The 132,771-nt window shown below is 41.0% G+C and overlaps 1 protein-coding gene and 1 long non-coding RNA gene across 6 annotated transcripts; one reads left to right on the top strand and one right to left on the bottom strand.

Moving 5' to 3' along the window:
- Positions 1 to 28,614: 28,614 nt before the first annotated feature.
- LOC134471587 (uncharacterized) lies at positions 28,615 to 41,159 on the top strand. Its single transcript, XR_010041052.1, has 2 exons — positions 28,615 to 28,802; positions 39,523 to 41,159. It is a non-coding gene; the product is annotated as an uncharacterized LOC134471587 (long non-coding RNA).
- Positions 41,160 to 42,828: 1,669 nt separating this feature from the next.
- Positions 42,829 to 125,293, bottom strand: Sec24a (SEC24 homolog A, COPII coat complex component). 5 transcript variants are annotated; one of them, XM_063230664.1, is made up of 23 exons: positions 125,113 to 125,293; positions 96,916 to 97,383; positions 91,647 to 91,817; positions 89,057 to 89,134; positions 88,315 to 88,478; positions 87,301 to 87,473; positions 81,743 to 81,845; positions 79,642 to 79,768; positions 76,014 to 76,123; positions 74,075 to 74,187; positions 73,194 to 73,312; positions 68,214 to 68,269; positions 66,911 to 67,117; positions 65,539 to 65,659; positions 64,735 to 64,893; positions 57,770 to 57,943; positions 55,055 to 55,165; positions 53,445 to 53,620; positions 47,513 to 47,650; positions 46,420 to 46,524; positions 45,816 to 45,908; positions 44,208 to 44,311; positions 42,829 to 43,274 (listed from the first exon to the last, which is right to left on the bottom strand). In XM_063230664.1, exons 1-23 carry the CDS (start codon positions 125,276 to 125,278, stop codon positions 43,160 to 43,162), a joined length of 3,351 nt encoding a protein of 1,116 aa, XP_063086734.1. In that variant the 5' UTR covers positions 125,279 to 125,293; the 3' UTR covers positions 42,829 to 43,159. The 5 variants fall into 5 exon arrangements, with proteins under 5 accessions (XP_063086734.1, XP_063086736.1, XP_063086735.1 ...); XM_063230666.1 differs by lacking the exon at positions 125,113 to 125,293 and adding an exon at positions 124,582 to 125,014; XM_063230665.1 differs by lacking the exon at positions 125,113 to 125,293 and adding an exon at positions 115,989 to 116,400.
- Positions 125,294 to 132,771: the final 7,478 nt, after the last annotated feature.

Here is a 132,771-nt window from a genome sequence, read left to right as displayed (position 1 = left end):
ATTTTATAATATTCACCCAAATGTCAAATGCACAGGACTGAGGCAGGAAGAAGCCAACCCTGCCCCGCCCCTGCCGTGAGCCTGCCACTTGGGGCCTGGAGGAGAAGTAGGAGACAGTGTGAGGGACTCCCCTTGAATGCAGCACAGCTGCTGCCACACTGATTTTACTGAGGCTTATTTCCATCCATTGAGATGAACAGAGCTGGTGTTTCCTTCTCTCTTCCACTGGCTCTAAGCATTGTAATAAGGCTAGCCAGGTCCTGGTACTGTCCTCTCTAAACATCTCCCGTTTCCTGGCACAGTGCTCTCTCTATAACATAAGCACAGCAGGACGGCAGAGCCAATCAGCTCAAGGAATGTCACCTGGCTAGAGCCTCAAAGTACAGAGGCTGTGAGTCCCTAGGGCACAAATGTTTACATATCAGAAACTGAAGCAACAGCCTCCAAAACCATTCAGTTGCTACCTTCATTGAATTAGCAGACTGGGCCTTCTGCATGTCAGTCTCCCTGCATTTTGCAAAGAAGTTTTCTCCCCACCTAGCTAGCTAGCTGGAGTACTCACATGGCAGTTCCAGCCATCCTAGTCCTCACTGTCACTCATCCTCAGGCCACCCCTCCTTCACAAGATAATAAATTCTGGGAGAGACCTTGGATCAGGGCCTTTGTCTTCAAATCTTCATCAAGATTGGATTTAGGACCTCGTGGTTGCCCTTAACATTGAGTCTGTCTCAGTGTCTTACACTCCCAGTGGGTTGTACTGGGGGTGGTGGCTTGGAATTAATTTGCTGGGATTCCAATAACGTTTCAATGGGGTGACAAGCATAACTTTTTGGATGGTGAGGAAGACTAAGAAAGGGATTACAATACTTGGATTACCATATTGCCAATACAACAGGAGAAAGCACAAGCCGACTTCTCTTCCACCCCAGTAACTTTGGATGGAAGGAACCCAGGCGGGTAGCCCAATCCCCTGCACTGCAGGAAATGATGGGGACTCAGCAACCAGCTGATTCGGAGGATTACAGGAAAGTGTGAGGCTAAGGAGCAGGTGCAGTCTCAGACCCCCAGCCCACCCAGAACAAGTCCAGGACACACAGACACAAAGAGTTTAGAAGAGACACCTGAGATGTCTGAAATGATAGCAACTGAAGTAAAGAAACAACTTCATGCTTATGTTGTTTGATTAATGTTGCATGCCTATGTGTGGTAGTCTGAGCAACTATGTGGAGGATAACACGGTGCAATATAGTGACTGTTGTTTTTTTCCAAGTCTTGTTTTTGCCATTCAGTATCATTCTCATTGGCTTGTTTTGTTTGTTCTTTTGTTTATTCTCTTTAAAATAAAAAAAATAAATGTTTTAATAAAGTGTGGGAGATGTGTCCACATACTAGAGACCCAAGGAATCCAGCAGAGCACCTGGATCCCACAGCAGTGTCCCCCGAGAGACCAACTGGAGCCCTAGAGCCCATGGCAGTGTGTGTTATGCAAGTCTGTGTCAAGGGTCTGCACTGGGAAGGCCCAAACGTCAGTGGTGGAAGCTAGAAAGTCTGCACCAGCAGGGGGAAGGGTCTGTGCCAGCAGCTGAGGGATCTGCCCTGGAGCCAGGAGGTGACACTCCAGGTCAGGACCCTCTAGAGCTCCACTGAAGAGAACTGCAGCCATCCTCAGTGAAAGCAAATTCCCAAGCTCTTCCCACAATGAGAACAGCTGAGGTCATATCAGGAAAACCAGTATGACGAACTCCTCCAGGAGGATCACAGCACACCCTCTTCCCCTGCTGTTCTTCTCTTATGTTGTTGACAAAAATGCTCCAGTGGGCCTTGCACAACAAGCACCATGCTGACTGAGTTCAGCGGGGTGATACCAGGTGAGCACAGTTGCAAAAGCCGGTTTAGCTGCCTCTTATGGTTTAGCTGAAGCACAACCCTCCAAAATGCTCATGCACTCTGAGGTGGGGCTTTTGGAAACTGATTGGCTCATGGGTGCTGTGGCTGACTTCCTGTTAGGAGGTGGGGCCAGGAGGAAGGGGCGGGTTACTGATGGTCTAACCCGGAAGGATTTATCTCTGCCCTGCTTGTCTCTCAGATCTGCTTCCTGGTTGCCAGGAGGTGCGCAGCTTTCCCCTGTAGCCGGCCCTTCCACCATGCAGTTTCTGCACCATGCCTGCAGAGCATGGATGCAAACCTCCTAAAACTCTGAGCCCAGGTGAAGCTCCCCTCCTTTGTTCCTGGTGTCAGATATTGTGTCTCAGTGATGAGAAGGTGCCCAAGAAAGCACCCTTCTTTTTAAGTCATGCCCTGTGCCACTTAAGCCTTTTCCACATTCAGCACCTTGGTCTTGGATCTCCGGAACTGTGAGGGGAATAAGCCCTTGTTCTTTGTAAATCACCCCTTCTGGGCTGTTCAGTTATAGCAAGGGGATGTAGGCTATGCCTGTCTTGCCTAGTTTTGCAAAGCTCTGCTGACTGCCGAGCTTGCTGAGGTTACACAGCCAAGTAGGGAACACAGGCATTCCTGCTTTTATGACCAACTTGCATTTCTGTACCGAGATTGTCAGATGAATTGGTTTCTAAATGAGGAATTGTAAATAGTATGCACACTGCAATATTCACAACAAAGAAATAGTCAATGGCAATGTCAGTTTGATGACTCTGCTCTTGTCTGCATGACTCTCACATGTAGTACTGTGATATATAACAGCATGACATTACCGTACTGTACAATTCATTCAGTGAAAATGATACCACTGTATAAACAAGGTGTGCTGTGCAAAAAAGAGATACTGAGGTTCTACAAATAAGGTGCACAAAGCTGATTAAAAAGAGAGATGAGTCCTGAGTCTGAGTGGTGCGCCACGCTCTCAGGGCTGAACAGGCATCAAGCAGACGGGCCTGAAGCCAGGACATCTGGGCCTTAACCTGGGCGGCTCTCGGCGCTCTAAGCTTGGATTTCCCTGTAACCTCGGGGGAGCAGCGTTTTCCCCCTCTCACCAAATGCTTGACTTCTTCAAATTATAGCCAAGTGTTCGAATACTTCTGCAAACCTCCAGGCAGATTGAAACCTTGAATCTTCAAGCATACAAGGTAGTTTGTCTTCTAGAAAGGCGTTCAGTAATAACTTGGGCTTCTTTGCAAATCTCTTCCAAGGTTTGAGTGTGCTCATTCTGAAAAGCTTCCCTTTGGTTATTCCAACATCTGTTGTACATTTTGAATCTTATTAGTCTTTCCGTCTTTTATTTTTTATGCTGGGTAAACAACATGATATTTATGAGTTTGATTTATTTCACTTGTAAGTATGGTCTCAAATTGCCTCCATTTACCTATAAAAGCCTCATGATTATGCTGTTTTCATAACTGAGTAATATTCCATTGTATAAAAATACCACATTGCTCCCTGGTAGGCAGCTGGGGCTGGAGCGAGTGGTGGGTGCCGCAGGTTGAGAACCAGCCAGAACCTCCCAAGATCTGCACCATCTTGGAACTTAGGATGCTGGGAGAGAAAGCAGTTTGCTCACCTCCCTGGTACGCAGCCCTGAGCCTACGGGTGCGAAGGCTGAGAATGAAACATCCCATCCCAGCTACCCTTAGGGGAGACCTCTGTTGAGAGGTTGATCATGTGCAAAATAGCAAGTAGGTGCATCTCCTTCTGCCATCTCTTTGAAGGCAAACATTGTTATCACTGTTTTCCTTTCTTCTGATTAATTGTACTGCTCAATTCAATATTCTGTTTTGATGAGTTCTATAATTTTCTGTTTTTGGTTTGCTTTTGCTCTACCTGATTGACAGATCAACTATTGTGAAGATAACGAGATATACTGTGGTACCTATTGCTGCGATCCCGGGAACCTGCTGTGACGCTCTGTACCAATTTCACTGCATTTTCTTGATGGTTTTCTTCCCTCTTGTTCTGTTGTTATGTTACTACCTTCAAAATAATAAATGAAAAATGCACACGGTTTTATTCATTCTGGGGATTCATGCGCGTTTAGGCTGTTTCCAATTTTAGTTATCACACACTGTGCTGAACATGGGTGCACACATATCGCTGTGGTACGATGTTTTCAGTTCTTTTGGGAAGATACCCAGAAGGGGAACAGCTGGGTGGAACAGGACCTCCACTGCTAGTTTTCTGAGACATCTCCACACTGATTCCACAGTGGTTGTACCAGGGAGAGAACATGTTATTAGGAGAGAATACCTGGGATGGGGAGAGGAGAGAAGGAAGAGAGGAAAAGATTACAAGTATGTTGGGAAACATATAGATGTATGTATGAATCTGTATGCCAGACGGATACCTGTACTATCAACCTCTGCGGGTTCATCAACAAGAACAGTTTGTGCTGTCATTGTTTGATTAGTTTTGTGCTTAGATCTTGTAACCTGATGTCTTAGTTACTTTTTACTCATCGCTTTGACAAAATACCTGATGCCCAAGTTGGGAAAGGAAAGGTCTATTTCTTACAGTTTTTGGAGGTTTCAGTCCACACTCAGTTGGCATCTAGGCAGGCGGGCATGGCTGGGCTGCAGTTGGTGGCGGCTGCAAACAGCAAGATCAAACTAGCAAAGAGCAAGACACAGCTTCTTCCTGGCATTACATCACATCCTGGCTCCACCCCTATGTGGGTGGAGCACTGACACCATCAATCCAAGCACTAGACAATGAATGTATAAAAAATGCACAATTCAAACTCATGAGGTCTGGGGGAACACAGACATAAACTATGACACCTGAGTAACTACTTTCTAAGATAATATGCAATATATTAACTAGTGTTAATTAACTACTATTTCTTTTTTAAAGTTCTGTGTCATTTCTCTCATTTTCTTGTGCTATGCTTTTTTTTTTTTTAAATACAAAGCTTTCCCATGTGTGCAATTGAGGAGCTCAATAAAGAAGCTCCCTCGGGTCCGGGGATTTAGCTCAGCAGTGCAAGGGCCTGTCTGGCAAGCATGAGGTGGTGAGTTTGATCCGGGTACCAAAAAAACAGAAGCTCCCTCATTTCTGTGCTTAACTCCCCTTGCAAGCCCTCATGGAGTTCTGTGTGCTCTGGCTCTGTGTTAGAATTTCAGAGGAACAGAAGTAAATAAGACCTGGTCATGGCCTCAGGCTGCTCGTGCAAGTATCAGTTGACCATTCACTGAAGGATTTCTCCTGGGAGACGCAGTGTCAAGGGCCTCGAGTGGGTTTCCGAAGTTGATTGTGATTGTCTGAGACAGAACATTAGTATCACGTTCTGGCTGAGGCTTGCTAACTCTTCTTCAGTGAGGGCGATGATGCTTACGCTTGTCTCCGGTTTGCAGAGAAGCAGCTCGGCCTTTGCCCCCTCGAACACCAAGCTTTGCTTGTTTTCACCATCTGGAAGTGACGCCTTCCCTGTCTGCATCCCTGGAGAGCCCTGACTTCTGGAATGTGGCTGTGTGTTGGAGATTCTCAGCTGTAGGGCCATGAACAGCACATACTGGGCTTGTTGCTAAAGCCCTAGCGTCCTGGTGTGCCGTCCACGGAGGGGATGGACTTGTGAGGAGGCGGGCTGAGGAGCTGAAGCCTCGTCTTTAAGGAGCACTGTCTGCTTCTCTCTATGGCACTCTGTCTGTCAAGAATGGAGAAGAGCCAGGTTGAGTCCATTCAGTTACTGGAAAGAAGGAGGGAAAAAAATAACCATCAAAATTTCCAGGTACAAGATACCAGGCCTGGTATTTTCTCTCTAATGAGAGTGAAGAATGTGACCTTGTCGTCTTTGTGTGAGCTCACGTCAGTTAAGGGCTGTGCTTTCCCGCCGGGAGAGAATGCACCTTAGATTCCGGCTGGTACGTTTATGGGTCGCTGTGTTTAGTTTCAACCCTGGAGCTGAAACTGTAAGAGCTTCCTGTGTCTGTAAAACTGGTAAAAACTTATTATCTCTTAGTGTATGACAACAGAATGTTTTTTACCCCAAGAGGATATTAAGAAACGAGACTATATTGGGCTGGGGTGCAGCTCAGCAGCCTAAGCGCCTCCCTTGCAAGCATGCAGTTGTTAGTTTGATCCCAATTACCAAAAATCAATAAAAAAATAAATAAGACTATACATCCCTTAAAAATAACAGCTACCAGGTCTGGGGTGAAGGCTGGGTTAAAGGGCCGCTCTGCCCACCTGGATTCACAGGTGGTCTGACCGTCCATTCCTGCCCTTCTTCCTCCCTGCCAAAGTCCTGAAGGAACACCCATGTGGGGATACTTCATGGGTGCTGGGACCCCAGTGGTTCCAGGCAGTGTAGTCACAGGCTGTGATGCGCTCAGGTGGAAATCAGGAATATTAATGGTAGCTTTCTAGAAAGAAGTCAAGAAATCAGCACTGATGGCTGCTGTGGAGGAAACACCGGGGCCTGAGCTTGCAGAGAAGCTGTGTTTCTCTACAGGGTGCCAGCAGGGGCCTCCGGGAGGGCAAGCACTTCTCTGTAGGACACCCTGTCTTCTTCTGGCTCCCGATAAAATGTGTCAGGCCTTGAGGTCACTGCTCCCACTGAGGGCCTGGAAAAGAGGGCTGGCTTCCTCCTACCTCCCCAAAGCATGTCGCCCTCCTCGCTGGCGGGCAGAGATCAGCACCTTTTGCATTGCTTTTGGCTCCTTCCTCGTTCCTCCCTCCAAGAAATGCCAGTTCCTTTGAGACAGGTGTCAGCAGGCCGCACCACGTCTGCTGGCTGCAGGGGTGCACAGCCCTGGGGACAGTCCCCCTTTCGGCCCAGATTTAAAGCCCAGCTTCCCCTCCTTCTCTTCCTCCTCTTCCCTTTCTTTGTCTAATTTTACAACATTCTCTTTGATGATTTCAGCAGCCATACATGAATCATCTGCTCCAACCTTGGCTGTTGTAGTGCTTGTGGTTGTACAGTGGTAGAATCAAGGGCCTGTGTGCTGAGCTACATCTTCAACCTTCTTTTAATGTTTTATTTTGAGAAAGAGTCTTCCTAAGTTTGTCAGCGAGGCTTGAAACTGTGATCCTCCTGCCTCAGCCTCCCAGAGTAACCGGAACCCTGAGTGTGTGCCACCACTCCCGGCCTCCCGGGCTTCCGTGCCCTTGATCACCTTTGCTCCTGGTCAGTGTGTCCTTCCTCTGACATTCCCAGATGCACTGTGCCCCAGTCCTTGTCATTACTCAGAACTGCCCTTCACAGCTCCCGTTTCCAGCTTCCTGTTGTCTGGGAGGTTCAGGACCCCCGTGACCCAGCTCTGATGCATGAGTTTGTCCTCACCTGTATTTCTTTGGTTTCATCAAACCCTTCTTCCTCTGGTTTCCTCTGCTGCCTAATCATTGCTCTTTTGGGGTCACCCTCACTCCCCTTTATCCAGCGATCACTCACTGTGATTGTTCAGGCCACACACCCCTCCTCTCCTGTCCCTGGCTGCAGATCCCCTTAAGGTTCCGTCCACCTCGTGCTTGCACCCAGCAACTGAAAGTGGCCGGAGACTGTGCACAGGTTCGCCAGCTGGTTGCCTGCTGATGTGTGAACACAAATCTGGGGGCCGGTGGTGGGGGGTCCCTGCACTGCCCGGTGAAGCCTGCAGCTCCTCACGTCTTTCACTCTGCTCTTCTGTCCTTCAGGAGGACAACTTTCCGCCTCTCCTTGGTTCCAGCGTCATAGCTTGCCCCCTCTCGTTCTCAGCTGAGGACTGTGTTCTGGGTTCACTGAGAATATATAAGTGTCAGAACTTTTCCTCTGTAGCTGCTCCTCCTGCATGCATGCGGTGCCTGGGCGCACTCCCAGCTTTCTGTCTGGGGCTGGAGCTGAGCCATGCTCCTGCTGTTTGGTCTCCTGGCCTTGTGCTCTCTTCTCAGCATCTTTCATTCACTCTTCAAGAGTTTAGCATCTTCTGTTGCTTCCTGACTGCTGTTCTGGAAATGCCCCTCCCCCCTTCCATGGAACCCACCGCTTTTCAAGCATGCGCAAATGCTCCTCCAATCACCTGCCAAAACGTCATTCTGCCCGCCCCTTTAACTCCGCCTTCCCTGTCTAATTCCAAATAAAGTCTGGTTCTTCCCCTAAGCTTCCAGAGGGTGCCTGCCTGCCTGTCTTCAGCAGCCCACCGGTGCCCTCACTGAAGGCCTGTTTCCTTCTGTGTGCACTCTTTTTGTGTCTCTCTGTCTCTTTTCTGTCTCTGTCTCCCTGTGTTTCTTTCTCTCTGTGTCTCTTTCCATCTCTCTCTGTCTCTGACTCTCTCTGTCTCTTTCGGGCTCTGTCTCTCTGTCTCTGTGTCTCTGTGTCTCTTTCTGTTTCTGTCTCTCTGTGTCTCTGACTCTGTCTCTGTCTCTCTCTGTCTCTTTATGTCTCTGGTCTCTGTCTCTGTGTCTCTGTCTCTCTGTCTCTGTCTCTCTGTGTCTATCTCTCTCTCTCTCTGTCTATCTCTCTGTCTCTCTGTGTCCCTCTTCCTCCCTCCCCACATCCCTACTTCCCCGCACTCCCTGCTGGAGTGACAACTGCAACTCACCATTTTCCCTTCCTATTCAGAGTCCATGTATCCAAACTGTGTCGCCAGCCTGCAATAACCACTAAGTCCCGCCAGAGGGCGCCACACTCCCTGCCACCTTAGCAGTGACAGGCCTGAGATCCCAGGGTCCTGGCCTTCTTTGCTTTCGGGGCAGTTCCTCCCTCCTTCAGGCATGTGGGGCAGCCCAAGCTTTTTTGCCTCGCACCACAAGCCAACACCCACCCCATGTCCCGCGGGGGTTTCCTGCTCTCCATCACCATCTTCTGCCCCCTCACCCCTTCTCCCTGCTGCTCCTCCTCTGCCCCTCTAGTGGCCATTTTCCGGCCTGCCCATCATGCCCACTCTCTCCTCCCAGCCTCCACCAGCAGCTGTCTCTGCTTTAATAACTCTCTTTGCTGTCACAGGGATACAGGCCTTATTCCTTTGAGTCTTACTTCAGGAGATCTCTGTTGAGTACGTGTAAAAGGTTCCCAGTAATCTATTTATATTCACAAATGTGAAAACTAACAGTTATTGTGATTCACATTGGCCAAATACATGTGAGTGCACTCTGATTGGATAAGGTGTGTGTCTGTTAAGCTATTGAGGTTTCTGTGTCCCATCTACATAGATCATCTATATATATTTCTGTGTTTGTTGTATTCACAAACAGCTGTTCTTTATTTGACCTCAACAAATTTTTCCTTTCCCATTTTTGAATCATTCGTTCAACATTTAATATGGGTTATGCGTCCAGAATCATACTTGCACCTGAGTTGCCAGTGGGTTAACCTGATGTTGTAACTGGTTGTGTGAGTTTAATACATACTGCCATTTATGTCTCATGTCTTGAAAGTCTCTCACTGTTCAAAAACGATATTAAAGGTGGTAATTGGGTTTTTCATAAGTCATCCACATGATAAAAATTAAAATTATTCCAATATTTAACAAAATTCCTTGATTGCAGAAATCCTTAAGGCGGCAGAGTTTTGCGCCCTCTGGCGGGCATTGTTTGTTATTGCAGGCTGGCGACAGGGATTGGACAGGTTGCCACTGAAGTGGAAGCAGCCAAGGGGCAAAAATGGGGCAAGAATGTGGTGGGGCGGGATTACTGGGTAGGACTTCAATTGACGAATCAGAAAGCGGCCACCTGGTAACATCTCACCGGCTCTTACTCATTGATCAGCGGCCCCAATGATCTCCATAACCTATGGGGGACGCCCCAACCAGGCCCGGGAGGACCTCTCCTGTTCCTGAGTTTGCGGCTGTTATCACAGTGCCTAAAGCACATGCGCAGAATTAGTGACTGAATCAGTAACTCTTCTTGGAAGATGCAGTCATCTTGGTCTGGTTTTGTTTGTTGAAATTTCCCAGAGTTGTAGACACCTGAAGTACTTTCCTGGCCTTTTTAGTAGAAGGGAAATAATAGTGTGCAAATAGAGTAATGATAGGAAATAATTATTTTCCCACCCCAAATTGAGGTGAATAGAGAATGGGGCAGATTGTGACAAGCCAAGATGTCAGCTGCATAGTTCCCGTTGAGGGTTGCTTTGGGGATGATTCTATTTGGTTGCAAGGTTTGCCCCAAAACTTATGCTGAAATCATGAGATATTGAGAGGTGAACCCTTTAAGAGCTCACTCAAGCTGTACTCACCCTCTCGAATGGGTTGATCTACCCGTGCAGCCCGTGGATTGGTGGATTGATGGGTTAATGACCCATCAAGAGTGAGCTTTGGGACTAAGGCCAGTCTAGCTCTAACTGTGTTTCCTGCCTTCCCTGTATGGAGCCCTGGGTTGCTTTGAGACTCTGTCCATGAGACCACCATCGCCAGGGGTGGCCCCCCTCAAACCTGGACCAGAATTGTGGGTGCCCCACAGGAAATCTTGTTTTATTTTTAATAACCTATGCAGTCCGTGTTATCATGCGGTCAGCTGCAGACATGGGCTCAGGTAAATGCTATGGGCTCCGTTTTGTCAAATTCTCTGTATTAAAATTGAGAACTATGAAATATCCTGAGTTTTAAGTGTTTGATTCATTTTGTTCAAAGTCACAGTGACAAGAAAGGGAGAGGCGCAGGATCGTGCCTGGGCCTCTAGTGTTCCCTTCTGTGGAGCCGCAGGGACCCTGGCAGTCAATGGGAGGCTGACGGGATAACTGGAATAATCTCAGCTTGGCAGGTGGGGTTAGAAAGACCGCTCTGCAGAATGCCCACCTCCCGTCAGTCAGCTGAACCCTGGTGGAGGGACCTCTAGACACAAAGCTGACCGGTATTGAGGAGACTGACCTGGAGGTTTGATTCAATGAACCCTGCAGAGGCAGCGCTTTCTCGGCTGAGCTGAAGGCCAAGTCAGAGAAATCAGGAGCACGGAGTGTTCCATGGGTCACGGCTGGCCTGTGGGAAGCAGAAATGGGGTCTCTAGGAGTCAAAGCCAAGAGAAGTCTGTGTCTCTGCCACTGTGCCCACGAAGTGGACTCTGCAAGCCCCTGCCCAAGGCTGGGAGATCCTCAGCCTACAGATAAGAGTGCACACTGCATGAGGTTCTGATCGCAGCCTTCTGAGACCAAGCAGAGGATCCAGTTAGAGCCACACCTGGACTTATGACTCTTAACCTACCCAGTGATAAACGTGTGTCACTGTCAGCCACTGAGTGTGCATCACCTTGTCACTCAGCACTAGAAAGTGAGTGCGTTCAGCCTGGTGCTGTGTGCTTCTGAGACTGCATCCGGTCTCTGTTTGAAGAGTGTAGCACTGATGACCACGACTACCGTGGAAGTGTGGCAGGCGAGTTGCCCGCTGGCCCTGCTGCTGAGAATGACAAGGCCCGAACAGTCCGTGTCTGAAGATTCTTAACATCAGCAGGGAGGCAGGGGCACGGAATGCTGAGGTGGGGAGTTCCCTCAGCCCCTAGAAACAGGAGGGCCGGATGCAGTGCAGCCCTCCAGCTTTGCTCCCCTGGGGATCCCCAAGTGCTCTGACCCTGAACTCAGGGGCCCCAAACTGAGAGATGGCAAAGGATGCCACAGGACGGCGACCTGCCTGCTGGGCAGCCCGGCTCTCCCTCACGTAGCAATGAAATAGAAACACATTCTCATCTGCTCTCTGCACCCCTGTGGCTCCCCAGTCTCCCGGCAGAGCCTTCTGAAGAAAACGGACTTCTCCAACCTACTGCTTAGAGACCCGAGTGAGATCGCGTCTACAGTGTGGGATGAAAATTCAACCCCCAGCTAGAATTAGTCTACCAGGTGGCTCAGAATACCCCAAAAACTCAGAGGGAAAGCGCCTGGATGGGTGGTCACCAACAGCCGCCTGGGGCAAACACAGTTTTTTCCTAGGAGGGAGTCCAGCTTCATGCTCCACCGAAAAACTTCCCTGAGTAAAATTCCTGGGAACTAAAAGGTAAATAAATTTTAAATGGAAAAGAGAGCCAGGGGCGTGTAGCTGGGTGGTAAACTCTGACCTGCCAGCCACAGGGACCTGGATCGCATGCCCGGTACCACAGTAAAGGAGTTAATGAATAAACAAAACTCAGTAGAACATGAGAATGCTGAAACACGGAAATGTTATGATAAAAACTACAAAGGGACGATTTTAGGTGTGTGGAGCAGGAACATGGAGATCTGGCCAGGCGCAGGGAACTGTTCAGAACGATCAGGGAGATTCGAAAGGGAGTGAGCGAACTTCTAGAAAGGGGAATCAGAACGCACATTTACAGCTCAGAGCTGAGGTCAACAGGAGGTTAGCCGCGGCCAGGAGAGACTCTGTGACTGGGAAGTTAGATCTGGGGAGATAATCAGGACGGAGCCCAGAGAGGCCAGGGGATGGGAAATCTGAGGGGACGTGTAGGAACACAGAGAACAGTGTGGAAGGCCCACAGGCACCTGTCGGGGACGGTGAGTTTGTGTCCCTGACCTTCAGAGTGACAGCCTTAGGAGGGGGACCTTCAGGAGAGTGTAGGTCCTGGGGTGGGGCTTTCATTACTGGAACTGGTGTCATAAAAAGGAACAGGGGAGCTCACTTTTCCCCACGCTGCTCCCCCACTGAGGACACCCAGGAAGCTCCTGTGGCCCAGGACGCAGGGCTTCCCAGGGTGGCACCTGCCGGGCCTGCATCTTCACTTCCCGTCTCCTCTCCAGAGCTGGAGAAGGAGCGCTTGGGGCTTGAGCCGCCTAATCTAGGACAGTTTGTTATGGCAGCCGGTTCCCAGTGAGACAGCAGAGGCTTTTCCTAGAAGGAAAAAACAGAGCACAGCAGAATAAATACGGGAAGAGAGAAGAGCTGGGCATTTTCCAGAAATGGTGAACCAGCCTACAGATGTGTGAATTCCAAGAGGAAAAATAAAAGGCCACGCATATCAGGGTACTTTATAAAGAGACTGCAAAATATTAGAGACATCTTAACATTAGCCCGTGTGTGTGTGTGTGTGTGTGTGTGTGTGTGGGTGTGGGTGTGGGTGTGGGGGGGTGTGGGTGGAAGGAGGATTACATTCAAAAGTGTACCAAGAGCATTTCAAAAGAAAAACAAAGCATTGTGCAAGGTTGTCAGCTGCAGATTTTAATAGTGACTGAGGAAGCTGCAAGCTGGAGCAGATGATAACCTTGGAAAAAATGATAACCTCGCTATGCTGACAAAAGATAAAATACTGTTTAAGAAGGCAAGGTGCGGTTTTGCACGCCTGTAATCCTAGCTCGCAGGAGGCTGAGGCAGGAGGATCTCTGCAAATTCAAGACCGGCCTGGGCTATAAAGTGAGCCCAAAGCCAGCCTGAACTGCATAATGAGACCCTCTCAAAAAAGACAAAATACTCTTTAAGAAAGTATAAAAATGCTGCAGACAAAGCTGGAGAGACACACGAGAGAAAGTTTTAGGGGGTTGCTTTGCTTTTGTGTGCTGCTGGGGATTGAATCCAGGACCTTTGCACCAGCCCTTTTTGTTTTTTGAGATAAGGTCTTGCTGCCGAGGTTGGTCTTGAAATTACAATCCTCCTGCCTCAGCCTCCCAAAGTGCTGAAATTACAAACATGTGCCACCACAGCTGGCTGGAATTTTAAAGTACATGTTCGAACAGAAACTCTGAGATGCAGAAGCAAAGCAAGACCCAAGAGTGTAACATATGGGGGCAAATCTGGGCTCTAATAACATGTACGGAGCCCAAGGGAAAGCGCCCTAAATGGTGCGTCAGTAGTGTGTAATGCGGGTGTTCAATAGAGATGTGAAGGACTTGTATTTTATTTTTTGGTACTGGGGATCGAACTCACGACTTCGCGCTTGCAAGGCAGGTGCTTATGCCGCTGAGCTAAGTCCCTGGCATTACTCATGTTTTCTGAAAGGGGAGTAAGGATGGTGCTTAACTTCTCATTGATACTTCACTGATTTACGTGTTAAAATACTAGGCTAACAGCTAGATACCAGAAATAAATAACTTTCAAAATAGCAGAGGATAAAACAATGAGGGAAAATAGCTACAAATCTAAAAGGAGGAAAATCAGCACATTAAGTGGAACATTTAGATGAAAAGAGGAAGGTGGGTGTGAGCGCAAAAATGTTACTATAACTGATGGAAACAGAATATTGTCAAAATATCAAAATTAACCGGGTGTGGTGGCACAAGCCCATAATCCCAGCTCTCTGGAGGCTGAGGCAGGAGGGTCACTGTGAGTTCAGGGCCTGGACTATACAGCAAGACCCTGGCTCAAAAATGAAATCGAATACTATTTACCGATGAGATCTAAAACATAAGAACATAGAAAGGTTGGAAGGAAAAAAGACAGAGAAGAGTTACCAGGAAAATGTCCCCGAAGGCAGCTACCATGATAATATTAATATGAAAAGTCACAGCAGTGCCCGTGCCGCGATGCACTGACCATCTACTCCGTGTGAAGTGGTGCCTCAGCCTTTCTGAGCTGCTTCTGAAAGTTTTATTGTAGTTTACACACAATGAAAGGCACAGAATTTCCATACACAGCAGGAGGAGCTTGGAGGGGCGAATACTCTGCACAGCCCCCCAGAACTCTCCTAGGCCGCTCTGCAGGCCAGCACTGCCCTGGCCAGACGCACAGCACCCCGTCACCGCCCTGTGCGCTTAACCCCCGGGTCAGTCTCACCCGGGTAGGCAGTCCGTGTTGCGGTAGTGCTGTGTGTATTCGGTTCTTTCCTGCCTCGGCGGTCCTGGAGGCAGAGGGGAAGGAGGGAGTTTGAAGCCAGTGCTGAGGGCTGAGCCAGCATAGCCACCATTCTGTACTTTCAGGAGGCCACAGTCCACATGAAGAAGGCTCACAGCTTCACGGCCAACCACAGAACCCACCGTGACCAAAGAGCCCTGAGGTCCCAGCGAGGGGCCGCAGGAGAAGCTGCAGATTCTCATCCTCGTTACCAAGCATGGCCTTGAACCTTTGCCTCTGAGGCTCAGTTTCCCACGTTTCTGTGGATGAGAGGCAGGTGTCCGCCCCGAACTCTCAGCTCTGTTCTAGTGTGACTGCCTGTCACCCCAGGACCCAGCCCATCACCTCTGCAGCAGGGAATGCAGCTGATGCAGGAGAGGGAGGACCCTCAGGGCAGGAAGACTTGAGGGATGAGCTTCCTTCTCTTTGGGAAGTCGGAGCCCAGACTGAAGGGCATTTGCTAACAGGCGGCAGAGCTGGAGGTGGCCTTTCCTTTTAGCCTCTGGGCCCTGCTTTTCTGGTGGCAGCAGGAGCCTCTGCACCCCAGGCCCTTGGTTTCCACTGTCAGCTGCAGGCCTGGCACTCCCGTGGGGATTTGCCCACATCTCTGACCTGCTTGGCGAGAGGCATCCTGGGCCTGGCCCCCCGGTGGCGCTGTCCCCTGCCCTGCTCACGTGGAAATACCAGTTGGCCCGGACTCATGCCAAGGCTGAGAGGGAGGAAGCTACATGAAGTGGAGAAGGGGCTCCCGCGGGGGACATCAGCTGTCTACACATTGCAGGTGAGATGAGGTAGAGTTTAGGAGAAGCAGGAAGCTTGGGCAGGTCCCCAGCACAATCTTAACTTTAAAATTAGTGCTCTTGTGTAAAAACACGTGCCCATGGTTAAAGCGGGAATGGTTTTGCCCAGGTGTTATGGCTCTTAGCTAAACGTCACCCCAAAGCCTCATCTGGTCACTGGTGGGGGGTTTTGAAGGCAGCTGGCAGGATGTGTGAGTGTGGAGGAGGGCACGATGCGGCATTACGGGTGTGGATAACGGGAGCCCAGCCCGCGGGGTTTGTAGCTGGGTGAGTAAAAAGGGAAAGATGGAAGGCAGGGCGCTGTGCCGTGAGCTGCTTCTCCTCCGCGATGCCCCGCTGCCTTGGGGCCAGCTGCCTGTGGACTGAAACCTCCACACACTGCGAGCCAGCAAACCTTTCTTCCTTTAACTTGGGGGTGTCAGGCATTTTGTCTCGCTATGAAAAAGTAACTAAGACCCCAAAGGATTTATAATAAGAAGCTGTGGTTGGCTCTTCTTATCTCTAATGAAAGTTTCTTCTTCTGGAGCCATGCATTTTTTTGTTCTTTTAGAAACAAAATAAAAAAGGCATAAAAATATACAGAATTTTTAAAGATAGAAAATCAACACTGATTAATATATTGCATATAATTATCTTGAAGGTGGTTGTTCACATGATAAGATTTAGACATGATAAAAGTGATCACACAGTCAGACAACGAAAACAGTTCTTTTTGAGGAACTAACAGATAAGTAGTACAGTCCTCTATCTTGTATATATTTCCATGCACACATATATGTATACATATATATATATATACATAGTTGTTTCCCTTCTTTCTTTTCTCCTTTCCCCTATCCCAGTTGCTCTTTTCTTTTGAGAACTTTCTTTCCCTTTCATTTTCACAATATCTACATTTTGGATCTTATTTACTTTTTTTTAGCTTACACTAAGGAGACAATGTGCTATTTACACATGTGAGTCTAATCTATTTCACTTATGAGTGTGGTCTCTAGCTGCATCCATTTACCTCTAAAAGCCCCAAGTTTATCCTTCTTTATAGCTGAGTAATACTCTATTGTATAAAAATGCCACTTTTTTGTGTATTCTGCAGTTGATGGGCATTTGGTTTGTTCCCAAGATCCGGTTATTACAAGTTGTGCTGGTATAAACATGGGTGCACATATACCAGTGTGGTATGATATTTTCAATTCTTCTGGTAAAATACCTACACGTGCAATAATAATCAAATAGGCCCTCCAGCCCTAGTGTTTCGAGGACTCTCCACACTGATTTCCACAGTGGCTGTACCAGTCTGCTCTCTCACCTGGAGAAGGGATCCTTTCTCCTCAAAAGCCCAGCAGCATTTGTTATTGGTTGATTTCTTTTTGTTCTCTTTCTTTTTGAGACACGGTCTCACCATGCAGCTCAGGCTGGTCTTGAGCTTGCAAGGATCCTCTTGCCTCAGCCTCCTGTGCTGGGGTTACAGGCGTGAACCACCACGCCCACCTAGTTGGTTAATTTCTTGGTGATAGTCATTCTTTGTGCAGTGAGATGGAATCTTAGTGTTGTTTTAACTTGCATTTTTCAGATGACCAGTGATGTTGAACATTTCTTCATATATTTATTTGCCATTTGTATTTCTTCATCTGAGAAGTGAGTGTGCGTCTCAGACGCTCATTTTTGGATTGTGTCTTTGAATCTCGGCAAGCCTGATTTTTTAAAATTCTTTATGTGTTCTAGATATGCCCATTATCTGAATCTAAACTAAATCTGAATCTATCTAAAACTTTTTTCCCATCCTGTGGGTTTTCTTTTCACTCTGTTGGTGATTTCTTTTCTCTCTTTCTTTTTTTTTTTCTTTTCTTTTTTTTTGGTACCAGGGATCAAACTCACGGCCTTGCATTTGCCAAGCAGGTACTTACGTTGCTGAGCTAAACCCCCAGCCTGTTGGTGTTTTCTTTTGATGCACAAAGGCTTTTTAATAAGATGAGATTCCTGTTGTTGATTCTTCGCAGTATTTCCCATGCAGTTTGCATTTTGCATGAACTCTGTATTTACCCCTATGTCTTCAAAATATCCACCTACTTTGTCTTCCAGTAGATTTAGTGTTTGTATTTTAATTTTAGATCTTTGATCCATTTTGACTTTAGTTTAGTGCATGGTGGTAGACATGGGCCTAGCTTTAGTCTTCGGCCTATGGAAAGCAGTATTTCCAGTACCACTTATTAAAGAGACTAGCTTTCTTCCAGTGACCTTGTTTGGCCCCGCTGCCAAATGTAAAGTGGCTGAGTGTGTTCGTGGTTGTGTCTGCATCTTCTGTTCTGTTCCTCTGATCCTCAGGTCTATTTTTCTTTTTGCAGTACCATGCTGATTTTACCACAGTAGCTTTGTAGCATAATTTCAAGTCTGGGACTGTGATGTCTCCTGCCTTTCCTTTGTAGCCCAGCATTGCCTTTGCTATTTTAGGTCTCTTCTGGTTCCCGATGAATTTTAGATCTGTAAGGTATGCTGATGGTATTTTGATCAGGATTGCATTAGATCTATGTAACAGTTTTAGGGACTATGGCCATTTTCACTACGTTGGGTCTTCCTACTCAAGAGCAAAGGATGTATTTAGATTTTCTGATATCCCCTTCAATCTCCTTTTTCAGAGTACTACAGTTTTAAGTGTACTGATTTTTTACCTCCTTTGTTGGATTCATTCATAAGTATTTCATTATTTTGGATGCTATTGCGAAAGATGTCATTTCCAGAACTTTTCTCTCCGTGAGTTTGTTGTTGTGTACAGGAATGCTATTGATTTTTGAGTGCTGACTTTGTATCTAGCTACACTGCTGAATTTGCTTACTAACTCTAGTAATGTTTTGGTGGAGTTTTTGGGGCCTTCTCTGTAGAGCATCGTGTCATCTGCTAATAAGGATAATTCACTGGCTTCCTTTTCTATCTTTGTTCCTTTTACTTCTCTCTTGTCCAGTTGTTCTGGCTAACGCTTCCCAAACTCTATTGCATGGGAGCAGTGGTCGTGGACATCCTTGTTGCAGACGGGCTGGAGTTTGAGATTTCATGTGGCCTTTGCATTTTGTCATTTTCACCTCGGGTTAATATTTAGGTCTTTGCAATCCCGCTAGTCTTGACTGTCCACTGCTTGTGATTTAAGGTCCTACTGTGTGGCTGATATTCACCCACCTGCTGTGCCCTGCAGTGCAGGGGCGGTGCAGTCACCTACACTACTCCTGTGGGTGAGTCCTGTGTTCTTCCGAGGCTGACTATTTAGGAATATTGATGTGAACCAACCCTTAGCTCCTGTTGTTATTGTGGCCTCAGACTGTTCCAGGTCACCGGCCCTCTGTCCATGGTGTATGCTCCTACTGTGCCACTGGGGGTCGCGTAGTCCCTTTTGGGTTCCTCTGGTTAGGAGAGGCCTCCCTGGCACTCGCGCCAGCCCACCTGAGGTCTTCTGTAGGGAAGAAGGGGTTACTTGTGTTCTTGCTACCCTACCGAGCTCTGCCAGGTGGACGGAGAGTTTTCCAAGGCTCCTGCCAACCCACTGAGGTCCTCTTCTTGGTGGACGTGATGGGGACACACCACACTCTTGCTGGTTCACTGAGGTCCTCTGTGTGGGGCAAATAAATAGCAGAGGCTCCTGCCAGCCCACCGAGGTACTCCAGGTGGTGGAAGGGTTGCTGATGCTCCTGTAGGCTGCTGAGGTCATCCATGTGAGGGGAAGGGTGGCCCAGGCTCCTCCTGGCTGCTGAGGTCTTTCGGGTGCTGGGAGAACATGTTTTGTTTCATCAGTGTTTTATTTAACTCTTTAGTTCTCCATCTCTTCCTTTTCTTCTCCTTCCTGGGCCAAAAACTCAACAATCATTGGTTAAAGGAAAGAAAGTTTTATTTTAGCTCACAGTTTGTGGAGGTTTCAGTCCATATCAGCTGGTTCCTAGGCAAAGGGGCATCACAGAGGAAACGCAGTTCATGGCATGGCAGGCAGGAAGCAGGAAGGGATCAAGGGAAGAGGAGGGAATACAAACTCCTTAAGCCACGCCCCGAGAGACCCGCCTCTTCCCATCAGGCTTCACCTTCCAGCATCATGACCAGTTATACACCCATCAGTGGACTAATCCATTGATGAATGTTATACACCCATGAATCCACTCAGCTCCTTAAAGTCCCAGCTATAAGTGCATGAGGCTTTGGGGGACATCTACATATAAATCATAACACATTCTCTCTATGATATCCTTGTACTTTAGAATTGATCAATTTCTGTTACATGAATATTTATATCTGTTAAGTACCCCTGTTTAACTTCTCTGTATCATTATTTCACTGTTATTGGTTTAAAAGTTACATAAAGTCAAATTTATTATCAGTTAAAAACAGCATTTGTGTTATTTTCCTATACCTGCTTTCAGGAGTTCTAATCTCAGGTATTTTCAGCGCTGTTTCCTTTCTGGCAACTCAAGGGAAGACCTATCTTCTTGCTTTCCCAGATTCTAGAGGACTCTTGCATTCTATTCCATCTTCAAAGTCAGTAGGATAACATCTGCCTTTTTTCTGACTCTCCTACAAAGACCTTTTTACATAATAAACCCAGACAAATCATTTCCTCACCTCAAATTCCTTAATTTAACTGCATCTGCAGAGGTCCCTTTTACCATTGCGGGTGCTTATCCTTGAGATCAGTGGGTGTGTTGGGGGCCAGTATTCTGCTTTCTTCATAGTACATTCCAGGTTATTTTGGCCATCTCACACCGCTGGGCAATGTTGTTCATGTTGAAGAAGTCTAATATGCTTAAAGCCTGCTATTTTGATTTACTCCTGGGTGGGCAGACATTGAGAGGCATGGGGCTGGGTCTTACCCATGTGTGACAATGCTCCTACAATTGTGGTCTTGTCTGCAGGTGAGTAAAGATGTCTGACTGGTGAATTCCTTTAATTCCCTTTTGCATGTGCCCTCCAGATTTGCGTCCCTACAGTATGGGTCACCTCTGGGGAAGTCTCTCAGGCTTCAGGTCACTGGCGTTGGTAACAGAGCAGTTCTGTTTAATCACAGGAAAGATGAGATCTTGAATAGCTTACAAACTTTTCCCTGGGACCTGAGATTGTGTATGTCAATTACTTTTTTAATAGATTTCTTCTATGTATTTTGTTTACCCCAAAACTACTATTGGTAAAATGGGTTATCACCATTACTTCCTTTCAAGTCCTCAAACATCACAATGAGTCAAGATGATGTTCTGGATTAGAAGCATCTTGCCGTCACATGGCCTGCAGATGGCAGAGCACCTTACCTAAGTACTCCAGCTGAGCTTTGCTCCCTGAGGGCCATCCTTGATAATGGCTGCTTTTCACTTCCTCATCTCTGCTCATTTACTTTACAGAATGATGTTTCCTCTGGATTCCCCAGCATGCGGTATTCTGATGGTGTCTGGCCTCTTAATAGCAGTTTTATCTTTCCTAAATTCTACTCCCAAATTAAGGCTTTTAAAAATCATTTTCAGGACTAGTAACTATTTCACAAACTCTTACGTTATGTTGCTATAGCTTACTAAACAGTTTAAATCGTAAGAACTATAAATGTGAGCTTCCTGCCCTGCTCAGCCAGGTCTGGGGATCTTGGGCCTGCCTGTGCCTTCAAGTCTGGAAACTGGGCAGCCAGAGGTGAGTGTCCCCACACCATCCCAAGCCCCGGAAGTTTAAGATCATTGCTCCCACCAGCCAAGGAACTTCACAGCTTCCTGTCACACTGGACCGCTTAGCAGGTCTTGGGCCTCCCTGCCCCACCTGCAGTGACCCTCTCTCGATCCAGGGAAATGGGCGGCCAGAGTCCCAGGTGCTGAGGGCATAGAAGAGGATTTCCAACAGGCCTAATTGAAGCTTCCAAATAACACTTGAAACATGGAAATATAGGAAAATGACAAAATGAAAGACCTAAATACAATCTCAAGCTTCCAGCCCATTCCAAGAAACCTTAGGAGCTATGTACATAGAAGAAAATATATGCCATACACCTGAAATACCTGAAATAATAGCAACTGAAATAAAGAAGCAACTCTGGGAAGCTCTAAAGGAATTCAAACTAAAAATAATCTGCCAGGTAAAAGAAGAAACGATAAAACAAATGAAAGAGATGCTGAACATATCTAAAGAAGACAAAAATTAGAGGAACAAAACAAAAAGATAGAATCCCTGGATGAACCATATAAGAAACAAACAGAATATATGAAGCAGATTCAAAAGATATACAGGAAATCAAAAATTCCATTGAAATTTGTCAAAACCACCTCAATGAAAATAAATATGGAACTTCAAACTTTGAAGACAAGATTGCAGCTAGTGAACAGTAAAGATCTCTTAAAAATGACAAGGAATCAGGAAATAACAATTCAACAACTGCAAGATGATGCAAAGAAAAACAGCATAGTATTGATAGGGATAAATGAAAAAGAAGGGCACAACATAAAGGATGTCAAGAGAATATTTAGAGAAGTAATAGCTGAAAATTTCCCAAACATAAGAATGGAAACTGACATCAGGATCAGTGAAGCATATAGAACTCCAAATAGCCACAAGCAAAATAAAACTACACCCAGACATATAATAATCACCATCTCAGAAATCCAACATAAGAATAGAATATTAAAAGCTGTCAGAGAGAAAAGACAGATCACCTATAAAGGAAAACCTATCAGAATCACAGCAGACTTCTCAGCATAAAAAATAAACTCAAGAAGAGCATGGAGTGAAGTATTTCAGATCCTAAAGGCAAATGATTTCCAACCTAGACTGATGTGCCTTGAAAAACTGTCCTTCAAAATCGATGGAGAAATGATACTTCCATGACAAAGAACAGCTGAAGAACTTTATGATCACCAAGAAAAACCCTGCAAAGAATACTGAAAGACACTTTAGATATACTTAGGAAAAACCACTAAGCAAAGCAGACAATTAAACAGAACAGAAAGATAAAGATGCAGCAGCAGAAAGATAACATGTCAACAATAAACCAATATATAGCAGTTATAACCATTAATGTAAATGGTCTCAATGCGCCAATTAAAAGAAACAGATTGGCAGAATGCATCAAGAAACAACATCTAACCATATGCTGTCTGCAAGAAACCCATCTAACCCAAAAGGATACTTATAGACTGAAAGTCAAAGGATGGAAAACAATATTTCATGCAATAAGAACCCCCAAAAAAGTGGGGGTAGCCATTCTTTTGCAGACAATGTGAACTTCAAACCAAGAATGATCAGAAGAGGTAAAGAAGGTCACTACATACTGGTTAGGGGAAAACTTCAAAAGGAAGAGATAACAATCTTAAATATACATGCACCATATTCCAGAGCACCCAGTTATATAAAGCAAGTATTAATAGAAATGAAAAACCAAATTAGCAATAATACAGTTTTAAAGGAGACCTTAACACACCATTGACACCAAGGGACACATTAACCAGACAGAAAATCAGCAAAGAAATAACAGAACTGAATCACACCTGTGAACAAATGGACTTGATAGACATATACAGAGTGTTCCATCCAACAACATCAAAATATACATTCTTCTCAGCAGTACATGGGACATTCTCTCAAATAGATCATATACTAGGCCACAGAACATATTTAAATAAATAGAAAAAAGTTGAAATTATCCCATGCATGTTATCAGATCATAGAGCCATGAAACTAGAAATTAATGATAAAAGAAACTGCAAAAATCCCACAAACACATGGAAATTGAGTAACACATTCTTGAGCAATCAGTGGGTCACAGGGGATATTAAAGAAGAACTTAAACAATAACTACAAGCAAACGAAAATACAAATACAACTTACCAGAATCTGTGGGATGCAATGAAAGTTGTCCTCAGAGGAAAATTTATTGCACTGAGTTCCCACATCAGGAAAGCAGAATGAATACAAGTAAATAACCTGATGCTACACCTCAGACCTCTAGAAAAAGCAGAGCAAGTCAAGACCAAAGAAAAAGAATGGAGGAAAATATAAAAATCAGAGCAGAAATTAATGCAATAGAGGCTAAGAAAAGAATCAATGAATCAAAGAGTTGGTTCTTTGCAAGAATAAATAAGGGGCTGGGGATTTAGCTCAGCAGCATAAGCGTCTGCTTTGCAAGCAGGCAGTCATCAGTTCAATCCCTGGTACTGATAGAAACAAAAAAGACAAAAAAAAAAAAAAAAGAATAAAATTGATAATCCCCTAGCCATCATTATTTTAAAAAGGGAAGAAAAGGCTCAAATTCATGCAATAAGGAATGAAAAAGGCGAAATCACTACAGACTCTGTACAAATACAGAAGATCATCAAAACCTATTTTGAAAACCTCTACTCTCATAGGTTTGATAACACAGAAGAAATAGATAGATTCCTAGAAACTTATGAAGCACCAAAGCTAGGTCAAGAAGACGTAAAACTGCTGAAAAACCCATTTTCTATTAATGAAATTGGAAATGTAATTAAGTCCTAACATACAAAGAAGAGCCCAGGCCCAGATGGATTCACTGCAGAATTCTACAAGAAATACAAAGAAGACTTAATACCCACACTCCTCAACCCCTTCAATGAAACCGAAAGGGAAGCAATCCTTCCTAAGTCATTCCTGGAAACAAATATTACTCTAGTACCAAAACCTGAGAAACACCCAACTAAATAAGAGAACTACAGGCCAATCTTCCTAATGAACACAGATGTAAAAATCCTCACTTAAATATTGGCAAATAGGATGCAGCAAATCATCAAGAAGATTATACACCATGACCAAGTGGGATTCATCCCAGGCATGCAGGGATGGTTCAACATACGTAAATCAATAAATGTAATCTACCGTATCAATAAAGCCAAAAGTAAGAATCACATGATCCTTTCTATAGATGCAGAAAAAGTTTTTGATAAGGTCCAACATTCATTCATGATAACCTGACACAAAATTGGAATAGATGGTTTTTATCTCAATATGATAAAGGCCATCTAGGACAATCCAACAGCCAGTATCATACTAAATGGCCAAAAACTGAAGGCCTTTACCTTAAAATCAGGCACAAGACAAGAATGTCCCTTATTACCACTCCTATTTACAATAGTACTGGAAATAGTAGCCAGAGCAATTAGAGTATAGAGGGAAATAAAAAGGATAAAGATAGGAAAAGAGGAAGTTAAATTATCATTATTTGTGGATGACATGGTACTCTACATAGAAGACCCCCAAAAGTCCATTGAAAGACTGCTAGATATAATTAATAAATTCAGCAATGTAGTTGGATACAAAATCAATACTCGAAAATCATTAGCATTGCTATACATTAACAACGAAATCACAGAGAGAGAAATAAGAGAAGCCACACCCTTCACACTAGCAACCAAAACAATGAAACATTTAGGAATGATTCTCACAAAAGAAGTGAAAGATCTATATAGGGAGAATTATAATACACTGAAAAAAATTGAAGACGATCTCAGAAAATGGAAAGACATTCCTTGCTCATGGATAGGCAGAATAAATATTGTGAAAATGGCCATTCTCCCAAAACTCTTATACAGATTCAATGCAATCTCAATTAAAATACCATCCACATACCTCATAGATTTACAGAAATCACTCGTAAAATTCATCTGGAATCAGAAGAGATCTAGAATAGCAAACACACTTCTAAACAGCAAAGTCAAGGCAGGAGGCATCACAATCCCTGCCTTGAAGTTGTACTAGAAAGCAACTGTAGCAAAATCAACATGTACTGGAATAAAAACAGAGCCAAAGATCAGTGGAATAGATTAGAAGATACAACCACAACTACAAACACACTCAACCACCTTATCTTTGATACAGGGGCCAAACATGTTCACTGGAAGAACGACAGTCTCTTTAATAATTGGTGTTGGAAAAACTGGCTCTCCATATGCCGAAAACTAAAACTAGACCCATACCTATCACCATGTACTAAATTAAAATCTAAATGGATCAAAGATCTGAATATTAAAACAGAAAAACTAAATCTATTGGAAGACAAATTGGGTAAAAAACTTGAAGACATATAGGTAGGTAGAGAATTCATGAACAGGACTCAAACCACATGAGAAATACTTCCCAGAATCAATAACTGAGATCACATCTTATTAAAAAGTTTCTGCATATCAAAAGATCTCCAGCAGAGTGAAAAGAAAACCCACAAACTGGGAAAATACCTTAGTGAACTGTCCCTCAGACAAAGGACTTCTGTCTAAAACATACAAAGACTTAAAAAAGGGGCTGGGGATTTAGCTCAGCGGCATAAGCACCTGACTTGCAAGCAGGGAGTCGTGAGTTCGATCCCCGGTACCAATAAAAAAGAAAAAGAAAAAAAAAAGACTTAAAAAAATCAGACCCTGAAATTCAAAGATCCAATCCAAAAATGGGCATCTGAGATGAATACACAGTTCTCAGATGAAGAAATACAAATGGTAAATAAATACATGAAAAAATGTTTATCATCATTACTCATTAGAGAAATGCAAATTAAAACCACACGGAGATTTCATCTCACTCCTGAAAGAATGGCCAGGATCAAGAAAACTACCAACAACAAATGCTGGAGAGGCTGTGGGGAAAAAGGAACTCTCCTGTACTGCTGGTGGGAGTGTAGACTGGCGGGGGTCAGTCTGGAGATTTCTCAAAAACCTGGGATTGGAAGTGTCATTTGTTCCAGCTATTCCACTTCTAGGCATATTCCCAGAAGAACTGAAAAACATCATACCACAGTGATATATGTGTACCCATGTTTATTGCAGCAAATTTTTAACAACCAGATCTTGGGAACAACTTAAGTGTCCATCAACTGAGGAATGGATAAAAAAGATGTAGTATTTTTATATAATGGAATACTACTCAGCAATAAAGAATGATCACATTGAGATGTTTATAAATAAATGGACGCAGCTTGAGACCATACTCATAAGTGGAATAAATCAAACCCACATGTATAAATACCGAATAGTTTCCCTAGTGTAAGAAATGGTAAGAATACATAAAAGTATGTAGTAATCATGATTCCCCATTATATTGCTTTGAACCCTTATAATGTTTTCATTCATTAGTTGGAATGGTTTTATTCTAGATTATTTGATTTTATTGTCTGTGATGGTATGAGCAGCTATTTTGACAAAAACAAGACATTATAATAGCTAGCGCTAATTTAATATCATCTTGTTTTGAAGCCCCACAAGCTTTTGTTCTTATGTCTCCATCGATTTTTTTCATGTTGTATCTTATGGGATTTTATTGTATGTGATAGTGTAAACAAGGTTTTTTATGGACAAGGAGATAATATAGTAACCATTGTTCATTTTCTGTTAGTCTGTTCTGAATACCCTGTAATACTTTTATTCTCTTGAATGGTTTCACACTGTCTTGTTATGTTTGATACTATAGTGCATGAAGATATACTCAAATCTTTCAAGGAAAGAGACACTATGGTAGCTACTGTTATGTCGGGTTGCCTTGTGGTGAAACACTATGTTGCTTAAATTGTTCTGTTATGACCTGTTTTGTTATGTCCTCTTTTATCTTAATCTTTTTAAAAATAATAAATAAAACAGACACCACAGTGCCCAGTGTTGATCCAGGAGTGTCATAATGTGAAACCCAGCAATATTATTATTCTGTGCTCAGAGTGATTTTAGCCTGCTTGGGTTTGTTCAGTCTCAACATAAATGAAGATATGGAAAACTGCATGTATGTTTAAGTGTATAGGATTGATAGCCATATCACTAAGCTTTGGCTGAACAGAACTGGTTACAGTCGCGCTGTTTGAATCCCCACTTTACATGCTCCACTTTTGTATCTTGAATAACTATTTGTAAGAGGACAGTATGTAAATATCAACTAGTGATTTCTTACTGTTTATTCTTTCTTTGTAAGTATGTATTATTTCTACCCATTTCTGTTTTGTTTAGTCTTTCTTTAAATAAAAATTTTAAAAAAGAATTATAAATGCTTACACGATAGCAAGTAATTACTCAAACCAGCCCCAGAAGTTCCCCGAGTGAGAGCAGAGGCATTGCCTTCTGGAGATTGGTAAAGTGGGGAGAGGCAGGGTAGCCCTTGGCTGTAATCTTAGCTTTCTGGGAGGCTGAGGCAGGCAGATTGCCCGTTCAACTCTAGCTTGGGCTGCTTAGTGACTTGGTGAGAGCTTCTCTCAAAATAAAAACTAAGGCAGGAGGCCTGGGAATGTCGCTCAGTGTGAAGACCCTGGATTCATCCCTCAGTTCTGGGGATTATATTTGAGCTGAGTATGTGAGTACATATCAGGGCCTGCAGGAACACCTCTGGAGGGATTGAAGGACTCAAGGTAGTTGCCGGATATTGAAGGCAAAGAAGAGGTAAGTGGGGAATATAATCAGGTGAGATGAGACCATTAAGTGTCACACTTTTTCTTGTCTGTTCTTCTAGAGATTCATTATGCATACAAGCAATAAAACACGCCCCTTCCTTTTTATCCAAAAGCTGTACTGTGGTTCTGTTCAATTGGCATGAAGTGTAATTCGTGTCTAGTATGTCCGCATGAAGTTTTTATCTGGTTGACTTATCCATTAAAGAAGGGGTTTCTACTATGATTGTATCACATCTATTTCTTCCTTTATATCCATTAGTTCGCTGATGTGCTGAAGTGTTAGCAATTTGGGTTCACATATACACATATAATTGCTGCTATTGATGAGTTATTGTTATTAAATAATGACCTTTGTTTTTGGATGTGAAGTCTATTTTTTTCATAACTTTAAAGAAAAATCTGCAGGGGCTGGAGATTTAGCTCAGCAGTATATGCGCCTGCCTGGCAAGTGCAAGGTCATGAGTTCGATCCTCAGTACCAATAATAGCCAAATCTGCAGAAAGAAAGAGAAGCCTTGATAATGCATACCACTCAAACATACTGCAATGTCATCTCTTTAAAAATCACTTATCCTTTGAGAATACATCGAAAGGTAAGTGTGGCTCGATCCCAAATTCTCATTTCCAGTAATAATCATAGACGAGATGCATTTTCCCGATTATAAAAGCAACGCGTGCTCATGAAGCTATGTTACGGAAAACACAGCAAGTACAGAGATTATGACTGTTTCAAAACCCACAGTGAGGGGACTCCACCCAAGCTCCCCTAGATTGCACCCATAGGTTCTCAGGAACCTGGTCCTGCCTGCAATCGCAGCATTAAGCCGTTAGGTGGTGCTGTGGAGCAGAGGACGGAGTAGGACTAGAGTCGGGGCGCGACAGCACGTGCCCCAGCCCGGGGCTCCAGCGTCACGTGACAGAGTCCAGAAGCTGCTGCAGGGCAGCCAAAAGGAAGGTTAGGACCCCTTGCTGAGCAGACCAGCTGGGGTGTGCGGAGGCTGGATCAGGGACCAGAGCCCGAGCCGGAGCCCAGGCGGTGAGTGCCAGCGATGCCCGCTGCCCGCAGCCCGCGGTGGCCGGCTTGGCGGGTCCCCTGCTCACTGTCCTCCCCGTGGAGGAGATACTCCGGGGCGGGTTCCCCGGGTTAGGGACCGGACCTGGGCGCAGCAGCGGCCTTCCCAGTGAGCCAGAGCGGGGCCGGATCCTGGGGCGGCCTCCCTGGACCCAGCGAGTTGGGGAGGCTTCCTGTCCTGTTTGACAGGTGAGGGATCAGCGGATCATTCACACCAGCAGCTCGGGCTTTATGCAAGCTCCGCAAGGGGGCTCGCTGGCTCTCCTGGGCGGGAGAGCCTGCCTCGCCGGCTGCGGGAGCGATGCCCCAGAATGGCTAAAAATGGGACATCAGGTCTCAGTACAGACCTGCCAGAGCCTGGGGAGTCAGGTGGGGCAGCGCCCTCCTCTGACGGCAAGAGAAACCGAGGCCCAGAAAGCAGAGGAGAAAGGCTGAGCACGCAGCAGTGCAGCAGGAGATCCCTGCCCTCCTGGGTTCACAGGGGAGCAGGTGGAGAGTGGAGCCTCTGCTGAGCCCAAACCTGCTTCGCTGTGTGAGGCAGCCCCCGAAGGCCTGCACTGTCTACCCGGGCATTGCACGCTGTGAATCTACATCTCTTTATACAGAAGGAAAGTGAAATTACCTCACCAAAACATTTGTGGTAAATGAAAGCTTTCCCTGGAGGAGAAAAAGAAGCCTTTTGTAACTTGAGATGCTCAGAGCTTAAGCGGATGTCAGACAGGTGCAGCCCAGAAGACGAGGTTCCTGATGACCTCTGGGAGGCCCCCACCAGGACACCCTGGAGATGGGTTCTGAGGGCTGTAAGGGGGAACCGGGAACAAGTGAGCAAGTTTCCAGTCCTCCCAGGAAGAGGGTTTCCCACAGGGAAAGAGAAGATGCCAATGTCCCATCGTGCCTTTCCCTTTTGGGAGTGCTGTGCTTACTGTCCACTCCACCCACACTGGGCACCAGTGTCCCTGGTGCATTTCTGGGCACAGAGCTCCCAGGGGATCCCACAATCAGAGGTTTGATGACAAGCAGCACAGTGTTCTGGGGAGACCAGCGAGACAGTGAGGAGGAGAAGCAGAGGGGAGGAGAGAACGTGGGGCTAACACCTCTTCTGCAGGTGCTGCTCTGAGGTAGTGGATCGCCTGGCCCAGGCAGTGGCTTTCAGCTGGCTGTGGTCTTAGGAAGCATCGTGAACCTGTGGGTCTCAGTATTGCACTCCCAGGGCAGCTGCAGAGGAACAGCACTGTCCAAAAGCAGCTGAAAAACCATCATTTAGCAGCTGACTGAGCCATCTTCTGCAGGCTGGAGTCAGCTTTGCCTTTGGGAGTTTGACAAACACAGGAGAACCATTCCTAACAATTCTAGACCCTAGAAAAGGACAGATAGTTCTTCTAATGGACATATGTCTTGATTACTTTTCTCACTGTTGAGACAAAATACCTGATGCACAAAATTAGGGAACGAAAGGGTTATTTAGCTTACAGTTTATGGAGGTTTCAGTCCATTCTCAGCTGGCTCCAAGGCTGGGTGGTGTGGTTGAAGGGCAGCCGCTCTTGGTGGCTGCAAATAAGATAGAAAAGAGCAAAAATGTAACAAGTGTGCCTCAGGCCCTCCCCTATATTGTAGGCCAGCTCCGCCCCAGGGAAGTGTAGCCCTCATTCTGCCAATCCCAGTGCTAGACAACAAACCAATTATAAACGCTAGATTTATCCGTCTCCATGATGGCATGAGGCTTGGAGGCCACCTAGACACAAACCATAACATCATAGAAATATAATCAACAGGCAGAGAAACTACTAAAAATTCCCCAGGTTTCCCAGGACCTTTCTCTGAGGTGTTGGCTAGAGCTGAAACAGGGGTCTTGATTATCACCCGAGGGCGAGGTGAGCTGCCCCTCACTGTGAGAAGTCAGGAGGCCCCAGAGCAGCTGTGTGTGTGGTGCAGGAGAAGGTGAGAGGCTTGGGGAACAACTACAAAGCCAGGGAGTACCAGAGTCTTACAGCCCCAAATGAAATGTCGATCCAGAGTTTCTATCTAACCTAGAGCAACTCTGACAAGGGGACTACAGTGCTGTCTCCATTTGAAAACACCTCAGCTTCCAATTGGGTTCACCAAATAAAGCATTCTGCAAATTCTGTACATGGGGTGACAAACATGACAACACTCGTCTTTCCTGAGCAAACAAATGCAGCCAGCTTCCCCAAAATTATAAAACAAGTTCATAAACCAAGTTACTGTTGTGTATATAGGATGGTAAGGACAATTCCAACAGAGAGAGCAGAGCCTAAAGCAGGGCAAATCAGGAATCCAGTCCCAGCCTGTGCCTCGAGGGTATGGGTCACTTCTGTGCTCTCTGGCCACTGAAGACCTAGATTGGGGTGAAGGCAGAGGGAGCAGAAATGCTCCTGTGCTCATAGGGGGAGCTGTGGAAGGGCCTGGATTCTGGGGCTCCTAGCTGATCTGCTGTTAGGTAGGGGCCTGGTCAGAAGAGGTGGACACCTTGGGCGTAGCCTGGGGCTGCACTCTGCCCCCCAGTCCCTCCTTTCTTCTCTGCTTCCTGTCCCTGGCTGTGCACAGCTGTCCTCCCCCAGGCCCCTCTCCTTGCTGTCCTGCCTTGGAGCCCGCCAGCTGCAGGAAGGTGGGAGCCCAGCTAACCCTCTCCTCTGCTGAAATGTGGGTGCTACTTATTGCATCCCAGTGACAAGCAAAGTGACTAAGACAGGCAGGGTGGCTGATGCCTTCAGTAGACACACCTAACCGGGAGCTCTGGCTGCTGACTGACACCCCGACACCCCTCCTTTTCCAGCATGTGTGAGGAAGGCCTGCCACTCCTATGGGCTCTACGGGAAATGAAGAATGAAGTGACTATTGTCACGCCTGCACTGTGGTTAGGGAGACAGGAATTACAGGCACACAGTGGCAGTCAATCAGTTTTTCCCTTTGTGTGGTGATTTAAAGTTTAAACAGCGAAAAAGCATGTAAGTCTGAAACAGGTGCCTGAGAAGTCTGCAGCCCTCACAGGCCTACACAGAGAGGAGATGGGGCATAGACCACGGCTTGCAGGTTCTCCTTCACGCTGCCTACTCCAGGTGTGGTAGGCAGGGTTTACAAGCAAAAAAATTTAATATGCAACACATAACCTATAGGATTATTTTATAATATTCACCCAAAGAGTCAGATGCAATAGAGTTGAGAAAAAAGCTACATACTCTTAAGGGCCCGCCCCTGTGGGCCTGGAGATGAAGCCACGCCCTCAACCTCTTTTCCACCCCAAGAACCTCGGATTGCAGGAACCCAGGTGCCTAGCCCAATTTCCTGCACTGTGGGATGGGCAGCCATTGCAGGAAGGGCTGGGGACTCAGCGAGCAGCTGATTCAGAGGAACACAGGAAAATGTCAAGAGCAAGGTGCAGTCTCAGACCTATAGCCCACCCAGAGCAAATCCAGGAGACACAGACACAAAAGAGATTAGAAGTCGGACCTCTGGGATTTCCAAAATGATAGCAACTGAAGTAAAGAAACAACTTAGTTCTTACGTTGTTTGATTAATGTTGCATGCCTATATCTCAGAGTCTGAGCAACTATTTGGAGGATAACACTGTGCAATATAGTAACTATTGTTGACTTCCTACTGTTTTGTTTTTGAAATCCAATATCATTCTCATTGTTTTATTCTCTTAAAAATAAAATGAAACCAGTACTGATGTAATATCATCTTACTCTGAAGTCCTACCGTGCTCTTGCTCTTCTGTTTCCATTGGCTCTATCATGTTGTACCTTATTGGATTGTATTACGTGTGAAAGTACAAACAGATTTTCTATGGAAAATGAGATAATATAGTAGCCATTGTTTGTTTTCTGTTATTTGGTTCTGAATGCCCTGTAATACTCTCATTCTCTTGAATGTTTTTATACTATTTTGTTATGTTTGATACTATTGTATATGAAGTTATACTCAACTATTTCAAAGAGAGACATCGTGGTAGTTACTGTTAATTATGGGTTGTCTTCTGGTGAAATACTGTGTTACTTACATTGTTCTGCTCTGATCTGTTCTGTTACGTCCTGATTTGTCTTAATCTCTTTAAAATAATAAATAAATAAAAATTTAAAAAAGTATGGGAACCCTGTCCACACAGTAGAGACCCAAAGAATACACCTAAGGGCCTGGATCCCATGGCAGTGTCCTCCACAAGTTCAGTTGGAGGCTGGGAGCCCAAAGCAATATCTCACACAAGTCAGTATGTGGGATCTCCATTGTGAAGGCCAAAACGTCAGTGGTGGAAGCCACAAAGTGTGCCAGTGGGATAAGAGGTCTGTGCCAGCAGGCTGAGGGGTCTGCCCTGAAGCCAGGAAGTCACACTCGAGGTAAGGGCCAGAGTTCCCCTGAAGAGAACCTCAGCCATCCTCAGTGACAGCGAGTTTCTGAGCTCCTCTGATGAGAACAACTGAGTTTATATCAGGAAAACCAGTGTGACAAGCTGCTCCACAAGAATAGATAGCACACTCTTTCCCCCTCCAGTTCTCCGTTTGTGCCCTTGGCAACAATCCCCAGGTGGGCCTTCCACACTCAGCACCACACCCATTCAGTTCAGCTGGGTGTTACAAGCTGTCCATTAGTTCACCCACCACCACCCACCCCCGGTCAACTTGGGTAAGAGACACACTTCCTTGGACCATAGTCTCCAGTGGCAGATTGGGAAAAGTTAACATGTCTTGGTCTATTTACATTTACACTAACGTAACAATTACACATACACAATTCTTCAATCATTTCCACACCAAAAGCAACATATTGAAAGGATGATCAAAATTCAAGAATCACAATACTTTGACTAAGCTGATTACAAACATATCTGAAAGCTACATTAAAATCATACTAAAAGAGCTATTCCTATCACAATACTTGTTTCCCATTAACTTTTGACAACAGAGTATCTCAATACTATGAAATAGGAATCTCCTGCATTTCAGGTGTATTCTTTCCTTCTAGTGAAAGGCCAATTTTCCACTGTCCTGTCTAACCACATTCTCCTCTGTGTCACCCTTGGAATCCACAGCTTCACTGGAGCTTCCCTCTGGCCAAACCCTTCAAATCACCCTACTCACTCTTCACTCTTAATTTCCAACATAGATCTCGCCAAAAGCTCTCAACAGTATCCCTGCCACCATCCCAACAGCGGGCTGCGTTAAAATTTTTCTGACACCCAGGCAGTATCTCTAAACAGATGCAAAATGCAGACCAACTCCCTGCCTAAGTACAACACACTGCACCTGGGATCCACAGCCAGTGCGGTCCTCCTCAGCAGAAGCTTCCGGAACTTCATTCTAACCAGCAGCATTTCCACCAGTACTCTGATTTTGCTGACTCGGACCAGAGTACCAGAGAAGTGAGATCAATGCTATGACTATACCTGACCATGTGGTTCAAAAACCTTTGGGAATGGCTTGTGGGAGGGGTTGCCAGCTGAAAAAGCAGAGCTGTAACACCTTAGACTGATCTGTGTGGAAGATTCTGGTCAGCGCTCAGAAGACCAGAGGGCTGATAGAAATCCTGCCAAAAGACCAGGTTCAGGAGGATTCTCCTGGGAAAGACTGCATTGGCTCCAGATGATGCGTGTTATAGTGTGGCAGAAAGTTTGCCTGCAATTTGCTCATGTCCAGAGACTGCCTGGGACTGCAATGAAGGGTAGTGGACTAACTAATCTTGTAGAAGAAATTTCAAGATAGTTGAATGTTGAAGTGGTGGGATGGCTACTATTGGGGACTTTTAGCCAGATTTATGTTGAGAATCAACAGCAAAGAATCCAGCAGAATGATTTAAAATGTGAGTTTGGGAAAAATTGAAGCTCCAGTAAATCTGTGGGCTGCAAAGATAGAGCTGAGATCTTTATTGCAGAGAAGGAACAGGAGAATAGAAGAGATGGTCTGTGGGCATCACAAGAAGCAGCAGGACGCCACACTCTGCAGCCTCAAAATTGCAAAAGTGAAAGACTTTGCTTTGAGAAGAAAGCCCCAAAGCACCATGCCGCACTGTGTTCCAAAATGTTAGCAGTCTAGGAAACTTGTTCCTCAGAATCAGATTCAGAGTGCTTAGCAATCCTGGCACTCAACTCCTACAGCCAAGAGATAGGAAATTGTATCCCTGTCTACTGCTCCAGCTAGCAGCAGGCCTTGGCATCATCCAAATGGAGCTGGTTTTAAGCACATGCAAAACACAAGAGTTGTGGGTTCAGGAAGGCTTCTACCCAGATTTCAGAAGGCCTTGGGAGGTTGGCAGTGAGCCCCTAGGAGGGCAATGCATGAAGCTGTCTAAAACCAAGGTACAATAAAGACTCCAGAAGTTTGGAGAAGCTAGGAACATGACTCATGCAAGGAAAGCTGCAAGGAGGGAACAAAGTGAGCCCAAGAGAGAAATCATGGGTGCTGCAACCACTGGAAGTGCCACAGGGTTGGAGTCATGCAAGCACTTCGGAACTCACAACTTCCCACAGATTGCCTTGGACGCTACATATAGAACTATGGGATTAATGTTTGCCCTCCCAGATTTGGGATTTTGTTTGGTCCCATTCCTTTAGCTTTTGGAATAGAAATGTTTCTTGTACCATTGAGTGCAGAAAGTATTTAACTTTCTTTTCATTTCTACAGAGGTTCACACTTAATGAGTTTGCCTTACATCTCAGAGGAAACTTGGGTTTTAGATTTTTCAGCAATGCTGAATCTGTTAGGACCTTGGCAACTCTTGGGAATGGACTAAATGACTTTTGCATAAAGAAGTGTGTATGAGTCTTTGGAAGACCAAGGGCAGAATGTTATGGTGTCTAGATGTCCCCCAAAGCCTCATGCAGTCACGGAGGACACACTTTTTCAGAGGTAGCTGAATCTAGGTTTTGTGACCGACTCATTGTCCAATGCTGGGATTAGGGGTGTGAGTGCTACACTCACCCTTGGTTGGTAGCCTGCATACAATATAAGGGACACAAAGAGTCTTTGTTTCTCTTCTTTCTCGTTGCTTTGGTATTTTTCAATACCATGAACAGTTGCCCGTCTGCCATGCCACCCTGCCAGGTTATTATAGACTGAAACCTCTAGAACTGTGAACTAAATAAACCTTTCCTCTTTTTAGCTTTAGGTGTCAGTATCTTGTCTCAGCAATGAAAGAAAACTAAGACAGTGAGTTACTGGTTATTCACACTGGTCTAGCAGTGTGCAAAACAGACAGCAGAAATGCAAGGGCAGCCCAAAGAAGCTCTTGAGTGTGTATCTGTGCAAGTGCATATGTGTATGTGTGTATATGGATGTTTGTGTGCAGGGGTGCACATGTGTTGCGTGTGTGCATGCATGCATGTCTAGAGAGATTTCAGCTTAGAAAACTGCAGCGGAGAGTAAGTCAAACTCCCATCAGGTAGAAATAATTCCCATATTTCCTGCTCTTTCCCTTTCCTGCACTGCTAAGCACAGTGATTGTACCTTTACCCAAGAAATTGGCAGGACAAATCGGGGGACAGGTAGAGGAAAATGCAGGCTGTTCAGAGACATACTAGGTGGGGGTGAGGAGCTGGCTGCCAAAGGCACTGACCCAGCCAATATCAGCTGGTTCCTCCTCCACATGTGCTGAGCACCAGGGGTGTTGCAGATCCTGAGTAAATGTAGATGTCCAGTTAAGTAAGGACAGGAAAAAACTATCAGGAGGGCCACGGGTGAGGGCTTGATGGTCTCACAAAGCAGGACGTGACATGGGCAGGATACTTACAGCAGCTTAATTTTTCCTAAGGCTTTGAAGCAAAGCAGACTTCTTAGGAAAGAAGGGTCCTATCAGAGGGGCTCTGGCCTTTACTCAAAACAGATGGCAGTTTAATCCTCATAAAGTTCAAGCATAAAAGCTCTCACTTAACCTCTCTCCGCCAAGGGAAATGCTGGTGATAAAATAACACATTCACTGGGGTTCTTGATAACACACTGACTTGTCTTAGTGCAGAAGACCATATAGAGGCCCCTTCCTGAACTTTAACATGGATCTGAACCATGTTGGGGTCCAGGTAAAAATGCAGTCAGAGACGGGTGTGGTGGCACAAACCTGTAAATCCAATACTGTGGGAGGCTGAGGCAGGAGGTTTGAAATTTTGAAGCCAGCCTGGGAAACATAGTGGCTTAGCAAGCACCAAAGATAAAGTGGGCTGAACACGTAGCCCATTGAGAAGACTGAAGGCTTCAATCGCTAGTAGGAAAAAAAATTCAGGAAATTAATAAATTACTTTCTCTTAATTACAAAATGAGAACATTTACTTAATAATTTCTCACGAACAGCTATTAAATATTCCCCTGTATTCAAAGTTGAAAAGCCACTGGCTGGAAGGACAATTAGAACAGGACACCTGCCAAGTGGTCCTCCCTCCTTATGTGGCCAGGCCTCAATGTAACAAACTGACGGCCAGGCACTGAACCTCAGGGGGAAACCTAACTAAGTTTAGATGGCACTGGACGTTTGCTTTTGCAGTTTTTCGTAAGCAATGTAAATTTTGTTGTTGTTATTGTTGTTGTTACGGGTAATCAAACTCACAACCTCACACTTACCAGGCAGATGCTGTACTGCTGAACTATGCCCCTGGCCCAGCAACATAAAACATTAAAAATTAATATATAAATTAGTATACAGATTTTGTGGGCTGGGACAAAATCACTTGGCTGTTTGGACTATGTAACCTCCAAACATGACTGCACAGTGGTACTCATGAGGATTTCTGTTACTGCCTGACAACGGCAGTTTAATTTTTCTGGCCGGCTAGCAGTGTAGCTGAGTGGAAGAGGACGTATATGTGTGAGGTCTTAGATTCAGTCATGGCATGTAAAAATAAATAATATACAAATTTGTGGCCTCCTTTGGCCCTGAGGTGATCTCCAGGGCACTCACAACGAGCTGTATCTCCAAACCTATGTTTAAATTTTGAGTCATGGTTTGCTAAGTGGCCCATTTGCCTAAGGTGGTCTCAGATTTGTGATCCTTGTGTCTGAGCCTCCCACAGTGCTAGGCATGTGTGCCTGCCACACCTTGTGAGGCTTCAGGCTCTAACTCCTCTCCACTGCTACTCACACACTCTTCTAATGAGACTTGTATGGAAGTGTTCAAGAGGCCTCTCTTTGATCAAAGCCCAGATACACAAAGAAGGAATTCAGGGAGCACAGACAGACAGGGTTTCATGTTTTCCATGTTCACATGCGAAGGTAAGTTTTTCCCACCTCAGTTTTTCCTGTACCTTTCTAAATAGCAGTCCCTCTTCCCTCTTGTGAGACTTGATATAATCAATGTTATGTAACTAGGATAAACTCAAAGTTCCCATTAACTCATTCATTCTAATTATACATAATTAATGATGTTCGCTATTAGCAGGATTAATGATTCAGAGTCACACTTTGAGTTGTGGGTCCTTTTTTTCTTTCTTGGTGCTGGAATGAAGGATGGACAGTCAGGGCCCTGCCCGTTTGTCAAGCACATTACCACTGAGCATCCTAGTCGCACTGTTTTTTGTTTTTTAAGGCAAATGTTTTACTTCCTCTGAGCAAGATACGTGCATCATGCCTCACAACATGTGGCCAATGCGTAAACCTTGAAGGAGTTGAGAACACTCCTTTAGTGAGAAAAGGTCTCACTGGGTGGCCAGGCAGGCTGGGCTTGAACTCATAGCGCAGCCCAGGCAGGCCTCCAATTTTTCTCCCACTGAAGTCTCCAGAGTGCGGGGAAGACAGGCGTGCGTTAGCACATCCAGGCTCCCTTACTGTTCTTAAAAACAGGAGAGAAAATTCCAAGAGAGCTGCCCTCGCTATACAAGGAGAAAAGAGCATTGGGGGGGGGGGGGCAGGGGCACGTGCTTCTGCCTCTGAGCTAAATCCCTGGCCCAAAAGCAACATTTTTATAGAGGACAGCAAGTTAGGCCTAACGAGAGTTCTGTACTAACAGAACTTACTGAAATAATTCTTAATCTTCCTTCTGCCTCCTCATAGTCCTTATCTTTTCCTATAGGCCTCTCTTTGACTGAGCTAAGTATAAAAGCATTTGGCTTTTACTGCTCTGCAAAACTTACAAGGTAATTGTGTGCACATACTTTCTCCTGTTAATCTCTTCTATGTAGATTTACTTTCAGGCCTGGATTCCATCCCCAGTATCTTCCTATTTGAAAAACAGAAGTGTTAAATTTTCACACTGGGCTTGGTGTCACAGCCAGCCTATGCTAGTCAGCAAGATCTTGTCTCAGGAGAAAACAAATTTTTTTTTTTTTAGTTGGAAATAGATCCTAAAACCCCACTCGTCAACTAACCTGGAATCTCACCAGTTATCTAAAATAATCGTGTTTTCCTTTGACTCCCAAGCTGCTAACTTTCAAGCTGGCATTAATAAAGTAATCTCAAGGACTTCTTTGGACTACAAGTGAGAAACATATAGCATCACAAGTAAAACAAAATGAAGGAAAAAACTGGAAACAATCTTGTGCAAATGTGAAGGGAAACAAGGGTGAGAGGGGAGGGATGGGAAAATATTTAAGATATATTATGTGCAGGTACAGATTCCCAAAGATGAGTGCGATCTTTATGTATGATAAATATGTAATAGAAAGAATAAAAATTTTTCAAAAATAAATCCATATACAAGTAACAATGTACTCCCCTTTTCTAAACCTTTTTTGTTTTGTTTTTTTGATAAGGCAGGTGCTATACCACTCGGCCGCAGCAGAGTTGCTGAGCACAGTGATGCACGCCTGTGAATACCAGCACTAGGGAGGCTGAGGCCAAAGGATTGCCACAGGTTCAAGGCCAGCCTGCTTTGTGATTTCAAGACCAGCCTGAACTACATAGCAAGATCCTGTCTCCAAGAAAACAAAAACAACAACAACAAAAACCCACAAAGCTGGCCAACTATGACTCTAGGATAAATAAGACTGTCTCATTTGAGAACCTGTAGAAGCCAGGTGTGTTTCAGGTACATGTGATTACCCATGGCAACTGAGTCACATAAAAGTTTGCGGTGTCAGGAATTTAGATTCCATACTTACCCATTTTGGGAGGAACTTTCCCCAGGTTTTGTAGTTCACTGACCATCTTTCCTGGCACTTCTTAGTGGTATACAGAATCGTCTCAAGTTCGAGGCTGTTTACATAGTGAATTCAAGGCCAGCCTAAACTGCATAGTAACATCGTTACAAAAGAGAGAGATTATCTTCAAATGAACTTGTCTTTTTTTTTTTTAATTGGTACCAGTGATCAAACTCATGACCATGTGCTTATAAGGCAGGTGCTTATGCTGCTGAACTAAATCCCCAGCCCATCTTCTTCAAATGAACTTAATCTAGAACCCAAACCCAGCTCTACTTGTAGGATAGGCATGACCAGTTCAGCTTATGTATCAGGCAAGAACCTGGGTTCAATTCCTGCCAAGCATGGCAAAATCAATTATGATCTCCCAAATATATTCCCAGCAGATTTAAAGCCCCTTCACTAGTTTTTCACTGACTTAACGTGGATGCATAAACTAGCACTACACTGATTGGCAAGGTCTTCCCATCATGTTAAAGAACCAATCCCTCCTTGTAAACTCTTTCAATTAACTTTATTGAATAGCCAAAGTGATAAGTTAGCACGGATCAAACAACTGTTTGCATGGGTTAAAAATGACTTTTTTTTACAGGAATAAACAGCGAAAATTACAAACCGTAAAAAGGAAGAAAAGTCTTGTCTCATTTCAGAGAACAAGATTGAACACAGCACACTGGAGATCAATACATATTTGAATTTGAGAACAAGAATTTAATGTTACAATATTATACACTACTTTACAAAATTAAATTTTCTATGTAAGGATTATATTTGTAATAGTTAATAAAATCTTGAAATCACATTTGGTGGTCCCCTAGACAATAACTGTTATGCATCTTTCATTAGAAGAAATAAATCTTTTACTCTAATTATTGCAAAACAGTCTACGAGACTCAATACATATATTAAATTAAGAACAATGAGAAAATATATGCAAACTAAAATAAATGGTACTGGTTGGGTGAATATTAGTATGTCAAACTTACAGAAATGTATTTTAAAAATTCTATAAATTAGAAAAATAGAGTACTTTTTACGGTAGAATTGCCATGCTCAGATTTATATATCAAGATTGCCCTTGTCCGTTACTTTAGTAGTTGTAGATCTGTAGAAAATTCAAAGATCTTTCATAGTTTACAACTACAATAAAAAAAAATATGGCATAGTGTAAATATTAGTTGCTTTACATCAAAAAGTAACACAGGTGATGATAGGAGGCGTCCTACTACCAAAAAAAAAAAAAAATCAAACTAAAAAACACATTCAATATTGCAAAAAATAATTGTTTTATATCAACATTCCCAAAAGATTCATTTTTTAAATTTCAAGAGCAAGTATTGTGAATTCTAACTAAAGTTATGAATTTTATGACCTGTTATAAAATTATTCTGGATTGCACATTATATAATATCTAAAATAATTTTTAAAGTAAATATGTCAAATATACTAACAAAGCACATGGTAATAATAAGAATCATACCCACTTAGGGATATAGTGAGGCACAAGGAAAATTATCCCTAAAAGCACAATTTTTTTCCTCTAGAAAAGTCCTTACTATTAAGAAAGGACTTACAAATATCAACATTTAAAATTGCATTTAGAAGAAAATTTTAGATAAAGAAACATCAGTACATAATGCCTTTGTTTCTTAAAAAGAGGGGAAAATATAATTTGGTAGAATCTGAATTGCTTCCTAATAAATGAAGCCACTCTCAAGGAAACTTCCAGCTCAATGTACCACTTGCGCACTGAAAGCAAATCTTAACACTGCTTAAGGGAGACACTGTTTTCATAAAACCCAGTCATTCTGATCCAGGTGGCAAGCGGTAGCTGTGTACGCCATAGGGACCTCTCCCCTCCCCAAACAACTCAGTTAAAGTCAGCCCATGTGGATGTAAACCTGAAAGTGACTGTTTCATTGGTGATCGCAGAAGACCAAGATTGTAAACAGTTTCCAGCCTATAAAAAAATCATTTCATCAAGTATTACACATGAACATCTGAAGAAGTTCATACAAGATGAATCTAAAAACTGAGCCAAACTCGTTTAAAGATATTATATCACAGCACTTTAAATATACAGATGTATAATTTACCTATTTGTAAACAAAGCTCGTTTAACAGTTTTGACTACATTTCTCTAGCTGAATCAAAAAAGCAGTCTTATGAGCACGTTCAGGAATCAAGTTTCTTTCCTAACTTCAATAAATTGGGTTTGTGTAATCTCAATATCCACCAAGTCAAACAGCAGCATTCCTGTTTTCATAGGTTTAATATCCCAGAATAAATATTTGAGTGGCTTCCAGTTTAATGAACTCCTTAGAAAAATATTACTAATGCATTTGAGACATTTCATTCATCCACATTTCACGAAAATAATACTTTCATTACATATCACAGAGCAGAAATGTACCAACAAAAAAATCATAGGATCAAGGGGGCTTGTCTTCTCCCTATTATCATTGCCAGTCCCAATATATTTATGAAAACAGCTCAAATTCTTTTCAGTAAAACACAGTATGCTCAAGTCTTCTGCAGATCAGAAAACCACCGAATTACAGCTTTCCCTTCAAATCATAGTGACTTTGTTCTTCAAGTGTAGAGAATACTGACAGAATGTAAAGCTTTAACACATGACTTCATATTCTTCTCAAGCTGACCTAGAGTTAATTTACTTTTGGCCAACACCCATCTCCTTCCTTAAAAAAGGAAAAAAAACAAAACAAAACAAAAAAAATCACTAGAAATGGGGAATTCTAGTTTTTCTACATTTTATTTACTTTTAAATTTTGTTTTTTAAATTTTATGATTTTAAAAGGTCATCAATGGATCTGTAATTTCCCTGCAATACTTAAGTCTTACGAGGTTTTAAATGTAGCAGCCAAACATTCAGAAAAATAAAAAAATGAGAAATATACATGTGGAACACAGAAGTTTTTATTTTACAAAATGTACTTTGCCTCTGCAATATTGTCTTATTTTCATCCTTAACAAATCAAACATAATTGGCAGCGAGGGAAAAAAGGCGTCCAATCATATGTAGATATATTCTGATTTGAAAAATAGTGTTTCGCAGTTGCATGTTTGATTCTCGGCTGTAGTCTTTTAATTGCTCTAATTTGATGAAATCACAGTGAAAACATCTTAATCATCACATTAGTTCACAAACTTAAATAGAAAAGGAAGGTATCACACATTCCCAGGAATCCTGCATTTTTGTGATCTCCTTAGCAACAACTGAGTCAGTTCTTCATTTATTCACTTGCTGTTGTATATGCAAGAGGAATTCATAGTATGATAGTGCAGATTCGGTTCTGTCTTCTACCATGTGCTGAAGGAAGTTTGCCTTCATTGGACTCTCATCCCTCAGGAATAAAAAACAAAAAACACTTTATTATGTTAGATAAAACACAAGAGTAAAATAAACTGGATTCGTCACAGGTTTTGATAACTACCATAGTATTTACCCTACAAATACCTATTTTTAGAGGTTTTCTCTAAGATTATTTCATTAGTTACATAAACTTCATGTTTAAGGGGAAAAGTTTAAGTGGAATTAGAAGAAACGAAACTGTGAAGTGCTTCGCTAAAAAGTTAATTGGGCCAAGGATTTAGCTCAGCTGCATAAGTGGCTGCCTTGCAAGTGTGCGTGCGAGGTTGTGAGCTCGATCCCCAGGACAAAAAAAAAAAAAAAAAAGTTCATTAGGTTTAGTAAATTCAATAATTGTTTATAAAACACAATTTAAGGGGCTGGGGATGTAGCTCAGCGGCATAAGCACCTGCCTTGCAAGCAGGCAGTCGTGAGTTCGATCCCTGATACCAATAAAAATGAAAACGCCAAAAAAAAAAAAAAAAAAAAAAAACCCACAATTTAGTATGGGGGAGGGGCAGTACTAGGGACTGATCCCATGACCTTTGCATTGAGCCAGCTCCTCAGTCCCTTTTTATCTTTTATTTTGAGAGAGGATTTTGGTAAGCTGCTGAGTAACCAAGGCTGAGATCATATTTGTGCTCTTCTGGCCTCTGCTTCCCAGGGTGCTGGGAATACAGGCATGTGCCACTGCTTGACTCAATTTGGTACTATTTACTGAAAAGAATTATTAGATGAGGATGAGGCTGATGACAATGCTGTAGTACTGGGGATCGAACTCATGCTAAAGAAAGCCCTATCACTCAACTGCAATCCCTTCCCTTTATACTCTTATAAAATGTTTGCATAGGTCACATGTATCTGTGATTCAAAAATAAGTGCCTGCAAGATCAAACAAACTATAGCACAAATAAAAACTTCAACTTACCGTAGTATATAAAGGACCGGAAAAAATGGTCTCTGCTCTCTAAGCCAAGAGATGAAAGCTAGTGTCCTGGCAGACTCTGGTGTATCAAGTTCTGGAAGGTCTGTCTGTTAAGCAAAACCAAGAGTATCCAATTTAATTATGTATTTAATGGATAGTCTACATTATTTCTCCAATTTTAACATCTTACACGAATCACCTGGTGATTCTGTTGAACTAGAGAGTAAATTCGTTTGGCTTAGAGGTCATTAGGTTTCTGCTCAAACTATTCCAATCCACTAACGTTATATAAAGCACCCATGCATGGACAATACATAAAATTATCTAAAATGCCTATTCATCCAGTATACTGGTTTTGGTCAAGGCCTGAGAGCTAGTGCTTATGCTAGCTAGAATGGTAACCTTTTTCAATACATGACATTCCATGATTTCCACGAATGCAGTCATAGAACCCATCACTATGTAAAAGTGACAAAATAAAACACTTATTCCAGGGCAGTGGTGGTGTGCTTGCCTAGGAGGTGCAAGGTCCTGAGTTTAATTCCCGGTTCCACAAACACACACACAGACACTCCAAAATTGGATACAAACTGGAAGTAGAGATTGAAAAATAACACTAAATAAAACAATCATTAACTTTAAAGTTCAAAACTACCCAACTACTATATTGTAAGTGAGTTCTTATGGAATATATCAGTTATTCTTCCGGAAGCAAGAGCAGTCTTATTTTACAAATGAGTCTATTAGTGACCTGTCCAAAGTTACACAGCTAGTTACTTCTTGTATAATCAACATTAAAAGACAATGACTGTCATTTGCTAGGTAAACCAGTGTGACAATTAGTTTAGTTTTTATCCCAAAGCAATGGTTAAGGACTCTACCAAAGAACACACAATCCCTTGCAATACACATGCACACACACTAATATTATCTGTAGTAAACTTTTAGGGGGTATTCATTAAATTCACTGTTTTCTCCACATAATAGAGTATTGTCTTCTTTGTGTGTATGTGTGGTACTAGGGACTGAATCCCAAGTCAGTCAACCACTGAACTGTATCTCCCTGCCCCCTTTTGTTGCTGAGATTTGAACTCAGGGCTAAACTCTACCCATACCTCTAGTACTCCTGTATTTAATTTTTAATTTTTAAAAAATTTTCTGACTTCAAATCTGTAATTCTCCTGCCTCAGCCTTCAGTGTAACTGGGATTACAGTCATGCACTTCCCACTCTATGCACATATGAACAGGGAATTCAACCATGTACACTACCATAAAAAGCACCATTAAAATACAAAACACAGTAAGATGACATGGAATAGATGCTTGGAGTCTCAGCTCCACGAGAGGCTGCTGCAGGATGACTGCACTGAGCCCACGAGCTTGAGGCCTGCCTGGCCACCCCAGGGAGACCCAACCTCAAACACAAACACTTACAAATTAAAAACATAAGAAGAGGACATTTAGTGAGAAAAGAAATGTAACCCATGGGAACATTCTTTTCTTTTAGAAAATTCTGCAGTATTAATTTATGATTTCAAATTGGGACACTCATGTTTTTGCAATGTTTGATAAGTGTTTTAAGTCTTGTATAATCAATAAAAGAATCTTACCATGATTGGTGGAATTGATGCATAGTTTTGAACTCCTAGAACTTGGCTGAGAAAATTTTGTGCACAATTTTTTCCAACCCAAAGCATCAGTATCTGCAAATAAAAATAGATTATTTAAGAAGCAGCTAAGAGTCTGCGAACTCACCATGGCCACTGAGTATTTTTTTCCATTTTTTTGGTCTGTTTTATCTTTTTGAGACAGGGTCTCACTATGCAGTTCAAACTGGCCTTGAACTCACTTTGTACCCCAGGCTGGCTTCGAACTTGCAGTAATCCTCCTGCCTTACCTCTCCAGTGCTGAGACATTACAGGCATGCACTACCATGCCCAGCTGTCCTTAGGTATGTTAAGGTATCAAAAGAATGACCAATTTTGTGACTGTCTAGCTTGTGACTGAACCAGTAACAATCAGCATTTACGCTGGTCAGATATACACCTGGCATGACAAGAAGGCCCCGAAAAGGAGCAAATGGCTGACACACACACATATAGGCTAAAGAGTCTGGCATATCTTCAAAAAGACAGATCCTAAAGGAAATGAAGGCCAGTGCTAATGAGGTGCAGGACTCCACAGAGAGGAAGGTCAGGAAGCCTGACTACTCACAGAGCCTGCATCCATGAGGAAAGCACCATCCCTGCTCAAATTCTCCACGGAAAGCTGAAGGATAGGAGGCTGAGGCACAGTTCTGTCACTGATGCTGAGTGCTCCCTAGGAAGGCAGGTAAAAGATTCAACTTTTTAGATATAGGTAACACAGTCACAATTCAATGACAATCCAAAACCAAATGAATGCCACCCCCGAAAGTCTAGGTCTTCTTTATTTAGACAAATCAGTTATATACTAAAAAGACAAAGAAATATCTACCACTCAACTGAACAAAGCCACTGTGAATCTCAAGGAAGCCAAATTAACTTCTCATCTAAATACATGATTTTTTTTCCCTTTTTAAAAATATTCTGTACGTGTGACAGGGTCTCAATGTGCAGTTCGGGCTGGATTGGAGAACACTGTATCGCCCAGTCTGCCCTTGAACTCATAATGATCCTCCTGCCTCCGCCTTCCCAGAGCTGGGATTAAGAGGCATACCACCACACCCAGCCCTATATAAGTGTATTTTAGCTGGATCATGATTTTAGAAAGACTACCAAAATATTATTTCATATATATGTATGTTTGTGTGTATTTTGACAATTATAGAAAGATTATGATTTACATTTTCATGCTTACAACTTTAACGCTGATAAATTTCCTATCAGAAGAAAAAAGGAAAAAAAAACCCCATAACTTAGATAAGTATTTTTTTCTTTAACTCAAAGCCACTGCTGTACTGAACACTGACCTGGGATATTTAGAAAAAATTCCACTTTTGAAACACCCCTTTCCAACCAATTCATTTAAATCAATCTGACAATCTCCCTGTTTCTGACATCTGTTCTAGAGATTTATCTTAAGAACCTCAGATAAAGTCACTATTTTCAGGAGCATCCCTAACCCAAAATTTCTTTACGCAAATCTAGCAAAGAAATAACGTAAAAGACTAAAACAAGCAAATCCTTCCTGATTTTTATACTAGACCGAATACAGTTAAGCCTATAAACCTTCAAGGAAAAAGCCACTGAAAAAGGAATCACTTAATGTTTGTTAAGTTAAAAGATAAAAACAAAAAACTGTTTTTAAAAAAAGAAACCGGTCTTACCTCATCTGACAGATTGTCAACTCTGTACAAGCTGGGATGTGTTGTGAGCATAAGGTAGACCAATGGCTGATTTTTCACTTGACACATAGCAAAAATGCGTTCATCTAAACGTGCATTTGTTCCAGTCTGGAATGATTTCTGTAACAAAAACAAACCCCAGCATACCCCAAAAAAGACATTTAAAAATACAGAATTTTGTGTCAGTTGTTAAAAGCAGCATTACAAGAAGAACTAGGAAACTTATTTAAATTATACTTAAAAGAAATATCTTTTCAAAAGTCATACACATGTATTAAGTTAGACTGAAGCCTCCCCTAAAACTCTTGAGAAGTTAACTGACAGCAGTAAGGGTATTTGATCTCCCTGGTGTCTGTTTCTAATCAATAGAACAGTACTAACCACTCTGAGCCATAGCAACGATTCAGTAACAATTAGGCTACACCATGGGAAGGATGACATCAGACGGCAGGTAACAAAATAAAGCACATCATGGGGGGACCAAAAAGACATCCATTAAGTGTGCTATAAAGCTGGGTGATAACTAATAGTGACTGTTATTGCTTAATGTAGTGAATTATACAATGTATCAAAGCTTACAAGTCAATGACCAAAGATAATACAAATGAGGATGGCTATATAGTAGGCCACTAATAAGTAACAGTCAGATTTAACCCGAAAATTGGCTTCACGGGAAACTGTAGTTTTGGAGTAAGGTTTTAAGTATTTAAATTGATGAAAATCTGGACATGGTGGCACAAGCCTGTAATCCCAGCACTCAAGAGGCTGAAGCATGAGGCTCACCAAGAATTCAAGACCAGCCTGAACTACATAGAAAGACCCTGTCTCCAACACACACACACTAAAAGAAGAAAAAAAGAACCATGTGTTATCATTCCAACATTACAGTGGTAGCCGTGGTAGGAATGCCTGGGTCACATAGTAAGGCTGGTGCCCCACTCCCCAAAAGCTGCACACCCTCAAAAATGCAGACAGTAACACAGAACCTGATTTATATCCTTTGGTCATTGGCCATAGCCAGGCAAACAGAGCACTCACGATTGGCCACTGCACCTACAGAGTCCATGGTCAGGGTGACCCAAATGTGAGCTTTGGAAGTGCATGGGCTCACTGTCATGGGGAGATGATCCTCACTGAAAAGGAATGGGCTGTTCCTACATGAAAGGAAGAGGCCACACAGAAGGAGAAGGAGAAGTGTAGCTAACCCAGCCTAGAGAACTCATGCTGAAAGACAGGGGTAAATGAAGAACGTGAGTAGACATTGAGGATGATTCCACACTGAGGGTAGAGCCTCTTGCTAAACTGGTTTAACTGAATTTTTGCTAAAACTGAATTTTATGACTTCCAGGAGAAGTTGGCAGATAAATAGCAGCAGCTAAGGAGGCTCTCTGAGATACCCCGCTTAAAATCCAGGAGTTGTGCGGTGTGAGGAGTCCTAAAAAGGGGAGACATACCCTGCCGACCCAGGAAATGAACTAAGCTAAGAGAAACCAACTGGAAACACAATCCCAGTGCTGTAAAAGGAACAGATAAAATATCAGCATGGAAACTGGAACCCGCACCACTGTAAGCTGTGATTTGAATTTCTTGCTGCCGCTGCTGCATCCAAATTGGCAATATCCAATATATCCAATATAAGAACAGAGTATTAAAAGACATCAGAGACAAGAAACAGATTAATTACAAGGGAACACCCATCAGAATTACAGCAGACTTCTCAGCACAAACCATCAAATCACGAAGAAATAATTCAAGCTTTGAAAGATAATAACCTCCAGCCAGGATTGATATATCCTGCACAACTGTCCCTAGAAATTGATGGAAAAACAAGGTGCTTCCAGGATAAAAAGGAACTAGGGAAATTTGCAACCACCAATTCAACTCTACAGAGAATACTGCAGGATATTCTAAAGAAGGAAAATACCAACATTCCAGAAACAGTGGCAGAGAGGCCAGAATGAATGAAGAAGAAAGCGAAATGAAGAACACAAACTGGGGGCTGGGGATTTAGCTCAGCGGCATAAGCGTCTTGCAAGCAGGCAGTCATGAGTTTGATCCCCGGTACCGATAAAAAGGAAAAAGACAAAAAAAAAAAAGACAAACTGATAACAAACGACAGAAAAAGAGCTCAACAGAAATAAGGCAGAGAAGATTGGATGGTAGAAACAGCTATTTTGGAGAAAACAAGACATTACAATAGCTAGTGCTGATTTAGTATCATCTTGTTTTGAAGTCCCATCAAGCTTTTATTCTTCTGTCTCCATCCGTCTCTTAACAGGTTGTATCTTATTGGGTTTTATTATATGTGATAGTATAAGCAAAAACTTTGATAAACAAGGTGATTATACAGAAAGCATTGTTCATTTTCTGATAGTTGGTTCTAAATACCCTGTAATCCTGTCATTCTCTTGAATGGTTTTACAATGTCTTGATATGTTTGGTGCCACAATATATGAAGTTATACTCAAAGATTTCAAGGAAAGAGACACTATGGTAACTACTTTTATGTCAGGATATCTTGTGGTGAAACATTATTTTGCTTAATGGTTATGCTTTGACCTGCTCTGTTTTGTTGTTATGCCCTCTTTTATCTCAAACTCCTTTTTTTAATTATTTACTTTTTTATTTTTATCTTTTTAATTAAGGGAAAAATAAAAAATAGCAGGAAACATTATAGTAACCCACTTTGATTTCCTATTAACTTGATTTGAAACCCTGTATTGCCCTCACTATCTTGTTTTGACTGATTTTCCCCTATTCTGCTTTGTTTGATAGTACCAAGCTCGAAAGTCTAGGCAACAACTGTGAAGACAGTAAGATTCATTATGACACCCATTCTGGTTGACTATTATCTCTTAAAATCCTGTAATGTCTCCGATGTTTTGGTTTTATTCGTTACTGTTTTGTTCAATTTTATTATAACTGACGATATAGGCAATTCTTTTTAAGATAAAAAGAGGCAGTATGGTAACCATTGTTGATCACTTTGTATTTTGTTTTTACATTAATCTATTATGTCCATTCTTTTGATTTGACTGACTCTGTTCTGTTGTGCCATGTTTGATTTTACTCTTCAAAAAGAAGTAATAAGAAGTGTGGGAGTAATAAAACACAAAATGTGTAATTGTCATTGTACAAAAGAAAGGAAAAGACAGTGCTCTAAAGGATATAACTCCATATATATTTAAGTGTGTAGGATAGATAACCATATTGCTGAGTTTTGTTGGATCATCGAACAAAACTGTTTGCAGTCTCACTGTTTGAAAGTCCATTTTGTATGCTTTAGTTTTGTAACTTGAACAACTATTTCTAAGATGATAATATGTAATCTATTAACTAGTGATTTCTTACTGTTTATTCTTTCTGAAATTCTGTATAACTCATACCCTTTTTGTTTTTTTTCTTTTTCTCCTTAAATAAAATTTAAAAAAAAAAAAACCTGAATTCTACAAGGAACTGCACAGATAGACCCTAGGAGATGGTTTAGGAGCCTTTCTAAAATTTAGTCCAGCAAGAAACCTGTAACTATGGAATGGTAAGTTTTGTGCATTTAAGTATATCTGATGAGAATGGGTTAATCCAACTAACCTCCCTTTTTCAACATCAATTTTACCACATGATTTAACAGTCACAGGAATAACATTGCTTCCTAGCCACAGGTTCCAGGCATTATGGAATGAAATAGTCCAAAGTCCTGTCCACCACAGGTGTAGCTTACTGAAGAATAATCACAGAAGGAGGCAGCTTGGGACTATGTTCCTGCAACATCACAATGGAGTCACTCATATTAAAGTGACACCTCGCCCAGCCACAGGGAGAGATAGACAGAGACAGAGACAGAGACAGAGACTGAGACCGAAACTGAAACCGAGACAGAGACAGAGACAGACAGAGACAGACTGAATCCGAGACAGAGACAGAGACAGAGAGAGACAGAGACAGAGACAGAGACAGAGAGAAAGAGAGAGAGAGATTAGGCCCATTTCCCAAAGAGGCCAGTTTCAATCAACACGACAGTGAAGTTCTGTGAGGTTCTGTCTTACTTTTTCCTCCCAGTGCTGGGGACTAAACTTCCCCACGCTGTGTCACAGTTCATCCAACCTCCCCCCACTGCAAAACCCCAATACTGCAGCCTCGAAGCCAAATCACACAGCCCTGAACCAAAATCTGCTCTGCTGTTTCTCACAAGTTTCACTGAAGGAGCGTAAGAAAAGGTCCTTAGGCTTTCTGAAATGTAAGTGGATGATCACTAAGAAGAAGACAAGTACGATGAGAAACAAAAGAAGCACATCTATCTATCCATCTGAAAATATTTTCTAGGTGTCTCTTAGGTACTACAAACTGTTCTAGGTGCTGGAATAAAATAATGAAAAACACAAAACTGCTTGCTCTCACAGATCTTGCATTCTATAAAAGGAGAGGTAAACAATAAATAAGCAATATATGTGGTCCAGTAAATATACAGGAGGGAAGAGAGATAAGAGTGACGAGGGTGTTTAAGCACTAGGAGGGGAAAGAATTGGAAAGATCAAGGAAGGTAGGCCTTAAAACAAAGACAGATTTTTAAAAAAAAGACAGATTTGAGAAAACACCTAAAGGAGAGAACAACTCAGATTGCTCAATATTAAAATGTAGGTATCTAATAACCACTGTACACAGGCATCCAGACATGGAAATATGGAACCTGAGTTAGAGAAACTAGAATGGTTAAATCAAAAGCCACACTTATCAGGGAGCAGCAGGTGGCTTTCTCACCTGACAAGAGACCAGGAGATCTTGGGAGGTCAGGAAAAAAGAGACTTTATCAAGATCCAGAGCACTTCTTGATCGGTGCTTTTAATAAAAAGAATTAACAGGGGCTTTTAAAGAAAATTTTTAAGGGACAATCCCTGGAGGTCTATATGCTTGGATATCAAATTCTTGACAATCAGTGGGCCTATCCACCAGCCCAGTTTTCTCTTGGGAAGCAGAGAAGTAGCAAATGCAGAAGTCACACATACAATGCTTGAGCTCAAAGACAAAGACAGGGAAGTGCAGTTCAGGAACTGGTAATTTAACTTCGCTGGTACAGTGCTTGTCTACCAAGCACAAGGCCCTGGGCTCAGTCCTCAGCACCAAAACATTGGGTTTTTTCTTTTGGTACCAGGTATTGAACTCATGCCTTGTGCCTGCCAGGCAGGTGTTTATGCCACTGAGCTATATCCCAGCCCAAAAACACTGTTTTACAATGAAAAAAGGAACAAAACAGGAATCAATTTCTGATAACATCACTGAATACTCAGTGAGTATCTCCTCTGCACACAATTCTTGTTAGTTTTTCTCTGTTTGTTGTGAGACACAATCTCCCTACATAATTCAGACAGGCTTCAAGCTCACAACGATCAGGCCAGGGGTTTACTTCAACAGTACAAATGCCTGCCTGGCAAGGGGAGGTAATGAGTTCAATCTCTAGTACACATACACCTCTGGTACACATTCACACGTACACACACACACACACACACCAACAACCTCACAGTGATCCTCCTGTGTCAGCCTCCCAAATGCTGGGATTACAGGTGTATACCACCAGGCTCAGGAAGACACTTGTTTTAAATCAGTAATGTGTAAACTTCTTTAGCTCCAATCCCTTCAAAATTAACATAAAAAGTAAGGGGTCTCAAAAAAATAACCGGCCAGCTACTCAGAGCTAATGGGGGACTGCTGATTCATGACCAGCTTGGGCACCAAAGTGATGTCAGAAAGGAAGACGGGTTGGAAGGCAGGGAGGAAGCTGGGGAGGGAGGAGAGGAGGGAAGGGGAAAAGGAAATCTGACTGGTATAAAGTTTCATAGATACTAGTTAGTAGTTCACGGAATAATACTTCTGACCACGACATTGTCACTGTCCTCGTTTCAGTTTCTGTTTTTCTTACCTGTTTGAGAAGAGCCAACACAAACAGTGGGAAGAGCCTCAAAGAGAAAGGAACCATGAGTCCTGGCTGCTGGTTACTGAGGACTGAGGATCGATAAGCTGAGAGAGAGTCAATGACAGCGTTCACCAGCGCATCCCGGGCATCACTCAGACTGGCAGTCACAGACCTATCAACCGCTAAGGGAGGGGAGGACAGAGACAGAAGTTTAGCTGCTCCACTGGTAGGGACCGAAGAGATGATTTCTGAAACTATATTAAGGTAGTAGCAGCATAACTGTTTTGAAGACATCTCAACCTTCAGCTAAGTTCAATCCATGAGGCATCAAAATACCTTCAATTAAATTATTTACTGACTGCTCTGATTAAAATTTGCATACAGACAAGAAAAATGAGGACTATTGGGAAGCTATTATGGAGACTTTTCTTTAAATCTCCAAATAATGCCTGATAGCTATTGTTGTCAATAACAATGATAATGTTCATGCTATTATCAAACAAATATGATTTGAACAAAAAATAAAAGCAGTGACCTTCAAATTTCTTAGTTCACAATGCTCAGGTTTTAACAGTTTGTAACATTAAAGTGAGGATAGCTCCTTCTCTAGGCTACATGAGAAAAAATGTCAGACATTGGGAAACTGTTCCCATTATAGGCAGATCTGAGTTTGCAGCAAGTAGACTCTGAAAATATTTCCTGAAGGAAAAAGGCAGTAAGAGTTAAACTGACGTTAAACTCTATGAATCTGAAAAAGCAACACTGAGAACAAGAACCAAAGTCAAGTCAGCAACTATATCAAAGCAGAGTAAACATGTCTGGGCCAGGCTACAACACGTATCGGATAGTAAACTGGCTTCAATCTCAAATTCAACTACTTTGAGTCTAATGATTTTATAACACATGACCATGTCTTGTTGTTCATGATACACAACTCATTAAAAAACAAACATCTTTGTCAGCTATAGTGATGCAGGGCTGCAATCCCAGCACTATGGCAGGAAGAGCACCAGCCTGAGCACTGGGCACCTTAGTGAGACCTTGTTTCAAAATAAAAATAAAAAAGATCTGGGGATGTAACACTGTGCAAAGGCCCTGGATTCAATCCCTACCACTACTACTACTACAAATTTTTAAAAAGGCACTAAAATTACATGCACAGGAGCCAGACATGGTGGCATCCTCCTGTAATCCCAGAACTCGGGAGTTTGAGGGAGGCGGATTGCTGCAAGTTCAAGACCAGCCTGGGCTACAAAGTGAGCCCTAGGTCAGCCTGAATCAAACGGCAAGACCCTGTCTCAAAAAAGACAAAAAAAGGAAAAAAAAAAGAAAAAGAAAAACAAAAAATTACAAGCACAGCCAGTCAAAAAACTGTACAAGAACAAAGGGTGAAATACGTTACATAGCTGTATCTCAATATAGATTTTAATAAGGGATGGAGCCTAATAATCTTGACTCAAATACAAAAGATAAGATTGTCTGCAGTGGTTTCTACTGAAATAGTTCTAAGTACCCAAACACTGAAAGAATGTAAAGCTGATTAAAGGAAATGAAATTGTGAGACTTCTCTTAATGGCATTACTTGCAAAATACTTACAAGTGAAAACAACTCTTACCCATATTGGCCAATAACCCTGAAATTGCTTGAACATCAGCTCCAAGAAAGACTTCATTCAGCGTTGAAACCACTGGCAAACACAAAGTGTGGACCCGAATTCTTCTTTCTCCTTTGGAGACAACACATGATAGGAAGGGACAATAATAAAAAATAAGTAAATAAATAAAAACCTTCCTTCCTGGTGCTAGGACTGAAAGCAAACAAGATAATACTACAGACTTTAAAAGTTAAACTCACACCAAAAACAAAACTAAACACTATAAGAACAAAAGATTCAGAGCAGTTAGGATTTTTTCCTCCAGTACTGGGGACTGAACCCAAGATCTTCGCACTCAACATATTCACTGTTCATTGTTTATTTTGAGACAGGGTCTTGTTAGTTACTAAATTGCCCAAGCTGTGTTTGATCTTGCGACTCTTCTTCCTTAGCCTCCCCAAGTGCTGAAATTACACGTGTGTGCCACTGTGCCTGGCTTGAACTCTTATACAATGCTGATGGGAATGCAAAATGTTATAGTATTTTGAAAAGCAATCTGGCAAGTCAAACGTATATAATTCAGCCATTCCTCTCCTAGACAGAACACAAGGATGAATCAAGTGTATTATGCTAAGTGGAATAAGCCAAATTCAAAAAGTATAAACTATACCTTGAATATCTATAATCTGAAAATCCAAAATCTGAAAAGTTCTAAAACCTATACTTTTTGAGTATAAGTTTATATGACAACACAAGTAGATAATTTTATAGTTTACATCATGTGATGAGTAGTAACCAACATAAGGCACACTAAAAACATCATATAAAATAACCTTTAGGTGTGCTAGTGATGTGGCTTAGCATGGACAGGTCTTGGGTTCAATCACCACTAGCATAAGAAAAATCTAAGAAAAAATAACCTTCAGAAGGTATATATAAAACATATACAAATTTTGTGCTCAGGCATGGATATCTTCCCCAAGATATTTCATTATGAATATGCAAATAATTCAAAAATTGAAAATCCAAAAGACTTCTAGTCCCAAACATTTCAAATAAAGGATGAGCAATCTTTACACGATTCCATTCCATTTGGGGAAAGCCCCAAAATGCAAAATTACAGGGTCAGAAAACAGATCAGTAGCCAGTCAGGATATGCCTGAACTCCCAAGGCAAGAAGATCAAAAGTTTGAGCCGAACCTGGGCAGTTTAGTGACTAAAACCCCATCACAAAAATGAAAAAGGGCTGCAGATGCACTTCAGTGAAAAAAGCCCTGGGATCAATCTCCAATACCATGAAAAGGAAAGAAAAAGAAATCAGTGGTTAACTGTCGCTGGGAATGGGAGAAAAACAAGTACAAATGTTCAAGTGAAGAAACATTGTAATGTCTTCACTACAATGACAGTTAAATGACTTTCATAAGTTTTTTCAAAACTTACGTAGTTTAAAAAAAAACTGAAGCAGTTTTACGTTAAAAATGGTGTATTCAGCTGGGTATCCACCACAGGGGCAGAGTATGCACTTTGCATACTCTTTGCATATATGAGGTCTGGATTTGACTTTGGCATCATTAAAAAAAAAAAAAAATCACACACGTTGAATATAAATTGCTTAAATGTAAGCAAGTATAAAACTGTATAGAAATCATCTTTTCTATTATATTTATAATCATACAAAAACAGAATTTTCCTAAGATTACAGGCTGTTATCAAAATGCTTATTTTTATTGATTTTGAACAGGCACAGCAAAAAACACTCCCAAAACTTTTGTCCCTTTCTACTGCTAAGGATCAAATCCAGGGCCTTACACATTCTAGGAACCAAGTAAAATTTAGGGGCTCACATGTGCTATGAAAGTGCTGAATGAGAGGTTTGCATATCTAGACAAGTGCTCTAGTCATAGGCTTCCTATTTCAAGACAAGAGCTTCCTAAATTTCCCAGGCTGGACTTCAATTTGTAATCCTGCTGCCTCACCTCCCAAGGAGCTGGGATTATCACATAATAGGTAGCTGCAGAGACATGCACCACTGCATCTGCCTGGCCAAAACAGTTTTTAAAGGTGATAAAACAGACCAGAGGGCAGTAGTGGTAAATCTTTAAAATAAAAAGCAAATTTAACATGCCTTTATACTACCCTAGGATAATAAACAAATGCTAAAAGGACTAGGAACAAACTGCATCTCTAAAGGGGGTCCCTATCTTCGGGCATGCGTTCCTGCAAAGCTTCAGTGTTCTCCCTGTGAAGGTCAGGGCCACCAGCCACTTAGTGTCAAAGGCGCAACCCTGAGCACTTCCTGCTGCTGCACAGGCTTCGCTCTTCCCCTAAACTAGTATCACACCCGTGGCACACTACTGAGGCACTCCTGTAACCCCTCTGCTATCTCACTTGCCTACTAGAACAAAGTTTTGCAAAGAAAGGCGTACTTTAATTGCTGTTACCAGAGTTACTCACATCTGATGTACAGCAGGCACATCTATGAATGAATAAATCAGATGGCCTAGGAAAACAAGGGCAGTCATCTCTACTTTACCATGAACAGCAACAAAGCTTTTCTGATTAGGATTACTTTTTCACTTATTAGAAATTAGAAATTCCTACCAAAGAAAAGTCTGTCATAGCCATGAAACAATGCTACATAATTCACTGTAACACTGTGATTAGAATACTGTATTATACACTTAAAAATTTAAGAAGGTAGATCTATGTTCTATTTTTTACACAATAAAACCTTACCTTTGCTTGATGTATACAAGAGTGCTGACTGAAAAGAAACCAACTGAGTGTCAGTAAGACTTTCTTCCACTGACATCTGTACTGCATACCCAGCATCTGGGTTGACATTGGGCAGAGACAGTAAGTCTGTTGACCTAACGAAGAAATTCCCATGGAAAGTATGAATGGAAAGACCTAGAAGAAAAAAAGTTATCCCAGTGATTATTATGCACTTCCATGTGGATATTCATGTTTTGTTTTAGTCACTTATCAGACAGTAAAAATGTTTAAATAATACACAGCAAAGTGGTTGTGTCTACACACATACATATATTCACCTTTAGTAATAACTTATTTTTAGAAAAACAGCAGATGCATGTATTGCTTATGAAATAAAAGCCAACTTTAAAACACTAATGAGTGGCCAGGGACATAGTTCAGCAGCACAGCGCTTACCTGGCAAGTACAAGGTTGTGGGTTTGATTCCCAGTACCAAAAAAAAAAAAAAAAAAAAAAAAAAAAAAAAAAATGACAAAGAAGTAGTAAGTCTGTATATACAAAAAATAGTTGACCAAGATGTAGTTTTTAAAAATTTTATGGAGCAGGGAGGAGGGGTTGAAAGGAGGGCAGAGGAAAGAGAGGAAAACATTTTTAAACTGGGCATGATGGTATGCACCTATAATCCCAGCACTTGGAAAGGTAAGGCATGAGGACTGCCACAAGTTCAAGACCAGTCTAGCTAGACCAAGTGGACCAGCCTAGCTACAAAACCCAGTTTTAAAAAAAAAAAAATTTAAAACCAGATTCAGTGGCACATGCCTATAACCCCAGCTATTTGGGAGGCTGAGGTAGAAGAATCACAAGTTTGAAGACAACCGGTCTCAAAATAAAAAATGAAAGGGGCTAAAGACATAACTCAGTATTACAGTGCTTTCCTAACTTGTGTCAGCAGAGAAAAATAAATTGTAATAAAAAAAGGAAAGTATATACACTGAAAAACTTTTAGAATAAATAAAATGAATTCAGCAAGGTTGAATTATTATAGGGATGGATAAAAGAAAACTTTGTTGACACATAATGTGACTAGTAAGTTTCAAAATACAACGGACTATGGATCTTTATCTTTTTTCTCCTACATATTTTATAAAAATTCTCCACCTGGACTTCCGGGAGAACATGGCGGACAGATAACAGCAACTACCGGAGGCTCTCTGAAAACGAGGCTCAGAAGCCAGGTATGGTGCGGACTAAAGAGACATAAGCAGGTGGAGTTATGCTCTGCTGACTCAGGAACGAACTCGGCTGAGAGAAACCAACTTGGAATGCAGTCCTGGTGCTAAAACAGGAACAGAAAAGTCTCGCTGCTGAGGCTGGACCCTGCGCCATTGGAAGCTGCGATTTGGGTTTCCCGCCGCGCGGTGGCTGGCTGCCTCTACATCAGCTCGGCAAGGAGAGAGACGCACGGAAACTCTGAGAACTGGAGTCTGCGAACGGAGTCGAAAACAGGACAGGCAGGGAGGCATGTTCTGACTCGTGGCGAGGTGAGTGAGAGAAACTGACACTTCACCACAGTTTGACTCCAGTGGACTTTCTGGGCCCGGGCAGTCCTGCAGGAGCAGGGCGCGGTGGCGACTCCAGCCACACATTCCCCTCTCGGGCGGGATTGGTGAAAAGTGCCTGGCCTGCGTGACGCTGCTGGCGGACCCCGTAGGCTGGCCCAACCCAGATCCCAGAGCCCGACAGAGGCTGGGAGGGGTGGGCCCCATGTAGGCTGCCTGGTGTGCAGCGGTGAGTGGGAACACCTAACCGGCGCAATTCGATCAGGCTGCGGCTGACAGAGAGAGAAGCTGGGCCTCTCATATAAGCTTGCATATATAAGGAACAGAGAATATGGGAAGAGGCAGCAACAAGAAAGGCTCCTCAGCCCCCAATTCTGAGAAACCGGCAATAGCAGACACCGCACCATTACACATAAGGTGCCATATAGAGAGCCTTATAGACCAATTCAGGAATGAAGTTATCAACGACCTGAAGCTAGAAGTATGCAAAATAGTTAGAGAAATGTTAAGCACCACCCAAGAAAAAACAGATGGTGGAATGGAAGAACAGAAAAAGAGGGGAGAATTGTTTGATGGAGAAAACAGGGAAAGCATAGAATACGTGAAGCAGGTTCAAAGGGACTACCAAGAAACTAAGAAGTCTATCGAAGACTGGCATAACAGCTTGAAAGAAACTAAGGACAGACTATCTGAACTGGAGGGCAGACTTGTAATATGGGAGAATGAAATGAAAAACTTCTTAAAAATAACAAAGAAACAAACAGCAATAATACAAAGACAAGAAGATGATAAGAGGATCCATAACTTAAGGATTAAGAACATAAAAGAAGAAGTAGGGACACAAACAAATGAACTACAAAAGCTACTCACAGAAATAATCCAGGAGAATTTTCCTAATTTAGCAAAAGGTAAAGATACTCAGATGTATGAGGCATACAGGACCCCAGCTACCTACAACCCAAACAGAGCAACACCCAGGCATATAATAATAAAAATTCCAGAAATTCAATACAAGAACAGAATATTAAAAGCTGTCAGAGACAAGAAACAGACCACTTACAAGGGAGCACCCATCAGAATTACAGCAGATTTCTCTGCAAAAACCATCAAATCACGAAGAGCGTGGGGGAAAATAATTCAAGCTTTGAAAGATAATAATCTCCAGCCAAGATTGAGATATCCTGCACAACTGTCCCTGGAAATTGATGGAAAAACAAGGTGCTTCCAGGATAAAGAGGAACTGGGGGAATTTGCAACCACCAATTCAACTCTACAGAGAATATTGCAGGATATTCTAAAAAAAGAAAAATACAAAGAATCCAGAAATAATGGAGGCCACAATGAATGGAGCAGAGAACAAAGTGAAGAAGACAAACTGACAGCTACTGACAGAATAAGAGCTCAACAGAAATGAGGCAGAGAAGATTGGATGATAGGAACAGCTATTTTGGAGAAAATGACATCTTAATAGGTAATACTGATTTAGTATCATCTTGTTTTGAAGTCTCATCTAGCTTTTGTCCTTCTGTCTCCAATGGTCCAAATAGGTTGTATCTTACTGGATTTTATTATGTACGATAGTATAAGCAAAAACCTTTTAAAGACAAGGAGATTATACAGAAACCATTGTTCATTTTCTGTTAGTCGATTCTAAATACTCTGTAATGCTGTCATTCTCTTAAATGATTTTACATTGTTTTGATATACTTAATGCTACAGTATACGAAGTTGTACTCAAGGATTTCAAGGAAAGAGATAATATGGTAACTTTTAGGTCAGGATTATCTGGTGGTGAAACACTATTCTGCTTAAATGGTTATGTTTTGATCTGTGCTGTTTCGCTGTTATGCCCTCTTTTATCTCAATCTCCAGTCCATTATTTACTTTTTTATTTTTATCCGTTTAATTAAAGGAAAAAAATAGCAGGATATATTATAGTAACCCACTTTGACTTTCCATTACCTCGATTTAAAGCCCTGTATTGCTCTCACCATCTGGTTTTTAACTGATGTTCCCCTATTCTGTTTTGCTGGATAGTATCAGGTTCGAAAATTTAGGCATCAGCTGTGAAGATAATGAGATTCATTATAACGCCCATTCTCGTTGACTTTTATCTACTTTTGAAGACCTACAATGTGTCCAATGTTTTGGTTTTGTCGGTTTTATTCTTTACTGTTTTGTTCAATTGTATTGTAATAACGATATAGGCAATTCTATTAGAGATAGCGGGAGGCATTATGGTAACCACTGTTGATCACCTTGTATTATGTTTTTACATTATCTATTATGTCCACCCTTTTGACTTGACCGATTCTGTTCTGTTATGTCATATTTGGTTTTACTCTCTTCCAAAAAAAGTAATAAGAACCATGGGAGCAATGAAACCCAAAATGTGTAATAGTCATTGTACAAAAGAGAGGAAAAGAAAGTGCTCTATACTATATAACTGCATGTATATTTAAGTGTATAAGATAGAAAATGATATCACAGAGTTTTATTGGATCATTGAACAGAACTGTTTGCAGTATCATTGATGGAATGTCCACTTTACAAGCTTTAATTTTGTGACTTGAACAATTATTTCTAAGATGACAATATGTAATCCATTAACTAGTGATTTCCTACTGTTCATTTTTTTCTGCAAATCTGTATAACTTGTACCCTTTCTCTGTTTTTTTTTTTTTCTTTTCTCCTTAAATAAAATTTAAAAAAAAAAAAATTCTCCACCTGAAAAAGTAATTGCCTCATACCCCTTCATAAAATGAAGGTACTGCCATACATATACAGAAAAGCAGAGGACTGGGCATGTAGCTCAACAGTACAGCATTTTCTCAGCATGTGTAAAGTCCAAAATACAGGGTTCAATCCCCAGTACTACCCCCAACCACCACCAAATTCACAGACTGATAGTGCAGAGAAATGAAAAACCAAGAATGAAAACACAAATTAAAACATCTCACAGCTAGCAGTGACCATGTCAGGCTGGGAAAGGAAACAAGAAATCAATCTGCATTTCCTGGAAGTCAGCAGCCACCATGCAGGGCCAGAAGAGAAACAAGAAGTCAATTCACCCTTCCCGTGAGCCAGCCTGTACATGGGCTGAAAGACAAGGAGACCCTCCCCCTCACGGTATGCAACCGGCTGATTCAGAGGATCACAGACTGAATTGATACCAACTGAGGTACAAAAATAACTTAATGGGGGCCAGGGATATAGCTCAGCAGTAAAAGTGCCTGCCTGGCAAAGTGCAAGGTTATGAGTTCGATCCCTGGTACCTAAATAAATAAATGAAATAAAGTCAAATTAATTAATGCTTGTATTGTTTGACTGACTTTGCAGGCCTAACACCAGTAGTCTGAGCATCTAATGATATGCAATATAACATCTATGGGGGATTTCCTTATGTCTTGTTTTGGAAATCCAGTACTGTTCACACTGTTTTGTTTTGTTTCGTTTTATTGTTTTGTCTTCTTCAATATTCTGTTTTCATTGTTTTTATTCTGTTCTGTTTTGATTTTATTATGTCTGATGGTATGGGCAGCAATTCTGAACACAACCACCGTTGATTTCCTATTATCCTGATTTGAAGTCCAGTATCACTTTCACTGTTTTGATTGGCTTTATTTTATTTTATTTTGCTTTGGTTTTATTCTCTTTAAAATAAAATTTTAAAAAAACCTCTCAGTCTCCAACTCTGGAGGTCGATAGTGGCTATAAAACAATGAAAATGTATTCGTACCACTGAACTATACTAATAAAAATGTGAAGGGGTCAAGGATATAAGCTCAGGCTCAGAGGTACAGTGTTTTGCCTAGCATGTGTCAGGTCCTGGGTTTCATCCCTAGCACTGCAATAAAAAATTTTTTAAATTGTTTAAAAGTAGATTAAAATGGTAATTTTAACAAAAAAAATTTTTTTAGACAAGCTCATCATGACGTAGTTTAGACTGACTTCAAACCCCCAGCAATCCTCCTCCCTTAGACTACAAAAGTGCTGAGATTCCAGGTACATGTTACCATGCCTGATTTAAAGGTAGATTAAAAATGGTGTTATGGTTTATGTCTGGGCCCCCAGGCCTCATGAGTTTGCATTGTGCATTTGTGATTGGTTCATTGCCTATTGTTTGGATTGATGGTGTCAGTGCTACACCCACATAGGGGTGGAGCCAGGATGTAATGTAAAGGCAGGAAGAAGGCATGTTTCATTCTTTTGCCTGTTTCCTCCTTGTTGTTTGCAGCTGCCATGAACTGCAGCCCAGCCATGCCAGCCTGCCTTGGAGCCAACTGAGTATGGACTGAAACCTCCAAAAACTATAAGAAATAAACCTTTCCTTTCCCAACTTTGGGCTTCAGATATTTTGGCTCAGTTATGAGTAAAAAGTAACTAAGACAAATGGTAAATTTTATGATGTGTGTTTATCACATTTTTAAAAAATACAATCCCAGCACTCAGGAGGCTGAAGTGGGAGGATTGTCACAAGTTCAAGGTCAACCTAGGCCACTTAGCGAGTTCAGGACCAGCCTGAACTACATGGTGAGACCCTGTCTTAAAATACCAAATCAGGGCTGCAGATGTAGCTTGGTGGTATAGCAACTGCCTGGCAACGGTAAGATCCTGAGTTCAATTCCTGGTACAAAAGAAAAAAAAAAAGGAAAGAAAAAGAAGACACACACACACACACACACACACACACACACACACAAAAGCCGGAGCAATCAATAAAATAATTGTTCCATTAAAATAATCAGGTCAGCTGTGGTGATATGTATCTGTATCCCCAGCTATTTGTGAAGCTGAGGGGAATTCAAGACCAGTATGGGACACCTAGTAAGACCTCATCTCCAGGGAAAACAAAAACAATCTAATGCTCGATAGGTAGAATAAAAATCCATCAGTAACAGTTTTTTGCTTTCGGTTTTTTGAGACAGGATATTGTCACGTAATTCAAGATGGCCTTTAACTCACTATGGAGCCCAGGTTGGCCTCAAACTCAGAGCAATCCTCCCGCCACAGTCTCCCAAGTGCCAGAATTATAGGTGTACACCACCACATCTGGCAACAGTTTCATTCTTCTTCAGAATATGGTCTTTATTTGGGGGTTTTTTTGGTCTTTTTTTTTTTTTTTTTTTTGACACAGGGTTTAACTATGTAGTTTAGGCTGCACAGCAATTCTCATGAATCACAGCAATTCTCCTGCCTCAGCCTCTCGAGTGCTGGAATTACAGGCATGCACCACCATGCCTGGCTCAGTCCCTATTTTTTAATAGTGTTTATTCTCTCTTATTTATCTCTTTATAATTACATATTCTATAATCAGCAAAGTTATCTTAAAAAAGCAAATTTTAGAAATAAGGCTAGATGAAAAGATGTACATTTATTGATATGAAAAACAATATTATCCCACATTAAAAGCAAAGACCTCTCTACCTTTGGTACACCGTATCCTCATGACTGCCTCAAAACCAATCTTCCGAGTGAGGTACCTCTGCAGCTCCTTTTGCAATTTCTGCACCTGAACAGGATTCTGCTGATGATGGTATGATGGATAGTAATAGACACTGCCTGCTGAGTACCGAGAAATACACCCTGGAAGAGAATACACACTCCTTTTTAAATAGGACACACACTACTGAACTGCTTAACACTATATCAGATTCCAAATTCTCTTCAAATGGTATAAACCTTTCACCTTTTATTATGCCGAAGTAACTGCAGTAATTTGACTCAAGGTTTTGTCTTTTTAAAGATACTGTTAAAAAGAATATCCTATTCCTTTAAACAGTAATACAGAAATTTTTCTATTTCTCTTCTCCTAAATTAGAGAAGACTCTACGGTTTAGAATGCATTAATGTGAATGATTAAGGGCTGGAGACATGGTTTGGCTGGTAAAGTGCTTGCCCACTATAAAGGCCCTGGGTTCAATCTTCAGCACTATTAACAGAATAAAACAAAACCTGTTAGCTGGACATAGTAGCACATGTCTGCAAGTGCAGCTATTTGGGAGGCTGAGATGTGATGACCACTTAGACTAGCCTTGACAACACAGCAATATCCCAGTTCAATACAGAAGTTGTTTTTTAAAAAAAAAAACTGATTCACTCTCCCAAAGGAATAAAAATTCTTTTACTTTTTAAAAACTTTTTAAAATCTTTCACTTTGTCCTTTACTTATGATACTATCATGTAAGTATCATTTTGATTTTTTTTAAAAAGTCATTAGGAAGCACTTACCTAATGAAGCTAAATCAGAATATTGTCCACTGAGAAGAAACAAATCAACAGCTACCTGCTGACCAGAACAGTCCAAGGCTAATTTCTTATAGAAGTCAGTGGATGGTGTCAGGTGTATTTCCTATTAATGATAAATTACAAAGGAGAATTTTTTTAAAATCACTACATTATCAAAAATATAAATACACATCTATATAAACTAAGGTGTTAAAAACAATTATCTTTGGACATTCTTCACAAAGCTTTTGTTTACAATTGGATTTTTCATTATGAGATTTGTACTACACTTAAGGATTTTCTGAAACATTCAGGGGTGGGAATACACAGTTCAGTGATAGAACACTCACGAATACAGCCCTATATTCAATACCCACCACTGTGACAGAGAGCAGGAGCCACACACAGGCAATCCCAGCTCTCAGGGACATTAAGGCAGGAAAATCGAAAGTTCTAGCCTAGGAAACTTCTGAAGACCCTGTCTCAAAAAAAATGTTTAAAAACAGCTGGGGATGTAGCTTAGCTTAAAGGCCATGTGTTCAATCCCCAGTATCTATGGGGAAAAAAGAGAATAAAAAAATTTTTAGGGTTTTTTCTTTGCTGCTATTGTTCTTTTACACAAAAGAAATACTTCTATTATACTAATATTGTAATAGGTAACAACAATTATAACTAAAATGCTTAATATGCTATGCAATTCATATGCAATATAAAATGTCCTTTCAACTACTCTAAGAAATATTACCATTATTTTTACTTTACATAAACCAAAATAAAGGATCAAAGAAATTAAGTAACTATTCAAGTCCACACATCTAATAAGCAGTAGATCTCAGGCAGCTGATTACAGGAGTGATAGAACCAGGATAGTATACTGCCTTCTCACTCACTTTTGGGAAATATTGGTCTCAAGGTCTTAATAGTCAATGCACACAAGGTACTCAAAAGTAAACTGTGGTTGTCAACAAAACAAATTATGACAATTCCTAGCTAATTAGGTTCTCCTTTGTCCTTAGCAAAGCATATCCTCTTAGACTCCTAGAGTTTCTCATCAAAGCCAGCTGGATTGCCAGTGGCCTGATAAGAGACAGGGTGAATCACACAAAGAAAAATGTAATAAAATAGGTATGTCTACACAAAAGTGAAACACTGAGACTAGGCATACAGCTCTGGGGTAGAGCACTGGCGTAGTATGCACTGGGTTCCATCCCAGCACTGCAAAATAAAACAAAACAAAAAAGTGAAATTCTTTATCTAGTTCCCTATTTTCCCTCTTTCCCACAACTGAAAAATAAATTCTATAAAAACAAGCTCTGAGATTAAAGGGACAGAAAGCACCAGCGTACATCTTGTCACACACTTGGCAGCTCCTAACCTTAGCAGACGACCTTTGGTTGGGCTCTTCTCGTGGTTTCAGGGCTCCCACTCCAAGAGTTGGGAGCTGTGTTTGAAAGACAGATATCCGACCACCAGTTGGGGCCATTAGCTTAAAGGCAGCCTGAAGTGCAGGACCCAAGGCACTCTGGGTCTCCAGAGACTTGGTAAACATTTGCGGCAAAGTTTTCAGTAAACCTTGGACAAGCTTGTAAAATAAAGCAAGAAAATCCAAGAGTGTTACAATTGAATTTTCCTCCACAATAAAGCAGTATCTAATACAGGAGACAAGACAGTGAGTTATGATGGTCAGAGAATCTACAGACACTACAGTCAACAATGAAGTTGGTCAAATGACAAGAAAGCCATTATAAGTCAACCATATAAACTGGCAAGCAAGACATCAAAATTGGGGTCTTATAATTCTTGTACATGCAGCAGTCCAGCAAGACTATAAGTCCAAACTTTATCCAAAAACTATCACAGCTTAGAAATTTGATATACTTAAATGGTATGAAATACAGCTTTCTCCATCACCTCTACATGCTTTATTTGGTTAACTCTCAAAGTGAGTTTAACTCTTCCCTATTACAAAAATCTAAGATATTCAGTAACTTTGCCAACTAGCAGTATCATTACAAAAAAAAAAAAAAAAACAAAAACAAAAACAAAATTAAAACCCAACTACCTATTCAGGTTAGGTTGTACAAATAAAGAGAATTAATGGGGAAGAAATACTTTACACTACGGCACAGCGACCAATGCCAACAGCAGAGACCACAGACTTGCTAATTAAAATGTCCCCCTACGGCATATATGCATGTACAGGGTAGACGACACCCCTCCGACACGTTCTGTTCACCTCTCACTGTATTATGGCATGGCATTTTCCAGGCAGGGAATAAGAGTTTCTTCTGAACTGACCCCAGTGACAGACGCTCTGTGAATCAGAAAAGCAAAGGGCACTGAGAGCAGCCCAACTAATGTGCGTCTGTGTGGTGACCAGAAACGTTATCTCAGTGACCCTCCCAACTTCCCAGACCGCAGGCCAGACAGCCTTCTTCCTGGAGTTCCTCCTTCTGGAACAGCCTTGTCTTCTATCCTACTATAACTGCCTGCATTAGACTTAAAAATGACTGCAACTTGACAGCTATTCACCAAAATGAACTTCAACTAAGAGCAAATATAAAATGCTACAAATCTTAAAACTGTCAAAGAAAAAAGCAAAATGTTACTCAAAGTGCATTTCAAAAAGATGTTTTCAGTGTTTCAATTAAATATGGCAGATAGAAAACGTGCCTTACCTCTTTACTTTCATTTAAATTTACCAGTAAGTTTTCTGGCATAGGTATAAAAACATCTGAAAGAACAAGGGAAAACTTATTTTAAACAAAACACGTGACACTGATGCAGTTAACCCCACCCTTGAAAGGAAAGCTGTTTCCCCCACAAGCACAGCCCTATGTACCATCTCCGCACACCCACGGAGCCACCAAAGCAACAGGGATTCAGGGTTTCTGCTTATTGTCTGCAAACTTATGTAACAGAAACAGCCTTCCAATCAGAAAGCAGAACTTGGCAAAGTCTGTGCAAGTATTTTGCTTCTTAAAAACAACCACTTGGCATCTTGCTTTGTCTTCATTTGGCAAACCAACCAAAAACGTACTCTTGGCATTTAAAAAAAGGAAGCTAACATGACACACAAAAACTACATATCTTTCTGGGCATGGGGGTGCATGTCTGTGACCTAGCACTCAGGAAGCTGAGGCAGGAGGATCACTGAGAGTTCAGGGCCAGCCTGAACTACGTAATGAGACCCTACCTCAAAACAAAACAAAAATCAGGGTATTATGGCACATGCCTGTAATCCCAGCACTCAGGAGGCTGAGGCAGGTGATCTCGTGAGTTCAAGGCCAGCCTGGGCCACAAAGTGAGATCATAGTCAACCTGAACTGCACAGTGAAACCCTGCCTCAAAAACACAAAAAGAAAAAAAAAAAATTCCATCTTTATACAGAAGTAACACAATTCACCCATACCTCTGTCACTCAAACTCTGATGTTTTCTCATAAAGAAGGCCCACACAGGGGCTGGGGGTGTAGCTCAACTGGCAATGCACTCGCCTAGCAAATGCAGTACCCTGAGTTTGGTTCCCAGCACCACAAATAATAAAACAAAAGGTCTGCACCAAAACCTTTATGCAGGACAAAATCAAGAACATCAGGATGTGTGCAAATGGACCACTATAGGGGAGGCACGCAGAATTCACATTTATTCTGATTTAACAATTACATTCCTTTCCTTAGATGGGAAAAAAGAGAGAAGAGAACATGAATAGTAGAGAATTATAAGGAAAACTATTTTCTATATTTCTATATAATTTTCCTTATGCAAAAATAAGGTTTAAGTTTGTTAAACTTCAATAAATAATTTGAAACATTAAATGTTTAACTGTCATATAAAACTCTAGCATCTACTCTTCAAAATCTTTTTGTCTTTGAAGTAGTTATAGCAGCTTCATTAAGCTATAACTAACGTATCATAAAATTCACCCTGAAAGAGTTCAGATCTACAGCCAGGCATGGCGGTACATGCCTATAACCCCAACATTCAGGAGGCTGCGGCAGGAATACTGCTCTGAGTTCAAGCCCAGGAAGGGTTACATAAGTAAGTTTAAGACCAGCCTGAACTTGGAGATCCTGTCTCAAAATACAACCATAAATAAACGAAAGAATACAGTTCCAGACTGAGGTGAGCTTTGTGGTAGAGCAATTGCCCAACAGGTGCAAGACCCATTGCAGAAATGAAAAGTATATTTTAGTGATTTTATTATACATTCACAGTTATACAATCATCATCATTATATAATTCCAGATCTCTATTATCATCTCCAAAAGCAGCTCCAGAATGACTAATAGTTACTCCCAGTTTCTCTTTCCTACTCCAAGTTCTTGACAACTAATCCACTTTCTGTTCCCATGGAGTTACACATTCTGTATATTTCATATGAGGAGACCCAAACTGGACGTGGTCTTTTGTAACTAACTGGCTTGTACACTAGCATGTTTTCAAGGTTCATCAGTACTCCTTTCTTTTTCACTGCAGAACAGTGTTGTACTGTAGGACTAAACCACATTCTGCTGTTCTTTTGAGGAGAATCACTAGGCCATCCACAAACTCTGTTTAAGTTCCCGAGGAACCGCCACACTGTTTCCCGTTCCTCTTGCAGTTGCAGTCCATGAGGGTTCCAATTTCTCCATATCCCTACCAACACTTGTTGTCTGACTCTTTAATTTTAGCCATCCTACTTGATGTGAAGTGACATTTCACTGTGCTTTTTCATTTGCAATTATCTGGTAACTCAGGATGTAATGCACTTACTGAACTGTTGACAGATTTTCTGTGCAAGGTATTAGACACTTAACATAGGGCCCTGCAGAAGCTAAGAATACCATGAAGTGATAACCTCATTCCCAGGAATACTGAACCCTGAGTACCGAGTAGAGCAACACTGTTCAAATCTAAGGTCGTGCTATTGTCTTCTCATTGCTATATTACTTTAGGTAACCTAGGTATAAATCCCTTATCAGATACAATTTGCAAATACTTTTCTCCCAATTTGAGAGTTGTCTTCATGGTATTCATTTTATTGATGGTATTTATTAAAACACAAGAAATTTTTTTGGAGACACAGACTCACTGTATAATCAAGTAAAAACTTTTGGATTTTAAAGAACCCCAATTTAGGACTAGGGATTTAGCTCAGCGGTATGAGCGCCTGCCTTGCAAACCCACAGACGTGAGTTTGATTCCCCAGTATCGATTAAAAAAAAAAAACCCCAACTTATCTATTTTTTCTTTGCTGCCTGTGGAATTGATGTTGTACCTAAGAAACTGCTGTTTAATCCAAAATTCACTCCTGTTTACTTCTAACATGTTTATACTTTAAGTCTCCACTTGCTAATCTTCTGATAAAATATGCAGAATGCACAAGTTTCACCCTTTTAACTATTTTTAAGTGTATAATTCAATGGCATTTAGAATACTCCCAATCCCATCACCTATCTTCAGAACTTTTTCATTATCCCACAAAAAAACCCTCTTTCTCTCAATCCTTTCAATTATATTTTCTTTCTTTTTTTGGAGGGGGTTCTTTTTGAGACAGAGTCTCACTGCACAGTTCAGGCTGGCCTTGGCCTCACTTTGTAGCCCAGGCTGGTCTCAAATTTGCAAACAATTCTCCTGCCTCAGCCTCCCAAATGCTGGGCTTACTTTATTTTCTATCTCTATGAATTTGCTTAATCTGGATCTCTCAGATTAAGTAGAACCAGACAATATTTATCCTTGTGTCTACCTTATTTTGCTCAGCAAAATGTCTTAAAATTTCACCCATTCTGTAACAGGTATCACAATTTCATTGTTTAAAGCTGAATAATATTCCATTACTCTATGTGTACTATATTTTAATTACCTATTCAGCTACTGATGACTGTCTGAGAGCACTTCCATTTCCAGCTATTCTAATTAATGTTGCTCTGAATAATGTATAATTAATTATCTGTCCAAATCCCTGCTTTCCATTATTCTGGGTGTATAATGACAAGTAGCAATACTAAATCGTATGCTAATTTGACATTAATTTTGAAAACTGCCAGGCTGAGCTGGGCATGGTGGCACACACCTGTAATCCTAGCACTCAGAAGGCTGAAGCAGGACGATCCCTGCAAATTTGAGACTGAACTACACAGTGAGTTTAAGGCCAACGTGAAATTACATGGTGAGACCTTTTCTCACAAACACCAAAAAAAAAAAAAAAAGAAAAAGAAAGAAAGAAAAGAAAATTGCCCAGCTAATTTCCACAGCAGCTCCACCACTTTCCATTCCTACCATCAATGCATGAGGGCTGCACTGTTCCCACACTGTGCCAACACTTGTTCTTTTCCATGTGTTTTTCTTTAATCCTTCCTTCACCCTAAGAGCCATGAAGTGCTTCACTCTTGTGGGGTTGGTTTGTTTTCTACTGCTAAGGGTTAACCCTGGGACACGAGCATGCTAGGCAACTGCTCCAGCAGTGAGCAGTCATCCGTCCCTCCCTGCAGTTACATTAACGAGGGTGACACTGAGCACTTTTCCATGTCTTGGTGGCCATTTGTGTATCTTCTCTGCCTATTTGTGATACACAATTTGCAAATATTTTCTCATTCTGTGAGCTTTCTACACTGTGGATAGTGTTCTCTGACATACGACAGTTTTCAATATTAATAAAATCCAATGAGCTATCTTTTCTTTACTGCCTTCTTTATGGAATCATATGTAGGATATCACTGCCAAATCCAATGTTATAAAGACTTTCTCCTGTGTTTTATACCTTTAGCTCTTACATTTAGATTTTTAATCCATTTTTGGTTAATTTTCTTTTTATGATGTGGTAAGCATCCAACTTCATTTTTTTTTTTTTTTGCGTGTCAAGCTACCCTACAACCATTTGGTGAAAAACTTTTCCCCCATTGAATAGTCTTGGTACTCTTGTCAAAACAAAACTAATTAACTCAATCTCAGCACTGAGAGGTCAAGGCCAGCCTGAACTACATATTTCTATATAAACTTTGTCTCCAAAGTAAGGGGGTGGGCAGCACAGAGAACATGTTAATTAACAATATATGTTAGGGTTTATTTTGAGCTCTCTACATAATTTTTGGGTTTTCGTATCGATCCTTAAACATATATGCATTACCATGCATGGTGGCACAAGCTTGTAATCCCAGCACTCAGAGGCTAAGGCAGGAAGATCACTGAGTTCCAGACAAGCCTGGGCTACACGGGGAGTTCAAGCCCAGCCTAAATAACCAAGCGAGACCTTGTCTCAAAAAAAACAAGAACAAATATACATATATTTGTTGTTTTCCTTCTGTGGTGCTGGAAATCAAACCTGATGTCTTCGACATGCTAAGCAAAAAGGCTCAATTCACTGAGCCAAATCCTCATTTCTCAAGTACTTTCTAATGAAATGATTGGAAGAGTGCTAAAATTAAATTTAGTCTGATTGCTAACATTAACTTGTCTGTTTCCTCAGAATTCACTTCTTTACAACCTTGTTTCCTTTTCTATAAAGGGAGATTGAATTGAAGAATGCTTACAACTTCAAAAATCTAATGATTTTATATTCAGGCTTTTCATTTATATAGTAGACTTATATACACTTCTAATTTGCCATACAGTCATGAAATACTTTTAACATGAAACATTCCTAAGGCAGTTCACTAATTTTAAATGTATAATACATACCATCAATATCTGAAATTACTAGCATCTGAGGTTGAGAAAGACCTTCTTGAAGACTATAGAAATGAATTGTACTGTCAAATGTTACAAAGCCAATTTTTGTTCTTGTGTTGCCAGGAAGCCTAAAATCAAACATACAAATGAGTATTTTTAAAAACAGAGTCTTTTATAAAGTTTTCATATATATTTTAATAAAATATCTGTGAAATGACACATGAAATACCTAGTTTGTATTAAGGGAGACAGTCCAACATAAAACTATATCCAAAGCTCCCAGTTCTTACCTAAAAAAAATATCATACAAATATCCTACACATAAGCATAACACTACACATAAGCTAAGTAATCAATGAAAAACAGTAACACAGCAATCTAAAACCTGTTACTTCCCTATAATGGTATATATAATTACTTAGCAAGTAACATGTTACAAATGTATGTATGTATGTACACAACTTTACAGACAATTTAGTTATTTTATAAAAAATGATTCAGGAGCTGGGATTGTAGTTCAATGGTAGAGCACCTGCCTGGCACATGCAAAGCCTGGTTCCATCCCCAGCACTACAAGGAAAAAAAACCCTTCAAACCATTACTATATCCTAACTCTAACATGTAATACAGATTTAGATAGCACAGCTGTTTAAAAATTTTGCACAAACATCTTTTACATTATTTACTGACTCAAGTGGACTTTTGGAACATAATTACATCGCCTTTTTTTAGTGTTTCTTTTGTTACCGGGGATCAAACCTATGATCCTGCACTTGGCAGGCAGGCACTTACACTACTGTGCTAGATTCCCAGCTTTAGTGTTTATTTTGAAAATGAGTCAGTTTACAAACACTATTAGTTTCAGATTTAAACTAAATGAAGGCACTTACAAATCCAGATTGTCTAACAAACTCTGGCAAACTGAATTCAAGTATCCAGTTTCAACTGCATTATGAGATACGTCAAACACAAAGAGGTACACTGGAGGTTGTGGTGGTCGTAACTGACGAAAAGAGAAAAGAATCACATTAAATACATTTAACAAGATTACACTCCCTGGGCACGGTGGCACATGCCTGTAACCCCAGTACTCGGGAGGCTGAGTTAAAGGATCACTGAGAGTTCAAGGCCAGACTAAACTACAAAGGGAAACCCTGTCTTTTAAAAAAAAAAAAAAATTAAACTTAAACTTATTTGTTGTGTCTACCTACAACAAAACCTAAAATAAATATTATTTACACTCTGGCGATGACAGATAAAGTTACGTTACACTGTTTATATGTACGTACTTGAAAGAAAACTCAGTCTATGGCTGCCGTGCTCCACAGACGGTACTCTTTAAGAAGGGAAAACATGACAATCGGTCTCCTGCAGGACTGACAATGTCCAGCTGTTTGGCCTAAAGAGTGCTAACAAAGCTGTCTCCTTCATTGTTGTTTGATAACCTGTGTATTTATGTTACTCTGACTTTTCTATGTCAGCCTCTGTCTTACAATTAGGGAAATTACACCTATGAAAGTGATAAATTAGGCTGTTAACCAATATATTTCAGCTAAATTCCATAAACATGTAAGGCCCCACATATATTTTGTGAAGTTCCAAATCTAACAATTTATTTTCAGTTCAGTAAATTTATCAACCACAGTGAGTTAGGTACACAATATGCTACCTTTCTGTGTTTGTATAGAAACCACTTACCAAATTCCTAAAATGCAAATAAGCTAGGAAGAAGCAAAAACTTTTATAGTATAAAAAAAAAAAAACTTTTATAGTAAGTTTGTGAATTTAAAGAAAGCCATTTTTGCAAAATCTGGGAGATAAAAGAACTTAGGAAGGCAAATTCAAAAGAGCCACGCTGCAGAAAGCTATGACCAACCACTTAAATGTTACAAAATGTTTTCTCCATTATAACTTACTAGTGAAAGAAACTGATCCCTCATAAATTCCACGGTATAACAGATCCAACTGCCTAAACAAAACCACAGGCCAAGCATGGTAGCACACGCTTGTAATCCCAGCACTTGGGAGGCTGAGCAGGTGGACTGCAGAGTAATGTCTCAGAAAAACTAAAAGCAGGGAAAGAGACGTCCTTATCAGGCTCTGTACAATGTAAAGCACTGAACATCAATAAATAATTATTTTTTTTAAGACAGGGTCTCACTATGTAGTCATGCTGGCCTTGAGTCCACTTTGTAGCCCAAGCTGGCCTCAAACTCACAGGGATCCTCCTGCCTCAATCTCTTGGGTGCTGGGATTACAGGCATATGTCACCACGCCCAGCTCAAACATAAGTATTTTTTAAAATGTAAGACCTCGGATATTTTCACAAGTTTATAAAAATACTTGCATGAAGGTCTTTTCACAGTATTACTTGTAACAGAGAAAATACAAAATTGTAAATTTCTTGATAGACACCCAAGAAACTTAAGTAGAATTTTAGATAGGTTCTCACTTTGGAAATGTATACTAATATACAAACTAAAGACTTTTATAATGAACAAATATTATGCTTCCTAAATTTAAAACATAAATTCTGCTGGGTGCAGTGGCATACACCTGTAATCCCATCTATGTGAAAGACATAGACAGGAAAAGTCTAAATTTAAGGCCAGCCCTGGCAACATCCCAAGATCCCGCCTCAGAATAAAGAATATACAGAGTTGAAGACATAGCTCAGTGCAAAATTCCTAGGTTCAATCCCCAGTACCCATCAACAAAAATCCAAAACCACAAATGAAAAAGATGCATAAAATTTTGTGAACACTTATTATATTGTTTTACTTAAAATCCAGTATTATGAGTATACTGTATAGAAATGTGAAATCTTACCATGTATTCTGAAGGAGCCATAAACTCAATAGTAGCATTTTGAACTTCAGGTCTTCTGTGAGGTTCTCCATAAACTCTGGTCAAAGGGTTGTACATGAATTCTTCAGGAACTGGATAAAGTTAATGTATATTGATAAGCTAATCAATACTAAGATTAATTTAATATTCTTTACATTTGGTCACTTTCTTGAGTTTATAGTTTATTTAGTATTAAGTAATTAGTAATTTAGTATTATGGGATAAATTCATTTTTTAAATATTTTTAAATATTCTACTCAAGTTTCCCATGTACTCAACAGCCTTGCTTTTACAACTACAATCATGACTCTTTTCCCATCTTCTGATATCCATTTTGTTTTAATTCTTGCTAAAGCTATTATCCTAAAATAGCTTCAAAAGAGTATTAAAAACTCTCATTAAGTACCAATTTTTTCCCTAGATCTGCTATTATACAAGGGCATCAACATTTGACACATAAAATGTATAGTGCAGACATACCTTGAAAGCTATTTCAGAGATAAAGCCATTTCTCATTAAGATTTTCATTAATGAATGAGACATTAATTATTGAATCTCAAGAAAGTTAGGTAAATGAAAAAAGGTAAATGTACATCTTGCATCAACTGTATTTATAACACACTAGCACTAAGTATTTTCTAAATTAGTTATCACGATACCTTACTTTCCATTAATAACTTAAGAAAATAAATCCCTCTGTATTAGGCTGGGAACATAGCTCAGTGGTAGAGTACGTGCTAGAATAAGAATACACAGGGCCCTGAGTTCAAATCCTCAATACCACCGCCACCAAAAAAAAAAAAAAAGCCCTCTGTACTGTAAAGAGTGAGCTACAGTTTGTGAAATAGGGGTTTTTATGGCATATGAAAGGGCTTTTAACTTTTATCACAATTCATTTTGTACATCACAATTTCATTTTAAATACTCAAAAATTTGCATACAAACTGTTAAAGTACACAAAACATGCATTTTGTATGCTTATATAATACTTAGTATTAATATGTATTAATACTAGGCATACTATATATGTTTTCTAACTTACTATAGAGTAAAAGAATGTTTCTAATCTATATTCATTCTCTACTCTTAAAAAACACATACAAATATAAAATCTTTTTTTTAATTAATTGTATTGGTACATTTTAGATACACATAATATCATGTCATCATATGGAATTTGTACCTGTATGATATGTATCTTTACCTGTATGATATATATCTTGCTTTTTTCCTTAAAAACTCTTTACATTCCTCTATTTCAACTTTTTTTTTACTTTTTATTTCTCTTAATGAAATTTCCTTCCAAACAGACACCTATTTTAACGTGAATACTGGCATACCCGTTTTCACCTCTGATCTTGGAGAATCATTGGTGAGACAATGAGTATTCTCCAAGCACAGGTTATAAAACGGGGCGCTGTGTTCTCCCTTACTTGGTGGACGCTCTCACACTGTAGGTTGTACTTTTCCTACTTTCACTTGGTCCAAACTTGCTCTGCAGAGCCTGTTTCTCTTCCTACCTCTAATAAACATGGCTACCCTTTGTGCTTATTTTGACCACTTCTTTGCTTGAAACAGAAAGAACTAAGAAACCACCTCTAGAAAGAGACTCCAGCATCCTGAAACCCGGTAACAGATTTGGCTTAGCTAGCCAGGAGAACAGGGAAGACACTTTGGGCATATTTTTTGTCTCTCTCTAACATGCCACAAAGGTTTTCTCCCTTCCTTCCCCGTCTCTCTTGTCTGGGCTGGGAATCTGTGGCTCTCATGGCACCAGGAACAGTTTACAAGATGAAGGAAAGGAATGTATGGTTTCAGGTACACAGACCTATAGCTTGTTTGAAGTTTATTTCCCCTTTTCTTCTCTTTCCCATATTTAGTCACTGCAGATATTTCGTCAGTAAAGAAAAACAAGAGAGTCTGTTATTGCCCAGGTAATGCCTCCACGAGAAGCATGGAAATCTGACTCACTCCTCATACTTGGGTTCTACATCCCAAATATAATAGCAAGTTAGCTTCTTTCTCCCATTGAACAGACAGCCCAACAGTCACTAATTTTTTTTCTCATTGGTTTTTAAGTTCTTCTCTTCAATCCAGCCAGTGAGCTAAAACACCCCAAGATAGTTGGAGAGATTACAATCCCCAAGAAAGTGGGTCTACAACCCCTTCCAGCTGAAAGAAGTTACAGAAAACAGTGGCTTCCACTCCCTCACCACCCATAAAGAATTATGGGGACTGGCCAGGAGTGGTGGCACATGCCTGTAACCCCAGCACTCAGGAGCCTGAAGCAGGAGGATCACCACAAGTTCAAGGGCAGCTAGGCTACACAATGAGTTCAAGGCCAGCCTGAGTTATAAGCGAGACCCTGTCTCAAAAAGAAAGAAAAAAAAACCCAAAAACACAGAATTATGGGAATACTTGTCTCTCAAAAGGAAATGGGGCAGGAGATTGGGGTGTGGTACAGCTGTCTGGGGAAGTATATATAAGCTGTTAATCATAAAATCCCAGGACAGGACATCTGTCTCTCTCAGACAGAAGCTTTCTTTTTCTCAATAAATATATTCTGCTCTTAAACAAAAAATAAATAACTAGGGGCTGGGAATTTAGCTCAGCGGTGTAAGCACCTGCCTTGCAAGCAGGCAGTCGTGAGTTTGATTCCCGGTACCGATAAAAAGGAAAAAGACATAAAAAATAAATAAATAAATAAGTAAGTAAAAATCCCAGGACACACGCACAGAACCATTCCCAAATCCCTGCATGTGGACTTCTCTCGAGAACTGGGATGTTTTCCACAGATGGTCTACCCTGATTATCAGCCTGAAAAGTAAGTCATACAAAAAGGACAGTTGTCACTGAGCTTTTACCACCAGGTTCTCTCCTGCATGGTGGCTGCCCTCACCCTGCAAAGCAGTGACGGCAAACCTTTCAGAGCTTCCAACGACACTAACGTCTCACTGCGACACATACCCTGGAGGGTCATCCACTGCAGGTGTACTTCTTCTCCATTTTTACCTGGCCCAGTCTCACTCTGCAGAGTCTGTTTCTTTTCCTAGCTTTAATAAAACTTTGCTACCATTTAAAAACAAAGCTATGAAATAATTACTGAGGAAGGTCCCCTCCTCATTCACTTATGCTTTCAGCACTGCCACCTCCCTGCACAGAGCAGGGTGAATTAGGCAGCTGCCCTGCAGGCTTCCCTTCTCTCCCCTAGAGAAAACATATGAGGTTATTTCAAAGTAAAAACATTTAAGTTAATAACCAGGTAATGACATGAAATACACCAGTCATTATATACTCAACAGAAGAAATGTAAAGTGGTCTCAAAATACCACGTTTTGCTTAAAAAGCATTATTTATTTACAGGTATAAATTCACAGAGAAAAATGTCAGTGATGGTAGCTTTCTCTGTGCAAAAGGGCTGACCACAGGTAAGTTAACAGGGCTGCTTCATTCTTTTCTTTTTGAGATGGGGCTTTGGTGTGTTGTCATGATCTTCTGCCTCAGCCTCCCTAGCAGCTGGGATTACAAGCTCTTTTCTGTTTCTTTTGCCTCACTTTTTATTATCAGATTTTCCCACAGTGCAAGTAGAATGTAAAATAAAACAGCATACCATCATTGACTCGGTAACACAAGTTACACTTCCATCTCCTCTGATCAAGGAAGCTGACAAAAGGGTTGATGTATGTCCTGCATGAACGGCATCTCACAATTGTACTGGAGGTAACCACAGGCAATTGCTGTAAAAACAGAACTAAATTCTTAAAGGCAATGATCATTTGAGAAGACCAATATTAATCCATCCCTTCTAAGTAACTACTGGAACAATATAATTTTGGAGAAAACAAAACAGAATAAAACATATTCAAACTGCCATACAGCCTAGAAGCAAGAGGCCCTGACTTCAATCCCCAGAACCACAAAAAACAAAACCAAACATTTCCACATAAAGTCAAGCATGGTGTACACACCTATATCCCAGCACTCTGGGGGGCAGAGGCAGAAGGGTCACTGAGGTCAGGTAGGAAGATCACAAATTCAATCCCAACCTACACAATTTAGTGATTTAGAAAGATCCTGTCTCAAAATAAAAAGCAAATCAATAAAAACAAAAAAAGACCAGGGATGTGGCTCAGTGGGAAGGCCCTAGGCTCAACCTCCAATGGCAAAAAAAAAAAAAAAAAAAAAAAAAAAAAAAAAAAAAAAAAAAAAAAAACAACTGTCATGCAAAAAAACATATATAACTGAAAAGTACTGATTTTAAATCCTACTTTTCTCTGGCATCATCTGCATTAAAATTTGCCTTTAAAACAAGTACTTGTCTTCTCATTAAACATACTACAAGACCGAGACTGTGTATTTTCTGGGATAGACAGCAGAGTTCACAGGCATGAGATTCTAATACAATGAGGTTACTTCAAAGTTTGGGTTTTCTGTTTGGGACAAGGCTTCACACTGCAGGCAGGCTGGTCTCAAACCCAAGACCCTCCTGCCTCTGCCTGCTGTGCTGGGATCATGCGCATGTGACACTGTAGTAGCACACTGAGCCCAACTAGTTACACAGCTTCTGATGTGAAATGCCGAGGCCGACTAGCACTCACAAACGATGTGCTAGGAAGTTAAATTACATTAAAGGTTTCTCTCACACATATAAAAAGTTTACCCTACATATTAAAAGTTCTAAAACTATCATATCAAAAATCAGTAAAGCTAGGCATATAAGTCAGTGGTAGAGCACCTGCCTAATACGTGCAGCTGTAGCTTTGATCACAGCACTGTAAGGTTTAAAAAACAAAAATCACAAGAAAATAAAATCTCATCTCCAAGTGGAGTTTGGTTTGGGAAACACACACTAATCTCCAAGAGTACGCGGACCAAAAAAAAAAAAGTATATGTGGACATATGTCCAAATATCAGAGCCTTAGAACAAAAGAAATCAGATTTTTTACCCTTTTGGACTATATCTTTTTTACTTTATTTACTGACATGGGGCAACTTCCTGTGGCAATTAACTTTATACCAAGAATGGCAGAATGGGGACATTCAGGTAAAGTACTTCAATAAGTAAATAATTTACAACATATTAAAACAGTATTGTTCATGTATTGTTTTTCAGTACCCCTATTCTCTTTAGCACCTCTTGAATTTTTTAATAACGTACTTATTTTTTGTTGTTTTGAAGTGTTTGGTAATAAAATTTTTCATTGAATTATAAAGAAACCTGTCAGTGACTGCTTGGCGTGGTGGTATACACCTGTTATCCCAGCAATCAGAAGTCTGTGGCAGGAGGATAGCCATGAGTTGGTTCAGTACCAGCCTGAACAATGCAGCAAGATCCTGTCTTGAAAATGAATAAAAATATCAATCTAAAATATAGTGAAAAGCCAGGCATGGTGTACACACCTGTAATCCCAGCACTCAGAAGGCTGAGGCAGGAGGATTGCCACGAGCTTGAGGCCAGCCTGGGCTGTACACAGTGAGTTGAAGTCCTGCCTGAACTAAATACCGCACCCTGTCTCAAAAAACTAAAGAAAAAAAAAAGAAAGAAAATAAAAGGGATACAGAACAGGTGTAACAACAAAGGGGCACAAAGGAAATTTATCAACCATCAAGTTCCTAAAAACAGTTCAAATGCTACAAGATTCCTGAATTGCTGCAAAAAATCTTCACTACTAACTTTCTATAAGACAATTATTTTCACTAGAGAGACATACCACTAGATCTTTGAAAGGATGAAGCAACAGCCCCAGAGGAAGTTTGGCTTTATTCAGTAAGGCCTGAGTCTGAGGAATGCTAGTCAGCGTGCATCGAAATAACCTGTATCAAGGTAAAAAGTACATGTTACTTAATGTTACTATTATTTTCACAAACATACCCAAAGGATTTAAATGAGGCACATCTTAACATTAAATCAAGCTGGGTCTGGTGGCACACTTGGGAAGGTGAAGAGGGAGAATTATATTAAGGTCAGCATGACCAGCCTGAGAGCCACACAGTGAGTTTAAGGCCAGCCTGGACCACTTAGTGAGACCGTATCTCAAAATAACAAAAAAGAAAAATCAGATTACGGTGAAACATTCCAATACCTCCTCTCAAATTTTATCCCATTTAAATATTTAAATCTAATTCTTTTTTTTATTTATTTAAAGAAAAAAAAACAGATAAAGGGTAGAAACAACACAGAATTTCTTTTTTCTTTTTTTTGTCTTTTTCATTTTTATTGGTACCGGGGATCGAACTCACGACCGCCTGCTTGCAAGGCAGGTGCTTATGCCGCTGAGCTAAACCCCCAGCCCCAACAATACAGAATTTTAGAAAAATAAATAGTAAGAAATCACCAGTCGATAAGTTACATACCGTCATCTTAGAAATAGTTGCTCGAGTTACAAAATTAAAGCATACAAAGTGATAGTCAAACAATGACACTGCAAACAGTTCTGCTCAACAATCCACCAAGAACTTGGTAATATGTCTATCAGTTCTACACACTTACCCTAAAGGGGGTAAGATTAAACATAGCAAAACAAAACAGTTTATAAGGAAACAATTTAAAGAAACATAGATTTCCAAGAAAGTCCACTGGAGATCTTCAGTGTCTACCTTACTGTCTCTAGTTTTCTTCCAAATAATTGCCCCCACCTTCACACACACTGAATATATACTGGACATTATAGAACTAATCAGATCATTACAGGATAATGAAGGCTTTTTAGGTCTTCAAGACCTGATTTTGGGGAAATCAATAAGTCTACCATAATGTTTCTCAGTCTCTTCATAGTAGCTGTCTTTATCTTTAAACATGCTGAAACTGAACATAAGAGACTAGACTAATATCACTAATATCACTCTGAACAGTGAATGACAGTATTGCTAGATTTCATATCATAATGCTACAGAATTAGCACTGGGTTTCTTAGTGTCTCTTCTTCAGAGCATCCGTTCATTACATCATGTATTATATAATCTGTTCCCATATATAGTTTAGAAATTCTTTCCATGTGTGACTCTCTACATGTATATCTATCCTTTCTGTATTATAGGGAAAAACAGATCAAAACAAGACAACAAAATAAATTCCTAGAAAAACATGAAATGAAAAAGACATATAGGACCACATTAAGTGATCTACAGTAATTACTATGGTTTCTCTTGTTATTTTCAATAGAATTGTCCACATCATCAGGCATAATGAACATAACATTACATAGCTGTTTTATTAAAAACACAACTTTGTGTTTTTGTAGATATTGTAGGACTTGAAAGCAATTAATAATCAAAACCAGAATGGGTATCTTTTACATCTTGTCATTTTCAGAGTAGTTGTCTCCACTCCCAGACTTAATACTATCATATTCGAATGAAATCAGTCAAGGCTAAATAGTGGTCTAGCGAACCAGCTTCAAATAAGAACAGTCATAGTAAGACAATGTAAGTAATACAGGGTTTCAGTTTAAGTTAATAGGAAATTAAGGATAGTTACCATGATATAACCTGATATTTTTGGGTTAGCTGTCTGTGCCCTCAAATCTAATATGGGCAGACAAGACCAGAACAAAATATAATCAAACTAAACAAAGCGATAAGACTATTGTGGCTCTTAAATCCTGATACACTATTAACAATGTCCTCTGCCTTCCTTTTTTAGACAATTCCTCCCTTTTCCCTATCTCAGGGTGCTTTGTATATTTTGGGCCCCACTAGCTCTTTTAGTTTTTAGATTAGGGGGCCAACCTGTTATCTATCTTGAGTGTTGCTAAACCTTTTTTCCCCTGACTTGATCTTGAGCTGTACTCCTTTACTTACTAAAGTCACAAGGTTGTCCTTCCTTCTAGCTGTGTAGTTCTACACTGCCCTAAAGTCTCATAGCTTTCCAGTCTATCTGTGGCTGCTGGAGAAGTAATCCCTATTTCTCTCTGGTTTCCTGTCTGGATTTATTAACCCTCTTTCAGGTTGAGTATATCTCCTATTCATAGCATCTCGACGGATCCTGCCTCCTAGTCTACTCTGCCTGTGTTTCTTTTTTTGTTAGTGTATCAGGGCTAACTATATTAAAGATTATAGCTTACCGTCTCTGCCTTGTTTCTGCTATTTTATCCTTCTGTCATTATTTGTCCACTTTGCTCCTTCATTCCACTGTCTGCCCTGTTCACTGAGGCCTTTCTGTCACTGTTGCTAGAATCCTGGTTTTTCCTCTCTCTCTCTCTGGAATGTCCTTCAGTATTTTTTGTAGGGTTGGGTTGGTGGCCATGAACTCCCACAGTTCCTCCTTGTCTTGGAAACATCTTAATTTCTACATTAATTTTGAGAGAGAGTTTTTCTGGGTACATCAGTCTTGGTTGGAAGTTATTTTCTTTCAGGGCCTGGACTATTCCCCACCAGGCTCTTCTCGATTTGAGAGTTTGTGTTGATAAGTCTGTCATTATTTTGATATAATTTTTCCGTTGTAGGTTATCTGCTTCTTTTCTCTGGCTGCTTTTAATGTTCTGTTCTTGTGGTGGATTTCTGGAATCTTGATTGTTATATGTCTGAGTGTAGATCTGTTTTGATCTGTTTCCAGGTGCCTAGAGTTCTGTATGCCTCCTTTATCTGGATATCATTTCTTTTTCCTATGCTTGGGAAGTTTTCCTTAATTATATCTGTGAATATTCTTTGTAGTTCATTTGTAGTTACTCCTGCTACTTTGCTCACATTTTTTATTAAGTTATAAATCCTCTTGTCATCTTCTAGCCTTTGAATTGTTTCTTCCTGGTTCCTTGTTATTTTTAAGAGATCTTTTCTTTCGCGATCATATACCACAAATCTCTCTTCCAAGTTTCAAAAGGCAGACTTTAGTTTCTGTCAAGGCATTTTGGCAGCTTTCAATGGAGTTTTTAGTTTCCTGGTAGTCTCTTTGGTTCTGTTTCATGTATTCTAGATTTTGTTTATATTCTTCATGAAAGGTTTCTCTTCCTTTTCCGATTTCCTCTGTTCTTCCATCTGTGTTCTCTTGGGAGGGGCTTATCATTTCTTTAATCTTTTTATATCTTGCCTCACTTGATCAGAAGTAGTTTTAAATTTGTCTATGAAGTCATGAAGGTATTTCTTTATGTCCACTGAAGCTGTATCTAATATTACATGATTACTGCATTGTTTCTCTTCTGTATTTATCTCTCCCGAGCTTGTTTATCCAGGGTCAGTGGCTGGAGGTTTTTTTTTTTATTTCTATCTCTTGTCATGTTTCTGGTTTCTTTCAGACAGGTATGTCTGGGGGGGTGTCTCTGGCCCTCTCCATGTTGCTTAGGGTCTTTCTGAAGTGTGCTGACTAGGGTTTTGCTGTCCTCCCCAAATTGCTGTTACCTGAGATATCTTTAAACTCCCTCCCAGGGGCTTGGGATGGTGTGAGGACACTCACCCCAGGCAGCCCAGTCCAGAGTTCAGAGTGTAGGCAGGCAGGCCCAATTCCCAAAGCTGGTCGATCACAGCAGGAAACTGGAAAGTTCTGGTTCTATATTTTTGATTATTGTCTGAAGAGGTGTTTTCAGAAGCAGCTTCTCTAGGGTCAATTTGCAGCGGCAGCTCTATGGGGCTTCAGTCTCATGGGCCTGGGAGTAGCGAAGACACACTTGCCTGCCTGGGGACTTCAGCGCACTCCAGGAGTGGCGGCCTGGGCACTCCACGGGTGGCGGCCTGTTCAGGGCTGGATGCTGTGGGCTCAGGTCCTCGCATGAGCGGTGAGTGCGAAGGTGGCAATGCATTCCAGCAATGCGGTCCCAAGCCTGCAGGGCCGCAACGTGGCCTCTTCCTCACTCCCTCCTGGAGGCCGCTGGATCCAGGGAGGCGGCAATGGTGGCAGGGGCAGGGGAACCTGTGGGTGGCGAGTCGTTTCACTCCCCCAGCCTCTGTTGAGCCCCTGGCAGCAGAGTTGCAGGCAGTGGCTGGAGCGCACGGGGATGGCCCGTCCTGGTATGTTTTACCGGCAGCCTGGAGGCGCTCAGGGCTGCCCCGTGGCCCAGACAGCCAGGAGTGTATGTTTGATTCGTTTTTCTCACCTTAGTTTCTTCTTGGGACGAGGGAATTCCTCTCCCTCTGTTCAGGGCTCTCCATATTGCATTATGTTCTAAGTTGACTATCTCATGGAGCCACTGCAGCTGGCTGTTATCTATCTGCTATCTTAGCTCTGCCTCCTAAATCTAATTCCTTCTTAAAAATAGAGTAGATGGCTACCTTGTATTATTCATTTAAAATACAATCTCTTCTTGGTTTGAACACACTAGTCTCTAGACTATTTAATGACTTGTTTTTAGTCATATAAATCTAGATTATAGTAGTATTACTTGATGATGACAAAAACTTGCAAATGCAAGGTTTATTATCATGTTGTTTTGTTTGAGATGGTATTACCTAGGCTGGTCTCAAATTCCTGGGCTCAAGTGATCCCCCTACCTCTGCCTCCTAAACAGCCAGAGCTACAGGTGTGTGCTACAGGGCCCAGCCTACATTTATTATATAAAATTTCAGTTTGGCTAAGGGTTCTAAACATACTATTTCAAAATAATAAACAAAAAATAATTTCTTAAGAGAGTAACAAAATTCAATTTATCGGGCTGGGGATTTAGCTCAGTGGCATAAGCACCTGCTTTGCAAGCAGGAGGTCGTGAGTTCAATCCCTGGTACCGATAAAAATGAAAAAGACCAAAAAAAAAAAAAAAAAATTTCAATTTATCAGTCTTCATACATTTAAACTTATGGCAAATATTTAGGAAAAAAGTTCTAATTATGCTTGTACTAAAATGTATTTAAAGTGAGAACAAATAAGAATATTATATAGAATCCAATCTTTGTACTTTGGAATATAGATATTATAATGCTAATGAATATTACAATCTTATTAAAGCTAATAAGAGCAATAATCAATTCAGCTGTTATAACCCTGTTCCTTAATTTAGAACAAATTGCCATTCATAATGCCCCATTCCTGCAATCCCAGTACTTGGGAGGACTGCCAAGAGTGGGAGGCCAGCCTGGGCTATGTAAGTGAGTTCAAGGCCAACTTACACTACATAAAGAATCTCTGTTTCAAAAAACAACAAAATGAAGTTAATTTAGATCTAACCTCAGGTATGTAAGTAAGAGTTCTATCTTCTGTATTCAGAAATTTTTTTCATGTATTAACCTACTTGTATGGCCTATTTGTAACACCTGAAACAAACAAAAACCAAACCAAAATAAAAACACTAGAAGGTAGAATATGCACAACATCACATTTCATAAGAAACAACATCTGAAGCCTTACTCTGGGTTACAGTTGAGTTTCTGGATGTCTTCATGCAAATTTGGAACTGGAGGCTGTAAAGGTGTTGAGGGAAGCATCTTTCTTTCTTGAAGAAGATTGACGACACGTAAGCCCTCTGGATGCAGACTTAATCCACCCATGCTTGCAGTTAAATGATTAGCACCTAATGGAGCCTAAAGACACATTGATAATTTTAAAGTAAGTAACCTTTCTAAGTGTGTAGGTACTTGGTTCATGTCCTTCTTAATCACGACAGTATAACCTAGATCTCCTGGTTGTTATGGCTTATGCCTAGATGTCCCTGTAAAGCCTCATGCAGTCACAGGTGGGGCTTTTCAGAGGTGGCTGGGTCTGGAGCGTGTGATGCTGGGTTAAGGGTGTGTGATTACTAACTCAGTCCACTGACTGGTTTGGCACAGTTCTGGGTGTGCATAATGGGAATGTCCACATTGGGTGTTGAACACTACCTGTCCTAAGAGCCTGTAATCTGGATAAAACGTAAGGGGGAGAGAGAGGGCTCCTGTCACTACTTCACTGCTTGCTGTCCGACTGCCTTCTGCCTGCCATAAACTATTTCTCCTCTGTGACGATGCCCTTCTGCCACACCACTGACTATGAACTGAAACCTACATAAACTGTGAATTACAGGAAACCTTTTGCCCCTTAACTTTGAGTGTCAGGTATTTTGTCTCAGCAACAAGAAAAGCAATAAAGATGCTGAGCAATCTTTTAGTTCTGAAGAAATGAAGTTTTTTTAAATGGGCTACTAAAATTTTCAATATACCTTTTTTTAATTTTTTTGTTTTTGAGACAGGATCTTGCTATATAGTCCTCACTATATAAGAGAGGCCAGCTAGCCTTAAACTCATGGCAATCCTCCTGCCTCAGCCTTCCAAGGGCTGGGATTACAGGCATACACCACCATGCCTAGCCCAATATACCATCCTAAAGATTTCTTTGTATGTATATAGTTTTAACCAAAAAGTAGAAAACACACTGAAACAAAAAATTTACCTGAGGAAAGGCCTGGGGGCCACTTGGGTAATTCAAGGAAGAAGGTGGCATTCCAGTTGCACTGCTGGGTGGTGGTACGTTCTGATAGCCAGGTGGTAAGGAGGGATATGTATACCCAACACTTCGGCTGATTTGGGGATTCTTAGTAGCAAGCTGTGGTGTTGCTAGAAACAAGGTAACTTTTGAGTTCTATTTTATACTCCAGAATACTTTAAATTAACACATAGATCCATTAAACTTTTCAGGATTAATTTAATACTGCCAATTACCAATGTTAAAAAATAAAGACAAACACCAGTAACAAATAGTGATGATTAAAATTTAGTTAATGGAGACGTGACCATAAGTATACAAAAATAACTTTGGTATGGCTCATTTATTTTCATATTATGTAGTACCTTTCTGGGAAGACTGAATGGTAGACTGTAATGGTAGACAAGTGCACTATCACTGACTGAGCAATCTTTTTGGCCCCCTATCATGGACTAATTTTGTCTAAATTTTAATTTAAAACAACTTTAAAGATGAAAATTTAAATAAATCTGATGAAAATAGTCTATATAGTCAGAATCTCAGGATTGACAGGAGAAAAATATAATGAATAACTCTAAATGTAAGGAAATCAAAATTGTTTATCAGGAGGTATGGCTACATGACATGAGGTTTTCTTAGTTTTCTACAATGAGCACATATTACTTCTATAATCAGAAAAAAGACAAATAAAGCTTTCATAGTATCTCACCCAAGAAGCCACCTCCTTCAATTTCATCATAATTACTATGTGCCATCAGAGATCCACTATTGGTATTTGATGTAATACCTAAAAAGGAAGTTAATTAATAAGACACATTAGAGTGATCAGTATAATTCCTCTGAGAGATAAATTAATTTCTAAAATTCTAGATAATTTTCAAATAAATAGTTTAAACCATAGCCTATCAAAAATGTCAAATGTTAGGGGCTAGGGATTTAGCTTAGTGGCATAAGCACCTGTCTTGCAAGCAGGCAGTCATGAGTTCGATCCCCGGTACCAATAAAAAAAAAAGTCAAATGTTGGGCTGGGGATGTAGCTTGGTGGCACAGCACTTGCTTAGTATGTGCAAGGCCATACGTCCCATCCCCAGCATTAGAATATAAAAAAAAAAAAAAGTCAAATATTGATAGGCAAATGATATAGACATTTATTAAAAGAAGATATACAAATGGTCAATAAATACATGAAAAATGCTCACTATACTAATCATCAGGAAAATGCAAATCAAAATCAAAATGAGCTGGCATCTCACTCCAGTGTGAATGGTTATTATCAAAAAGAAAAAAAAAAAAAAAAAAAAAAACAAACTCTGGCAAGGAAGTGAAGAAAGGAGAACTCTTCCACACCAGCAGTAGAAATGAAGGTTAGGGGGCTGGAGATTTAGCTCAGCGGCATAAGCACCTGCCTTGCAAGCAGGTAGTTGTGAGTTCGATCCCTCGTACCGATAAAAACGAAAAAGACAAAAAAAAAAAAAAGAAATGAAGGTTAGTACAGTAATTACGGAAGAGTATGGAAGTTCATCTAAAACTGAAAAGTACAGACACCAAAAGCAGTATGTTTACTATAGAAATACACATGGGAGCCAAAACATGGAGTTCCCCTAAGTGTCCCTCAGTGGATGACAGCATAAAGAATTTGTGATACTCACACATAATGCATTACCAAGCCATAAAAACCGTAAATGCTTGGTAGGCATGGTGTGCAAGTCTTAAGCCTAGCGTTCTGGGGGGGCTGAAGGAGGAGGATCCCAAGTTTGAGTGCAGCCTGGGTAACTTAGGGAGACTCTGTCTCAAAAATGTAAGTAAAATCCACCTGGGGGAGGCAGAGGTGGAGGACCTCACATAACTCAATGCAAAGGCCCTCTCCATCACCAGTACAGAACAAAACAAATCAAAGAAAATCTTAGTTTGTCTTCTGTCAAACTGCATAGGACCAAAGATCTGCTTTTGAGGGTAAACTTTATTTACAAGTTCTGCTGTGGTGATCTCTAATTCATAAACAGATGAAAATAACTCAGGAGACAGCATCGATCTTGAGCACAGTGGTGGCGCACCTGCAGCACACGTGCCACGCCAGGCTGTTTGTAGCACTGAGAACTATCATCAAGGATCATCACTGCCTCAGCACCTGAACAAAGGTGCCGATTCTGACAGACAAGTATAACCAATAATTTCAGTAAATTCAGTAACTTCTTTCCCGCTTTTGAGAATAACTTCAGAATTATATAGACAACTGTAGTAAACTTTCAGTAGAAACAAACAGCAAACAGCAAGTGTATGGATTCTTATTGGGTAAAAAGTTAAATTATTACAGATTTATTTTTGAAGTTATAGTGTGGCACCCAGTGAGACAATCCCTTGCCATACTGTTACCACACTCATTATTGATACTACACTTTCCCTACTCTTAACACTGAAATAAGTAATGAAAAGAAATCACAAAATAATAATATTAACCATATTTGAGACTCATATATGGGCAAGTTGTTACCCAGCTTTTCTGTTTTCCTATTTCCACGTCTTGCTACAATGGTTATACTACTAAGATCAAATTTCTTACTTCACAAATCACTTCATTGAAACTAATACTTCAAAGTTACATTCCAGCACATGTTAAAAAGTTTTACTTACATAAAACTTTAAAATTCTTACATATTTGACTCTACTTATTCTGATAAATATTAGTATTTTTAATATTAATTGGAGATGAAAGCACAACTATTTAAAAAGCCTATTCCTGCCAGGTGTGGTGGTGTACACCTGTAATCCCAGCACTCAGGAGGCTGACACAAGAGGATTGCCACAAGTTTGAAGCCAGGCTAAACTACACAGTGACCTCAAGACCAGCCTGAACTGCATAGCAAGACCCTGTTCTCTCCCTCCCCCAAAAAAACCTCCAAAAGTCTGTTTGTAACATTATGTCCAGAAAAACAAACTCTCTTGCCCTCACACCCAAAAGGCCAATGTTTAAAAAAAAAAAAAAACTGTTACACAGTAACAGAAATGGCTAAGAGGGGATGGGAGTACAATCAAGAGGTCCCTGCATGCACAAAACTATGTGTTCAATCCCCCAGCACAGAGAAAAAGGAAAAAAAAAAAAAAGACCTAAAAGTAGTAGCTCCCAAATGCTAGAACCCAAAATAAGGCAATTAAGTCCTCAGATATTTTTTTAAAGTTTAAATTCGACTCCCACCCCTAAACAAAACTAGATTTCCTGGACAAATATAATTCTAATGTACAAAATTCAAGTAATATTCATCTTTCTGTCCTCAACTACCTGCATTTTATGGTTAGTTTACCTTCTTGGTTGACAGCTGAATTGAACGAAGGCTGGGGTACAGCTCTGAGTGATGCTTTCTGGGGCATGAGGGCCCTTACCAGAGGTGGGCCCCCAGTTGGAGGAGGCCCGGGAGGAGCTCCTGGTTGGAAGGTGGTAGGCAGAGGTGGATTCCGTATGGGAGGGGCAGAACCTATGGGAACAGTGGTTTTTCACATATCACTTGAGAACTCCAGACAGTAAGTCCCTAAACAGACTTTACCAAAGCTGAAGGACTGCTAAACTGACATTTTATTATAATCTATTAGTTTATAAATTGGTAGAACTATTTTAACTTCCTAAATGTATGACTTTATATGCATACTTTACACATTTCCAACTTTCCACCATGCTCATCCTCAATCATTAAAGCAGCATAAATTAGCACCAAATCACTTCTAGAGGGGTGTGGTTCAGGGGTAAAGCAACTGCCTAGCAGGCTTGAGGCCCTGGGTTCAATCCTCAGCACCACACACACAAACACACACACACACACACACACACACACCGTTAACACACTATTATACATTTAAAAAAAATGTGTGTGTGTGTGTGTGTGTGTGTGTGTGTGTGTGTGTTTTAATATGGAGTCTCACTAAATTGCCAGGCTGGGATTACAGGCATAGACTATAGGCATCTACAACCATACTTGAGTCTTTTTTTCTAATTAAATACTACATTCTGAAACTAGTTTGCCTTGTACAATAAGTATTATATTAAGAACATTCCCTACGGTTGAAATTCAGGAAATTACCCAAAGGCAGTGGCATGTCTCTAAATGGGAAGCTGAGGCAGGAGGATATAAGTGGAGGCGAACTACAGCCACTGAGACATTGTATAAAATGGAAGGAAGGAGAGAAGGAATGAGGAGAAAGTGATCCAAAATTTATATATGAACTTTATATAGCCCAGCGTGGTAGTGCATGCCTGCAATCCCAGCACTCAGGAGGAAGACACTAGAATATTGTCATGAGTTCAGGCCAGCCTGAGCACCTAGTAAGTTTAGGGCCAACCTAAATTAGAGTGACACCCAGTCTCAGGAGGAAGGAAGGAAGGAAGGAAGGAAGGAAGGAAGGAAGGAAGGAAGGAAGGAAGGAAGGGACTTTATACCTGATAACAGCAATAAATTTTACTAACAATAAAGGAGGTAGGCTCTAGTTACAGGAAGTGCCATGCAAGGTCTAGCTGGTACTGGCCATCCCCTTCTAGCTCTTCCCCTTTATGCACTTCCTGCCTGCCACAAGTTGAGCAGCTTTCCTCCACCAAGCCCTTCCACCAGGATGATCCTGCCTCGCCCACACCCACACTCAGAATGTGTACTGAAACTGTGGGCAAAGTGAAGACTGCCTGCCTCTAAGCTGCTCCACTAAGGTAGTTTGTCACAGCAAAGGTGACACACTTATTAATGGATCTTAAAGCTCCTAATGAGACTAAGCAGTGTTTTGTTGGCAAAACTAAAGACACAGATTACTACCTGGTAACAAACTTATCAAAGAAGCACCCATCATATCTACTGCAGTACACAGAAGCCAAAGGGACAAAGCGGCAAGGTACATTCCAACTCAGCATGAACAGGAGTGCATGACATAGCTGGCCACCAAGATGTAACAACTTAACATTTAACAAAATACAACGAACCTTACAGAGACCCACACAGATTTACAAGAATATTCTTGAATCCAGAATATGCTGCATTTCATAAAACAGACACTTATTTTATTCAAATGATTTTTGGGGGGCAGCAGGAAGACTGGTGGAGATTGAACCCTGGGTCTTGGGCATGTTAGGAAAGAATTAAGTTTAGAATTACTACTTATAAATTATTAGAATTTCAGGGGCTAGGGATTTAGTTCAGCAGTACAAGCACCTGCCCTGCAAGTGCACGGTTGTGAGTTCGACACCCCCCCCCCCGCCCCGGTACCAAAAAAAAAAAAGAATTTCAGTATCAACCTCAGATCTCTTAAGGATGCTGAAAGGTGCTCTATTAGGAAAAAAAATTCAGAAAGTTTTAAGACTACAAACTTGGTACAGCCAGAAGCGTTGGCAAATGCCTCCAATCCCAGCACTTAGGAGGCTGAGAAAAGAGGATTGCCACAAACTCTACGCCAGCCTGGGCTACATAGCAAGATCCTGCTATGTAAGGTCAAAAGAAACAAAGAAAATCAGTAAAACCTATATACATGTTTTTGTTGCTGTTGTTGTTGTTTTTGTGGGGTTTTTTTTCGGGGGGGGATACCGGGGATTGAACTCATGATTGTGCAGATGGCCAGGTAAGCGCTTATGCCACTGTGCTAAATCCCTGGCCCTATGTACATTTTTTGACATCCAACTACCTGGTACTTATTATCAACTATGAGTTGAAAAAAGTTTAAAAGTGAAGTTCTTTTTTTCTAGAAGCCTTAGGAAAAAGGAGAGTCACCCATTTATTTCAGGTTCATTTTAATGGCTTACATAACTTTCTTTCTCTTTCCTTTATACAAAAAGTTCCCAAAGGTCAGCACTTCCTTACGTCTCACTATACCTATAGTCAAAGTCCTCCACACACCTGAGGGTTTCCACGAAGGGCAAAGGACATGCAGATTACTGATCATGTGCCCTTTTAAGAGAACCCACATCTACTCTTAAATAGCTGGCTTGCTTTTTTTCTCTTTCTTCCTTTTTTCTTCTCAGACAGGGTCTCACTGTTTCCCAGGAATCCCATGAAGTCCTTGGACTAAAACCATCCTCCTGATTCAATGTCCCAAACAGATGGAAGACTGGCTGAAATAGTTTTTACACAACATATTTTCAAGAACTATTTTCTTACGGTTTTGGGCAAATTATTCAAACTTTGTATTTCTTATCCGTAAAAGAGATTACTGTGGGGGTTGGGGATTTAGCTCAGCAGCATAAGCGCCTGCCTTGCAAGCGCAAGTCATGGGTTCGATCCCCGGTACTGATAAAAAGGAAAAAGACAAAAAAAAAAGAGATTACTATGAAGGTTAAGTTAGATAATGCATATAATAATTTGGTAAAATGTTATAAAATAATAAATATTCAATGAATGTTACCTATAACTATTATTAAAATGAATATGCATTAATTTCAAGTGATTGACGCTCACATGTGGTGTCAAATGAATCAAAGTAAAAGCAACCCAAAAGATTTGGGCTTAGCAATTAGGTCAGAAGATTCCTCCATAGGACTTGGGGTTTATAGTCCGGTGGGTAGAACATATTTTTAGGAAGTATGAGGTCTAGGTTCAATCTCCCATAAAGCCCCACTGTCTCCTCTTACCCCAAAAAAAGGTTTCTATAAAGAAACTAATTTTCCAGAAGAAGCCTTAATCTTCACAATGTGTCTACTAGGCCCAATAGCTATTCAAAGGCTTAGAAGAATAATTTTAGCACTTAACACACAGTAACCTTGATGGGGCATATGCCACATACAGATAAATAAATGGATAGAAAGGGTAACTATTAGTAGGGCACAGTGGTACACACCTGTAATACCAGCACTCTGGAAGTCTGAGACAGCAAATTCGAGCCCAGCCTAGGCAATTTAACAATTTGGCAAGACCCCCATCTCAAAATAAAATATAAGAATAGACTAGGGATGTAGATCATTGCAAAGACCCTGAGTTTAATTCCTAATGCTCTCCCACCACCCCCAGTACACAAAAAGGTAACTACTTATGTTAACATAATGCTAACAATTTCACTAGGGAAGTTGTTACTAGTTGGTTTCCTTAAAAATGTCTGCTCAGCAGAATGAACCTGCAGATCCCAAAATGCAATTTTAAATGTCTTTCCAAAGTAACATTACTTTTTAGTGGGGGCCAGAGGAGTTGAGACAGCATCTACCTATGTAGTTCAGGCTGGCCCGGAACTTACAATGTAGGCTAGGATAGCCTCAACTGCCTCACCTCCCTAGGGCTGGGACTGCAGGTGTGCACCACCACACCAGCAGTCAAGTGCAGACAAGTGTGAAGGACTTTGTCAATTTTAACAATCATAAAGGAAAAGCAAAATGGTTAAATGAACCTTCTTTTGAACCAGAGAGGACCAATCACTGAGTTTTAAAAGAAATAAAATGACAAACCCAATACAAGACTATGAATCTTTTACTCCAAAACTGATAAACAGATTCACTATAACACCTATTAAGACTCCAGCTATCATTTTCTTTAAAACTTTACAAGCTGATTCTAAAATTCTTACAGAAATGCAAAGGAGGTAGAAGATCCAAAACTATGCTCAAAGCAAAATCAACAGAAGTCCTGCTTTTTTAATTCAAAGCTATAGCAGTCAGTGTGTTTGGGGGCACTGGAGACGAACCTCAGTGGCAGAAAGCTCTCTTAGCATGTGTAAAGACTTAGGTTTGATCCCAGCACTGCACACCCCTCCAAAAAAAGGTTACTCAAGTAAAACTTCTTCTTTAAAAAGGTATTTACTGGGTACTGACATAAAAATAGACCTAGAGATCAATTAAATAAAATTATAAATCCAGAAATAACACTTTACGATTATCTGATTTAGGCTTTTTCTTTTCCTTTCTTTTTTTTTTTTTTTTTTTCCTCCTGAGACAGGGTCTCACTCTGTAGTTCAGGACTTGAACTCATATGTAGCCCAAGCTGGCCTCCAAGTCACAGTGAACCTCTTGCCTCAGTCTCCCAACTGCTGGCATTACAGCCATCCAACACTACACCAGGCTCAACCAACCAACTTTCAGCAAAGGTACCAATGACAGAAGAATCCTTTCATCAAACAGTGCTATGGCAGCTGCACACATATTCACACACACAAGGGTAAAGCTGGGTTTTGAACCCAGGAGTTCAACATTAGCCTGGACACCATAGTAAGATTCTACCTCAAAAAAGAGAGAAAAAAGATACCTTCAAAGGAAAGAAAGGAACCAGAAACAACTCATCAATTTCAGTTTTTTAGTTAACTCAAAGATGTGAGAAATAATTAAACACTAATGATTATTTTTAAAATCAACAATTTCCAGCCAAGCATGGTAGCACATACCTATAATATAATCCCAGCACTCAGGAGGCTGAGTCAAGGGAATTTTCATGAGTATGAGGCTAGCCTAGACTACACAGTGAGTATAAGGCCAGCCTACATGACATAGTGAGACCTTGGTTCAAAAAAATTTTTAAAAATCAACAATTTTCCATGTGGTTTTATACTATCAGTATATAAACACATCAACAAGCAAATGTTTCTTTGTCACATTCTGTATTTTAAACACTCCAGTAAGAACATTACCTGATTTTCCATAGCTGTTTTGAAGCAAAGGGTCTCCAGAAGAAACATACTGGTGATTTGTTGATAGATTTGTACTCCCAGGTACAGGCGGCTGGGATGGTGCTGGAGGGTAATGGTTCACCTGTGATCCCATGGACGGATAGCTATGCTGCCAAGTCACAGGTGGCAGCGGACTGGCCCCAGGGAGAAAACCACCAGAAGGCCTTGGTGTAGCAGCTGGACTCTGAGAGGCAGGAGCCGGCATTCGGGGAACAGGACCACTATGGAGTGAGGGCACTGCCGGATTAGCAGCCACAGGTGGTCTGTGAAGAGTCTGCCCAGGTCCCTGAGACCCACCAGAGTAATAATGTCCAGAGCCTGGATTCAAAGTCTTTGCTGGTGTCAGAGGAGGGTAGGATCCTGGAAGCTGGGAATTATATCCTTGGTTCACCACCACTTGTGAAGACATCATTGCACTGTGGACAGGACCTTCCCACAAGAGAAGAGAAAATGAGTCTTGCAAATGAATATAGCAATACTTTAAAAACTACAGTAGGCACTGGAGATAGATGCAACTCAGAGGTAGAGTACTTGCCTAGCATGCATGAGGCTCTAAATCCAATCCCCAGACACAAAAAACCACCAAAATTTAAATAAAGTAAAACATATGGTACTCTTACCCAATTTAAATATAAGTAGCCCAGTTTTAATATAAGTAACATAGCTGGGCATGGTGGCACATGACTGTAATCCCAGCAGTTGGGAGGCTGAGGCAGCAGAATCACAGCAAGTTCTAGGCCAGCCTGAGATACATAATGAGTTCAAAGCCAACCTGAATGTCTTAGCAAGTCCCTGTCTCAAAATCAATCAATCAAACAAAGATACACAAAGCCAGGTAAGGTGGCACATGCCCATAAATCCCAGCACTCTGGGAGTCTGAGGCAGGAGGACTGCAAATGCAACCCTAGCCTGGGCAATTTAGCAACATAATAAGAACTTGTCTCCAAATTTAAAAATAAAATAAAAAGGGCTGGGATATAACTCAGTGCAAAGGCCCTGCGTTGACTTCTCAGGGGAAAAAAAGTACTGATGACATATCACAACATGGATGAATCCTTAAAATATTACTATATGTTAACTGATCTAAGTGACATACAAAAACCTATATTGTCTAACTTATAAAAAAAAAAAGTCGGGGCTGGGGATTTAGCTCAGCGGCATAAGCGCCTGCCTTGAAAGCAGGCAGTCGTGAGTTCGATCCCTGGTACCAATAAAAAAGGAAAAAGACAAAAAAAAAAAAATAATAATAAAAATTTTTTTAAAAGTCCACAACAGGAAAATTAACACACAAAAGTAGATGCATGGTTGCAGGGTTTAGAGACAGAAAGTGAAGTGACTGCTAACAGCTAGTGGGGATGGCTGAAAGTGTTGTGAAAATGATCATGACAATTACAAAAGCCTAAATAAACTAAAACTCACTGAATTTGGACTGCAGGTAGAGTTCAGTGGTAGAGTGTGTGCCTAATACATGTGAAGTTCTGAGTCTGATCCAGCAACATAAATGAAAACAAAAAAAAAATCACTGAAATGTACAATTTGTCTTTATTTTTGGTTTGCTAAAATAACACGTATGTGATGTGTAACTCAAAAAGCCACTGTAGCTAAGCACGGTGGCACACACGTGAAATCTAGCACTTGGGAGGTGCAGATAGGAGGATTGCTGTGACTTTGAGGCTAACCCCGGCTACACAATGAGTTCAAAGCCAGTCTGAACAGCACAGTGAAAATGAGTGACAAACTATCTTTTTATTCATGAAATTGGAGCTAGCACTTAAGAGCGTAAACTATCTGTAAAGTACACACAATAAGGGCAAATACTGTGTAATTTCAGTTGTAAATATAGACATAAATGAATATACACACTGGGACACATTTTTAAGTATTTATTTTAGATTAGAGTCAAAGTCTCAAAGAGGATTGAAAAAGAAAAATGAAAGTCTGAAAGCCACTAGCTGACTCCTCTACATATTCCTTACCCTTCAATTTATTACCTACACATCCTATTACCTCCAAGTCACAAACCATATCAACCCCTAGTCAAATCTGCAAAGTCCTTACCACAATTTACAAAATGGTCTGTGCACCTGCCTGCTGCTTGGGATTTCATTTTCTTCCTGTCTTCATTTCATTTTAATAAAACAGAGCCAGGCCGGGGCATGGTAGTCCACATCTACACAGCTACTCAGGAGGCAGAGGCAGCAGGACAGCAAAGTCAATACCAGCCTGGCCATCTTAAGGAGGACCTGGCTCAGAATAAAACTAGCTGGGTGTGGTGGCACATGCCTATAATCCCAGCAGTTGGAAGGCTGAGGCAGAAGGATTGCTGTAAATTCAATACCAGCCTGGGTTACACAGTGAGTTTAGAGGCAGTTTGAACTATAGAGCAAGATTTTGCCTCAAAAACAAAACAAAAAAAGAATAAAACTAAAAGGCTGGGATTACAGTTCAGTGGTACATCATTTACCTAGCATCTGCAAGGCCTCAAATTCAATCCCTAGCATCACAAAAACAAAATGAAACCAAACAAAGCCTGGATAATACCTGGGTGTTTTTTTTTGTTTTTTTTTTTTTAATCTAGAAGGGAAGTCTTTCCAAAATATCCTTAATTCCTTGATTCTATATGACTTCTGCTTGCTTTCTAGGAAGATTTCACTATAAAGTTAAATCTTTCTGTTTAAAAATTATGTTTAGCTAAGCATGGAGACACACGCCTATAATCCCAGCACTTGAGAGGCTGAGGGAAAAGGACTGCTTGTGAGTTCGAGGCCAGCCTGGGATACTAAGTAAGTTCAAGGCCAGTCTGAACTGCACAGTGAGACCCTGTCTCAAAAAGACAAAAATAGTAACATAGACTATGTCAAACTCACAAAAAAGTGTCCAATATCTTGGACCACAGATTCATCTACCTTTATGTTAATCAAACATAAGTCTTCACCCTTTAGAACACTTCAGTCCTCATCTGATGTTACTATTTTACTATGAGTAATATTTGTATATCAGAATATGCCAAGGAGCCTTTTTATCTAATATTTCTAACTCTAACAAGGTGATTATACATGCTGTACTTAAACCAACCTGAGGAAAAGCATAGTTACCTCTACAACTCAACCTCATATTTTACCATACAGTATTTTACCATACATATTTTACCATACAAAATGGCTTCATGAGTAATTTCCACTGAACACTGAGCCATCTAAAAACTGTCTATTATATAGTTGATGCTCACTGTTGAGCTAATCAAAGAATAAGTATTAGCCAAGTGTGGTGATACATGCCCATAATCCCAGTACTCTAGGAGGCTGAGGCAGGATTTTAAACTCAAACTCAGCAGGGCAATTTAGCAACTTTAGTGTGACACTGTCTTAAAATAAAAAAGAAGGGCTGGAATGGTAGTTCAGTATAAAAGCCCTAGGTTCAACTCCCACTACCACACACACACACAAAGGAATAAACATTACAGTACAGTGTCCCTTTTATTTGGAACAATGAAATACTATTTGGGAAGAAACACAAATTAGAACCAACTAAAAAGACTGATCTCAACTGTTACAGGGATGGAGTCCCTTAAAGTGAAGGTAAATAAATTATTCAGCACATGACATCAACTACAAAGCAGTGCTGCCTCTCTCCTGAATGATGAAGTCCAGTGACACTGGCTGGGTGAGCATCTGTGCTCTGGCATGTGGGAGGAGGTGGCATGGCAGCCCTGTCACTGGGAAGATGCACACATGCAGAGGAGCTGACAAGGGAGAGGGAAACCAGGTCTCACGAGACAAGCAGATGGCAGAGGACTCGCACTGGAGGTTACACCAGACAGAGAGAAATTCTAACAGATGAGGCGCCCTACTCCCTTCTGAACAGACACAGTTTGTTTTTTCTTTAAAAGTGACAAAATTGGGGGCTGGAGATTTAGCTCAGTGGCACAAGTGCCTGCCTTGCAAGCAGGCAGTCATGAGTTCGATCCCCGGTACCGATAAAAAGGAAAAAGACAAAAAAAAAAAAAAAAAAAAGAAAAGAAAAGAAAAGAAAGAAAAAGAAAAAGTGACAAAATTTACTTGAGAAAGTAAAAGCAAAGAGTGGCTCTACACATGAGCTTGTGACACAGAGGAAAGAAATGAATTGTAGAAACAAAGGAGGTTAAGCCAGGCGTAGTGGCTCACGCCTGTAATCCCAGCAGTCGGGAGGCTGAGGCAGGAGGACGGTTGCAAGTTCGAGACCAGCCTGGGCTACAAAGTGAGCTAAAGGCCAGCCTGAACTGCATAGCGAGACCCTGCCTCAAAAAGACAAAAAAAAAGAAACAAACAAACAAAGGAGGTTAAGAGCACAAGAATTTATTCAGAAAGAAAGCTTCTTCTAAAAGGAACCCAGAGGGCCTGGAAAGTGGGTGCCCCTACTTTGAGAAAGAGTCTCACTGTGTAGTTCCAGTGGCCTTGAAGCCCAGGCCAGCCTCAAACATATAGTGATTCTCCTGCTTCTGCCTCCTGAATTGTGGCGATTACAGGTGTGTGCCCCCATACCCAGCAGAAGGATTCTAATGGCCCATGAACACCTCTGGCACTAAGCTCTTAGCTTCTAAATACCACATCTACTACATAAAAGGAATCATGATGGATTCCAGAGCGCAAAATGCACAAGATGAGGCTAGAAGGCAAAACTATAAGAAAGCAAGAAATTAACCAGTTATGTTAATGCACTACTGTAATCTCAGCACTTAGAAGGCTAAGGCAGGAGAATTCCCACTTGTTTGAGGCCAGCCTAGGCTATTGAGTGCATTCAAGGCCAGCCATAGCAAGACCCTGTCTTTAAAAAAAAAAAAAAAGGCCATGTTGGAACTTAGAGCACTGGGAAGCCAAGCAACCAGCTGGCCTCCCTGGTAAATGGCTGTGGTGTGGCAGGCTGCAGTTGTCCCAGGGGGAGAACTACCAGTGTCTCCTGATATCCACGCCATGTTGGAACTTAAGAGCACTGGGAAGCCAAGCAACCAGCTCACCCCGCTGCTAAGCAGTAGTGAGCCTACCAGTGCACAAGCTGAGAATCAAACATCTCACACACATCCTCGCCTATTAGCAAATGGGAGCCAGAGATCTGAGCATCTCTTGGAAGGTTGACCATATGCAATAGAGCAAACAAGGGGGATTTTCTTCTATCATCTCTTTGAAGGCAAATATTTTTACCACTGTTTTGCTTTATTCTGATTAATGGTACTGTTCTATTCAATATTCTGCTTTGATAAATTCCATAATGTTCTGTATTTCATTTCATTTTGCTATACGTGATTGAAAGAACAACTATTGTGAAGATAATGAGATATACTGTAGTATCTATTGTTATCCTGGTAACCTGCTCTGAAGTCCTGTACCAATTTCACTACACTGTCTAAATTGGCTTTGTTCCGTCATGTTCTGTTGTATTTTACTACCTTCAAAATAGCAAAAAAAAATTTTTAAAACTTAAGTGATTCAGGGAAAACTTCCAAGAACAGCATATTATTCAGACTCAAACTGTGGTACATCACACAGTTAAGGGAACATGAATAGGGAGACTGGCATCATGGAGACATCTGTAATCCCAGCATGTGTAGGCTGGGGCAGGAAGACCACAAATTCAAGTCCAGTCTAAGCAACTTAGTAACTTAGCAAGACCTTGTCTCAGGAAAAAAATAAAAAGAACTGAGGATATAGTTCAGTGTGCAGGCCTTGGATTCAATCCTCAGTACATAGCATCATGAAAACAAGCAAGCAGAGAGCCAGGAAAGAGTTGGAAGCGCAGCTCAGTAACACTCACCTAGCACACAGGGGACGGGTTAGATTCCCAGCACCATGTTTATAGGATGTAAGTAAAAGAAAACAACACAGATGTCAAAGATCAAGCGAAAAGCCCTCATGAGATCCCACTTCACACCCACTAACAAGACTACAAGTAAAAACACCCACAAGGGCAGAAGTTATAGCTTAGTGGCAGAGCAGCTGCCCAGCACACATGGGCCTTGGTTCATTCATAGCACCACAAATAATAATATTAAATTTTAATGACATGGGATAAGTAAAGAGAAAAATAAATCACTTAACTCTAGCTGACCTCTAAAATCCTGGACCAGAGGGAAGGGATATGTTCTAGGAAACTAACCACTTAAGGATTTCTAAGACTATTTGCTTATATATATAACCTACTAAACATTAACACATCAACTACAGAATTTATATTCCCAGACAAGTATCTGCACTCCCAGCTCCTTGGGATGGCTTGGGCCTACAAGTTTGGAATCAGCCTGAACAGAGCAAGCCCTACCTCTAAATAAAATAAAATAAAGTAAAGTAAAATACAATGCCTGGCCTTGGGGTGGAGGCCTATAACCCATGTACTTTGAGAGGCTGAGGCACAAGGATTACACAAACTGGGCAACTTAGTGACTTAGCAAGATCATCTCTCAAAATAAAAATACAAATAAATAAATAAATAGGCTGGAGATGTAGTCAGTGCAAAGGCCCTAGGTTCAATCAAAAGAAAGAAAGGAGTGGGCCAGGGATTTAGCTCAGTGGCCTAAGTGCCTGCCTGGCAAGTGCAAGTCCATGAGTTCAACCCCCAATACTACCAAAAAGAAAGAAAGAAAGGAAGGAAGGAAGGAAGGAAGGAAGGAAGGAAAGAAGGAAGGAAGGGAGGAAGGAATGGGAGAGAGGGAGGAAAGTGAAAGTGAACAGTAATCTGCATATTCCAAGAGGTTGTGAATATTGTTATCCTGAGAAACTCCAGACACAGAGCAACTTATCCAAAATATACAGATACGAACAACATAATTCACTGAACTGGTAATCAGTCACGTGGTATATATTCTTATTCCATACTATAGTACATATGTAATTATGGAACTTACCATTAAAAAACTTAAAAAATCTAAAAACTATCCCTTAGTTGTGTGACTGTGTCACAGTTTGAGTCTGACTATAAAGAATGCCAGAAATCCTAGCCAATCAACTTCCTGACAATATTGGATCGCTCTAAATGAAATGGCATTATAAAGTAGTGATTAATCAAGAGCAAGCTGGCACACGCCTGCAATCCCAGCTACACGGGAAGCTGCAGAACAAAAAGCTCTGAGACTGGCCTGGGCAACTCAAGTGAGTCCAGCACATATAATTTGGTGGAGCACTTGCCTAGCCACATGAAGCTCCAGGTTCAGTTTCCAATACAACAGCAACAATGATAATAATAACAATAATAATAATAATAATAATGCATGAAGTAATAATTATGAGCACAGAATCTTTCCTTCGTCCTCCCCTGCAAAATACCAGCAATCAAATTTCTTTCTGAAATTGTACTTTTTTTGGTGGTAGTGGTGGTGGCACTAGGGCTCAAACCCAAGGCCTTTCCACCGAGCTACAGCCCTAGTCCTCTTTCATTCTGAGAGGGCCTCCCTAAGTCACTAAACTGCCCGGGCTCAAGCTTGCCATCTTCCTGCCTCGGGAAGCACTAGGACTACAGGCGTGTCACCGTACCCAAACTAAGGTCGTGATGTTAACTGTATCACCTTGAATTTTATCTCCAACTAAAATTCTACGCAGAAACATCTACTTTATTTTCTAATGTGGATTCCTGTTAGACATAACAGATTAAGAAACAATCTAACCCTAAAAATCTTAGTCTTCTCCCCTTGACTTGCTTGTGGCCCAGAATTCTTGTGTAAATAAATGGTACCATGGTTCAAATAAATAAAGGCACAGATCCAATTCTGGTCTTAATATTCAGTAATTGTTTCTCCATGAGCAAGATATTTAAATTTCTGAAGTAATTTAAATTCATCAATAAGCCCAGCAGCTGACAGGCTGAGGCATGAGGGGCACTCAAGTCCCGCAGTTCAAGGTTAGCCGGGGCTATACCACAAGGCCCTATCTCGGCAACAAAGACAATCAGCATGCTCAGGGCTCTACGCTCAATTTCAGAACCAAGATATTTAACATCTTTAGACATCAGTTTCTTTGCCTACAAAATACAACAACAGCAGAGTAGTACCAACATTATGTGTTATGTCTGGTAAGCAGAAGGAAGAATTCTGTACCCTAATCCTTGGGATCATGTTGGGTTATCTGACAAAGGAGAATTAAGGTTCCTTTAAGCTACTAATCAACTAGTTTGAAATGGGAAGAGTATCAGGATGTGGCCACTGTAATCACAAGGTTAAAGAAGGAGTGCGGAAAGTCAGTCATAGGAGGCCGGGGATATAACTCGGCAGCACAAGCATCCGCCTGGCAAGCGCAAGGTCTTGAGTTCAGGCTCAGCACAAAAACAAATAAATAAAAGGGAAAGTCAGACATTGAGGCGATGCCACCCAGAGACAGACTCAACAAGCCACAGCAGATTTTGCAGCAAGTAGGCCCAGACCAAACAGTGTGAAAGGATAGCTTCCAGAAGTCGGAAAAGGTAAGAAAACAAACAAGCAAAAAGAAGTACAGTGCTGAAGACACAGATTTTAGCCGGTAAGACCTACATCACACTTCTGACCTCTAGAATCAAGAACAACAAATTTATGTTAGTTTAATTCACTAAGTTTGTGGTAATCTGTTACAGTACCAATAGGAAATCAATACAATGCCAAAATAAGATTTATATGCAGATTTATAATAGTGTTTCCTCATACTCAGCATTCCTTAGATACTGACTACTATCATCTAAGAAAAAGCAGCAACAGTGGTAATTCAGTTAGGGAAGCAAACTGTTCCATTTAACCTTTTTTCTCCTAGTCTGTTATCTGTTAAAGAACACCTCTATATTCACGTTACTCCAGGTGGCTAACTAGTTAAAAACATTCTTAGGACAGGGTGGTGTATTAACCCACTTCACTCCTATATTCAGCTCACTCTGGATGGGAAGACAGATATTTAATGACAACATAGAGAGATGGGACAAATGAAGCCTGGGACACTTGAGAGCACCGAGCAACCAGTGCTTGAGAGTTCTGAGCTAAAATCTGAGAGGGCTGCGGTGTAGCTCAGCAGCAGAACACATGTTCATGAATACCATAGGACAAGCCCTGTATTCAGTCCAGAGCATGAAACAAAGAAAAATCCTGAAGAGCGAATATAGGTTAGCCTCAGGAAAAGACTGGTCAAAAGAGTGTCTGATAACGGAAACTATCCGTACAATAGTTTGCAGTCAATAGACAAACAATCTGGGGGAAAACTCCCATGATGGAGCCAAAGTGTTCTGTCAAGTGTCCTAAACAAAGCTGGAGTTCAAGACCACAGTTTCAAAAGTACACATGTGAGCCTGCTTAGGACAGTGAAGCTTTGGACGCCCACCTGTGAGACATAAATTTCCCTCCAAAGATGGGTGGGGATTAGTCTAGAGCAGTAACTCAAGCACAAAATGAAAGACTAAGTAACAATAGTGGGAGTTGAATGATATCTGAATAAATAAAAACCAAAAAATAATTTATTAGCATATTTTGGGACATCTGGATAAAAACAGATTGCCTCTTGGCCTAGTAATGCCGCAAGACTTCACAGACCAGTTTTGGTTTTGTGTTTATGAATTTATCATTGGTTAATATACTAAAGAGGTACTCTAAGCCAAGTGCAGACACACAAAAGCTAAATATCAAAGTTTACCAAACAGAACAAGTAGAACAGGCCAACAGAGAAGATGACAAGAATATGCAGTCACATGGCTGGGCACAGTGCTGCTCGATGTAGCTCAGCGGTAGAGCTGGGTTCAATCTCCAACACAGAAAAGAGGGAGAAAGAAAATTGTAAGGAGGACAGGAGAGGAGGGGAGAGGGGAGAGGGGAGGGGAGGGGAGGAGAGGGGAGGAGAAGGGAGGGGAGGGGAGGGGGAGGGGAGGAAAATTGTGAGGAGAGGAAAGGAGAAGGGAAAGGGACAGTCATAAAGCTGAGACAGGAGAATAAGGTGTGCACTGGGGAACTGGGCATGACCTGTTCATTACAAAATCCCAGGGAACTTGTACAAAGCAGTTCCCAACCCCTGTATGTGGACTTCTCCAAGGACTGGAACAGGTTTCCCACAGAATGGCCCAGACCTGACAGCCTGGAGAGCCGGCGATCCACAAGAGGACAGCTGCCACTGAGTGTGACCCAGCATTGTTCTGCAGAGCCTCTTCTCCTACCTTCAATAAAACTGGGCTACCATTTGTGCTTGCCTTGACCAGTTATTAGCTCAGGATAGAAAGCACCTAGAAATCACCTCTAGGAGGAGACCCCAGTACTCTGACACCCAGTAAAAAAGTCACCCACTAAAAAAACAAATACAGTCAGATGTGAGGGCACACACCTCCAATTCCAGCACTCAAGAGGCTGAGGCAAGAGGACTGTCACAAGTTTGAGGACAGCATAGGCTACACAGTGAGCTTAACACCAGCCTGAACTATACAATGAGACTGTCTCAGAAAAACAAAGCAAACAAACAAAACTAAATATAGTACAAAAAACTTACTTTGCTTGATAGTGGTTATTATCACAGACCTGTTGTGAATAACTATAATGTGAACACACAACAACTCACATCAGCTCATTAGAAGCATGACAGTAAATTCACAGTTTCACTAAATGAATTATATTTGTTTTCTGTTTTGGGGATTTTTTTGGTACAGGGATCAAACTCATGACTTTGCACTAGCCTGTGTCACTAAGCTAAATCCCCAGCCCCCTGGATTATATTTGTTAATGCTGAAGTCATTATTAAATAGCCAATCAAAATAATGAATCACTGACTATGTAGTGGTCCAGAACACACCACAGTGGAATAAAAATTATTTTGAGCAAAAGGTAAGGGTTGCTGAAAGCTCTTTTCTATGTAAAGACAGAATCTAGCTAGACAAGGTGGCAAAAACCTGTAATCCTTAGGCTCAGGAGGCTGAGGCAGAAGGAACTTGAGCTTAGTGAGTTCCAGGCCAGCCTACGCTTGTATCAAGAAAAAAACTATTACATTTTTCTTCCAAAGGACCCATTTCCAGAAGATCATTTGCTTTTCTAAGTGATCATCTTCTAATCTTTTTGATATTAAAACAGTATAGAAGTATCAAACAGTATCAAATTCTAATCACAAGTCACGTGTAAACTTTTCTCTGTACATGATTAAATTTTGACTTTTGTTTGGTGCTCTTAATTTTTAGTCTCCCAATCAGTTAATCTAAGTCATAGGAAAATTTTCTCCCAAACAATAAATTTCAACTTTAAAAAGCAAAGCAAAAGGCAGACATGGTGGTTCCCCACTGTAATCTCAGCACTCTGGAAGACTGAAGCATAAAGATTACAAGTTCAAGCCCAGCCTGGTAATTCAGAAACTTGGTAAGACCTTCTTTCAAAATTTAAAAAAAATGAAAGGGCTGGAAATGTGGCTTAGTGTGTTAATTACTTTTCTCCTTGCTGAGGCAAAATATCCAATACCCACAAGTTAAAAGAGGAAAAGTTTATTTAGCTCACAGTTTGTAAAGGTTTCAGTCTATAATCAGTTGGCTCCAAGGCAGAGTACTAAAGCAAAAGGGTCTTTCTGTCCCTTATGTCTTATCCAGGCTACACAGGGAAGGTAACACTCACACCCTGAATCTTAGCTCGCTTGATCCCAGAGTTACATGTTCTACATCCAGCCACCTCTGAAAAAACCTCACCTATAATTGCACTTGGGAGGACATCTACACACAGCCATTACACTTACTATAAAGAACCAGAGCTCCATTCCCATTTCTGCAAATGAAAATTTTTAAAAAGGGGAAACAGAGCTGAGGGTATACTTCAGTGGTAAAACACAGGGCCTACATGCAAGAGGCCCTGTATTCTCTCTAGGTAAAATGGCTAATACAGTGTAAGCTATCTAGTATACTACAGTATCTATGCCTAAGAGGTAAATTGCAATTTAAGACATAAGTTTGAGGCTAGGCATGGTAGCACATACCTGTAATCCCATCACTCAAGAGCTTGAAGAAGGAAGACTGCTATTCTGAACTGCACAGCAAGACCTTGTCTCAAAAAGTAAGACATGGGATGCTGAGGTAGGAGGACACTGGGAGTTTAATGCCAGCCTGGACTACATAGTGAGCTCAAGGCCAACATAAACTACACAGTGAGACCTTGTTTCCAAATCAAAACAATCTACAAGGAAAAATTAAATAAGAAAGATATAATTTTGAGAGTTACTGGCATGGGTAATAACATTTGATACTATAGTTTGGCTATGGAATACAGTTATGATAGGGTCAGATGAAAGAAAATAGCCCACCTTTAAAAAAATTAATTGAAGCAGCTATTTAATCAAGCAGCTAAGCCAAGCTTAGATATGCAAGGGTATACCCAAGAAGAAGGATAAAAGGCTAGGATAAAAAAAAGAAATAAGCTTTCCTCCCAGGAAGAAGATATGCTAAATTAGTTGACTGCCCCTCCCTATTTCTTGATTAAAACATCAACAGGCCTCAAGAAAACATTAGAAACTGGGAATGGTGATACACACCTGTAATCCCAGCACTTGGGAGGCTGAGGCAGAAAGATCACAGATACCAGCCTGAGCTACATGGTAAGTTCAAGACCTGAACTACATAGTGAGATCCTGTCTCAAAACAATCCAAAAATCTCATTTATTTGTATACTGTGTATGCTTTTTATTTCCCTGTTATCCTGACACCACTTGTCTGTTCTGACCTGCCCTGCGCACATCTTCCTGTTACACTTGTAAATCTTTGTTCATTGTATGCAAGAACCTAGAATCTGTCAGACAACTATATAGTATCTGTGTCAGGTCAGTACTTTAAGGAACACCAACATTTAAAGGGAAGAGAAAGAAAAGATAATCAAAGCTAGTGGATATATTGAGAATACTGCAATAGAGAAACACCAACCCGAAAGGTATAAGAAACCAAGCCTGGTAGTACACTCCATAATCCCAGCACCTTGAGAGGCTGAGAAACACAGGATTGCATGTTTGAGCCCAGCATATACAATTTGGTGACTTAGTGAAGGCCTAGGACGTAGCTCCCATGTGACAGTCCTAGGTTCAATGTGGAATACCACCAAAAAAAGAAAGGAAAAAAGGAGCTGGGGATTTAGCTCAGCGGCATAAGCGCCTGCCTTGCAAGTGTGTGGTCTTGAGTTCGATACCTGGTACCGAAAAAGACCAAAAAAACAAAAAAAAAAAGAAAAGAAAGGAAAAAAAAAACAGTGAACAGAAACCCAGCAAGGTATGATAGTCTATAACCAAGGAAAGGGATTCTCATAAAAAATAATAATAATAAGGTAGTGGGGTTCAGGCATGCTAGCACAAGCCTGTAATCCCAGCACTCTGGAAGACTAAAGCAGGAGGATTCCAAATACGAACCCAGTTTGGGCAAATTAATAAGACCAAATAAATAAATAGATAAAAGTCAGGGGAGGGGCTGGATTCAATCCCCAGTACCACCAAAAAAACTTGTTTTCAATCTCCAGCACCATAAAATGAATGAATAAATGCATGCATGGAAGCAAGCAAGCAAACAAGCAAGAAAGGGAAGTTCAAGAATATCAAGTGTTTTTTGGGAAATGAGCACTAAAAGACATTCTTTATTTAATAACCAGGAAGTTACCTGTGACTTTATGGAGAGTGGTTTGGGGGCTATGTAGGGACAGATGTCAAACAGAGAGGCAAAGAAGGAAATGAGATGAAACTGAACGCGGAGAAGCACTTCGCAATTATCCACAGCAGCTTCAGAACCTGCGAGGAGAGCAGCACACCACTGTATATAAACATGTGTCACATTTTCTTTATCCTTTCACCTGCTGATGGGCAGATGGGCTGTCTCCAAGATTTTGCAATTATAGTTTTCTGCCACAAAGATGGACAAATGAGACAGGGTAAACGGATGCACCTGGAGACCAAAATCTTAAGTGAAATAATTACACACATGAGTTTAAATATCACATTGTTTCTCTTGTTGAGAAACCCAAAATATAAATAAGGAACAAAATGGAGGCTAGATATTAGGATATGTGAAGAACTTGTCCTAAGAAGGGGAAAACAAGAAATTGGATGAGGGGGGGAGATAAGAGGGGGGAAAAAACTACAGAAAAACATGGAAACAGAGCTTTTGTAAATTAGGAAAAGACAAAAATAATTAAGATGAGCTGTGCACTTGTACAAACCCAAAGGATGAATGTGCACATTACATGCTTCAAGCATATACTGAAAAAGAACCTGACTTGAATCTGAACAGTGGGGGTGTGCTGGGATTGCAGCTCTCACCTTCGGGTTGGTGTTTCTCTGACACAGGACAGTGGGACCCCAGAGCCTACTTTAGTAAAAAGCTCAAGTACAGTGATTCTTACGTGCTTCAGAATGAGCTCTACAAATTTTAGAAACCACTGATGTAACTTTTGAAATAATTGATGCATATTATTATTCACAAAAATGAACATGTAGAATTAAAGGAAACTTCTGACAGTAACTCCTCAATAAAGTAAAGTAACTACAACTCTCCAGCTCCTTAAGTTTACAGAAGGGTTACAAACACACTGAATAAGCCTCATAACAAATTTAAATTTAACAGAAAAAGATATGTCCCAGAATGGTTTCTTTAAAATTCCAATAAGACTCAGAATCTCCTAATTCTTAAACATATTAGTTAAACATATACTGAACCATTTGACAGATACAGTTTACAATTTCTACATTAATCCAACTGAGTAATTTTAAATTAATTCAGGGCTCTCTAGAACACGGTTCCATTAAATTTTGGTGTCCTACATTAAAGTACAAATAAAAGTCATGAAAAAGTATCCAAGTACTCAAAAAATATCACATTTTAGAAAGCAATGTGTTCCTTAAACCTTGAAAACTTTATCTTTTAATATGATACAAGAAAAATGTAACTCCTGACCTGCTGTATGTCGGATGTGCTGAGTCCATGTCCCGTATATATTGAAGAATGAATTCCAAGGGACAAAGGAGGTTAAGAGCAAGAAAGGGGCAGGGATGTAGCTCAGTAGTACAGTGCCTGCCTACCAAGCATGAGGCCCTGAGTTTGATTCCCAGTACAAAAAAAAAAAAAAAAAAAAAAAATGAGCAAGAAAGGTTTAAGAGAAAGCTCCTTAGAGACAGGAGAGGTCTCAAATGGGTGGCCACCTATGCTTTGTGTCAGGGGTAGTTTATACAGCAAAATAACGTGGGTTCAACACAGTTCAGACGTCCAGCAACCTATGGCATTACAAGTATAGCCACTTAGCTAACATTGATCCAATTGAGAAACCCTCTACCTAGCCAGGTTTGGAAAGAAAAAAAGCACTTCTGGGAAGGGAAGGACTATGGATCCAGATGTTCTGATCACCCACCTACATATGTATCTGTGCCCAAGGGACCAAATGGTGATAACTGCGATATAATCTCAGGTTGCTATTTATCTTGCAAGCCTGGCTTTCTTCAGATTCACTTCTAGCCACACAATTCTAATGCCCTTTTTTTGTGCTAACTTCCTTGAGGGCCCAATCCCTCTCTTAGACTACATATTGATTTCTATCTAATATAGTTGCCTATAATATTTTTTATGCATGAGCTCTGAGATACAACAGGTAAGAGTAAGTTTAAAATTTGGAAAACAATTTTAGTTTGGTTTTGTTTGTATCTTTTTGAGACAGGGTTTCACTATGCAGTTCAGGGTGGCCTCAAACTCACTCTGTAGCCCAGGCTGACTTGAAACTCATGATGATTCTCCTGCCTCAGCCTCTGGAGTGCTGGGATTACTTTTTTGTTGTTGTTGATACCAGGGATTGAATTTACAACCTCATGTTTGCTAAGCAGGCACTTACACCGCTGAGCTAAACCCCTCGCCCGGGTTTACCTAATTTTTAACTTAATGCCTCACCTCACATCATACATCAAAATCCACTGACCACTGAAAAAATTTACTGTAAATACAACAAATTGATACCCATACATGAGTTAGTAAAATAAAAGCTTTAAGAAAACACTGGAATAGGCTTAAGGGTGGGTAGGGGGATGGGGAAAAAAAGAAGCAGCAAGATATTATCATGAATCCTATGATGGATGTTATCATTACATATACCTAAAATGTACCCAAAAACTTTTAAAAGCACACACAAAAAGAAAACAGGGCCAGGTGAGGTGGCACATGCCCGTAATCTTAGCACTAAGGAGGCAGGCCGAGGCAGGAGGATGGCTATGAACCCAACCTGGACTATATAGTGAGTTTAAGGCCAGGCTCAACTACATAGTGAGACCAAACTCAAAATAAAGGGCTGGGGGGCACCATCCTAGGGATGTAACTCAGCAAAAACACTCTGAATTCAATCCCCAGCTCACACTGGGGAGGAAAGCGACATGAAGCTGGAGGCATAGCATAGTTCAGTGGCATAGCCCCTGCCTGGAGCATGCAAGACCCTTGGCAGAGCCTCTGCCTGGGATAAGCAAACAAACAAATAAAGCATCAGTAGGCCTGGGTATGGCTCAGCAGGTGCACTGCTGAGCAAGCGCAAGGCTCTGGGCTCAACCCCTGCAACTGTTGAGACTGAAGCAGAAGAGCCACTAGTTTCAGCCCAACCGGACAGTTTAGAAACTAAAGGACACCCTGACTCAAGGTAAACAGAAAGTCTGGTCTCAGCTTAGGGAGGGTGAGGAGATCCACAAGAATCTCTGGAAGAGGAAAGCTCTTTATTGGCTGGCTGAGCTTTGAAACTGCAGATGATAGTTTAAGAGAACGTTCTAAGAAACGGCACACTTTCAGATTATATAATAATGAGACCCCCACACACACACCAAAATGCTGCAGGGGCTTTGTTGTTTGGGGTTTTTTGTTTTGGTTTGGTTTGTCTATTTTGTTTTGTGTGTTGAAGAAGTAGAAGCAGCAAGGTGTGCTCAACTACACACAGTTAATAGCCCATAGTTGATTTGGGGATTTAGCTCAGCAGCATAAGCACCTGCCTGGCAAGTGAAGGTCATGAGTTTGATTCCAGGTACCAAAACAAAACAAAACAATTTATAACCATTAACAGCCTATAGTGGAACCACAGGGAGCTGGTTCTAGAGAAGATTTCATAAAGCCTGTTGAAGCAAGTTTTTTGTTGATGGTATTAAAGCAAACACAGATATAATTTGAAAGACTACTTTGAAAAGCATGGCAAGATTAAAACCTGTAAGTTATAGAAGATGGGCAGAGCAGAAAAAAGAATGGGTTTGTTTTTGTAACTTCTGCTAATTATGACACAGTTGATAAAAGTGTTCAGAAATACCATTAATGGGCATAATTGTGAAGTGGAAAAGGTCGTCTAAACAAGAGATGCACTCTGCTGGACCCCAAAGGGGTCGTGGAAATGGTCTCTCCATAAAATAGGCCATGGGGAAAACTCTGGGGTGGGGGAGGGAATTTGGGCTGTGATGTGAACTTTTCTAGATGAGGAAGCATTGGTGGTGGAGGAGGTGGTAGCAGAGGTAGTTATGAAGGAGGTAATGATTGGATATGATCGATTTGAAGATGATGGTGCCATCTATGGCAGTGGTCTTGATAATAATAGTAGAGGGCATGGTGGTAGTGGACAAGGATATGGTAACCAACACGGCGGCTATGGCAGTAGAGGGGGACAGGATGCTTCCAATAAAGGAGGAAATTTTAACGGCAGTAGCTATGGCAGTGATGAGAACTATAGAGATTTTGGAAATTATAGCAGCCAATAGCAATCAAATTATGGACCCACAAAGAGGAGCAGGTTTGGTGGAAGAAGCTCTTGCAGTCCCCATACTGGTGGTTATGGATCTGGGGTGGAAGTGGTGCATACGGTATCAAAGGGTTCTAAAAACAGTAGGAAGGGGCTACACGAGACAGACCAAGGAGTTGTCAGGAAAGCTGCAGGTTGAGACTACTGCCCCAAATGCATTGGAAGAACTGTAAAAATTTGCCACAGAAGGAGTGATGATCCAGTCAGAAAAGGAACTACAGCTTGGACAGGAAAGCCCTCTGGTTCAGGACTGTGATCTCCATTGTTTGTAAAGAGTGCAGCTACTGATTTATTGTGAAGTAGTGCCAATTAGATGTACATCCCTAGGGTCTTTAATCTGTTGTAGACTTGACTTTTCATTACATCAGGTAAATTACTGTAGTGGCACCAAGAATAAAAAGTTAAATTTTTAATTAAAAAAAAAAAAAGCTGAGAATGGTGGTACACACCTATAATGCCAGCACTGAAGCAAAAGGATGGTGGTAAGTTTGAGGCCAGCTTGGGCATATATACAGGGGAGGGCAACAGAAAGGTCAAAGCAAATGCTAAATATCAAAATGACCTAGAATTAAACAATAGCAACACAACATAACAAAACTTATGAGACACAATGAAAGCAAATCCTAAAAGGGAAGTTTGTAGCTGTGAATGCCACATAAAAAAACAAAGCAAGCCCAAATAAACACAGTAGTCCAATGATACTCTCATGGTGGTGAACCTAGAGCATACGTGCCACAGCTGGCTAACAGTTATAACTGAAAGCTCTAAAAGGCTTGCTATCACTGTCCTAGTGAAACAACAATAATCTTTTGTTGGTACAAGGAAGGAAATTATAACTATCACAGCATAAATCAATGAAATAAAGACAAAAAACACAAATGATCAATAAATTGAAGAGCTGGTTCTTTGAAAGAACAAAAAAAATAGATAAGCCCTTAACCAACCTTACCAAAAAAGGGAAAGAAAAGACACAAATCAAAGCAATTAGAAGTGGCAAAGACAAAAATCATCATAGATACTAACAAAATCTAGAATATTATTACCAACTACTTCACAAACCTGTATACCAATAAACTGGGAAACTTAGAAAAAAATGGAGATTCCTACCAAAACTGAATCTAGAAGATTTAAAAATCTTTCAAGGTTATAGTGGCTCATGCCTGTAATCCCAGCGGTTGGGAGGCTGAGGCAGGCCAAACCTGCATTGCATAATGAGCTCAAGGTCAGCCTAAAACTATAAGATCCTATCTTAAAAAAAAAAAAAAAAATCTTCAAAATCCTGCACAATCCAACAACAGGCAATAAAACTGAAGGAGTAATTTTTAAAACTTACCAATGAAAAAAAGTCCAGTACATGATAGTTTCATTGCCAGATACCACAAGAACTTTAGTGGAGATCTAATGCCGATACTCCTCAAACCCTTTAATGAAATTGAAAGGGAAAGAATATTCCTAAAGTCATTCCTGGAAGCTAACATTACCTTAATCCCAAAACCAAACAAGGACCCAACCAAAACAGAGAACTACAGCCCAGTCTCACTAATGAAGACAGATGCAAAAATCCTCAACAACATCAATACTGAGATTTTAGGAAAAAAAAAAAATCCTCAACAACATACTGGTAAACAGAATGCAACAAATCATCACAGGCGTGGCAGCACACTTAGATGGCTGAAGGAGGAGGATGACCTCAAATTCAAGGGCAGCCTGAACTACATAGTGAGACCCTGTCCAAAAAAAAAAAAACAAAAAACAAAAAACAAGTACCTGCCTGGCAAGTGTGAGGTCGTGCATTCAATCCCTGGTACCAAACAAAACAAACAAAAAAAAAATCAGAATGCAACAAATCACCAAAAAGATGTATCATGACCCCATAAGCTCCATCCATACAGTGCAAGGATAGTTGAACATACACAAATCAACAGATGTAATTCATCACATAAACAGAAACAAGAGAAGAAAAATTACATTATCAGAGAACCAGAAAAAATCTTTGACAAGGGGCTGGGGATTTAGCTCAGCGGCATAAAGCACCTACTTTGGAAGCAGGCAGTCGTGAGTTCGATCCCTGGTACCGATAAAAAAGGAAAAAGACAAAAAAAAAAAAATCTTTGACAAACCCAACATCCATTCATTATTAGAACTCAAACAAAATAAGTACTGAAAGACCTATCTCAATCTGATAAAAGCCATGAATCACAAACCTAGTACCTGATACAGATCTGTAACCCCAGCACTTGGGTGACTGAGGCAGGATAGCCTAGGCTACATAGTGAGTTCAAGGCTAATCTGAACTACATACTGAGATTCTGTTTTAGTTACATTTTACTCACCACTGAGACAAAATACCTGATGCGCAAAGTAGGGAAAGGAAAAGTTTATTTCTTACAGTTTTTGGAGGTTTCAGTCCATACTCGGCTCCAAGGCAGGTGGGCATGGTGGGGCCCCAGTTCATGGTGGCTGCAAACAGCAACAGAAACTGGCAAGAGAGACACACCTTCTACCAGCCATTACATTGTATGCTGGTTATACCCCTAGGTGGGTGTAGCACTGATACCATCAATCCAAGCACTAGACAATGAACCAATCACAAAGCACAATGCAAATGCAAGGGGGGGGCACCGACATAAACCATGACAGATGCTATCTAAAAGAAAAACCTATTGCCCATATTAAATAGGGAAAAACTAAAAGCTTTTCCTGTACAATCAAGACAAGAATGTCCACTATCACTACTCTGGTTTAACACAGTCCTTGAATTAGCCAGAGTAATCAGGAAAAGAAAAAAAAAATGAGATATATATAGGAAAGGTAAAAGTCAAAGTATCATTATTTGCAGACAACATGATCCTCTACTTAAAAGACCCAAGAAACCCCACTAAAAGATTCCTAGAATTAACCAGACAAGGTGGCACAAGCCTATAATCCTACCATTGGGGAGGCTGAGGCAGGAGGATTACCATGAGTTCAAAGTCAGTCTGGGTTATATTGTGAGCCAGACTACCTAGTGAGACCCTTTCTGGGGGAAAATGAAAAAAAAAAAAAAAAAAACCTCCTAAAATCAATAGTCAGATTCAACAATGTAGCAGGATGTAAAATGAACACACAAAAACCAATAGCATTCTTATAGTACATTAATAATTCACTAAGAATGGGGCCTGGGGGTTTAGCTCAGCGGCATAAGCACCTGCCTTGCAAGCAGGCAGTCATGAGTTCGATCCCTGGTACCGATAAAAACGATAAAGACCAAAAAAAAAAAAAAAATTCACTAAGAATGAAATTAGAAAAACAATACCATTCATAGTAGCATCAAGAAAATTTAAAAAGTAGGAATTAACTTAACCAAAGAACTAAAACAGGTCTACAACAAAAACTGCCTTATTCTGAAAAAAAAAAATTAAAAAGTCATCAGAAAATGAAAAGCTATCCCATATTCTTCGATAGGCAAAACTATTATGATCAAAATGGCCACATTTCCAAAGCTTGTCCAGAGATTTACTACTACAATCCCAATCAAAATACCAGCAGCATTCCTTATAGAACAAGAGAAAACAATCAGAAACTCTGTTTGGAACCAGAAGAGATACCAAACAGTAATTCTTAGTGACAAAGGTAAGTCAGGAGGCACCCCAATCTCAGATTTATGGGGTTACACTAGAAGTAACACTATCACAAAGCTACGGAGATAAAAATGGCATGGTACTGGCATAAAACCACCAATGTAGATTAATGGAATGGAATAGAGGAAGTGGAAGCAACCCCAGGGACTTCACCTATTTGATTTTCAGCATAGTCTTTTTAACAAGTGATGCTAGGAAATTGGATATCCACATTAGAAGGTAGAAGACTGATTCTAGACCTGTATCTCTCACCACAGAAACACTTCATCTGCTGTAACATAAAATGGGTAAAACTCTTGAAGATACAGGCGTAACCAAGGACTTTCTGAATAGAACCCCAAAGACCCAAGAAATAATTACTGAGAACCATCAAATGGAATCAGATCAAGTTAAAGAGCTTCTGCACATCAAAGGAAACAACCAACAAAGTGTGCAGACCACCTACAGAATGGGGAAAAAAATATTGCCAAATATTCCTCACACCTAAATTTTATAAAGAATTTTAAAACAGTTACATTCCCCTCAAATTTTAAGACCCAATCAAAAAATGAATAACCAGGCTGGGGATTTAGCTCAGCGGCATAAGCACCTGCCTTGCAAGCATGTGGTCGTGAGTTCGATCACCAGTACCAAAAAAAAAAAAAAAGAGTAACCAAAATGAATAAACGTTTCTCAAAAGTACACATGCCAGTAAACATATAACAAAATGTTCAAAATCAGGGGTCATTTGAGAAATGCAAATTAAAACAACACCAAGAGTCATCTTACTTAGGGGCTGGGGATTTAGCTCAGCGTGTAAGTGCCTGCCTTATAAAGCAGGCAGTCGTGAGTTCGATCCCCGGTGCCGATAAAAAGGAAAAAGACAAAAAAAAAGAGTCATCTTACTCCAGAAAGAATGGCTATCCTCAAGAAATCAGGAACAGCTGGATATGTGGCACATGCATAATCTCAGCCCTGGGAAGGCGGAGGCAAAAGGATCACTATCACAAGAGATCACAGTCACCCTGGGCTACAGAGTGAGCCCAAGGACAGCGTAAACCACATAAAGGAAACCCTGTTGCAAAAAAAAAGAAAGAGAGAAAGAGAAATCAAATCAAATAATAATAAATGCTGTCAAGGGTTGGGGAGGAAAAACTTCTAAATGTAGATTAGTACAACCACTTCGGACATCAGTATAGAGAGTTCTTAAAAACCAAAACCAGAAATGCCATTTGATCTAGCAATTTGGCTTCTAGAATTTTCCTGAAAGAGTTAGACATCGTATTAGTGACACTTATATACTCATGTTTAAAACAACACAACTTACAAATGCAAAATCTTGGAAACAATCTGCATGCCCATCAACAAATGAACGTATAAAGAAAATACTACTCTGTTATAAAGAAGAATAAACCTGCGGTCTGTGTACATAAATGGATGCACCTCAAGACCATAATGTTAAATAAAATAAACTGGACAGCTTTAAAAATCACATTGTTTCTCTTATATGAGAAATCCGAAATATAAAGAAAGAGAAAACTGTCCAGTGTGGAGCATACCCTTGTAGTCCCAGAACCTAGGAGGCTGAGACAGGAGGAATACCATGAGTTGAAAGCCAGCCTGGGATACACAGTGACTTCAAGGCTAACTTGCACTATATAGCTTGATCCTGTCAAGACAGACAGAGCCAGGAATTCAGCTCAGCAGCAGAAGCATCTGCCTGGCAAGTGCAAGGTCATGAGTTCAATCCCCAGTACCAAATACCATCAAACAAAGAGGACAGAGAGAAAGAGAGAAAGAGAAGAGAGAAAGGAAAAAAGGGAAGAGGGGAGAAAGGGAAGAGGAAAGAAAGACAGAGAAAGTAACATAAAGAGAAACAGAAAGATCTTCCTCATATGAGAAGGGGAATGAATGATGAAGAGAGGGAAAGGGAAGAAAGGAAAAAGGATTTTAAAAAAGAACTGAAAAAATAAAAATTGAGCTTTTGAAAATGTGAAAGAGGGCTGGTGGTGGTGGCATATACCTGTAATCCCAGCACTCAGGAGGCTGAGGCAAGAGGATCCCTGTGAATTCAAGGCCACATAGTTCAAAACTAGCCTAAACTACAGAGTGAGACCCTGTTTTAAAATAAACAAAAAAGAAAGAAAATGGGAAGGAGAACAAAATTTGGAGAAAACAGGGAGGGATCGGAGTGGAAAAGACAAAAAAAGATGTGTTATGTACACATACAAACACCCTGCAATAAATGTAATCATTTTGTACTACAAATATGTACTAATAAAAGGAACTCTTTTAAAAATCAAAAAGCATGCCTATAATTCCAGCAGTTTGGAGGCTGAGGCAGGAAGGTTGTCACCAGTTTGAGGCCAGTGTAGGCTACATAGTGAGTTCAAGGCTGGCTGTACTGTGTAGCAAAAACCTGTGTTAAATAAAAAATAAATAGATACCAAAATGGGGGTTAGATGCAACTTGAAAAGTGATGTTGAAACAGCAAAAAAATGGAAGGAACACTACCAAAAGTTGGTTAGGGCACACACTGTATTAAAACTCCAAGGAAAATAAGCTAGGTGGCAGTTATGAAAACTTTCAGCAAAGATTTACTGTAATTATAGGTATCTACCTATGTACAGAAACCAAAAAAATTTTAATCTTTAATTTGGGTACTGATTCAAAATCTAGGTCTTAGGATCAAAAGATAACAATAAAGTGAAAAGAGTAACAATCGTTAAGTAACAATGCATGGATTTAAATTTAGTAGCTGTGTGACCTCCAGCTATTTTCTTTGCTTAACCACTCATCACCCTTTCCTTGTTAATAAACACAACAGTTCCTACCTCACAGGGCTATTTTAAGGATTAAATAAGATAATGCATATAATGCAACCAAGCAGAGTATGCCTGAGCACACAGTAAACAATAAAGGTTAGGTCTTATTGTTTCAATTGCTGTCTCTCAGCACCTCAATCTATTAGCAGAGACAAACAAGAGGAACAGGAGGCTCAGTCTTAGGATGTAGCTCAGCGGCAGAGGCCATATCCTTTTCACCCTTAATTCTGGTGTGCGAGGCCCAGGGTTCCAACCCCAATGAAGAAGCAGCTGAGACAGCGGCTGCAGCCATAGCCAAAACCACTCAACAGTTATCACACACTGGGTAAAAGTTCCAGCAGAGGTATCCAAAGAGTACTGAGAACCAGAGTTACTGTCCATGCTGAAAACACTAAATAGCACTTAGCCACAGTAATCTGTGTTACACAGTTTTTATTCAGAGCATGTTTATTTCATGACCAAAGACCTCCTATATTACACACATAACCATCAGCATGATTTACCTCAGAGCAACACTGAAAGATTTACATGTCTGTTACCCCTAAAATTTTAGAATAAGTAGCTAGGCCTGGTGACCCACATCTGTAACCCTAGCACTCAGGAGGCTGAGGCAGAATGATCACTTTGAATTTAAGGCCAACCCGCTCTATACAGTGAGTTACTGACCAGCCTAGATTACTTGGCAAGAACCTGTTTCAAAAAAAAACACCAAAATTAGCGTAAGTCTAGGATTTAAATTATTCCCCTCCTCAAGCAAAAGCCCACAGACTCTGTTGTTTTGGGTGTTAATGATGTGCAAAAATCGAGGTAAAAAAGAATGAAAGAAGCTGAAAGTGAGCTGCCACCTTAATCAATACATACAGTATTTAGTGAACTGAACTGTAAAAACACCCAATTCTAAAAATTTTATTCAACAAAACCATTAACTGCTGTAGAATGTGCCAGACACCGTGTGAAAAGATGCAGAAAGAATGATATGTAACAGCTAATATTCTTTCTTCATACTAGAATGTACAAGACCTGGGTTCAATCCCCATACCACCCCTACGCCCCCCAAAATGGGGGCTTACAGTCTAGACAGAAGTCAGATATTAATTTGTTTTTGTTTTATTTTACTTCTTGAGATAAGGTCTCATTAAATCATCTGAGATACTCTAAAACTATTAGGGGGCTTTGAACTGCACAGAGATTCTCCTGCCTCAGTCTCCAAGGTACTATACACCAACACACTAGGCATCAGATATTATTTTACAGAATTACAACATAATAGCAGAAAGGGGAAAGAAAAAGGGCAATATCCTTTCACTCTTAATTATATGTGCAAAAAATTAAATATTAAATGTTACAAATTAAATAAAAGCACACTTTTAAGTGCCTTGACACGTTGATTCAAACAGTTAATAAAGCAACTAAGAATAACACTCCTTATTCCCTTTTAACCTTAATTCATGATAATCAGATTAAGATCTGTTAGTTTAAGTAGTCTTACAGTCTATCAGTTTTCGTCATACACAAACCTACATAAAGACTTGGAAAAACTGCCTAGACAACCTGTAAGTTGTAGTGCAATTTAACAATATATAGAGAGAAATGTTTTGGTGGGTAAGGAAGTAATATAATGACATCACATAATATAAATGCAAAATATTAAAAAAACAAAAAGGTCACTATTAGTAGATCTTCTGATCTTAAAAATCTCAAGATCTAACTGTACTATAATATGTAGTTTATGTAAGCTACATTAAATCTAAAGTTAAAGAGTTTTCAATAGAACATGTAAGTAGAAATTGCACAAATAGGGGCTGGGGATTTAGCTCAGCGGCATAAGCACTTGCCTTGCAAGCAGGAGGTTGTGAGTTCGACCCCCGGTACCGGAAAAAAGAAAAAAAAAAAGAAAGAAATTGCACAAATAGATCCCAGCATTGAAGATTTTCTTCCATCTTCCAAGGGAATATTTCCCCTCTACAATTCCTCACACCCTTTCTTTCTGCATTAGCGAAATGAACAACAAACCAACAGAGGACATGAACCATTTATTGAAAATAAACAAAACTTTAGAACTAGCTTACAAAAACCAGGCATAGTTATGCATGCCTGTAATCTCAGCAGCTGGGAGGCTAACGCAAGGAGACTGTTTCGGGTTTAAGGTCAGCCAGGACTACATAGTAAAACTCTACTACAAAAAACAACAATAAAAAAGACGTAAATTATAACTTTACAGCTGTTTACATAAGCCAAGTGTGGTGATGTATGCCTGTAACCCCAGCACTTTTAGGAGGCTGAGGCAACAGAATCATAAATTCTATCCTGGGCAACTGGATTACTTAGATCCTGTCTCAAAAGAAAAATCAAAGGAGGAATTTAGCTCAACAGCATAAGCACCTGCCAGGCAAGCACAAGATCATGAGTTCGATCTTCAATACCAAAAAAAAAAAAAAAAAAAAAAAGGAAATGTAGCTCAGTACACTGACCCCTTCCCCCAAAAAAGATTCTTATGTTTATAGTCCTGATTTCACTTCTCATCACATTCTTCCAGCTATTAAAATGAATGTGTTAAAGTGATTTCACCCTCAGTGTAAATGTTACTAAGTATATCACAGAACAAAATATAGTTTACATCATCTGTTACTAGAAACTTGAGAAAGAACTGATTCAAGTCAACACTCTTTCAGTGCCTACCTCCTGTGTCTTCTTGTTTCTGCCTACGTAACTGCCTGCCCACGGGCGTTTTTAAAAGTCCTACAGAGGTTTCTTTGTAAAGAAAACAGTCTTCTCTAAAACCATTTAGCAATTTTAACCACTGGCTATTTTCCTCAACTTCACAAAGATCTTAGATTCCAGGAGTCAATTTAACAGATTCACTGTTATTCTATCAGTCTTAGCAGTCGCAGTGTAGAACAATTTAAGGAATCCTAGACAAGATATAAAATTGTAAGAGTCTCATGCCATACGACAAATGGTAGTGCCACATCTCTCCTCGGAGGTTCGGAAACTTGTGTCCAACCCTGCTCCAAGGGATGTAAATGCGTCCAGAAATAAAACAGATCCTTCCATCTATTCGGTTCTTCCATAACTGAAAAACCGAACAGGTTCTGGGAGGGTCTTGGGTAGACACAGGGAATCCCTGCGGGGTGGTCCAAAAGCAAAGTCATTCATTGCTCTGCATACGACCCCCACTCACGGAGCCGACACGGAGCCGACTCCGAATCCTGCTCCCCAGGTCCCTGGGCTGGAGGCGCGGAGAACCGGGCAAAGGCGCCCAGACGCACCGACCCTCCCACTTTGGAGGGATCGACTGAATCTCTTGTTTTTTGTTTTTTCCACCCCGGTTTATCCCGGGAGTTGCAAACATGCAGTCACTAACTGCATATAGAACTGGAAAACACCCAGCCAGACCCGGGGCTCCGCCGCCGCCGCCGCCGCGCCCGCGCAGCCCCGCGGAGGTCAGCGCTGCTCCTCCTCCTCCTCCTTTTCCTCCTCCGCCCGCCGGCGCCGCACTCACCGTTGCTGCAGGGCGCCCCCGACGCCGCGGCGGCCCCGTTCTGGGCCTGCAGGCCGGCTGGCGCAGCCCCGGAGCCCGGCGGCCCCGGCTGGGACATGGTGACCGCGACGGTCCGGGTCGCGCCCGGGGAGCCCACAGACAACCGCTCAAGGCGGACGGAGGGGCCGAGACCCGGGACTGAGGCGGGGCAGGGGAGGCCAGCGCCTCAAGCCCGACGCATGACGCCTCGCTCGCCTCAGCCGGCCGGCGGCCACGGCCTGGGCTGGGAGCTGAGGTCTGGGGATCGGCCTCGGGGCCGCGGACGCCGGATGGGAAGGAAGGCAGCAGCCAAGCCCGAGAGAGGGAGGCCCCGGCCGGAAGTGCCTGTCAGCCGCCGGCCGCGCCGGCGCAGTCGGGACACGTGGCACTTCCGGTTTGGGCCCGCTGCCGCGGCCGTTGCTGCCGCCTGGCTCCGCACTGCGTGTGCATTGCTACCGCGGGGCCACATGACAGTGCGGGCGTCTGGACCCCGAGGACCGGGCCGACACTCACCTGCCACGTCACTTGCTCCCACCGCGGGCCGGAAGTGGCGTGTGTCACCCCGCGGAAATCCCGCCGGTGCGAGCGTCACCTCCCGACGGAGGGGAGTCGAGGGCAAAGCGCCCTGGCGCTGCGCCGCTTCTGGGTTTCCGTGAGGGTTACCCGGGGCGACGGGCATCAGCGTCCCGTCCCTGCCACATTAGGGACTTTTTAAAAGAGGTGGAGCCGGGTGTGGTGGCGCACGCTTGTCATCCCAGGATTCCGGAGGCTGAGGCAGGAGGATCGTTATGAGTTCGAGACCAGCCTGGGCTACACAGTGAGCCCAAGGCCAGCCTGAACTGCATAGTGAGACCCTGTCTCAAAAAGAAAAAAAAAAACAGCCAGTAAATGAATGAATGAATGAGGTGGTATGTGTGTCAGACTTGCGAAGAGCCGAGGAGGCCTCTGCTTTGTGCAGTCTCATAGGTCTCTGATTCTGAACCTGGCATAGCGCGTTCAACAGCGCGTGTCAGTGGCCGTTCTGGTTCCTCTTTCGAGAAGAGGATTTCCTTGGAGGGGGTGGGGGAGAAACAGTTGTGGTGTTTTGTTGTGTTTTCTGTTCAGGTAGACTTTTTTGAGGTCAAAGAAGTAGAAATCGGTTGAAGAGACAACACAAGTTAACAATCGCAGCTAATGATCTTAGCTACCTTCGCTCTACATAGATGTTTTCCCTGCTCTGAGCCAATGACAAAGCACTTCTTCACAGATTTGCACTGCTGATAAAATGTCATGTCACAGGTTTTGCAATCTCAGGCTGAAGTACATCTTACCTAATTCATTTAGCAGCAAAGGGCCTGCTATGAAATGTTACATGGAAAAAAATCTACTCCCTCCTGTCAGGCCTGAAAAGCATCGTGGAGCCAAATACTTAAATGAGAGTTTATCCTTACCTAGTTTTTGTTACTTTTGCATCTAAACCTTACTGAAATGGGTATTTGCCATGAGTGGAATTCAATAATTAAATAACTTTCTTTACAAGATCCAGATACAAAATCTTTTGTAAGATAAAGATGACGCTTTTGTTTGAATTGTTTTCAATTTACAGCCCCAACCACAAAATCCCAAGACATATCAACTGTGAACACTTGAAAAGATACACAAACAAGCCTCTCAGTGTTTTAAAGAAATAATAGATCCCAGAGAAACAGCCTTCACGAGATCACACAAAAAATCATGGTCATTCTTGAAAGAGAAAAGTGCTAATGCCTGGTCTCAAACGTCCATTAGTTTAATCTACTATTTAAATGTGATTCCTTTTGTTGACCTTGGCACTGGGGTTTGATTTAGTTAAATCCAGTTTTCTTTGAACTTTGTTCTGTTTAAGCAATATCTGTGTATTCAAAGATTTTAAAAAGTAAACAATCTCCTTGGTTAAAACAGTTAAATAATCATGAATATTTGCCAATAAGTAAATAATGCTTTCTCTTAAAAGTGTTCCACTTCCCAAGTTTCTGTGCTTCTATTATTCCCTCTAAAACTATGAATAAATCTTATAAAAAATGTGTCTACATTTTTAATGTCCAATAGTTACCTTTAGGATATTAAAGAAACCTGGTGTAGTGGTGTGTTTCTGTATTCCCAGCACTTTGGAAGCTGAGGCAAAAGGAAACCCTGGAGCTCAAGGCAAGCCTTGGCTACATAGTGAGCTCAAGAAAAGCCTAAACTATATAGCAAAACCCTTGCCTCAAAACATTTTTTTAAAAAATACTGAGAAACTGGGCATGGTGGCACATACCAGTAATCCCATCCACTTGGGAGGCTGAGGCAGAAGAACTGAAAGTCCAAGCCCACTGTGGGCTACTTAGCCAGACCCTGTCTCAAAAGACAAAAATAAAAGGGCCCTGATTGGAAAGCACCCCTGGGTTCAATTCCAAGTATCATCAAAACAGACAGAAAGGAAACTAAACAAAAATAAGTGACAAGAAACTTTCAGTAAGGAAACAAGCTTTATTCAAGGAAAACCCAATACATTTGATGCTTTACACTCAAAGCAGGGAGACAGGCTTTCCTAAAAAAAAAAAAAAAAAAACTTGCTAGTGGGCAGAATGGACCAGGTTCAGATGGGACCCTCTTTGCCCACTTGCTGCACTGTTGAATGGGAAAATTATTTTCCTTTTAATCATTTTTTAAAAACTTGTTCTGTTTCTATTTCAAACAAAGAAGCAAACCAGTGTGTCCAAACACTGTTCTCTCTGTGGAAACTCCTGTGGCTACATCAAGGAAGCGTTCCTGGGGCTCGTTTGCCTCTCACGGACATCTGTTGGCCTCTGAAGTCTCCTGCAGCGCAAAGCTGTGTCACAAGCACAGTCATCACACACTGACTCGGGAAAAGCCATTGCTTTCCGTGAAGAACCAAAATTAATAATAATAACAGTAATCTCATGTCTTGCTGAGTAAAACCCGAAGTCCTACACATAGCTTTCAGAGCCCCGTACAAACACCTTTCGAGCCTCTCTGACCTTAGGTCCTTTAAACCCCCCTCACGCCACCCTCCCAGACGCATTTTCTGTTTCTTTAGCTCTTCACGCACAAACCTGTCTTTACACTTAGCTCATTATTTGGACACTGTTCCCCAGCGTATCCATGAAACTCATCTCATGTCCTTGAGCCTTAGCTCACCGCAAGATGCCATCTCTAAGCATGCCAGCCTGCTCCCTCTGTCCTTTAAACTCTGTTTCTTCATGGTTCCTCTCCTTGTTACGTTTGTGTCTATGTTTATCTTTCTGGAATAGAATAGAGCTCTACGCCTATCCTGGCAATTCTAAGGTAGCTATGTCTGTCTCCCTGATAAGACCAGGGATTATAGCTCACCTGTGCATGCTCAGCACCTGATTTAGGACCTCACACTTAACAGCCACTAGGTGATTTATTTGGGGGATGGTGAGTACAGGGCTGAGGATCAAACCCAGGGCATGCTAGGCAAGCCTTCTACAGCTGAGCCCTACCCTCAAATGTATTTTGAATGAATACATTTACAGTGTCATCTCTCCTAGTGTTAGGATTTGTGTGTGTGTGCTCCAATTTTGGCTCTAATTCCCTCTTATAAGTTCCTTTTGCACTTTTAGCTTAAACATATCACTAGCACTTGTTTTTAATCTGTGTTGTTCTCTAGTCCTCTTAGGGTCTTAACTCATTTGCCATTTTCTGTGCCACGTGAGACAGCCCTAATAGTGTAGTTGAAATGGTTTTAGCTCCTGGTCCAACCCCATCTTCCCTGGGCAGGGCGAGCGTATTGTACAGTATCAAATACCAACTCTTAGGCTGGACATGGTGGTGCACACCTGTAATTCCAGCACTCAGGAGGCTGAGGCAGGAGGATCACTATGTGTTTGAGGTCAGTCTGGGCTATGTACTGAGTTCCAGACCAGCCTGAACTACGTGATGAGACCCAGTCTCAAAAACAAAACAAAACAAAAAAAAAACTCTCTTTGTACTTTTTTAACTCTAATGATCTCCCTCTACACATATCTTAACATCACAATATTAGAGGTGTGAGACACTCTTCCTCTTTAAACCTATCTTTTTCTCATGACACTTTTTTTCAGTGCTGGGGATTGAACCTAAGGTCTTCAAACTGGGGTATATCCCTGTCTTTTTTATTATTATTATTTTGAGACAGAATCTCACTAAACTTTCAATTGTTCTGCCTCAGCCTCCAGAATTCAGGGATCACAGGCATGAGGCACAGTCCTGCTGCTTATGACATTTTCTGATAAATGATCTCACCAGATCTTTCATTCACTAATTCTTCAGTTCATTCCAAAAACATTTAGTAAATGACTTCCATGTACTAGCCAGGTAGCCATGCACCAGGAAAAAAGAAAATGTGACAGACAAGCCTCCTTTAGTGAAGGTTACAGTTTGAGGGAACAAAATCTAAATGTAAATATGGTACACATAAGTGTATTTTTAAAGTTTTTAATTTGGTAGGCACTACCAATTGAAGAATCAGTACTACAACAGACTAGCAAGCAAGAGTCTTGTTTGGACAAGATGTTAGAACAGGAGGTGACAAGTAAGCTGTGATCCAAATGATAAAGCTGGATTTACAAAGAGAGAAGATGGAGCCAGGTATGATAATGCACATGTGTGATTCCAGCACTCTGGGAGGCTGAAGCAGGAGGATCGAACGTTTGAATCCAGTCTGGGCAGTTTAACAAGGTCCTGAATCAAAATTAAAGCAACAAAAAAATGTTTTAAATGCCTTCAAGTTCCATCCCTAGTACCACATACATAGAATAAAGAGCCAAAGATGTAGCTCAGTGTGAATCTCCTGGGTTCAATCTGTAGTAGAAAGGCTCTGAGAGACCTGGGAACAGCACCCACAAAGATCCAGAGGCGGAAATGGGCTTGGAGCAAGGCAGTGATAGGAAATATGGTTGGAGATGTAACAGTGCCAGACCCACAAGAGGTGTAAAAGGCATTGTAAGGTATTTAGGGGCTTTGGGAAGTGATTCAAGAATTGTACACGGGGCAATAAATTGACCTAATTCGTGTTTTAAAATGAAGCTATCAAGAGGATAATTGATTACAGAGAAAAATAACCAGGAATGGAATTTTGCTCTAACTGGGGGGCAAAGATGATAAATTGGTTGTAGTAAAACTGGAGAGAAGTGTATTTATTAATCCAGGTTAAAACTTTAGACTTTGATACCTCTTTTACCTCTGCTAACCACCTGCAATAAATCATGAAATTGTATAGATTGCAATCTTTAGCTTCTCATAAGTGACTTCCTGTTTCTCTTTCCCTGCTGACCTCAGCAGCCTCCTTACTGAATTCATATCAGGTTCCAGTTCTGACTTGTTCAAATACAACCCACATGCTGCTGCTACAGGAAACGTTCAAAAATATGATTCATGCTCCCGTGTTGGAAAAAGAAAACAACGACATCAAAAAATCACACACAAGGAGGCTGAGGCAGAAGGATGGCAAGTTAGCCTGCCAACTGCCCAGCCTGGATTGCCCAGCCTGGGCAATTTAGCAAAACCCTTCACAAAATAAAAAATTGGAAAAGGCAGGGGATGCAGCTCAGTGCAAAGGGCCTGGGTCCAAGCCCAGCACCCTCCCCTCCAAAAAAAGAAAGAAAGAAAGGGGGACTCTATAACTCAGGAGCCGAGATTTCAGCTGGATCAGGCCAGGTCTACGCAGTTGTACTATAATTGACTGATATTTTTCCCATAGCTATTCCTTTTTGTATATAATTTTCTCATTATATAGTTCCTTTTGGATATTAGTGCCCATTTTATAGATGTAGGAAATAAAATATCAAGTAGCTAATAATGTAGTAATGCTGGAGCCAGTCTTTGAAACAGTGTGTAGCTAAAGATTTTTTTGTTTTTTGGTACCAGAGGTCAAACTCACAACCTGGCACTTAAGAAACAGGCGTTTATGCCCCTAAGCGAAATCACCCGGCCCTTAGCTAAAGTTTTTAATGTTAATTGTTTTACAAAACTGGCTTGAGCCAGAGTCACTATGTAGCCCAGGTTAGCCTCAAAGTTATTATCCTCTTGCCTATGCGAGGGTTTTTTGTATTTATTTTCCTTTGTTCCCATTTTGGTTTTTAAAGACAAGTTCTCCTATATCACCCAAGCTATCCTTAAACTCACTGTGTAACCCAGTCTGGCCTCAAATTTATGATCTTCCTGATTGTTGGGATTAATATCTGAGATTTGCCTGAGGGTGATTTTTTATTCCTATTTTATTTTTCTGTTTCTTCTGAACTTTTTGTAATTATAGTGTATTACTTTTATAGCAACAATAGCAACCATCAGAAATATTGGGCTTGTGTTACTGGGGATTTAGCTCACTGGCATAAGCACCTGCCTTACAAACATGTGGTTGTGAGTTCGATCCCTGGTACCGATAAGAAAGAAAAAGAAATATTGGGCTTGTGACTTATAGCAAGTAAAACACTTTTGTAGACTGTGGTTAATATCATCAATTTTAAAGAAAAAATTTGGCAGCATGTAGTAGCAGAAACCTGTAACCCCATCACTTTGGGAGGCTGAGGCAGGAGCACTGGGTCAAGTTCACTGAACTACACTGCAAGATCCTTTCCCAAATAACCTAAATAAATACATACATGGAAGGAAATTCCGGTATATGCTGCAACATGTCAGGGGAGGGTTTTTTTGGGGATGCGGATGATGAATCTTGATGATATCTGTAAATGAAATAAGTCACAAGAACACACAGTACAATTCCACTTCCATGAGGTACTCAAAATGCTCACAATTACAGAGATGGCAAATGGAATGGTGGTTACAAGATGCTTGGAGAAGGAAATAGGAAGTTACCATTTAATTCGCATAGAGTCCTGATTTTACAAATGAGTTATGGAAATAATGGCAGTGATGATCACACAACAGTATGAATATATTTAGTGCCACTTTTGTGTGCACGGTGTCCTGTGGATTGAACCCAGGGCCTTCACGCTGGGCTGCATCCTCAGCCCTTTTCAATGTTTTCTTATTTTGAGACAGGGTCTTGCTAAGTCACTCAAGATCCCTCAGCCTCATCCTCTCAGACTGCCTGGATCACATGCATGCACTACCACACCCAGTTTAAATTGTACTCTTAAAATAAGGCCCAGCAAGGTGGTTCATGCATTCCCCAGCTACTCAGAGATATCACAAGTTTGAGGCCAGCCTGGACAATTTATTGAGAACCCGTTTAAAAGTAAAAAATAGAAAGTGCTGGGGATGTATCTCAGGAGTGTCCCTGGGTTAGATCCCCAGTACTGGAAAGGCAGAAGAAAAGGAAAGGGTAAGGAAAAGTAAATTAAGAAGCCTCAAGGGAGGGGCTGGCACGCCTGCCTTGCAAGTGCATAGTCGTGACCCCCAGTGCCAGAAAAGAAAAAAAAGCCTCAAGGAACTCAGCACATTACATTGGGGCCTTAAAAGTATTAATTCAAACTGAATGAATTAAAGAATTAAATTGAGGAACAAGAGAGATGAGGACAAGCCTGTGGACTCTAGGCCTTTGATTAAAAAAAAATGTAAAAGGATATGCATGTACTATAAATTGCTATTGCGAGCTTTCTCTTGTTGTTTTAAATAGCTTTATAGGCTATTGTTCAGAGAAATAATTATGTATATTTATTTCAGATAAAAAATAGATTTACTTTGTTTCTGAACTCAAAACATAGTAGTAGTTGTACATTTTACCATTAGAAATTGGGATTTCTACGGCCAGGAATTTAGCTCAGTGGCTCAAGTGCTTGCCTGTTAAGTGCAAGGTCGTAAGTTCCATCCTCAGTACCAAAAGCAAAACAAAACAGAAATTCTTCATGGTGTGGAGGTGCAGGGCTGTAATCCCAGCCCTCGGGAGGCTGAGGCAGGAGGATTGCCGTGAGTTTGAGGCCTAGAAAGTGATTCAGAGAGATCTTTTCTCAAAAAAAAGTGGCCAGATTTGGTGGTACACACCTGTAATCTCAGGATGCTGGGGGGCGGGGGGCAACATAGTGAGTTTGAAATCAACCTGAACCCCAAGTAATAGCAAGATGCTGTCTCAAAACCCAAACTTAAATAAAGAATTTTAAAAGGCCTGGGGAATGTAGCTCAGTGCGAAGGACCTGGGCTTTAGTTCCCCATATAGGAAACAATAAACAAATGTAGGGTGTAAGTCAGTGG

Source organism: Cavia porcellus, unplaced genomic scaffold (assembly GCF_034190915.1).
Source record: "Cavia porcellus strain 051 isolate PalLab524CR breed Dunkin Hartley unplaced genomic scaffold, mCavPor4.1 scaffold_19, whole genome shotgun sequence".
Lineage (NCBI taxonomy): Eukaryota > Metazoa > Chordata > Mammalia > Rodentia > Caviidae > Cavia > Cavia porcellus.
Note: the sequence above shows the minus strand (reverse complement) of the source record. Positions and strands in the feature narration are given on the sequence as shown.

Coding starts and splice junctions, on each gene's coding strand:
- Sec24a (XM_063230664.1), bottom strand. CDS start 125,278: ATGCCCGTCGCCCCGGGTAACCCTCACGGAAACCCAGAAGCGGCGCAG. Junction 88,479..89,056: donor TGAAGGAGGTGGCTTCTTGG/GTGAGATACTAT, acceptor CCTTGTTTCTAG/CAACACCACAGCTTGCTACT. Junction 67,118..68,213: donor ATTTAAATGAAAGTAAAGAG/GTAAGGCACGTT, acceptor TTATTTTACAAG/CTTGTCCAAGGTTTACTGAA.